This window comes from Achroia grisella, unplaced genomic scaffold (genome assembly GCF_030625045.1).
Source record: "Achroia grisella isolate CSIRO2021 unplaced genomic scaffold, CSIRO_AGI_Agris_v1 utg970, whole genome shotgun sequence".
Lineage (NCBI taxonomy): Eukaryota > Metazoa > Arthropoda > Insecta > Lepidoptera > Pyralidae > Achroia > Achroia grisella.
The window spans coordinates 765,498-881,982 of NW_026713076.1; the positions used below are offsets into that span (position 1 = coordinate 765,498).

A 116,485-nucleotide genomic window follows, 5' to 3' on the forward strand; every position below is an offset into this window, starting at 1 on the left:
AAACAAGCATACGGCCCATCTGATGGTAAACGGTTACCGTAGCCTATGGACGCCTGAAACACCAGGGGTGTCACATACGCGTTGCCGACCCTATAATAGTTACAGTTCGGTACTTGTTTTATTAGTCTATTTCTTAATTTGATCGTACTTGGCAACACTAAATGACATGAGCTTTTGCCGACGCAATGAGAAGGATTATGATTTCAACCGGTATGTATGTTCATCTATTCCCTCATAACTTCCGCCACGGCTTCGCACGGGTGAATGTTACATCACATAATTATTACATAGTATAAAACAAAGTAATCGCTGTCTGTCCGTTCCTATGTATGCTTAAATCTTTAAAATTACGCAACAGATTTTGAAGCGGTTTTTTAATAATAGATAATGTGAACAAAGTCGCTGTAGCTGTCGGACAGACAGCTACAGCGACTTTGTACTCGTATATAGCGTCCCTATATACGAGTATGTTTAAATCTTTAAAACTACGCAACTGATTTTGAAGCGGTTTTTAATAGAGTGATTCTAGAGGAAGGTTTATATGTATAATACATGTACACCTAGGCGAAGCCGTGGCGAGTAGCTAGTTACAAATCATTGAATATTTCAGCTTTTCTGTGCCATAATATGTATATATTATATATACAACCTTCCTTTTAAATCACTTTTATCTATTCCTGAAAACTGTATTAAAATCCGTTGCGTAGTTTAAAAGATCTAAGCGAACAGACTGCGTAAACGACTTAATTTTATACTATGTAAAGATTAGATGTCATATTAAATTTAACATGACGCCTTCTAGAAGACAGAAATAAATAAACACTACTTTAATTTTTCTATATAAGACGTGTGATATCCAGCTAAGTAGAGTTTGAACTGTTAGTTGCCTATTGCTAAACATATTTCAATACATAATATACATCGAAAAACCAGCCAGACAAATACAAACAGACAGTTTAGAATACAGATATACTGAAAGAGTGACTATCGCAGATCGTCACTGTGTAGGAACATTATATATCTAATCGACAACATATATCAGACAATTCTTATTTACAATTACACATAATATATTGTACAATATTCTTAAATATTTATATCTGAGCTTCAATAAATATACACATATATATTAAACTAGAGGAAAGTATGTAAAATCACTATGATATATCACATGAACTTCGACACTGAACGGTACATACAGATGTTGTTTATCTGTTTTTTACTACAGCATATCATGACCGTACACAGATACGTTTTAATTTATTGGAAATTTTATAAGGGATAAGAGAAATTGTCAAATATTTTCAATCTGCTTTCAACCTCTCTTTCATCTGGCTTTTTTGTATCTGCCTCTTTTTTATGTAATTGGAATAACAAACTGAGGGGCTACCTGATGGTAAGTGGCAGCCGTCGTCTATATACATGAACAGCACCACGGACAGAATATCATCATGTGACACCAGTTGGAGCATACATGTATGTCCGGCTCCGAAGGACCAAAATATCATACGTCCATATCCTGTGATTCTCCGTATCGTGACTGCTACTTTCTCTTCCACTTTCTATCTCCATGTTTCAGTAGCTGAACAATCTGCTTCCGTCGTAAAAGAGAGGTGGAATTTTTTTTTTTTATAAAACATTTTTTAAACAATTCGGGAAGACATATTATCGACAAATTTGCCGATTCACATTACCGAAATCATTTGATATGACACATATGGGTATGATAGAAAGAGATGGTAATATTTATTACATGTTTTGTGGAGTTTTATATTTGACATATGTTTATATCTCAGTCTTGAAAAGAACTCGGACAGACAAAGTACACGAATACAGTTAAGTCTCATACACTTTCAACCAAAGCGTTCACGCTAGATATGTTTATACATTTTAATATAACGAAAACAATTCTACTACTATATACACATTGAAACTAATTGCATTGATATATGAGCGCGTTAACAGGTTATGGGCCCTGTTAACTCGTAATGTAATCCGGTCTCGAAGGACCAATTATTACTGTCATTGGATTGTGTTTAGAGACTCGTGGTGTACCGCGGGCCGGTGCTTCGGCTACAGGTCGGCGTGCGGTAGCAGCGTGTGGCGGTGCTCGTGGTACAGCTGCCGCGCGTATGCGGCGTGGCGCGCCACCCACGCGGCCAGCTCCGCGCTGTCGCACTGCACGCGCGGCCGCCGCACGCCCTCCGCGCCCCCCGCGCCCCCCGCTCCCGCCGCCTCCGCGCCCCCGCGCACGCCCAGCTCCACCAAGTGCGCCCCGTCCACCGTCACCGCCGAGCACGACACCAGGTTGCTGTACATATATATGGACTATTCACCGTCCAGCCACGGATACGAAAACGAAATGTATTTGCGAAAAAAATGTCGAAGATAATGTGTAAGTAATTTACGACATTTTAACATGTTGGTAAAATATTTGAAAGTTATGTTTGCACTATAAAAGATAATGAAGCTTGATGTTGTACCTATACTATTTATTTAAATGGTCACCTGTTAAATATAAATATTTATTTCGATACAGTAGATTCAGTTCAATAATTGTAAATTTCGCTAAATTTGAAACATAATTGTAAGGTCTCTTACGACTCAGGACACTAATTTTTTTACCTCGTAATCGCAATAAATTAAGACGCAATCTCGCGTCAGCGTACGAGATCCTCGCGGGTGGAGCGATGGGCTGTACCTGAGATGCGTCTCCATGACGACTTGCGGCGCGGTGTGCTTGCAGGTGATGATGCGCAGGTGGGTGTCGGAGAGCAGCGCGCGGATGTCGTGCGGCGAGTCGCGCACGATGCGGTACGCGAGGAAGTGCTCGGGCGCGGCGGCGGGCGGCGCCAGCGCGGCCAGCAGCGCCGCGCCCGTGGCCTGCGCCGCGCAGTACCGCGGCAGCAGCGCGCCCGCGCCCCCCGCCGCCCGCGGGCCCCGCACGCGCCGCGGCACCCACCGGTCCGACCTAAGCACACACACCGACCTCAGCTCGCCACCGACACCAACGATCCCGCTCGAAGGACCAAAATGTCCTTTAAGATGGTGTGTGTATGACGCTTTAGAATTTAGATATTTGTACTACTTCATCGGAAACTTGGCTTAAAAAGATACAGTCGAGAGAGACAATAGAAATGTATTTTTTTTTCAGACTACTCTAATACTATAGGCCGCCGCGGGCCCCGCACGCGCTGTTGCAACCACCGATCCAACCTGCGCACCCACATCAACCTCAACTCGCCACCACCAACACCAATGATCCCGCTCGAAGGACCAAAATGTCCTTTGAGAAGGTGTGTGTGTATGACGCTTTAGGATTTAGATATTTGTATTACTTCATCGAAAACTTGGAAGCTTCAAATGATACAGTCGAGAGACAGAAGTGTATTTTTTTTTCAGACTAATCTAATACTGTTGGCCGCAGTTGGCCTTTATAGTTCTCCGAACGATAGAGAACGAGTGCAGATGGCACTCCAAACTCGCGGAAGAACTTATAGACCGGCTGAAGACCAACTCCCGCCTGACGGATGCTATTTTAGTCTGAGGGCACCGCTAGGAGTTCGAACCTTGACTCAGGCCGTCGTAATTTCGATCCCCGTTTGAATTGGACGGGGGAGCGATCGGAAGGAATATATTTTATTAAAGTGTTTCGGCCTTATATACGAACTAGTTTTTGCCCGCGGCTTCGCTCGCATTAATTTATCCCCTTAGGGGTGGGATTTATCAAAATTCTTTCTATGGGGATGCCTACGTCATAGTAGCTTTATACATGCAAAATCTCAGCCCGATCGGTTTAAAATTGACAAAGTTTCATACAAACTTTCATCCCCTATTTTATCCCCTTGGGGGTAGAATTAATCAAATTACTTTCTTAGCGAATGCCTACGCCATAACATCTACTTGCATGCCAAATTGCAGCCCGATCCGTCCAGTGGTTTGGGCTGTGCGTTGATAGATCACTATGTCAGTCACCTTTGAGTTATCATTAGATTTAGACTTGTCACCGGTGCGTGCGTGCGTGTGCATGGTGTATACATGCACCAGTGACAGCTGCGTCGATAAGCGTTACATATTCTAGAGGCAAAGAGTTCTGCGAAGGGCCATTGCGAGGACTAAAGGTGGCACATTGTATAAGGCTATAGTCCAATTATTCAGTTTTAATCGGTATCTGATATGCATTAGTTTATTACAATAATACTCATTGTGAAATGAATAATGACGACTACGTTTAATTTAATAATACAGTATAAAATCTCAAAAACACGAAAATGTATACCTAATTCATCAAACGAAATGTTCAAATGTAATTAATAAAATAGTCTATAAATTGATTACCGTCTGCTGGTGTCCCGTAAAGCAGAGGCCGTCTCTGCAGCCAGGTCGAGGACACCGATGACCGGCTTGGTGACGGTACCTACGAGGCCCTTCCCCACGCCGACCAGGAATCCCGGTAGGCCCTCTTGAGTGGCCCCTTCGTAACTGTGCTTAACTAGTGATGTCATACCACCTAGTAGCAACAAAAAAGATGGTTTACATTACACATACTCGTGAACGGGTGTTGCTTGTGGAGACTGGTTTGTTCAGGTTACGAACACTGATTAGACTTTGCTTTTGCAATAACATATGCTGGTGGGAATTCTATTCTCCCAAATTTGAATTAAAAAAATAATCTGTATTATTGCAGCACGTACGTACGTACGTACCGAGCAGGCCGAGGCCGAGTCCTCGGATGCCGGCGGCGAGGTGAACGCCGGAGGCTGCGTGTCCTCATGCGTACACTAACACAGTACACAGTACACAGTACAGCACAGTACGTACCGAGCAGGCCGAGGCCGAGTCCCCGGATGCCGGCGGCGAGGTGAGCGCCGGAGGCTGCGTGTCCTCGTGCGTACACTAACACAGTACACACAGTACACACACAGTCCCCGGACACAGGCTGCGTGTCCTCGTGCGTAACACAGTACACAGTACACAGTACAGCACAGTACGTACCGAGCAGGCCGAGGCCGAGTCCCCGGATGCCGGCGGCGAGGTGAGCGCCGGAGGCTGCGTGTCCTCATGCGTACACTAACACAGTACACAGTACACAGTACACAGTACACAGTACACAGTACAGCACCGTACGTACCGAGCAGGCCGAGGCCGAGTCCTCGGATGCCGGCGGCGAGGTGAACGCCGGAGGCTGCGTGTCCTCATGCGTACACTAACACAGTACACAGTACACAGTACACAGTACAGCACAGTACGTACCGAGCAGGCCGAGGCCGAGTCCCCGGATGCCGGCGGCGAGGTGAGCGCCGGAGGCTGCGTGTCCTCATGCGTACACTAACACAGTACACAGTACACAGTACACAGTACACAGTACACAGTACACAGTACAGCACAGTACGTACCGAGCAGGCCGAGGCCGAGTCCCCGGATGCCGGCGGCGAGGTGAGCGCCGGAGGCTGCGTGTCCTCATGCGTACACTAACACAGTACACAGTACACAGTACACAGTCACAGTACAGCCCAGTACGTACCGAGCAGGCCGAGGCCGAGTCCCCGGATGCCGGCGGCGAGGTGAGCGCCGGAGGCTGCGTGTCCTCATGCGTACACTAACACAGTACACAGTACACAGTACACAGTACACAGTACACAGTACAGCACAGTACGTACACGTACACAGTACGTACCGAGCAGGCCGAGGCCGAGTCCCCGGATGCCGGCGGCGAGGTGAGCGCCGGAGGCTGCGTGTCCTCATGCGTACACTAACACAGTACACAGTACACAGTACACAGTACACAGTACACAGTACACAGTACAGCACAGTACGTACCGAGCAGGCCGAGGCCGAGTCCCCGGATGCCGGCGGCGAGGTGAGCGCCGCCGGCCGCGCTTCGTATGCGCCGCCGGGTTTCCTCGTGCGCCTCGTCGCTCACCACGCGCTCCAGCCCATCGCCCAGCGACTCTATGGACCGTTCATCATATTAATCAAATTTCACATGCCTAAACCAATCAGATGGAACTATTTTCTGCTACAGAGAGACGTAAAAATTTACTCATATCTCCCCTAAAACTGTCAGTTATGTTGGCAGGATAGCAATGAAATAGGGCATGGAAAGCACAACGACTTACTAATTACTTCACTTAATTTTGTGGAGGTATACATCTAGTTAAATAATGTTCGAGTTCTAGCATAATAAGCTACCATAATAACATAAATAACTCGTCCAAAAAGTTATATTCTCAACGTGATCCGACCGTCATACTAGTGAACTGACCTGTGACCTTGGCGGCGGAGTTGGAGATGCCGTGGGTGACGTTCTTGAACAGCGCGCCGACGTTCCCCTCGAACAGCAGCCCCGTGACCCCCTCGGACACGTCCGCCACGAACCCCAGCGGGTTGCCCAGGAAGTCCACGGAGCCCAGGATCTTAGCCGCCTGCCACTTCAACTCCTGTAAATGGATCATAGTAAATATTACAAAAATCACGTTCGCAGGTTACATTGTGGTACAATATGAACATTCCTAAGTGCGTAGCGTCTCTTTACTCAAATGCATTTATTAATGTCCTCTGCTCATCTATGTTTAATTTCTTTTTGTAACATTTGTTTTACATTTTTGTTACTAGATGGCGTTGTTCAATTCTTAGAACGCGCTTTTATATAGTTTTCGAGTAACATAAGTTTAAGTAGTTTAATAACTATGTCTTTTACAAATCGCACACTTATAATACTGGCTTAACTCAAAAATTACAAATTTTGGAAAGTCTACTTTGTAACTGTGGTATTAAAGTCTAATTTCAAAATTTTTAAATTTCTGAATTGTACTAGATATGCGATATATGTGTACGTTGTCTTGAGAAGGAAAATGCCATACTATTACACTTTAGTCTCGACTTAAATAGTTCAAATTCAAATTACAAATTCAAAATATCTTTATTCATGTAGCTCTATTACAGACTCTTATGATATGTCAAATCTACCGTCATTTCGGAATGATTTCAAGATGAGAACTGACAAGGAACTCAGCTCGTATTCTTTTCAAATAAATGTTGTACATGTTTACAATAATACAGATACATTTAAATACAAATTTGGGAGAATAGAGTGAATGTGTTTTTATATCTCCTGCCGCGAGACGAAAGTTTATTTTTGAAGCAAGGACGATCGGTAGATCCGTGTACTTTTTTGACCCTACCGGGATGTGTACCGCATACTCACGTCCTTGAAGTGCAGCAGCAGCTGCCGCGCGAGGTATCCGGCGGTGTCGAACACGTGCGTGCGCCTGAACGGCTCCAGCTCCACGGCCGCGTCCTCGAACTTGATCATCGTGAGCCCCAGCCGCCGCTTCACCGCGCTCAGCGAGCTCTCCAACTTGTTTGCCGTCGTCATCGACAGCCGGATCTACACACGCATATATACCACTCACCTTCGCTACTCAATATTCTCCATACATAAATGGAGAAAATGTATAGAAAATTGGAAGAAAAATATTGGGGTTGTATAATGTGAGTGTAGAATTAGCAGGTACAGAAATGTGATCGAGTGCATACATATGCGTGTGAGTGAGTAATAGTTAAAATAAGGTAGATAATATAATTGTCATAAGTAGATAGATGTAATAATAGTTATACTTTTTGTATTAGGATTAACGGTTGTTGGCCAATAAACGTGTTCCGAGTAAGACATGTTTTAAATACTACAGTTACGTGTAAGTACACGATGACAAAATAAATACATAGGTATCTGTCAATACATGACATTTTTGTACGGTCTTGTGCATGGTAAATTTGATTGTAATACTCTAACAAGGCAAATTTATTATCGAGTTCCGTTTCGCACGAATAATCGAGCAACACGCAAACATCAACTGTTCTCCTATACTAAATGTCGTACTAATTCTGGTAAGCGCATACCACTTAATCGAATATCTAACAGCTATAATAGTGACTTTAGTGAAATAGATTTATTCTCCTGTAAACTTTCTTCTTTCAAAAACCAAATAACGAATGAACTGAGGCGTAAATATCATCTTTCGTAACTAACATAATAATTATTTGTAATATTGTAGTCTACAGTGTATTCATCATAAAATTCTTAGTTTTCTTTGTATTGTTAATATATAATAGTTTTGTTAAGAGTTGGTAGTGGTAGTTAATTAATAAGTAACATAATCTCTGTGACATGCCTTAGGCAGTATTGTATAATTATAGTAATCAGTGGTTAACGTAGTGGGTGACACATTTGTTAAAATTTATTAGTAAATAGCTATAAGTCATATATATAATGTGTAACTGTTTGTTGACCTAAATAAATTAAAAAACAAAAAAAAATACATGCGACTGCGTGCTGTTATACTTCAATTCTGTTCGCCATAATGCTGCCCTGGCGACCATACCTTGCTAAGTCAATGTCTGACTCACTGCGAACACAAATCGTATAGAATCTCTATACCAGTCTCTTTCTAAATTTAACCTACACCTTCGCGTGTTGTTTCACGTTAAGTCAAACAATATAAAAACTTAAAAACCTCTAAATACGAATGCGGATTTGGTTACATCCTTAGATATTTGTAAGAGCAAATAAATGAGTGGGTGCGGATGCGTGCGTACTTATGAGTGAGTGCGCACGCATATGTACGTACGTACATACGTACGCATCCACGTTTAAGTGCGTGCAGATGCGTGGGAATGCGTGCGCGTGTGTCACCTGGCTGGGCACGATCTGTATGAGCGCGAAGTAATATCTGGTGGCGTGCAGCGCGGTGAGCTCGTCCAGCATGCGACGCGTTTCATAGTCGGCCTCGTCCGCCTGCTCGCACGCGCCTTCCTCCTCTTCCACGCCCGCCCAAGACCACAGCATCAGGATCAGTCTACACACACATACCTCGTTGATCATACAACTTATTAATAAAACAATATATTTGTTTATGTAACTGGAAAAGTAAATGAGTCGACAGATTACATGGTGGTAAGTAGAAAGAATAGAAAATCATTTATTCAAATAAACTTACATTGAAGCACTTTTGAATAGTCATTACATTTTTTTTAATCTACCGCTCGTTCGGAAAGCTGTCTCATCACAAGAAGAACGAGCAAGAAACTTGCGTGTTGCTCTTTTAAATAATTTTATTATTACTTTACATTTTTAAGTTTAAGTGTGTGAATACAAACCACCAATTAGCACTAATTCAATTAAATACTCAAAAAGAAAAAATGTTGAATACATAACCAACTGGTTAAACAATTAATAAGAGGAAATCAGTCATAGTGATTAGAGCAGACCAGTCCCTACAAGCAGCACCCGTTCACGAGTATGACGGATGAGCCGTGTGTCACTGCGCTCGACCATATTTTATGAGCGCGAATGACCCGGCCCACCACGCCGCCACAAGTCTGAACATTTTAGTGAGCATGACTACTCAAAACACTAGACCACGTCAAAGCTACTCACAATTGCCATCTGATAGTTATAGTATTCACCCGCATAAGAATGCATGCAGCAATTAATACACACAAACCGCTACGTTTTCATATTTCTAAAATCAATAATTAAATCAAGAAAGCAATGAGAAAATAAAATTATAACGTTGTATGCTAATAAACTAATTATTTACTAAGTCGTAATCGTTGGCTGTATACGTTAATAGCAATGGTGCTTATGGAGACATCACGCCATATTATGACAGCGGTGCCGCCATCCGGAGCCATGCCGGAGCTTTAAGGTGTGACGCTTGTCTCCTATACATCCTTGCCTTCACCTTTCAAAAGAGACAAAGGGCCACGATTTTCGAGCAACTTGAACATTGAATATGTTCATGTAAAAGCATACCTCGGTCGAAAGCTTCACCGTTCACATATACGAGAAATGTAGTGAGACCAATACACGATTATAGACGGCATACCTCTCTTCAAGCCTGACCGCGAGCGGACGCAGCATGACGACGAGGCGGCGGAAGTAGAAGGCGTTGTAGCGGCGCACCGGCGCGCGCTGCACCTCCAGCGAGGCGTGCAGCGCCGGGGAGCCCCCCGCGCCGCCCCCGCCCCCGCCCCCGCCCCGCTCCGGCAGACAGTACAGCAGCACAGGGCTCTGCGTACCCGGCAGCTGACACACACACACGTTGGACATACTTCATATATATACATATGTAGTCGTACTGATGATTGTTGAAATTAATCGATTTTTTTTTATAATCTAGCCCCGCCCCGGCTTCGCACGGGTGGAATGCTGATACTTACCTACTACAGAATGTCATGTATTGTACATATAAATCTTTGTCTTGAATTACGCTATCTATTAAAAAATCTCCTTCAAAATCCGCTGCGTTGTTTTAAAGATTTCAGCATACATAGGGACGGACAGACAGGGACAGCGATATTTATTTTATACTACGTAGCAATGATGAATGGGGTGTTTAGTACAACTATATATTCTTTATCTAAGTCAACATAAAATATTTTCGTGTGCCACCGACGTCGCCAGTCCCCCCCGCCTACCTGGTTGTCCCACTGCATGTCCCGCACGAGCAGCTCCAGCGAGAGGTGGTCGGCGAGCGCGAGGTCCAGCAGCAGGCCGGTCGAGACCGCGTGCACCAGCTCCCCGGCCGGCGCGCGGCCCACCACCGACACCGCCAGCCCCGCCGCCCGCACGCTCACCGCCCACTCGCGCCCGCCCCCCGCGCACGCGCCGCCCCCGCCGCGCCCCGCAGGACCCTCCTCCTCGTTCTCGATCCAGCCGGACCCCTGCGGACATCGCGCGATCTTCATCTCTAAGGCGATCGTATATACGTTTAAGTTACAGATCGCAGATAAAATTTAGAAAGCTGATCAGCTTTAGCTGTTTATTCACATTTTGGGTCCGCAAAATTAACCACCAATCGGGAAAAATATTAATGGAAACGTGAGTTTAATTACAGTAGTTTGGAGTCGGCTATCCAGCTAGGTAGATCCAATTTCGAGAAAGAGGTCAATCGACGAATCCAACTCGGATGGGCAGCGTTCGGGAAGCTCCGATATATCTTTTCGTCGAAATTTCCGCAGTGTCTCAAGACGAAGGTTTACGACCAATGTGTGTTGCCAGTGATGACTTACGGAACAGAGACGTGGTCGCTAACTATGGGCCCCATCAACAAGCTCAGAGTCACTCAGAGGGCAATGGAGAGGGCTATGCTCGGAGTTTCTCTGCGTGATCGAATCAGAAATGAGGAGATCCGCAGAAGAACCAGAGTGACCGACATAGCCCGAAGAATTGCGACTTTGAAGTGGCAATGGGCAGGGCACATAGCTCGTAGGACAGATGGCCGTTGGGGTTGGGGCAGTAAAGTCCTCGAGTGGCGACCACGGACCGGAAGACGCAGCGTGGGAAGGCCTCCAGCAAGGTGGACCGACGATCTGGTCAAGATCGCGGGAAGGCATTGGATGCGAGCAGCGCAGGACCGATCGTCGTGGAGATCTTTGGGGGAGGCCTATGTCCAGCAGTGGACGTCTTCCGGGCTGCGATGATGATGATGATGATGAGTTTGGAGTCGTGCCGTATTAATAACTAAAAAGAGTGACAGAAGATCTCGGAAGGTGGCGAGAGCTCCACCGACAAGAGCACAACTCATCATCGCTCAAACTATAAATTAATGAATGAAGTTTAGTCAGCGTGTCATGTGCAATGCGAGGTGGAGTATGGCGAGGTACCGGCGCGTGGTGGTCGCAGATGCGCAGCACGCGCGTGGGTCCGTCGGCCTGCAGCTCCACTTTGAGGCGGCCCGAGCCCGGCCGCAGCGTCTGCCACACCACCGCCTGCTCGGCCGGGCACGCGCCCCCGCCGCCCCCGCGCCCGCCCCCGATCAGGCCCAGCACCACGCGGTTACCTGTGGAATTTCAACATGACTTCAAATTTCATATTTATCTGGATGTCTTTATTGTATCCGAAATTAATATAAAATAGAATAGAACAGAACAGAATGGAATAGAATTTATTAACTCTTTTTATCCAGTAATAACATAAGACGTACAAGGAATAATTTACACATAAAAAAAACAGAGACAATGTGGAACACAACTCGGCATAATGCTGGAAACATAATTTGCAGCGCTGATTTTCAGTTGGGCCCACAGTACGGACGCACTATGGTGATGATGATGATGATGATGATGATGATGATGATGATGATGAATATGACATAGCAGGCATTGTTGAGTTTTGACAGCCTAGGTGGTGGTGACATGATAGCCAGGCGTGCTGTTAGAGTGCAGGAGGCAGAGTTTGCGCGAGCGCCATGAGGCCGGCGCCGGCGGGCTGCAGGCAGAGGTTGGCGTGCACGCAGCCCATGCGGCCGTCGCTCAGCAGCCGCCAGCGCTGCGTGCTGGCAGCTATAGAGTGCAGGAGGCAGAGTTACCGGGCGCGAGCGCCATGAGGCCGGCGCCGGCGGGCTGCAGGCAGAGGTTGGCGTGCACGCAGCCCATGCGGCCGTCGCTCAGCAGCCGCCAGCGCTGCGTGCTGGCGCTATAGAGTGCTGGCAGCGCCATGATAGAGGTTGGCGTGCACGCAGCCCATGCGGCCGTCGCTCAGCAGCCGCCAGCGCTGCGTGCTGGCAGCTATAGAGTGCAGGAGGCAGAGTTACCGGGCGCGAGCGCCATGAGGCCGGCGCCGGCGGGCTGCAGGCAGAGGTTGGCGTGCACGCAGCCCATGCGGCCGTCGCTCAGCAGCCGCCAGCGCTGCGTGCTGGCAGCTATAGAGTGCAGGAGGCAGTGTTACCGGGCGCGAGCGCCATGAGGCCGGCGCCGGCGGGCTGCAAGGTTGGCGTGCCGACGCCATGCGGCCGTCGCTCAGCAGCCGCCAGCCTGCGTGCTGGCGCGATGTGCCAGCACCTACCGGGCGCGAGCGCCATGAGGCCGGCGCCGGCGGGCTGCAGGCAGAGGTTGGCGTGCACGCAGCCCATGCGGCCGTCGCTCAGCAGCCGCCAGCGCTGCGTGCTGGCAGCTATAGAGTGCAGGAGGCAGAGTTACCGGGCGCGAGCGCCATGAGGCCGGCGCCGGCGGGCTGCAGGCAGAGGTTGGCGTGCACGCAGCCCATGCGGCCGTCGCTCAGCAGCCGCCAGCGCTGCGTGCTGGCAATAAAATCTTTAAGCGCCATGAGGCCGGCGCCGGCCTCTTGGCGTGCACGCAGCCCATGCGGCCGTCGCTCAGCAGCCGCCAGCGCTGCGTGCTGCTGCGGCGCGGGTCGGCCCGCCGCAGCGCCAGCGCCGACGCCACGCCCGGACGCGGCGCCGCCTCCGCGATGTCCAGCACCTGCGCATCACACACACCCGACCTCACTATACGTCTCCTCACACAGTTCAGTCGCAATTCATTACTTAGAGTCTAGCAAGTGTCGGTAACTGTCTAATAAATCTTTGCTATTGGAAAAAATCTTTAAAAGATCGTCCTCCTTAAGAGTAACGAGGAGATGTGTGGAATTCTTACCTACTAATAAAACTACACGATGTAGTCTACACTACGACTCTGACGGCTGTATTATAACCCTATATCAAGGTTGCATGTCCCCGACCCCTCTCCATACAAAACGTGTTACTATGAAAATTTTCTACAATAACTAATTAAACTCAATGAAATTATGTGCATATGATAAGGCAACTAATGTAAAAGTTTCACACCTGTCACATTTTCTTTACAGAACTTTGTTTTAAAGTTACATTTAACTGAACTAGATTTTCACACAAAAGGACCTATGTTTCAGTCACTCAATATAAACAAGCCAAGTAAGGATAGAAACATGAAAAAATGTTCCCGACATTGAAATTATTATGAAATAGCTTTTGCTCACGGCTTCGCTCGCGTTAATTTATCCCTTTAGGTTTGGAATTTATCAAAATCCTATCTTAAGGGACGCCTACGTCATAGTAACTTTTTGAATGCAAAATCTGAGCCCGATCGGTTTAAAATTGACAAAAATTGAAGTAATACCAGAATGAGCCCAATCGAGTGGAATGTAAATATTTATGTCCAAATTCAATTGAAGGTAAAGTATTGCTTGCACTTGAATAAGAGAAGACGCAGTGTCTCCGAATACTGAAAAATAATTTGTGTAATTTTATTTCCCGGACACAGTCGCCTTAAGAGAGTGTATATAATTAAGACAGGATTACCATGGCATGAGATGGGAGCGCCTCCTGGTCGGAGTGCAGCGCGTCGGTGGGCTGCGGCGGGGAGCTGCCCTCGTGGATCAGCTGGTCGTTGGGCCCGCGCCGCCACAGCTGGCATCTGTTCAAAAAGAGACACCACAAACGTTCACTACAAACGTTTATACAACGGTTACAGATCGGTTAAAGCGTAATGGCTTCATGACGCCAGCAGTGTGCGCTAGAGACGACATAATACCTCCTTCTCTTTCACACGTACTGTGGGGGTTTAAGCCCACAGTTCCGTGATAATGATATATTGATTGATGTTTTTGCTAAATAAAACCGCCTTGGTTGAATGCTACTTGAGCACTAGATGTTATTGCTAAAATAAATGTAATGAGGTGAAATTGCATGTGTCGGCAATTGTGTATTCCACAGTAAGCAGGCATGTGTCCGTACACATATAGTTTCTATAAACTAAATAGCTTTATTTCTATTAGATACAAGCTGTTTCCGCGACTTCGTCTGCTTGGAATTTAATTATATTATTCTAAACAAAAAGGATTTTTCTAAAATAGAAGTAGCCTAAGTTACTTCTTATTATATCAGTTATCTGCCAAAAAAGTCCCAATAAAATAGGTCCAGCCATTTCAGAGATTAGCCGGAACTATGTATTAATATAGTGATGTGTAAATAATAAACTCACCTGTCTCCATATTTCTTCCTGCCGAGCACGACTCTCGTAGTACCAAACGGTACTTCTAGCACGAGCACGCCCTCGTCGGACGTCGGCTCACTACTCCTATGGTATTTAGTATTATTAGTACATTAATACATCATCATATTTATTATAGTTTAAGAAACTATGCAAAAAATCAATATACATGTTAGATTGTATGCAAAAATATTAAATCATCTGCTTCTTCCTTATCCCATTTATTTGTGGTCGTAATATGTTTTTCGCTTCCATTCATCCCTGTTCGCAGTCATCGCGTTATTTACTTCCTTTCTTATATCATCTTTCACACAGTCCATCCATCTCTTTTTTGGCCTTCCTCTGCCCTTATAACCATCCACATTCATTTGTAACATCTTTCTTAGAATATTATCCTCGTTCCTACGCATTACATGTCCATACCATGATATGGCCGGGGAGTTGGACCTCGTCAACCTTGGTTGGTAGTTCAAATAGGAGAAGGAAAACTCCGATTTTAAACCAAACAAGCCCTCCTGGAAGAATACTTTGAGGTGAGGCTACCGGGGAAGATCAAGAAAAGAATAATAACCCGAGATAGCAGGTATAATAACTTGCATCCTACTATTCCCAAGGAGGGTTGACGTCAGCCAAACGGCCGGTCATAAAAAAAAAACTGAAGCCAAAACCATTCTCTCGTATGCAAAAATATTAAAATTATACATTAATACTTTCGATAGTGAAATTCTCTATAAAACCGTTGTATGTTCATAACTTTGCTCTAATGTTCATAATGTATGCACCGAACATTGCGTATGGTATAAGTCTTTTATGGTATTTTTATCACACGCTACATTATCAAAGTTTTCATACGAATTTCTGACGTTTTTGAAAACAATCTATCGCTTTTAGTCATCATGAATAATGTAGATTTGTAATAGTAAATAAATTTTAAAAATGGATCCAGTAGTTTTGTTAGAAATATAAGGTAAATTTAATTCTCACAAATGACACTAGATGGCGCTGTCATAAAAGTAAAACGCGCCATGGTTTCGTTTTGTGCAAAATCAGTTGAGGTGTTGTCATGTTTTGTATTCAATCGTAGAATGTTCGAGAATGTTGTACGGTTCTATCGACCTAAGGGTACCTGTATTTGTGAACGAGCAATAAACCATATATATAGACACAAGTGTTTGGTTTATAGTACCCTTAGGACCTCAAGATTTTTCAAGTTTCGTAGTATATTCAATGCAAATATACAAACAATTTAAATCTTTCCTCTTTCTAATTTAAAATGAGTATAGATAAAACTGTGAAAAACGTCTAATAATATACTGTAGACAAGATGGTATCGACTTGATCGCTGTGTATAGCGTGTGCATTGTGTCACGCTTGGTGCGTGCCAACAACGCATAGTAGAAAGACTAGAATCTTATAGCGTGTGCATTGTGTCACGCTTGGTGCGTGCCAACAGCGCATAGTAGAAAGACTAGAATCTTCGTTACGTGTTAGCGCGCTCATTGTGCGTGCTCGCGGTGACGTCACGCTCGGTGCGTACAGCGAGGTGCGCGGTGTGGTGGTACGTACCGGGGCGTGCGCGGCGGCAGGGTGGCGGCGAAGGCGACGTACACGAAGTTCTGGTAGAGGAGGTGCGCGGCGGCGGGGAGCGCGGCGAGGGGCAGGGTGGCGCGCTGTCCGCCGGGCGCGCGCAGCGTCAGCGCCGCCGCCCCCTCGGGCTCCGGCAGCGCCCACCGCGCCGACGCGTGCGCGCCCACCGCCGCCTCCTCCGCGCTGCCCACCTGCCCACGCACAACCAACCACATTATCTTCGTTAGCTGTCTTTACACGACATTATTTCATACGCGATTCATTGCAGATAACCCAGCGTTTGCAATCGCAAGTTATTCTTTTTCAGTTTCTTCTCTACAATCTGTTAGTAGATCACAGACCATCATATGTTGCGTCTGCGAATGACTAAGCATCATGCCTAAGCACGTTATAAATAATAATATAATATAATATCATTCAACAATATTTATTATAGTTTGGTATAACACGAACATTGGTCCTTCGAGCCGGATTTTTTACAGTCACTCTATATATAAGAATCATCGAATAAATCTATCTCACACCTAAAGAAGATAAATTAACAATTGATTATACTGTATTTTGCATATTATATAAGCACTGTCAGCAACAGCAAGGACATGCTGGCACCCTGCACCACCAGCACCATGTGGTGCGGTAACCTGATGACAATGGCACGTACCTGGTGGAACATGAGTGAGACCGGCGAGTAGTTGTCGATCCGGAGCGGCGGCGGCGCACTGTCTGCGTCCGTGAGCACCACGAACATGCTGGCGCCCTGCACCACCACCTCCACGCGCACCATCTGGTACGCGCCGCTGCTCAGCCTACACACCAGACAAACCGACAATCGTATTAGTTAATGATATACAATGACATCATGTTTGTATCATTATAATGCTAAAAATGGACCATTGTACATTTAATATGCTACAGCTCGAATATTCTTTTGTAAAATACTAGCTGTATCTGTTGTTTAACCCATTGAAATTATTGGCCTATATGTTATTCTGATGTATAAGCTATATTACTGTGTTCATCAAAATCTGTACAGTAGTTTTTGCGTGAAATAGTAACAAACATCCAACCATATTCACAAACTTTTGCGTTTATAAGATTTTCATTGCCATCGATTATTGGACAATATTTTTAGTACCACTAGTAATTAGCCTAAATACAATTTTATTCATATATTTAAATGAATTTTAAAAAGAATCAATTTATGATAAAGAACCTTACTTATATACTTACTTCTCTCGACATTTCGACTAGGTTGGACTAGCCGTGGTCACGAGTCGACTGCAGGAACAGCGTTTTCAATGACAAAAGTTATCGGTAATTTGTTCACCACACTCGTGACCACGACTAGTGCAACCAAATACTGCTAAAATAATCGGTGTTAAACCCGTTTAACTATATTAATAATATAACAGGAAAGTTTTTATTAAGATATCGGAATTCAACCGGCTGCACTATAGTCGGAGTCGAATTCTACAATAGAACAAGTGAGGGCACCTGCAGGCGATGTGCAGCGAGCGCGGCGTATCGATACGGAACCCGCCGGACCAGGCCGTGAGGGCGCGGGGCCCGGCGGAGCCGGCGGGGGCGTGGGCGGCCTGCACGGGGCCCGCGGGGCCTGCGGGGCCCGCGGGGCCCGGCCCGGACGGGGGCGGGGCCAGCAGCCGCACGCACAGCAGTCGCTCGCGGTCCGCACGCGCCCAGTGCCACGGCAGGTAGCAGCCCGCCACCGCAGACACGTGCGTCGCCATCGCGCCAGGGTCCCACTGCGCAGCATCAAATACCCCAATGCATCTTTTCTCTCCGATCGATCCCCATGCAATTCAAATTACGACAGCCTGCGCCGAGGTTCGAACCCCTCAGACTAAAGGTGGGAGTTGGCCTTCAGCCGCTCCGTAAGACCTTCGCGAATTTGGAGTACCAACCGCACTCGTCCCCTATCGTTCGGAGAAACTGTAAAGGCCAGCTGCGGCCAACAGCATTAGAGTGGACCGAAAAAAACGTGCTATGATAAATATCTTATTATGTGCATTCGGTACCATTATACTTATGATACGAAGACTGATGAAACTGACTAAAATAATAATAATAAGAGTACAATAGAATAGAAAGTAGGCTTTTGGCAGGCAGCCGATGTAATAAGAAGGAACTTGGGCTACTATTATTAAAAAAAAAATCTTTTATTTTAGAAACATAAAGTTAAAATCCACACGGTTACAGCTAGTAACATAATATAAAAACAAGGTGCGTATTACCAGGGTGGTGGCGGTGCACTTCTGCGCGAACTGCAGGTGGTGCGAGGTGTTGTTGTGCAGCTGGTAGCGCGGCGTCAGCGTCACGATGTTGGTGTGACGGTAGCGGCCCCGCCCCGCGCGCACGCGCACGCCCACCGCGAACTCGCGCTCCTCGCACGCCTCCCCGCCCCCGCCCCCGCCCCCGGCCCCGGCCCCGGCCCCGCCCCCGCCGCCCCCGGGCCCGGCCCCCGCAGACCCGCGCGACGTCAGACGCTTCACAGCCACGCCCGGGCCCAGTCCGAACGGCGAGCACCACTACATCACACAAACAAAAACGTCAGTCATCATTTGAGAAGCCTGTTATTCATGGGAACTAGAATCTCATTGTTAGCAATGTACCATGTCAGATATACCACCAAGTAATTTCATCTATTGATGGACTAATTGACCTGACATAGGCTGAACTGTTCTAACCTCATTCTCGTCTTATCATCCTCCACTGGAGCCACGCCAACATATACCATTACGCAGACAACAGGGTACCATTCCATTGTGTGAGAGAAAGAGAGGTGTCACCTGCGGGTTGAGTGCGCGCGCTCGTCCTAGTCGGAGGACACGAGCGGCGCCAGCATGGTGGTACCTGCGGGTTGAGTGCGCGCGCTCGTCCTAGTCGGAGGACACGAGCGGCGCCAGCATGGTGGTACCTGCGGGTTGAGTGCGCGCGCTCGTCCTAGTCGGAGGACACGAGCGGCGCCAGCATGGTGGTACCTGCGGGGTGAGTGCGCGCGCTCGTCCTAGTCGGAGGACACGAGCGGCGCCAGCATGGTGGTACCTGCGGGTTGAGTGCGCGCGCTCGTCCTAGTCGGAGGACACGAGCGGCGCCAGCATGGTGGTACCTGCGGGTTGAGTGCGCGCGCTCGTCCTAGTCGGAGGACACGAGCGGCGCCAGCATGGTGGTACCTGCGGGTTGAGTGCGCGCGCTCGTCCTAGTCGGAGGACACGAGCGGCGCCAGCATGGTGGTACCTGCGGGTTGAGTGCGCGCGCTCGTCCTAGTCGGAGGACACGAGCGGCGCCAGCATGGTGGTACCTGCGGGTTGAGTGCGCGCGCTCGTCCTAGTCGGAGGACACGAGCGGCGCCAGCATGGTGGTACCTGCGGGTTGAGTGCGCGCGCTCGTCCTAGTCGGAGGACACGAGCGGCGCCAGCATGGTGGTACCTGCGGGTTGAGTGCGCGCGCTCGTCCTAGTCGGAGGACACGAGCGGCGCCAGCATGGTGGTACCTGCGCGCGGGTTGAGTGCGCGCGCTCGTCCTAGTCGGAGGACACGAGCGGCGCCAGCATGGTGGTACCTGCGGGTTGAGTGCGCGCGCTCGTCCTAGTCGGAGGACACGAGCGGCGCCAGCATGGTGGTACCTGCGGGTTGAGTGCGCGCGCTCGTCCTAGTCGGAGGACACGAGCGGCGCCAGCATGGTGGTACCTGCGGGTTGAGTGCGCGCGCTCGTCCTAGTCGGAGGACACGAGCGGCGCCAGCATGGTGGTACCTGCGGGTTGAGTGCGCGCGCTCGTCCTAGTCGGAGGACACGAGCGGCGCCAGCATGGTGGTACCTGCGGGTTGAGTGCGCGCGCTCGTCCTAGTCGGAGGACACGAGCGGCGCCAGCATGGTGGTACCTGCGGGTTGAGTGCGCGCGCTCGCCCCAGCCGCACGGCCAGCGTGGGCCCGCCGTCGGCCTCCGCGAAGGAGAACATGAGCGGCGCCACCATGCGCGCCACCTCGTGCTCCTCGAACTGCCCGGCCGCCTCCTGCGCGCCGCCCTCCGCGCGGAACACCAGCGGCAGCCCCGTGCGGTTCACCAGCCAGTACGCCGCTGATATCGACACCTGCACCCACCCCACCCCGCACGCGCCACTACTATACTCTACTGGCTAGTTTTTTATTTTAGGTACACATTGAAATACAATATAATATTGATATTCAAATGATTAAGTAAGTATTAAATGGACGTTCATCTTTTTTTAAAATATTCCCTATATATTATTATCACTTTATCGCTATCAACCAAGTATAAGGATCAACCCTCTACATAATGACTGCATTTAATACTTACTTAATCATTTGAATATCAATATTATATTGTATTTCAATGTGTACCTAAAATAAAAAATCGTTTGTGATTACACATTTATTTTATTACTTTTCAGTAAACTGATTTATAGTCCACGTCACAGCGCGGTCATACAGCTGTATAAGTAATTTATAAAATAAGATATTGCATTTTTTTTTGTAGCAACATTGAAATTATTAGCTGGCAACTTTTTCTCTCTCTCTCCATTCGTTCATCTAGGTGCACACAACTCCATATATAAATAATATAAATTTAAATACTATTAACTTGTAAAGCTTCAATAAATAAGAAAATTATAATAATAATAATAATCTCAGGACAATTCACACAGCGCCATCTAGACCCAAGTTAAGCTAGCTAAAGCTTCTGTTATGGGTACTAGACAACTGATACAAATACATAGATATTTTTTTTTCGTAAATACATACATATTATACAAAGAAAATACCCAGACCGATACAAACAATCATAGTCATGAATACAAATGTTTGTGCCGTGCGAGGAATCGAACCCGCGACCATCGGACGTAAAGCGGTGTGCTAGACCGCTAGACCACCGAGGTCAAAAAATTATGAACCAAGAGACGTTATTATTGAGCCACCATCACCCACGCAGGTAAGTACATCGCCACTAACAAACGAACAAACATCAAATACAAAACAGCACAGATATAGAATGGTTTTCCGCACAAATTATTTGGAAAAAATCATTCTAATTACTGCTTACGAGAGTACGTGTAAAATATATATATATATATATATACCTTGATCCCGTCAGTCTTGCTGTGCGAGACCCTACCGTTGAGGTACAAGCGTCGCGAGCGAGTGTCGCGCAATTTTAATCGGGCACTGAATGAGCCTCCAGTTCCCGCCCCTGCACCACTACCATCAGTCCAGCTCACCACCAGCACAGACGACCATCCGAAGCCTTCCAGTTTCACGCTTAACTCCACGCCCTCCTCAACGTTCACCTTACATTAAAAATAATAACAATATCTATTAATATCGAGTAAAATAAAAAAAACATTTTTGGTTATTCAAAATATTTATAAATTTGGTGGTATAAGGGAGGCAGGAGTGAAAACTATAAAATAATTATATAATATATAAAATTATTTTATTTTTCTTCTTCTTTTTTTCTTCTCTTCGTACTCAATTTGCCAGAATAAAAATTCAAATATGTTTCAATATTTTCTTTGTAAAAAAGCTTATTATAAAATTGATGAATTTATAAATGATAATAATGTCTTTGTAGGAAATATCTAACTTAAAATTCATAGCGCTGACAATGTTATCTGATTGAACAGAGATTAAGTGCGTAGCGGTTTCTATGTTGATTGTCGCATGCCTAATCCCTGTTGTTAATTAAATATAATTAAATCAATATTTATTTAAAAGAGCAACACAAGTTTCTTGTTCATTCTTCTTGTGATGAGTCTGCATTCCGAATGAGCGGTAGAATCAAAAAACTTGACTATTCAAAAATGCTTATATTAAGTTTATTTGAATAAAGATTATTTCTATTTCAAAATGAAAAAAAAGTTCTAGGCAGTGGTAATACAGTCTAAAACTAGGTGTATTATTGGCCTCTGTTTACTACAGTCTCGAAAGTCTACTCATGTGATATGATAATTGTTAAGTTAATATTAATAGACTAGCTGTAACCTCGACTTCGTCCGCATGGAATTTAACTTTAATTTTCTAAAATAAAAGTACCCCAAGTTACCCCCTTATTACATCAGCTACCTGCCAATAAAAATCCCGTCAAAATCGGTCCAGCTATTCCAAAGATTAGCCGAAACAAACATACAGACAGGCAGTCAAAAATTGTAAAAAATGATATTTTGGTGTATGTACCGCATTTATATTCATATGCATGTAGTAAAAAACGGTTATTTCAATATTACAAACAGACACTCCAATTTTATTTATATGTAAAGATTAGGGAAAATATTAAGTTGAATAATCACCTCGTGGAAAGGCCTGGTCCCGCCAGGTGGCAGTGCGCCTTCTACGTACGGCGAGCTGTCGGAGCCCCTGGTGGCGCGGTACTGCAGTTCCAATGGCAAAAGGTTCTCGAGTCGCAGAGCAGGCACCAACGTCAACGTGTGACCCACCACGGGCGCGCCACGGTCAGGTGGGAAACGTTCGCGGACTATTGAACAGCAGAATCTGTGCACACAGGATATTTAAAAAAATTTTACGTTAAATGATTTAATCATAGGATCGTAATAGAAGAACCGAAAAGAGCTGCATGTATTTATGGCTAGAGTTAACTCAGTGATTCCCAAAGTGGTCTATGTAGACCCCCCAGGGGTCTATGACAAACTGCAAGGGGTCTACGATAGTGGTAAATTTTGTTTTTAAAACTAAACTTTACTACAGTTATAAGTTTACAAAAAATCAATGCCAGGTAAGAATGGGGGGTCTATCCAAAACTGAAAAATATGGCAAGGGGTCTATGGCAGAAAAAAGTTTAGGAACCTCAAGTTAACTGATAGATAGCACCATAATCGGTGTACTAGTCTGATGAGCATCATATCTGGCAGCTTCAGTGGTCTAGCGCTTTAACACATCGCCTCACTTCCAATGTTTGTGGATTCGATTCCTCGCGCGGCACAAACATTTATATTCATGAGTATGATTGTTTAAGTCTGTCTGGCTGTTTTCTATATATAATATGTATATATTTACGAAAAAATGTATCTATGCATTTGTATAAGTTAGCTGGTAGCTAAGATGGCGTTGGACGAATCGTCTTGAGATTATTATTATTGCTAGTACATTTCTCATTTGATCTATATCTATATTAATAAAAAAGATAGGATACGCATATAATTTTAGAATAGAATAGAAAATTATTTATTCAAATAGACTTAATTTAAGCACTTTTGAATAGTCATAACAATTTTTTTTAATCTACCGCTCGTTCGGAAAGCTGTCTCATCACAAGAAGAACGAGCAAGAATCTTGTGTGTTGCTCTTTTAAATAATCCTTGTAAGGTTACATTTACAAGTCGAAACGTGTGAATACAAACTACCAACCAGCACTATTTTTTTTGGGTGACATATACAATAAGATTAAATCAGTCGTAGCGATAAGAGCAGACCAATCCCTACAAGCAGCACTCGTTCACGAGCATGACGGAGGAGCCGGCCATCACTGCGCTCGACCATATTTTAGAGCGCCCAATGACCCGAATGAATGAATTTAAATCATTGTAAGGTAAGCTATATAAAGTGTAATTGTTTACAAACAAACCGACCTGTAGACTCGGTCTGGCGGCGCTCGACACTCGTAGTGCAGCAGCGCGCGCTGGCCGACACCGTCTTTCCAGTGTATGGGCGCGGGGAGCGCGGGGAGCGCGGGGAGCGCGGACAGTGCGGGGAGCGGCGGCAGCGAGGCGGGCCCGGGCCCCGGCACGGGCCGCGTCCACAGCGCGGCCGGGGCGCACGACAGCGGCGCCGCCCACGTGCCGCCCGCCGCCACCTGGGCCGACCGCCCGCCGCTCGCGCCGCTCCATTGCACTGACGCACGTGTCCACGCAAACAAACATACAGTAAACACATCCCATGACAGACACCAATTGTAAACTCTCCAACTAAATTTACTAAATCCTGCTACTGTTCCAGTAACAATTCACCATGTTAAGTCTACCTCCACAAGGTCCTCCCTGGAAACCATCGTGATTAATTCCTCACTATGAGCTAACCGGACCTAACTTCATGCTCATCCTATCATCCTTCATTGATGCCCCGCAAGCGTGAACCGTTAGCGCAGGCGGGTGCAACATTTTATTATCATCCATAAAAAAACTGTCACCCATGGTGCGGGTGCAGGTACATGTGCACGATGCAACAGTAATACCACAGATAACATAATATTACATACAGATACCCCATCCCATACAAGAAAATGGTTCCTTCCTAACTCGGGCTATTCTTCGGGCTATTTTATTTCGCCGCCGTAGCCGCTAGATGTCTCTAGATCTGAAGCAGTTCGGATTACTAGTGGGTGCTTAGTAACAAAGCACGAAAATAGATGGCAGTCAATTCAGTCTACATGACATCTGTTTTGCAAAGATAGGTATATACAAGATATGTAGGTAACTGTATCGTGTACCTCATTAGGGACGATTCAAGATTCAATGTAAATGTGTAGGTATAATATCGTCAGCCGAACCCTGCATATATGGCTTATGTGCGAATGTATATATTATGTTATAGTTTATTCTACATTCCATGCCTATTTTTTTCTCTCGACGAAGATATGTTGTAACGCGTCTGCGCTATACGAATAGCCCGATTTTGATACGTTTATACTCGTACGTATCAACATCGGGCTATATGATTTTTTATTTCAATCGTTATGTGTAAGAGACTGGTTTTAGCTACAATGAATTTACTGTTATAATGTTACTGTTATATACTTCATGTATTCTACGATGTACCCCTCTTTTCCCTAATGAGAATTCCGCTATATCTTATATATAAACTTCGTATCACAGTGTTAGTTGCCATATTTCTCCCACATTTTGATGAAATTTGATATGTATACTTGCTAGGTCTGAGGTAGGGTTGTTATCTATTTTTTATACCCCTAAGTCATAGGGGTGGCCTACCCTGAATTTTTTTTTTTTTTAATTATGGACAATTTTTTATTTATTTATAATGTTACATACACGCCTAAATTTTGGCCCGTCTTTCACCAACCCCTATTTTTAATAGCGATATTCTTACAAATATTATAAATGCTAAAGTAAATCTCGCGTTACACGTTAGAAATGTGTAACGGGGGAACATAATACTTCACGAAATTATGTATATTACAATAAAACTTAACGAGAAAATATTATAATGATGTCACTGGAACACTCATTGCTTTACTACTATACCGTCCATTAGTCGCGAACTTTCTGGATGCGCGAGAGGCGCGCTCTATTGGTCCGTCGGTGCGGTTACCGCACGACGCGCATGCGCTGTACGCTTAGATGAGTCTCACGGCACGGGCGTAAGTACTTACTATGTAATATATATGGGTATACATATGGGTGTCACAAATGTTTTTATTACAAGTAATATTACTCTATTATCTAAGCCAGTAATGTGTGCTTATTTTGAACTTGATAATATTCAGAATTACTTGTATACATAACTTTCGATATCTACAATAATAATATCTTTGATGTATGAAAGAAATGTATGTACCTACATTAAAAGATAATTTTTGACATGTATGAAATGTATGTACCTACATTAAAAAATAATTTTTGAAATGTATGAGATGTATGAAAGAAATGTATGTACCTACATTAAAAGATAATTTTTGACATGTATGAAATGTATGAAAGAAATGTATGTACCTACATTAAAATATAATTTTTGAAATGTATGCACCGTATAATAACAATACGTTAAACATCATACCACAGAGTCATACGCAAGTTAAAAACAAACTGCTATGATATTAATGAGAAAGGAAAATCAACTTTATGGTATTCGAGTTAGGGTCGATTTCTCTCTTTTTTTAAATACTATTTTAATCTTGCCAGTATTCAAAGACAACTACGATTCGTACTCGATATTTTAAATTATTATGTAATCGATTTTTAGTACAAATGTAAATAACCAACGACACTAATAATGTACTACTATATTCCGTTCTTTGAAACGGAACACTGCTATAATACAAAATAATGAAAATTTACTGTTCACAACGACTCATTAAAAGCATCATCGAATAATGCGCTGTAATAAAATCCTGTTATCGATTATTCAAAAAAATCGATAATACATGTATTTATTTTTAATATGACAACACTTCATACATAAGTATTATTGGAAATAGTATTACTTGCTTGTTCGGCTATTTTTAATTTACTTAAAATTTTTTTATATGTTTAATTTACAATAATGATATATTAAGTGCTTTTTATTGGAAAATATAAAAAAGACATTTAATTAGGCCGATACAAATGACAACAATGCCATCTATGAAAGCATTTTGAAAACATTGAGCCCCGTATTAGCACTGATTAAATTAATTAAGTACTGGAAAATAACAAAATGAGTAAATATATGACAATTACTTTTCTAAACGCATTATTTCATTTTAACATGTATATATAACTTTTTAAAAATTGATTAAACATTTTTGTAAACACAGTTTTGTTTTTTAAAACGTTTGCAAAACTATGAAGAATTCCATCGATCCCAATCACGCCATCTATATGCAACTTTTAGTAATAATAATGGCTACTTCCTCACGGATTGCCACTGGTAATACTATGTACATTATACGGTAACGTTTCGTTTCACAATTGAAAGTTCCGCGATTTACAAATGATATCTTAGTATTTCAGCTGTACCATATTCGTAATATATTAAATCATTAATAACTGTTTTAACTTAAATTTAACCCAGAAATAAAAATAGAAATAATCTTTATTCAAATAAACTCATTACAAGCACTTTTGAATAATCATATTTTGATTCTACCGCTCATTCGGAATGCAGATTCATCACAAGAAGAATGAGCAAGAAACTTGTGTGTTGCTCTTTTTAATAGATGTTTTTTTTATATAAATAATTACAGTATAAGAAGTAAGAGGCATGCGACATTCAACATAGAAATCGCTACGCACTCATTATTAGTGTAATCAGATAATATTGTCAGTGCTATGTATTTAAAATTTTTCTACAAAAACATTATTATCGTTAACGAATTCTTCAATTTTATAGTAAGCTTTTTTGCAAAGGAAGTGTTTTATTTGACATTTAAATCTTTTTTCTGGCAGATTTATAACAGACTCTGGTATTTTATTGTAAAACCTTACGCAATTGCCATAAAACGAATTACTAACTTTAGCCAAACGACATTTAGGTAAAATCAGTTTGTTATTGTTACGTAAGCTTTTATTAGTGCAATCATCAGATATCAGATAGAATGTTTTAATCTACAAATACAGTTTATTATATATGTTTCGTCATCATTTTTATTGATTTATATATACGTTTCACACACGCAGTCTAAGTGAATTGAAATGACCAATCACTGACCAGTTTCTTGACTGGTCCTACTATAGCCAATCGTAACAGCAATCAGCTGATCACGTGACAATGGTCGTGATCAGAAGTCTAGTCTCTCGATTCGATGCGAATGGCAGTTACAACGTAGCTAAGTGTTATAAAATCCAAATTTAAGCCAAAGAGCCCTATGAACCATCATCATTCCTCAAGTTGTGAAACCTGAAGTGGACAGCAGATCCGAAGTGGAAACCCGAAGAGCAAAACGCAACAAGGAAGAATCGATCCCCGGCTCTTCCAGGGGAATATACGACGATCCGGCTATATGTAAGTAGTGCTTGGTCTGTATCTTTTCACAAAGACTGGCGTGTGGGATCGTCTTACATAAACTGGGTCTCCCAAAGTGTCATCGGTTCTACCGAATTGATAAATTTTTTATAAATGTAATATTGAAAATTACCAAAACAACATAAATAATGTCGTCAAAATAGTGCTATGATATACATATGAATTCTATAGGTACATACTCTACAAGCCAACAAGAATATCTATATGTACATAGAGCGATAAAGGTGCGGTTACCGCAGTGGAGGCGCAGGGGGCGGAGGGAGCGGAGGAGGGGGCGGCGGGGGCGCGCGGGGGGCAGGGGGGGCACGCCGCGCCGCACCGCCGCGCACGCACTCCACCGCTCTACACCCACAACACCCGCATCACCTGACGGCTTCGGCACCCTCATCGTTTCAGCCTAATAATCATACCCCTATCTACTGCTCGTAAACGTCGACTGATCCTGACTGAGAACGGTGGTTTTGGGAAACGGTTGCACGGGATGAAACTTAATGAGCAAGTCTGGATAAGGACCTCCATCACGTCCTATGGAAGAGTTTGCTTTATATGGACCTTAGATTTGAATTTTAGTCATTATTTCTTTCTTCCCTTGGAGAAGATTACTATATGCTTGTCAAAATAACTTGCACGAGCAAGTGTGGGTAAGGACCTCCATCACATCCTGTGGAAGTGTTCTACACGGATATCAGAGAGGAGTTGGTGGAAGGGATTCGTCGCGAGGAAACTAAGAAAGAGGGTCCTGTCTATTACTAGTTTTAGTCATGACTTCTTCCACTGCTCCTGGAGAAGATTACTATATGGTTGTCAAAATAACTTGCACGAGCAACTGTGGATAAGGACCTGCATCATGTCCGGTGCAAGCGTTAGCTTTATACTGGCCTCAGAGAGGAGTTAGTGAAAGGGATTCGTCGTGAGGAAGCTTAGAAAGAGGGTCCGCTCTATTACAGTGCCTTGATGATCACGGTGGATAAATTTAGTCATTAGTGGAGCTGGTGGAAGTTTCGTCGTGAGGAAGCTAAGAAAGAGGGTTCTATCTATTAGTAATTTTAGTCATTACTTCTTCCACTACCCCAGGCGAAGATTACTCTATAGTTGTCCAAACAGCTTGCACGTTAACGTCAAGTGCGGTAACCAGCATTCGTGTTCGCCCTGTAGATACAGACAGTGACAATACCTGCGAGGGGTGCGAGGGGTGCGGGGGTGGCGACGCCTGCAGGGTCGTGTCCGAGGTCGAGGCGCACGTCGACGGCGTGCGGCAGCCTGTTGACCAGCACCAGCGCCGACCGCACCGTCACCAGCTTGCGGGCCGAGCCCTCCAGCGACACCTCCAACACTATACGCGCCTCCGCACCAGTTTTCTAACGTAGTAATATGATTATAGTAATTTAGTATCCATAAAGAACTGTTATTTTTAAACATCAATGTAATTTAATATGTTTACTAATATAATGAATGCGAAAGTAACTTTATCTGACAGCCTGTCAGGTTTTCGATTTAAATGAAATTTGGTATACAGATAGTTTAGATCCTGAAATAGAACAAGACTATTGTAATGGGAAAAAGGATTGTTGAAAGAGGAGATATGGAAAGTTGTATGAAAGTATCGTCATTTTTAAAGTTAGAAGTCTAAAACTAATTTCTTAGACTGGTGATTAAATATAATACAAAGTTTATAAAATTTTATCCATTAGGGATATAAAGGGGGTATTATAATATAGTTGTTTTGGTGTAATTTTTCGGTCGGGTGCCTGGTGATTTGTACTACGGGTAATAACTATTTAAAACAGCTGTTTAACAGCAATCGTTTCTAACAGTATATTTTCTGCATTGTTGATCCAAGAACACTGCATGCATTTGTTAACATCTATGTACTCGTATGTGAGGAGAAATAGAAATCTATACGTGTGTTTGGGTACCAACACTACAGGTAGGTATGTGAGGAGAAATAAAAATTAATAGTGGATACCAATAAATACATGTACTGTTTTTGGAAACATAGTGTTGGCCTGGTTTGTGATACAAAAAAAAATATATATGTGTGTGTGGGTACCAGATGCGTGAGGCTGCGGAAGTAGACCCCGACGCGGTCGACACAGACGGGGTCGGGCGGGGCCCAGCCGTCGAGCCGCAGCGCGAGGCGCGGCAGCGCGGCGTCCCGGGCCCGGCCCCGCGCGCGCCGCGCCCCGAACGAGAACGGCTCCGTGTCCCCGCCCCGCACCGACACCCACGAGTCGTCGGGGCCCGCGCGCGCCCCGCCCCACTCGGGGCCCGTCGGCTCCGGGCCCTCCGCTCTGCGCGCGACAAACTACTTCACCACCCACTCGATACTGAGTGCTCCTCTACGTTTACTCAAATTAAAACACCATGTGTATAGAAGTCGTATCGTATCAAGACTTAAAGAGTATGATGGAAGACCGTAGAAAGTGTCAAAAGCTCCACTAATGAGAGCGTTGCTCTTAAATTTATGAATGAATGTGTATAGAAGAGTGCAATTTTCTATATACATGGTGTTTTAATAAATTCTATTCTATATGCGAATAGCGCTATAGGCTTCAACGTTATATTGAACCTGTTATATATGGATAGTATGTTATAAATCATATTGAATAGATATTTATAAAAATACTGATAGAAATAGCTAATAGAATCTTTTAAAAAATCTAGGACTGTGTAGAACTGCAGTAAGTTCGATACTTGCTAAAACGTATACCTAAAGCTACACTAGGAGGCTAAATTTGGTTAGGCAAGAGATGAAACACGAACTGAGTTGAATGAGTAAAGAATATACATTGCAAGGCAAGTACCCTAAACTAACAACCTGATCACAAGTCAAGGAACTACTCGGAATTTCCCCCTCTAATATATATATGGAACCAATTCTCACAGCTTAAATCATTTTTCTTATAGCAGCACATACGATGGTAAGTAATTACCGCCGCCCATATATATCCGCAGCACGAGGAAAATCCATGGAATGTTGAGAAGTTCATCTGTCTGATGTCGTCACAAAGTTGAATTTAACTTCACACACTAAGAAACACGCATCATAGTGCGGTGTGTACGTACAGATGCGAGGTGGTGAGCACGGTGGTGAACCAGAGCCGGTGTCCGGTGTGATTCCGCAGCGCGTAGGGCACGAACGGCGACCGGCGCCGGTGCCCCGCCGGGCTGCCCTTCGGGGACTGGTCCGCGCCCGCCGCCGGCTGCGGGGACACACCACTGCTTACCATGTCTTATGACATATGACACACTTGCTAGTGAAGTGGGTCTGACTACACCGGTTTTTGTAAACCAAGTGTCCGGTATAACCGCAAGTGAAGTTGTACGTATGATTAGTAAAAGTCACGGGAACTTACCACGTTTTATATTTATTTGCTGAGTTCCCGATATTCCGACAGTGTTTCAAGCGCCATGATCACGGGTAAACTTAAGTTTACATGGTGGTTGAAAGCAAAAAATTATAAAACGTGGCAAGATCCCGTGATTTATACATACTTACTAATTATACGTATAAATAATGAGCGCGTCAAATTTAAAACAGTATATAAGTGAAGTTATATTCCACAATCGTGCGGCTGTGGAATATTTGCTATTTTTTTTTTTATTTCGAACAGAATCAAATTTATTTAAAAAAGCAACGTAGCGCATCACAATTTTATGGTTGAGTTCACTTATCAAGTGCGTTAAAAAACGTCCGGATAATGTACGTACGTCCTTAAAACAACAATTAACAAACATCCAAAAATATTAATTCATCCATTAATATATATATATCCCTAAAAAAACATATTTTGATATTGATTCTCCTCAAATACTTGATAGCTTTAAAAGCATCATGAGAGCGCAATGCGTGTAGTATGTAGATCACCTGCGGCGCGTAGTAATCTGCAGTCCAGTTAGCTCGCACCAGCTGCCAGAGGTCTATAAGCGATGACGTCACGTTCATGTTGAGCATCTCCGAAGACTGCACCAACACCTCTATGCGCGGCAGCAGCTTGCTCGTCAACTTGTACTCCCATGTTGTCTCGAATCTACACACCATAGACGTATGCGTAAGGCATGAGAACTTTCAGCCGCTCTATAAGTCCTTCCTTTGGTTTGGAGTGCCATTTGCACTCGGTAACTATCTTTCGGTGAAGCTGTTAAGGCCAGCTGCGGCCAACAGTATTAGGGTAATTTAGAAAACCTATAGAAGTAAAAATCACGGGATCTTACCACGTTTTATATTTATTTGCTGAGTTCCCGATATTTCGGCAGTGTTTCAACCACCATGATCAAAGGTAAACTTTACTAGTACTGTTACTATAGTACTAGTTCAGTAGTAGGTACAGCAAGTGGTAGCGTATTCATACGTATATAGTATAGAAAAAGGATAAAAAAATCATGCTATATTTTCATTAGTAATCTCAGTGTCAGTATTAATGGATATTTCACATGTCTCTGCTCGTTCTAAATCTACTAGTTATCGATCAACGAATATAACAATAGAATTAAAGATGAATATCAGCTAAGATGTAACAACTTATGTGAGCAATTTAAGAACTAAATTTATTTATTTTAAGTCACTTTCTAATAAAATAATTGTCATTTATGACAGAATAGATGTATAGAGAGAGACCTCCAGGGCTCTATGGCGGGCTCCCAGCCGGAGAGCATGCGGTTGTAGTAGTCTATGCTGAGCACGGCGGCCAGCCGGCCCGCGCCCGCCCCCGCCGCGCCCCACGCCGCGGGGCCCGTGGGGCCCCCGGGGACCCCGGGGACCACGGGGACAGCGGGGCCCGCGGGGCCCGCCGGCGTGCTCACCAGCATCGGGTCCTCCAGACTCTCCTCCACTTTGCGGAGATCCTGGCCATCATTGTCAATGCAGATATTATATTTACTTAAATTACAATTAATAATACAATACTTTGTAACAATTGGAGATGAGTAAAAGAAAAAAACATATTACGCCGACCTCAAATAAATGGGATAAGGAAGAAACATATGATGATGATGATGACTTTGTAACAATTAATTTTTATCTTGCAAATTCGATCTATACAAGTGATCTATATACTAAATAACAACAGTCAAATGTAAAGAGCGACACGGTTTGTGGAATGCTTATTAGACGACATGTATATAATGACAATAATATACATATATAGTATATATTGCTGATCCGTTTGTCCTGGACTATCATGGTAAACGTGTCCCATAATATGCATTGCATAAATTATGCGCGGATTCGACACAGTGTCCGATGTAAGTTTGATACTGACCTGCTCCACGCGCAGCTCCGCCAGGGACACCTCCAGCAGAGGCACGTCAGAGTCCAGGCAGTCGTCGATCACGCACAGAGTGATGCACTCCGCGCTTAACTGTCGACAACACACACACACACACATAAATTATAACTGAACACATTTCTTTTATCACGGTTTTTTTCTTACACGGGTTTTTTCTACTTCACGTGTAAAGGTTAACTGTCATAACTGCGCTCAGTCACAAAAATGTCCCTCAGCAATTCACACAACGTCATCTAGTCCTAACCCAAGCAGATCTTGTGTTATGAGGACTACATAACTAATAGAAATACTTCGATACATTTTTTATTAAATACATACATATTATACATAGAAAACATTCAGGCCAATTGAAACAATCATTTATGAATACAAATTATGAGGAATCTAACCCGCGACTATGAAATGAAATGAAATGAAATGAAATTTTGTGCTAAACCGTTAGTACACCGGATGTGGTATTTTGAATATTATTATATTGTTCGCACATTTAGTCATTTCTGACATGCAACAGACAATTGTCAATTGAAATATTGTCATTATACATTGCTCATCATTACATACATATATTATTATAATTTATTTATTTATAAGTTGTGAAAGGTATTCGTCTATATTATAAAAGCAGTTAGATAACAACCAATTATACAATTCTTTTTTTAATTTGCTTTTATTTAATTGTTTTAACTCCCGCGCAACTTGTTAAATATTTTTATGGCCATTGGATAACAATTAGAGCTTGCTAGCGATGACTTTATCAACGGATAATATAATTTATTAGGACGGCTCCTTGTGTACTTGGTCTCAAAATCATAAGATGTTTTAAATAATTCAGGATACGATTTAACAAATAGGCACAGTTCGTAAATGTACGTAGATGGCAATGTTAACAGTTTTAATTTTTGAAATAACGGTTTGCAACTTGTTATTGGTGAAACATCAAATATGGCTCGTATACATTTCTTCTGGGAAAGAAAAGCTCTACTTAATTCCACCGAATTTCCCCATAAAACTAAACCGTATCTTAATTTAGAGGCAACGTAACTGTAACCAATACTAGAATAGCGGTTTTTGTTCCTGCTATGGGAAGTAAAGCCGTGTGCTTAACCGTTAGACCACCGCGGGTGTCAATAGAAATAAGATACAACTAGCTTAGCCTACATGCACGGCTCGCAGCGGCCAGATGGCGGAGGGCGGGGGCGCGGGCGGCGGAGGCGGAAACAAACAGACAGACAGACAAAAAATTTAAAAATGTTAATTTGCCCGTGTATTTACCGCCCATTCCCACGCCGGCGCGCATGTGCAGGCTGTTCGCCGGGGCCGCTTCCGCTTTCTCTTCTGCGCCAGTTTTACCTAACACAATTCAGTTCCCATTATTAATATTCTTTTCTATATTGGTTGACAAAAAAAAAATGTGTATTGTCTATAAAGTTCAAAATTTTATGTAATACTAGCTTATCCGCGTAACTTGGTCTGCATCACACTTACTTAACATTTATCATTATACTATCCATTCCCGCGATTTCGTCCGCGTGGAAATTAACTTTATTTTTCAAAAACAAAAGCAGCCTAAGTTACTCCTTATTACATCAGCTACCTGCCTAAAAAAGTCCCGTCAAAATCGGTCCAGCCATTTCAGAGATTAGCCGAAACAAACAGACAGACAGACAAAAATTGTAAAAATGTTAATTTGGTGTATGTACCGTATTTATATTCATATGCATGTAGTAAAAAACGGTTATTTCAATATTACAAACAGACACTCCAATTTTATTTATATGTGTAGATAACGAAATATTTACAATGGATATATATACAAGTAAGCGATTCGGTTTCGAATGACAGACCTGTTATTTTATTCTTCTGTCGTAGCTATGCAACGGTGTTGCCGCGCGATAATAGTAAATTGACCACAGAACTATGTATCTGAAGGTATACATATAAGTATGTAGTGGTACCTGAGAGCGCGGCCCGCGCCTGCTCGGGCAGCGACTGCAGCATGGCGGCGAACATGCGCATGTCGTGGTACGACAGTCGCAGGTTCAGAGTCCCCAGCGCCACCTGCACCCACAACATTACTATTATTATCTATACTACTGGCCACCCTGTGGTCGCAATTCAACCATAGATAATTTAACATTCAGACCATAGATAAAATGACGTCAAAGACAACCAATATTAATCTATTCTCAATTTTACCAGAGACTTTAACAATAAAACTATAAGTTTGCGTGTGCGAAATAAATATTATTGTGTGTAATGTTTTTTTATTGATTTAATGATATTTTAGGCACAATTTAAAAAATATATTAACATTCTGCTATTCACTATATAAACTGTAAGTCAGCAAAATTTCATACCCCTTATTCCGTTAAAATTTCGAAAAAAAAAGGGTACAAATTATTTATGACCCAAAATTGCCAGGAGCGCGGTTGCGCTCCCAAAATCAGTTGCCATCTAGCTCTCCGCAGAGAAGATATGATTACAATTGGGCAAGTTTTCAAAGCGATACAGATTTTTTTCAGGAAAGGGTATATGACATAAAAATTGACTATTTTTCTTGGCATTTATAACCTATGCACTCAAACGGATAAAAACCTTATGCACAATATAAATAGAAGTGTAAATCCAATGGATGTTATATGTCCGGTGTGCGTACGTACGTGCAGCGGCTATTTCTCTTGGCAATTTTAGGCATACATGAGTAAACCTATGATACTCAAACGGATAAAAACCTTATGTACAATACAAATAGAAGTGTAAATCCAATGGATGTTATATGTCCGGTGTGCGTACGTACGTGCAGCACGCGGTCGGCGTGGAGCGCGACGTGCAGGGCTGCGGGGTCGACGATGGCGAGCGCGGTGTCGTCCTCGAGCCCCAGCACGCACGAGAACACCTCCAGCTCGTTCACCTCCATCACCACCGGCCGCCGCGCGTCCCACGGACGGTACGTGATCACCGTCGTGCTCTATGTACCCCACCCCACCCATACACGATAATATTAGCTTGTTGTCCAACAAACATCGTTTATTAAAAAAAAGTCAATAGGTCTTTTATGGGAATAGGTACAAAAATTTACAATAAGATACCAAATTATACATTAGAATTACCCTTAAATAGAATAGAATAGAATAGAAAATCATTTATTCAAATAAAATTACATTGAAGCACTTTTGAATAGTCATTACATTTTTTTTTTAATCTACCGCTCGTTCGGAAAGCTGTCTCATCACAAGAAGTACGAGCAAGAAACTTGCGTGTTGCTTTTTTAAATAATTTTATTATTACTTTACATTTTTAAAATGAATTCATAACATCTGTTAAATCATATTTACTGAGCAAAGCCTATTACTCACTAAACGATTACTTGAATGACGAGCGTGCATGGCAATAGTTGTTCATGCACTGAATTTTCATTTACTGTTAGACATAGACACCTATATAGATATACATTGTAAATAAACTGGCTTTAAAAAAAAGTAATTCAATTGAGTTTCTTGCCAGTTCTTCTCAATTGGATCTATATACCGAACTGGATGGTAGGGAAAAAATTAAAATTTGACGTTCATAAGCGGCTAAAATGTCCTACATGAATAAATGATTTTTGAATTTGAATTTGAACCTGGTGGACGTTAACCCCTCCAGGACTATGTTCATGTGTGTGTCATGTGATTGATCAATCAATGATGATTTTGTAAAATGTCTACTTTTGGTAAATTTGAGCGTGTATTTTCAATGGTAAGTTTTTAATATTTTAACGGCAATCATCATTGTAGTTTTGAATTACAGTTTGACTAATTTCTCCTTATTCTTATTGTATTTCTCCAATAATAAGTGCCAAAGTATCGCAAAAACAAAATTGAATTTTAATAAAAGAAGAGTCAGGCCATACCCTGAGTATGACCGCGTTGGTGTCCCAGACGGAGGCGTCCTCGACCAGCACCAGCTGGGAGTCGGTCACGTTCAGCTTCAGCTCGAACTGGGCCGCCGCGGGCCGCGCCTCCCCCGCCCCCGCCCCCGCCCCCGGCCCCGCCCCCGGCCCCGCCCCCGGCCCCGCCCCCGGCCCCGCCCGCACCACGCGCGCCACGTGCACCGGCGGACATGTCTCCTCACTGTTGCATAATATTAGGAGTCAACACAAGTACGATATTTTTTCTGTTTATTCTGACACATACAACAATTAAAAATCATATATATATATATATAATGCAGTATTACTAAAACTAAGACATTTAGTATCGAGACTCAAAATGAAAGTAGTATTGACTAAAAGTATCGCTTCGTTTTTTTTTTTTATACTACTATGGTGGCAAACAAGCATACGGCCCATCTGATGGTAAATGGTTACCGTAGCCTATGGACGCCTCGTTAACATTACTATGATGCGTATGATAGTTTATATTAGTCCGGGTGATTTTTTTATGGATGATAATAGAACGGTGCACCCATCTGCGCTAACGGTTTACGCTGGCGGGGCACCAGTGGAGAATGATAAGATGAGCATGAGGTCAGGTCAGTTAGCCCATCGTGACAAATTCACCAAGAAGTTATCACGATGGTTTCCAGGGGGAACCGCGGTCAACCTGACATGGTACATTGCTAGCAATAAGATCATCTGTCCACATTACTAACAATCCCCTTTCCCCCTAGTCTGGGTGATTGGTATATATATTATATAGTAACAAAACAATGTATTTATATCAGTTGCATAGTACCCATGACACAAGCTCTGCTCAGTGTAAGAATCCTGAGTTATTATTATAACGCTAACACCGTTTGGTCCTTCAAGCCGGATTACAACATGTACAGGAAGTCTATTCATATATATATTATGTATAAAAAAAAAATGTATTTATATCAGTTGTTTAGCACCCATAACACAAGCTCTGATTAACTCGGGACAAAATGTGTGATTTAACCTGGGTTACTATTATTATTATATTAACCGTTTGGATCTTCGAGCCGGATTACAACATATACATGAAGTCTATTCATATATATATTATGTATCAACAAAAAATGTATTTATATCAGTTGTTTAGCACCCGTAACACAAGCTCTAATTAACTCGGGACAAAATGTGTGATTTAACCTGGGTTACTATTATTATTATATTAACCGTTTGGATCTTCGAGCCGGATTACAACATATACATGAAGTCTATTCATATATATATTATGTATCAACAAAAAATGTATTTATATCAGTTGTTTAGCACCCGTAACACAAGCTCTAATTAACTCGGGACAAAATGTGTGATTTAACCTGGGTTACTATTATTATTATATTAACCGTTTGGATCTTCGAGCCGGATTACAACATATACATGAAGTCTATTCATATATATATTATGTATCAACAAAAAATGTATTTATATCAGTTGTTTAGCACCCGTAACACAAGCTCTGATTAACTCGGGACAAAATGTGTGATTTAACCTGGGTTACTATTATTATTATATTAACCGTTTGGATCTTCGAGCCGGATTACAACATGTACATGAAGTCTATTCGTATATATATTATGTATCAACAAAAAAAAATGTATTTATATCAGTTGTTTAGCACCCGTAACACAAGCTCTGCTTAACTCGGGACGAAAAGTCTGAAATCAAAATGTGTGCCTTGACCTGGGTTACTATTATTATTATATTAACCGTTTGGTCCTTCGAGCCGGATTAGGACAAGACTATATAAAAAAATACATCTCTATATGTATATCCGTCTTGTGCAGTATTTAAAATAATAAACCACGTACAGGTGCTGTTGGTCAGGGTCCACGGGCGGTGATGGGGGTTGCATGATGAACTGATTGGCCGCCTCCCACCAATCCAGGATCGCCATCAGCCGCATATTGTTCACTAGTATAGTGTACGCGGAGGAGTCGCGACGCTTTCTGACAACAAAATGGAATTATATTTGTTTACTAGCTACTCGCCCCCGCTTTGCACGGGTGTACATGTATTATATATATAAACCTTCCTCTAGACTCACTCTATCTATTTAAAAAACCGCTACAAAATCTGCTTCGTAGTTTTAAAGATTTAATCATATATAGGGACAGGCAGCGACAGCGACTTTATTTTATACTATGCAATGATAACTAGCGACACACCTCGGCTTCGGACGGGTATGTAACAAAAATTCTAAGAAATATAATATTTAAATATTTATTTCTCACACTCATTTCCACTTTTAATACTAAAACTATATACATTTCATTACATTATCATAGTTTCCTTATGGATCCATAACGTTTTTGAAAATATTCTGTTTTCACAAATAACACAGGTTCCAAACGATAAAAGAATTTTTAGAATAGGACCCGTAGTTTCGAAGCCTATTCAATGCAAATCTCCCTCTTTGTAATATTGGTAATAAGTTTTAGTAAAAGTATACAAAAATCTGTATTACATGTCTGTGTAATAGTATTACCTGTAGCAACAGTCAATAAAATACGTTCTGGCTTGACTATTAGACAGATCAGCCATGTATCAAAATAGTCAGCGAGGGAGGAGTAATGAGTGAGGGGGGAGTAGTGAGTGAGTGACGGAGGAGTAGTGAGTGAAGGGGGTATTGAGTGAAGGGGGGTAGTGTGTGAGGGGGGGGGGGGGGTAGTGAGTGAGGGAGGAGTAGTTAGTGAGGGGGAAGTAGTGAGTGGGTTTTTACCTGGCATGCACTTCTGCCTGCACGCTGTGCCGCTGCTCGGCCATGGGCTGCACGATGTGGCTGAACACATTCCCGCGCCGGTTGGCAGGCTCCTCCGAGTACCGCGTGTCGCTCACCAATATCTCCTGCAAGGTACAATAGAATCCAATGGAATTTATTTAGGTCTCTGATCTTGGTTCCATTTTATAGATAGCGGTGTGTACCTGCGAGACGAGGTCGATGTCCTGGCCGAGGTCGGAGTAGGTCTCTACGAGCAGCCGCGACTTGATGAAGTTGACGCAGGCGAGCGGAGCCCGCAGCCCGGGCGGGCACAGCTCCACGCGCACGTCCTGCAGCTCCAGCCGCACCGACACCGTCGTCCACACCTGCCACGCAACGTGCCACGCGGCGGGGATTAATAATAATAATAATCATCTCAGGACAATTCACACAGCGCCATCTAGACCCCAATTAAGCTAGCTAAAGCTTGTGTTATGGGTACTAGATAACTGATATATATACATAGATATATTTTTTTTGTAAATACATATATATTATACATAGAAAAACCCAGACCGATACAAACAATCATACTCATGAATATAAATCTGGTTACATATACTGCATCTAAATCGAATTGTTATATATAACCCAAAGGTGACCTCCACGCTGTTGACTGACATAGTGATCTAATCGGTACGCACTGTGACTTTTTATTTTTACCTATCCCAAACCACTGGACTAAATATATATATCGGTGACTGATATAATTATGGCATTTGAAATTTGATGAAATTTGGCATGCAGGTAGGTGTTATGACGTAGGCATCCGCTAAGAAAGGATTTTGACTAATTCTACCGCCAAGAGGATAAAATAAGAGATGAAAGTTTGTATGAAACTTTTTCAATGTTTGTATGAAAATTGCAGGATGTAAATGTATTAGTCTGAACCTATCAGTACCTAATGGAACGAAGAAATTAAGACGAACAAAATAATTTTTATTTCTTTAGGCTACTTTTATTTTAGAAAAATAAAGTTAAATTCCACGCGGACGAAGTCGCGGGAACAGCTAGTAGACCATCGACCATCAGAGGTAAGGCGGTGTGCTAAACCGCTAGACCACCGAGGCCGTCATGAGATGAAAGATGAAAGATGCTATGCTTGTATTGTGATGACTAATTGAAATAACGGTGGCGGGCCGGCAGATATATACACATATATATTTAAAACTATACCTACTTTCTCATATAGACCAACCAATAGTGTGGTGTGTGGTACCTGTTCGTGGTGTGCGGGCGGGCGCGGCTGGTGGGCGGGGTGCGCGGGGTGCGCGGGTTCGAGGTCGGTGAGGTCCTCCCCGAGGTTGTGGGCCAGCACGCCGCGCACCACGCGGTACTGCGGCGGCTGCAGCGAGCACGACAGCGTCGTCAGCGTGCCCACGATGCTCATGTCCGCCACTGTCGCCACCACACGTGACAATATCATCAATATCTTTACATGCACAAATAGTGCAGTTTACAAGGGATAAAGTTAAAATAATACTCAATATCCCAATTTACAAGTCACTAATAACTTTTTTGTAATTAAAATAAGTCATTTTGTATTTTTCAATCCGGCTCGAAGGATTAGTACTAATTTATAACAGATATTTGTAATGTCAATGAAAAAATAAATACCGTTATGGGTGCGCGAGAGGTTGTATTCTATGTGGAGGTGGAGGCTGGCGGGGCGGTGCAGCAGCGGCGCCCCGCGGGCTCGGCGCGGGCTGCAGCGCAGCGACACGCCCTCCAGCGACACCGCCTGCACCTCCAGCAGCTCCGGACACTCTGTGTCCACACCACCACGACGTCCATTACTCACACTGTCTCACTAACTCGCACTATCTCGGACCGTCAAAACTTATGCTGATTTAAGACGCATTCACGAATACTAATGTAGCGGTATTTGAGTGTGCAAAAGTTTTGTAGTCTATAAATCGACGGCCTCGGTTGTCTAGCGGTTTAGCACACCACCTCTTTTACGAAGGCCGCGGGTTCAAATTCACGAACGAATTCATGAGTATGACAGTTTGGGCGTATTTTATATATATTATATAATATGTATTTTCTAGGCTGTTAAAATTATATGAACTCGTATAGTTGCCTCGGTTGATAATTAAAAGACGCGTACACGCAATAAGTAAACATATTGATTGACACGATTGAGTACGCACCTCAGTGCGTACGGATAAGCGACGGACTCGAAATATCACGAGTTGTCGGCAGTTAAGGGGTAGAAGTGATGATACAGATTTGCATGAGAATAGAATAGAATAGAAAAGTATTTATTCTAATAAACTTAATTTAAGCACTTTTAAACAGTCATAACAATTTGTTTTTTATCTACCACTCATTCGGAAAGCTGTCTCATCACAAGAAGAACGAGCAAGAAACTTGTGTGTTGCTCTTTTAAATAATCTTTGTAAGTTTACATTTACAAGTCGAAACGTGTGAATACAAACTACCAACCAGCACAAATTTTTGGGTCAAATATAAGTGTACAATTAGATTAAATCAGTCGTAGTAATAAGAGCAGACCAGTCCCTACAAGCAGCACTCGTTCACGAGTATGACGGACGAGCCAGCCATTTCTGCGCTTGACCATATTTTAGGGAGCCGAATGATCCGGCCCACCACGCCGCCACACGTCACATCGAGTCGGCGCACTTCATACAAGTTTGTATAAAAATAAGTACACATATTTTCTACCCTGTTAAAATGAACTCTCGTAGTTACAGTTAACGGGTAGCAGTGACGGCACAGATGTGCATAGTGGTCGGCGACCATGCCGATCACGGGGTTCAAACCTCAGGCGTTGAAGTTGAGGGATTGCAGCGGCAGTACCGACCTGCGTGGGGGTCTGCGCGCACGCTGACGGTGTGCGGGTGTCCGGCCGGGAGGAACCGGTTGGTGAGCCGCAGCCGGGACAGCTGCGCGGCCAGCGCGGCGCGCGCCCGCCCCGACACCGGCACCACGATCTCCGGCGCCTCGCAGCGCACGCGCAGCCTCCGCCGCCCCCCGCGCCGCGCCGCCGCCGCAGACACCTGCCCACCGCCGCCCACGCCACTCGTTAACAAACTCAATCGTGTCACCGCACGCTTTACATGGCGAGTACGTACACTTTATTACACTTTATTTTACACCAATATTATACCTATCAAATATATCGAATGGTACATAAATATTTTTAAGAGTTATTTATTGTTCGTCACACATTATACATATATATATCGACAGCCTCGGTGGTCTAGTGGTTTAGCACACTGCTTTACTATCCGATAGTCGTGGGTTCGATTACATGAATACAAACATTTGTATTCATGAGTATGATTGTTTGCATCGGTCTGGGTATTTGCTATGTATAATATGTATTTATTTACAAAAAAAAATTTATCCATGTATTAATATCAGTTGTCTAGTACTCATAACACAACCTCTAATTAGCTTGGGACTAGATGGCGCTGTGTGAATTGTCCTGAGATATTATTATATATTATTCTCGTACTGTTACATGTTTAAAAAGACTTATTGTCTGTGTAACGCTAGAAAATATGTTTGTATACTCTTAAATATATATATATTTGTATTGATTTTATAATACTTAAAAAAAATACCGGCCATTCTAAATGTCTGCTGACTAGATTTCAATTATAGATATAACATATACTGTACAATACTTCCACATAATAATTTATAAATAGCATCTACTGTTCTATTATCTACTGTCATATTATGACAGTTGCTACATGTCAATGTCAGGTTCACCATTTTTGCTTCTTGTTCAGATTGTCGAGCATCTATATGCCACATTACTTTGTGTATTTCTATAATATACAATAATTCAGAAATATAAACTACTAACTACTCGCCCCGGCTTCGCACGGGTGTACCTGTATTATATATATAAACCTTCCTCCTGAATCACTCGTATCTATTAAAAAAAACCGCTTCAAAATCCGTCGCATAGTTTTAAAGATTCAAGCATACATAGGGACGGACAGACAGCGACAGCTACTTTGTTTTAAACTATGCAATGATTCTAATTACCTTCCGTCTAGCCTGCAGTATGACCTTGCGCAGCAGGCTGAAATCCCTTGCAAACGCCCGTAACTCCTGCACGAACCGCTTGGTGTGAACGTACGTCATCGGGCCCATCTCGATACTCAGGCTGGTCTCGTATCCTGCTTCCTCAGCTTCCGCGGCACTCAATCTGTATTGTTAAGAAGAAAATATCCGTCCAAAAATATGTTACGTATTTTTAAGTAAGTAAGTCATTTATTCGCATTACAGACAGATATGCACATAATAAAGCCACAGTGATATTCGAAGGCTACGCTGTAAAATGCTTTTTTTCAGTAGGCATGGAAGTTTTATTAATAAACCTAATATATATAACTCAAAGGTGACTGACATAGTGATCTATCAACGCGCAGCTCAAACCACTGGACGGATCGGGCTGAAATTTGGCATGCAGGTAGATGTTATGACGTAGGCATCCGCTAAGAAAGGATTTTGATTAATTCTACCCTCAAGGGGATAAAATAGGGGATGAAAGTTTGTAAATTTTAAACCGATCGGACTGAGACTGCATTGACAAGCTTGTATTTACATATATTAATACATTATAACAATTACATACATATTAGATATTCAGAATATAACAATAAAATATCTGAAAGTAAAATTACAGACTACGGATATATCATCTTAATTTTCCGGAATTGCAATGTGTTGCAATTGTGGTGCTGTTTCAGTGCAATAAGTACATCTATTCCACACAAATACTGTCTGGAAAGCTTTCACTCTGTACGATATAGTCGTGTACGCTCCGGACACGTACCTGTGGTACTGGAAGGAGAGAGCGCGGCGCGCGTGCGTGGTGAAGCGGTCTCGCCACAGCGCGGCGGCGGGCGACAGGTCAGTGACCCTGAGTGCCCCCAGCCGCCCCCTGACGGAGCGCGCGCCCCCCGCGCCCCCCGCTCCCCCCGCTCCCCCCGCGGGCCCCGCCGTGGCCTCGATGGAGACGCGCGAGACCAGCGCACGGCAAGTCTCCGCGCCGCCGCGCACCAGCACCGCCGCCAGCGACCGCACCGACACCTCCGTCTGTGTGCTGCCGCCCTCCGCCCACACAGACACGCCCTCTGACGACAATACGCGCCTGGTAGTTAGCGATCACATCCTCTGCACGTTATACACGCCTGGTACATGACGATTGTTCATACACGGAATCTTCATTCAATGTTAGTCATAGACACCTACTACTACACATATAAGTACATAATAAAACTGGTTTTAAAGAAAAGGAATTCAATTGAGTTTCCTGCCAGTTCTTCTCAATTGAATCTGTACACCGAACTTTGAATTTGTATACGGAATTGGACTGTAGCCAAAAAAATATTAATATAAAAGTTTGACGTTCATAAGCGACTAAAATGTCCTGCATAAATAAATGATTATTGATTTCATTTATATAACTTTTTTAATACATTTCATTGAAGGAATACGAAGTACTTTTTTCAACCAATAAAACATTATCTTAAATCAATTTTAGGAAATGTTTTATTACAAACTACCTTCAATTTTAGTAGAGTTCCTTAGCTCTCCTATATTGTAGTAACTATTGACTTAGGTACATAACACTTCCATTCTGCGAAATAGAAATATGATCATGGATGTCACAGTATATTTTATAAGGTTCTAATACTGGGCAAGATTATATTAATTCATCCGAAACAATACAAATTGTGTAGAATAACACAATACTCACTTAAATTGTAAATTTTTATATGTCAGCATAGTGCAATAGGTCAACTAAAGTCAAATTCAAATTCAATATCATTTATTCATGTAGGACATAGTACCGCTTATGAACGTAAAATTTTTTCCCTACCGTCCAGTTCGGTATATAGCTCCAATTGAGAAGAACTGGCAAGAAACTCAATTGAATTACTTTTTTTTTAAAACCCAGTTTATTTACAATGTATATTTATATAGGTGTCTGTCTAACATTAAATAAAAATCTAGTGCATGAACAACTATTGTCATACACTCTCGTCATTTAAGTAATCGTTTAGTGAGTAATAGACTTTGTTCAATAAATATGATTTAACAGATATTTTGAATTTATTTAAGGGTAATTCCAATATGTATATATATGTATATATATGTATATATATATATATATATACGCGTCTTATTCATCAGCTCATTAGTTAAAACATTCATTAGCGCTATTGAAGGTTTATAGAAGTGCGTTATTCATAAACCTATTATAAAGCCTCGCTAACTAATAGAGGTTTATAGGACTGTTTTTATCATTATGTTGCAATCTTGACGTTGGACTGTTTTACCATATACGCAGGTGACGTAATCAGTGTTGCTATTTTAATTCTTCACCACTAAATCTAGCAGAATTAACTCCTCCAGTATTGAACAAATTATGTAAATTAATACATTTTTATACATTTTCCTATTGAATATATATAAAATTGTATTTTATTATTGTAATTGTATTTCTATTTAATAAAGTTAAGGGAAGATAGACTGTATTTTTACATAGTTTTTAAATATTACAATGATTTTTGGTTTAAATATGCATGTATTTTTAAGCAAATTTTTAATATAATGGTTTCAAGTAGTTTTATTAATTCATTAATATTGATTTAAATATTTTGTAAAACTAGGTTTCTTTGCTATATAGTGGATTCAATAAAACATCGTTGGCAACACTGGTTCTGTCAAAACGATTGTTTTATAAATTGCATGTTATAATTTACGATTGTTTTAATATAGTTACAATTCGTTGAATTAGAATTAACGGATTTATTACATATTACGGATTTTCATTGTCTAGTAAATTTTAAAATGGATAAACAAAAGAGAGCACGAAGCGAAAATTGGTTGGAAGACGACAAGGTAAGATTGTGTTTACTTATCAATATTTGTTATTTTTGTCCAGTTTTGGATCAACATTATTTTTTATGTACGACTTTGAATTTCACTTGTTTTAACTTTTTATTACATTCATTTAATGCATACCTTATTTTTGATAGAATTTATTGTTGGAATTGATCCGCGATCGTGTCGCCGTACTAGAGAATAAGAATACGGATACGAATACCAACAACTGTAAAAAGAAAGGATGGCTGGAAGTTATGGAGGTTATTTATTATTTGTAGAAGCTAGCCCGTAGATTAGGCGCGCTTAGTATAATTTTATATGTGAATTGTTATTGCTCATGTACTTACACTTCAATATATTTTTCAGTTTTAATGCAATGTGCAAAGGTAGCAGACGCACATTGCAACAAATAAAAACTCAGTGGGGAGTCATCAAAGTAAATAAAAAGAAAAATTTAGCAGACCAGAGGCGATCTCTGAATAAAACTGGTGCGCGCGACCACCTACTGTGACTGTTCCAGTGGACAGTACAGACATATTGGCATGGTTACCGCAGGAGTTTTACGTGGACACCAATCTATATGACTCTGACGCTAAAACAGGAATTCCAGATGATCATGTAACCTATTTTTTATTTTTTCATTGCATATAATATAAAAAGTAAAGGTAGTAAGTGTAGGTTCATTAATCATTGTGTTCATATTTCAGATAAATGAAATAGATGTACCTGTTAGCGCTGTAAGTAATATATAATATGTAGTATCTATTATATCATGACATCAATGAACTCAGCATAATGTATATTATATAACATATATATATTATTTTTATAAAAGTACATGTGTAATTAAAAGATTCCAGACAAACCTAGAGAACCAAACTGAATGAAAAAGCCCGGAGATGCCAGAAATTATTTTGGAGATTGATGAAATTATTGAAAATGTAAGTAATATAGAACTTTTAAATATATTTTTGTGTGCTAAATGACTGGGACCAAAGATTATAAAGAGATGTTTGATATGATTGATTAAATTGGTTGGTATAATATGGTGTTTAATATACATAAATTTTGTTATTTCTTTTGTAGTCTCAAAGTGGCAGCACAAAAGAATATATTTCAAATGAAGGAAAGAAATGTAATAAAAAAAGAAAGGTACCCAAATAAATTTATACACCATAAAATACAAATATTTTTTATAATTAAATAATTGTTTTTTTTTTATTATACAGCTCACAAATACAAACAATTATATACAAAAAATAGCTGATACAGAGATCAAGAACAAAAATGAATTACATAATATACAAATGGATAATGAAAGAAAGAAAGCAAGAAATTTAGACTTGGAGTATGAAATTCTCCAACAAAAATTGATATTTTCTAGAAAGAAAAACAACAAGTATGTAGACAACTTGTAACAAGTTAAATATAAAATATAGTAAACAAAGTAAATTAACATAATTTATTTTATTAAAAATTATTTTGTATAAATGTATCCAAAATATATCGAGAGTGTCTTCTTACAGCACCATTGCCCATTCCTTCATCAATTTGATGTTGTGATTGAATGGTAACCTCTTCAAGATTCTCATATTCTGAAATTAATAATATTATTACTTTACAGGCCCATAATTTATTGAAAAATATAATGTATTGATACTTATCAAAATACAGCTTAAACAACAAGGATTAGAAAATGTCTGTATAACTATATTCAATGGATGACTGTGACTGCATCATATATCAGAAGATATAAATAACAACAATGTATAAACTACATTAAAACTTTGTCCTTTACACATAATCTGGATAAATAGTTTGAGTTACATATTCATAGCAGACCTGTTTCAAAAATAATTATATGGAAGATTTTTACAAAAATACATTTTCATATGAAGTCACAGGCAACCGCTAGTTGTAATAATTGTGTAACAGTGCAAATTATGAATGCACTGAAGTTGATAATCAAATATAGTAAACAAATTAGTGTTTGTACAAAAATGTATTGTAAATTTTTTGTAAAAATTGTGTTTATTAAATAATATTGAAATAAATAAAGTAGTGTTTCATTAAAAGAATTACCTAATATATCGTCATTCCTACTCATAGCGATATTGTGGAGCACAGCTAAAGCCACTATAACTGCCTTTCCATTTTCCAGCGATACACTTAATCCATGTAGTAAACATTGGAATCTCTGTTTCCACACTCCAAAACATCTTTCCACACTATTCCGTGTTTTGATATGGGCAGAGTTATACCTTTCTTCCTTTCTACATGCAGGATGCAAAATTGGTGAAAGGTAGGGCAGAAATATGAGTCATGGTAAACATGTCTAAAGTGACCATTATTAAACCTTTTTTATAATTGACTCAGTAAATATTCTACTGTCATGAGTACTGCCCCTCCATCTTGCTACAACATCTCTTATTACAAGTTTTGCATCACAGACAACCTAAAATCAAAATAATTAAGTACTTTATACATTTGTACATATATATATATATATATATAAACCTTCCTCTTGAATCTATTATAACCCCCCTTCAACATGCATTGTATAGTTTTAATGTGACTTTGTTTTATACTATGTAATGATAATTAGTTAATCAAACAATATAGATATGTTTTACACATAATACATAATTTTATCACCTGCACATTCAAAGAATAATATCCTTTCCTATTTATGTAATATTGGGCTGCATCACCACCTGTTTTTTAATTTTAATATGGGTACAGTCTATAGCCCCTGTAACCCCTGGAAAACCAGCCAGACTTTCAAAATTTGTCATACAAGACCGTTCCTCTGTGACAGTTTCTGGCATTTATATAAAAGTGGAAGCAAGCTGAGCAATTGCCTTTGCCACCCTACTACATATCCTACTAACTGTGGGTTGACTGAGTCCATGAAGATCAGCACAATCATCCTGAACCTATGAAATGAAAGATATCAAGATTAATTATGAGTTTGAATTGTATGAAAACTTACATATAAAAACTTACATTTTATATATATATAAATATATATGATATGTATTGTAAAAAAAACTTACCTCTCTTCGTCCCCAACACCTCAAAGCAGTTAACACTTGCAACTCTGGAGAAACGGCACCACCTCTGGGATCTTGTTTTAGTTGATCGTATACCAAGGAAATTATATAACAGTACTTTTATTGAATCGGTATTTATATTTAAAGCACTTATCTGGTAAAAGAAATGGATTGACTTTTTTTTAAATGTTTTTTTTTGACGTATTCTTGACATATCAATTAAATTAATTGTAGAAATGGTCGTAATTGCTTCCATTTTATTAATTAACGGAATAATTATTTCACAATTTTTAGGTTAAAATGCCGCTAAAGTAGGGAGTCGGCTCTGTTAACTTTATAGGCTCGCTATTTGACGTTTTGACTTTATCGGACCGCTATAGAGCGTTTATGAATAACGTTTTTCACTATCAGAGGTTTATCATAGGTTTATAGAGGGTTTATAGAACTGATTGCTAATGAACAGTTATAAGAGCTTTATATATATAGAGATTTTTATAAAGCCTTTATATATATGTATATATATATATATATATAGTCTTTATGGTCATCATTATAATAGTAAGTTTTTAATTGTCTCATATGTCTTACCGTTATGCTGCGGCTCGGGCGCGGGCTGGTCATCGGGCAGGTCGTCTCCAGCTATGCCGAAGAAGTCCAGCACGGTCACCCAGCTGTCGATGCTCACCACCAAGTTCAAGCAGTTGAAATCCACTTTCGTCAATTTCGATATCTATGGAATGGAGGTAAAGCAGGCACTAGTGACTTTTTTAGAAATATAGGCAAACTCGATAGCTCGGTAGGGACTTTATATTTGACAAGTGGATACGAGTGCCTTGAAAGAAGGGATGAGAGAAGGCACAAGCAAGAGTACCATTCCATCAGTATTCACATAAAATACTCACCTTGTTGTACTTCTCTTCGAATAGCGGATGTTGCGGGTCCCGTGTGTGTACTGACACCCAGACCAAGTTGTCGTCCGCGCTCAGCGACTCGTCGCCGTCGGGCTCCGCTCCCCCCGCGCCCCCCGCTCCCCCCGCGCCCCCCGCTCCCCCCGCACCACCCGCGCCCCCCGCGCCCCCCTTGGGAGCGCCGCACTCCGGCGAGCAGGGCGGCGTGGGCCCGCACTCGCTGTCGCGCTTCTTATATCGCAGCTGACTCTATTAACAAAAGACATTATTATAATCAATTGTCATTTTTGTATGCTCAAAAACAGTAAAAATATAGTCAATGTACAACACATTTATATAAAGTTGATCATAAATTTAATTTCTGCACAATACATATATAATAGATAAATGTTTTATAATTATATTTAACATTTGTATTCATGAGTATGATTGTTTGTATCGGTCTGGGTGTTTTCTATATACAATATGTATGTATTTACAAAAAAAAAATTATGTATTTGTATCAGTTATCTAGTACCAATAACAAGCTTTAGCTAGCTTAACTTGGGTCTAGATGGCGCTGTGCGAATTGTCCTGAGATTATTATTACTATTATACTACCTATAATTAAAAGGGAAGAAAATACTGCATGATCAAAATGCTCAAAATTAAACCCGGCAAATGTACTTACTATTACATATAACAACAATACAATAATAGTATTACTTATACACTGTGTAAATTAAAATTAAATAAATAGGAATTAAAATTTAAGTTCTATCTTCACTTCGAGAAAAATGCTACTTACAATTTTCATGCAAACGTAACTATAAAACGTCTCGTAATATAAGATATGCGTGCTCAGCACAGACCAACCTCCTTATCGAGCACGTTGAGCTGCCCGGGCAGCGAACCCGCGAGCCTGGAAGTCTGGTGCAGGCAGGACATCGGCGGCTGCTGCTGCTGTTGCTGCCACGCGAAGTCCGGGCACGACTTGGACACGAACACGGCTTTTGGCGGCACTTGCGGCGTGTGAGACACCATCATCATGCGGTGCTTCGAGTCTGGCTCCTTAGTCAGATCCTCCATGGTAATCGAGTGTAGTGATACCTGAGGTACATTCAATGTTGTTATTATTACTTTATATTTGTTTACATATTCAAAGTCAAATTCAAAATATCTTTATTCATGTAGGTCTATTACAGACTCTTATGATATGTCAAATCTACCGTCAGTTCGGAATGATTTCGAGATGAGAAGAACTGACAAGAAACTCAGCTCGTATTCTTTTTTAATGTTGTACATATTTACAATAATACTATTTCATTTAAATTCAAATTTGGGAGAATAGAGTGACCACCAGCATATGCTATATAAAAAAAAAAAAAACTAATCAGTGTTCGCAACCTGAACAGACCAGTCCCCACAAGCAGCACCCGTACACGAGTATGACGGATGAGCCAGCCATCATTGCACTCAACCATATTAGAGGGAGCACATCGACCTGGCCACCACGCCGCCACAAGTTTGAACTTTATAGCGAGCATGACTATTTCAAGTTACTCCACTACGTCATTTATATTATTTACAGCATAAACTGTACCAATCACAGTTTATTCGTTCATGTAGTTGATTTTTCCTATGAGAGGAAGGTAAAAGAGTTTTTGATTCATTTCATACATTTCAATCAACGTTCAATCATTAATCGTAACCAAGATGAAGATATTTTCTAATACAACTTTGAGATTGGTGCACCCGTGAGGGAGATAGTACGCGTTATCGATGGCCTGCAATCGTAGCGCCCGGTGAAATACATGATTCGTGATCTATAGTGACTGCAACATAACTGAAGTGTAAGGTAGATAGCTTATTTGAAGTGATATGTTGTTCAAACGCGTAGCCCGTTACAGCATGGTCTGGTGCGGCTGCGTGTTACCTGCAGCATGGTCTGGTGCGGCTGCGTGTTACCTGCAGCATGGTCTGGTGCGGCTGCGTGTTACCTGCAGCATGGTCTGGTGCGGCTGCGTGTTACCTGCAGCATGGTCTGGTGCGGCTGCGTGTTACCTGCAGCATGGTCTGGTGCGGCTGCGTGTTACCTGCAGCATGGTCTGGTGCGGCTGCAGCGCGCGGTAGTGCAGTGAGAAGTCAGCGAAGGCCAGCAGCACCAGGCCGCGCTCCCCCGCCCCCGCGTCCCGCTCCGCGCGCAGCTCCACGCGGAACGTCGACACCTCGAACTTCACTGAATACAGGACAGTTCATAATGTAATAGATCTGTAGCAGCATACAAGTAGTTTCCACACGTGCCACTTTTAGTCCTTGTAACTATTCTTCACCAGAAGACCAGAACATTTCAGTTAAACATACACTTCTATTCTGTCTTTCGACTGTATTGTTATACTAAAGGGACGTGTATATTTTAATACGACATTGTACGACGACGTGTACATTTTTACGACATTTTAATTAACTTGCAAAATAAATAATAATTCTTTACATTTGTGTACAGTAAAAGAATTACTTTTAGCAATTTTTTTAGAAAACAATATATTTCAACAACATAGGTACTATATATATATATCAAATATATTTGTTTAACAGTAAATTCAGCGTATTTTTATTTTGGACAGTCAAAGATACCTTACATTACATATATAATTCTATATAAGCAGATAGTGAAATAACATTTAGATTAACATACCGCTGAGCGCATTGTAGGCTGCGAGCGATGCCACCCGGGAGGGGGCGCGGTCTGTGGCCGTGGACTCGTTTGTGGGCGTGGCGGGGGCGGGGCCGGGGGCGGGGCCGGGGGCGGGGGAGGAGGAGGGTGAAGGGGCGGCGAGGACGGCGGCGCGAAGCGCGGGGTGCAGCTGCAGCGTAGGCACCGCAGATTCCGACAGCGATGATGTCTGTATGTAATAATATTTGAGGAATTTATACATTAAATTAATATTTATACGTTTAATATTTATACGTAAATCACGGGATCTTACCAAGTTTTATTTTTATTGAATTCCCGATATTTCGGTACTGTTTCAAGCGCCATGATCACGGGTAAAAAAGTTTATAAGATACCGTGATTTACCCTACATATAAATAATGACCGCGAGAACTTAAAACACTATATAGTATAATAATGTATATTATGGGACACAGTCACCTAGATACATCAAAATAATAATTGCATTTAATAATCTCTAGTAAGACAAATTCTTAATAACAATAATGAAGCTGAGTTAACTCAAAAATCATATAGAAATCTTTATTATATTAAACTTAATATTTAGCACTTTTCAATAGTCATATTCTTTATTCTACCACTCATTCGGAACACAGACTCATCACAAGAAGAATGAACAAACAACAGCTATGATCGGAGAATGCCTATATATATATATATATATATATATATATATATATATATATATATATATATATATATATATATATATATATATATATATATATATATATATATATATATAAATAATAAATTCTATAAAGTTATCACTACAGAAATTTACCAGAAAAACTTAATATGAATAAGAACTAAATGGTTGATAAAGTAGCAAATTTTAGTATTTTGAATAGCTGATATCAGTAGTAGACGTACGTGCGCGCCGTCGACGGTGGTGGTGGTGGTGGCGGCGGTGGAGCTGGTGGTGGTGTCTGCTGCGGGCGCGGTGAGCCAGCGCAGCGTGTCCAGCAGCTGCTCGTACTGCTCGCGGCGAGCTGACACCTGCAGCGGGCCCACCACCGCGCCGCTCACCTCGTACTGCGCGGACAACACAAATGTTACATATACTATTTTATAGTTATATGGGAAATGATTTTATTCAGTTCTGGTTCATCCGCAGGCCCTTATGGACCGCTGGGTTCGGGCCCCGAGCTTGCGCTCCTTACCCGGGCATCCTGTTGGAGTGAACCACCCCTACATCGTTCATTTACCGGCCGGAAGCCGAAAGCCGACTATTTTTAAATAGTCGGTTGGGGGGAAAGATTTCGCTCGCCGTGACGACTTGGCGCCGCCACGTCACAAAGACGTGATAACCCGGTGAAGAGTAAATTATGTGGGAGTAGAGTTGCGTCGGCGGGTGCACGTGGAGAAGGGCGAGGGTGCGCTTCGCGCCCGATATTCGCTAGAACATCGCGCGCGTCTACCGAACGACAAACTGCTCCAACGATGGAGTAGTTTGACTTTATAGTCATGGGCGATTACATTGATTTTGTTACCATTTTAAAACATAGAAAACTGAATTGAGAAACACGAAAGTAGATAAACGTATGAGAAACCAACACGGAGCTTCGTCTACGCCGATACAAAATTCAATAACGCACTCACTGCGCGTACGATGTCGTGCAGCACAGGCGAGCCGCACCTCCACCACCAGCAGCCGCTGCACCGAATGCGTTATGAGTCCGGGCGTCGTCCGGGCCGGTGCAGTGCAGCGCGAGCCGCACCTCCACGTACCTGCGTCCGGGCGTCGTCCGGGCCGGTGCAGTGCAGCGCGAGCCGCACCTCCACGTACCTGCGTCCGGGCGTCGTCCGGGCCGGTGCAGTGCAGCACGAGCCGCACCTCCACGTACCTGCGTCCGGGCGTCGTCCGGGCCGGTGCAGTGCAGCACGAGCCGCACCTCCACGTACCTGCGTCCGGGCGTCGTCCGGGCCGGTGCAGTGCAGCGCGAGCCGCACCTCCACGTACCTGCGTCCGGGCGTCGTCCGGGCCGGTGCAGTGCAGCGCGAGTGCACCTGCGTCCGGGCGTCGCACGAGCACGAGCCGCACCTCCACGTACCCGTCCGGGCGTCCGGGCCCTGCAGCGCGAGCGCACCTCCACGTACCTGCGTCCGGGCGTCGTCCGGGCCGGTGCAGTGCAGCACGAGCCGCACCTCCACGTACCTGCGTCCGGGCGTCGTCCGGGCCGGTGCAGTGCAGCACGAGCCGCACCTCCACGTACCTGCGTCCGGGCGTCGTCCGGGCCGGTGCAGTGCAGCACGAGCCGCACCTCCACGTACCTGCGTCCGGGCGTCGTCCGGGCCGGTGCAGTGCAGCACGAGCCGCACCTCCACGTACCTGCGTCCGGGCGTCGTCCGGGCCGGTGCAGTGCAGCACGAGCCGCACCTCCACGTACCTGCGTCCGGGCGTCGTCCGGGCCGGTGCAGTGCAGCGCGAGCCGCACCTCCACGTACCTGCGTCCGGGCGTCGTCCGGGCCGGTGCAGTGCAGCGCGAGCCGCAGCGCGGTGTCGTGCAGTACGGGCGAGCCTCCCGCCGCGTACACCTGCTGCACTGTTTGCTGTCCCCAGCCGTTCGCCAGCTTCTCGCTCACGTCCACCTGCCGCAAGACGCTTCCGTTATATCATATCATATATATATATTAAAATTTGCATGGTTGCCTAACCTAATAACCAAGAGGTAACGATCACTTGCACGTCTAGAAGCGCTAATGATTGTTGCGAAACAGTAATACGATGTTGTCGATTGAGATGATATCTATTACATTTGATAGTGAACTGATAAAATTATGTACTTTTTGACAGTTCACTGTCATCTCAAAATATCGGTCTTATATACCAAATAACAATAGGAAAATGTAAGGGATGGTTAAACAGTTTGTGCAGAGCATTAGTAACTAAATGTAAGGTGGGATGACGTAGTTTACACATGGCAGTGCTTAGTAGACAATATTTATTTTGTCTACTAGTCGTAATTAATTGCAAGTATTATATAGTGATCGTTGACTAAAACGCGCGCACTTCTAATAGCGTGTGAAAGAGGTGTCGATAAAGGTAGCTAGCGACCTTTATTTAGACGTATTTACGGTAATTTTCATAAGAATTTAACACTTAGAGATAATTAAAAAAATGCTTAAAACAAAGTTTATAGATTTGAATAGCTAAATGAATGAATAAATAAATGAATGTGTCCGTACCGAGAGCAGCGAGATGTCCCTGAGGTGCAGGTGGTAGCGGGCGCGTGTGGGCGGGCCGGGCCGGTTGGCGAGGCTCATGCGGCCCAGCCGCGCCACGAACGCCTCCCCCCCGCCCGCCGCGCGCGGCACCACCACCGCCGGGGACTCCACCTCCACGCTCACGCTGATCACGCCCGTCACAACACACCACTCGTTACACACACACATACCGCTGGCTACCACGTAATCAGCGTATGGTTTTTGTGTAATTAAAAGCAATAGGCAGATTGATAGTTTATCTTCTCATAATGAGGAGGTATGAAAATCAAAATTTTCTTAATGCCTTGTATGTTATAGAATATGGTAGGTCACGGTGATGGCAAAAAACGAAGATTTTTAGTCAATTGGATTTTATTTTCGATCACATAAATTTTATAAAAGTTCATTACAGATATGACGTGTGGTGTCGATCGCATCTAAGTACAGACTGCGTGGCGACCGTTGCGCCGGTTATAAGTTTTTAAAAACGACCACGACACCGCACGCAGAGACAATAACATAGACAAACATAATTTTAATTATTTTGTTTTTTGAGGCACAGAACGCGTCGCTTACAGCCTTAAAAAATAATAAACAGAACGGAACAAACAAACCGACAGACAGAGCGACAAAAATTGTAAAAAAGATGCGACGTGTAGTAAAAAAAAATAGAAACTCCAATTTTATTTATATTTTTGGAAAATACTCTCTGTACCAAAATGTACTATGTATACGTATTTATATTCATATGTATCTTCGCTGTAGTAAAAATGGTTATCACAACACAATGCGCGCGCGCGTCAATATTACAAACAGAACACAAACTAACGGACTCTAATATAATAATCTGTGCTTACGATGATACAGGGTAGATTTTGAACATATGTACAAATAATAGACTGACAATATGTACATAAAAATATTGATCTTATATACTACATGAAAATAGGAAAACGTCAAATTGGCAAAACCGAGCCACGACACCGCACGCGGAGGCAATAACATAGACAAACATAATTTTAATTATTTTGTTTTTTGAGGCACAGAATGCGTCACTTAACGAAACTGAGCCTTATGGCAAAACCCCCTATGCAGTGCAACATGTTGATATTAATTATAGGCACCTGAGCACGATGTTGTCGGAGTTGAGGTCTGCGGGCTCGTCCCGCGACAGCCCCGCGCTCACGGTGCGGCGGCGGGGCGCGGGGGGCGCGGGGCCGGCGGGGGGCGCGGGGGGGACGCCCTCCGACCACGGCGACGGCTTCGGGTTCGCGTACACCGACTCCCCCCTACAGTGCCACGTGTTCATATCATTATATATATAAATTGTATATATGGTCAATGTACAACATGTATTTGAAAAGAATACGAGCTGAATTTCTTGTCAGTTCCTCTCACCTCGAAATCATTCCCAACTAACGGTAGTATTGACATATCATAAGTCTGCAATAGACCTACATGAACAAAGATATTTTGAATTACGAATTTGAATAACTATGGCAATTTACCACAGAAATGCCGAAAACCCACCCCCTTCAGCCAGTAATCCTCCTTCATGAAAGTGGAGAGCACGTTGGTGGGGATCCGGACCACAAATACCTTGAAAGTCGCGTTGTGTCGACTCCAGCTGACCCTCAATGGCAAGTTACTCCTGGTTCGCATGTAATCGACAATGTCCTGCTCCTAGTGACGTAGTGTAATTTATGTTTTATACAGTAGAATAACGTTTAGATGAATATAGGGGTGCGTACCTGGCGGCGGCGGGGGCTGCGACGGGTGGTGCGGGCGGGGGTGCGGTGGCGGAGGGGTGCACGAGCCCGATGGCCATGTCAGCGGCGGCGGCGCGGATGGAGCGCGCCAGGTCGGCCAGGTACTGCTTGAACTCCGTGAGACACGACCGCAGCTCGCGCACCAGCGGCGCTGAGTGCGTGTACCACACGCTCGCCACGCGCACCGACACGTGCGCCTGCACCGCTGCGAACACCACCACGCTCATCACCACATGGATGACACGGTTTGTGTCATATCTTATTATTCTCATATGACAGAGGCATCATGGCGTCCCATACAGCGCAATCACCACGACCCCGGTCGATACTCCTATCGGTCCCCCGTGTAATTCAAATGGGGAGTGAAATTACAACAAGGCCTGAGCCAAGGTTCGAACCCCTAGTGGTGTCCTCAGACTAAAGTCGTATCCGTCGAGTGAGAGTTGGCCTTCAGTCGCTCCGTAAGTCCGCAGGTTTGGGGTGCTACCTACACTCCCCCCTACCGTCCGGTGAAACTGTAAAGACTAGCTGCGGCCAACAGTACTAGAGTAGTAAAATAAAAGACCGTCCTGTGGGTGAAAATGGCTAAGATAGTCGTATTATAAAGCCTAGTGAAAGGCAGTGGTTCCGAGGGTGGGTTGAAAAGCTGAAACCTCAAAATAAAAATATCAATTAAACCTACACACGTTACAAATAGCGGCCAGTTAAATCTACATTGTAGATAGGTTCTAAAACTAAAATACTTACTCGGCGCGTCGCTATCCTCGGTCGTCTCGACCGTTCTGGTGACGTGGAAGAACAGCGCCTTCTCGTCATCCCCGGCGACGTCGTGGTGGTGAGAGTGGTGAGGGTGGTGAGGGTGGTGGCGGTGGTGGGCGCGGCCTGCGGACAGCACGCGCGAGTGCAGGCCGGCGCCCTCGCACAGAGACACCACCTGCACGCCGCCCAGCGAGCCCTCCACCTCCACGCTGCTCCCGTCTGTACCACAGCATACGTTATTTATTTTAAGAATCAATATAGAAACGTTCTATAGCGTCCTAGCGTGAGCGATAGCTGCGCCTGGCTAGTAATGGACTAACAGAGAAAATATAATCTCTCGACTCCTTCGCATTACATCAATATATATATATATATATATTCGCATTATATAAATTTCATGTAATTGTTCAACGAAATCAACTCTGCAACCTACTCCGTTACAAACAGTTTGTAGTTAAGTACATTCCACACATATCAGCAATAATAATGTACTTAGTAAGTAAGTAGTATATATGGATTGATTATTATAACAAACGGGACAGTCTACTCAAATATCATTTGTGTAACACCACCCTTATAACTCTAGCGGACGCGCTCCTATTATAAAATTGTTTCAAAATATATATACATACTTATAATTAACAATTAACTAATCCCTAATTCCAACTTAAGTATCAGGTAGTTAATTTTAAACTTTCGTGTTTAATATACATTATTTAAATTATTAACCGGGTCTTAAAACGAATAATTTTATGGCAAATAAAGGTATTTACCTCTCTCGACGTTTCGACTAGGTTGCACTAGCCGTGGTAGAGTAACAGCGATGTCAATGTAGATAGGTGACAGCAGTTTTTTCTTCATCTACCGTCACTAGATTGTTTAACGAAAGTTCGCGACACACAGCACTCACGGTATCCGTACACTTATTGACTATTGATGCTACTGAGAGGTAAATACCTTTATTTGGCATAAAATTATTCGTGTTAAGACCCGGTTAATAATTTAAATAAAGTATCAGGTAGTCTCCTCACCGAGCGTAGCCTGTATCTTGGCCTCCGCCACGGTGGCGGTGGCGATCTTCCTGGCCACCAGGTTCCCGTCGTGGACCGCCGCGCGCAGCAGCAGCACGCCCAGCCGGTGGAAGTCGAACGTGATCTCGGTGCGGACCTCCTTCTGTATTCACAATTACTTTACGTTAGAACGTGTATCTAAATCACTAGCAGATTCAGACCGCTCGTGATTCTCTCCCTGCTCAGCCAAATCTTTAGATACACGGTAGGAACCGGTGCGAATCTCCTTCTGTATTCACAATTACTTTACGTTAGAACGTGTATCTAAATCACTAGATACAAGATACACGTTCTAATGTAGAAGTTATGATCTCGGTGCGGATGTCCTTCTGTATTCACAACAACTTCTACGTTAGAACGTGTATCCAAACCTGCAGGCTGCTACCAGATTTAACTGGGCAGGGAGAGAAATACGGGCGGTGAAGGCGAGTGTTGAAGTACATCGTAAAAGGGCTTAAACCTACACTCGGGTTACGAGTCCCGAGAACTGCTCGAAGTTTCCCTTTCTGCCACGATGGACCCAGCACCAGTACATGTGTTTAGCCTCTGTGGGATCATGATGACACGTTACATGGTTTCAGGAAGTAGGACAAGGAAGGACATATATGGGATGAGTATGCGTGAGTGTGACAGATATGTAAAGTTGGAAACCTAACGTTGACTGCAACCAAACTGCAACTTTCTATATAATTTAAGATATAGTAATTGAGTGATTTAGCTAACCTGAAAGTGGTTTGCGGCAGGCAGCGACAGCAGGCTGGCGCTGATGGGAGCCACTGAAGACCCCGATGGTATGGAGGAGTCTTGAGGATCAGGGGTGGGATCCTCGGGATTAAGTGTCTCAGTAGTAGACGGAACGTGAGGGTCAGGGGGTGCGCAGGAGGTACTCGCACGCGACTCAGTTTTCGGTTTCTTAGGGCCCATAACACGCTGCGCAAATCCGATCAGCTCCACTATTGTCTCTTGATTCGCTGCAAATTAATATAGTGACCATATATAAACCATTAAACAACAGTATTTCAATATATTTAAACTCTAGTACAGTATTACAAATGGACCTAGAAATGACTGGCGCGGTTTCGGTATAATAAATAGTACAATTATTCTGACCTCTACCTCTATACTTACTGCCTACATACTACAATAAACAATATATTATATAGCAACACCTCATCACATCACATCACATAAAACGCAACAGTGATGAGGTGATACCACCGCGCTACAGACTCACCAATAATATCAAGGTTATTGAAGAGTATGTTCGCTATCCTGAGATCTTCCTCGTCCCCCCTCACGAGGCACAGCTCGACCGCGATGAGCGCCTCCGTGTCGACGAGGCCGGGCGCGGCCCAGCTGGCGGGGCCCCCGGGGCCCTCCCCGCCGCCCGCGCCCCACCACCCCGCGCCCCCCCCTGGGCTGGTGGAGTCGCCCGGCCAGTGCAGGCCAGGACTTGTGCGACCCGTTTCTTCTCCTTCTGTACAAAAACAATATTGTTATATTATACGTTTTGGTTAACATTGCATAAAATGTATTTGATAAGATTATTATAATTAATCAATTATTCCTATTTGTTTTATACACTAAAATTATAGTAATATAATTGCAACCAATAAGATTATTCACTTGGAATATACGGAGCAAGAGAGATTCTTATCATCTAGTAAGAAAAATTACCAGGCGCTTGCTTTAGAAATCACTGTTTAATAATTTGCTTTGAGTAGACTACATTGTTAGCAATAAACATACACTTGCAATATTTCTGTCTATACTCGGCACCCTTCCGTTTATTTACGTCTCCACATAACTAAGATTTAGCACACTATCAAATAAACTTACTAATGTAGTTCAATTAATACAACTGTATACTCACTACACAGATACTATAGGAAACAAAAAAATAAGTAGCGACACCTCATCACATACATAACGCTACAGTGATGAGGTGATTCCCATTGCGTTCCAGTTCCATATTCAGCTAAATTTTAAGCAAATTTAGATCAATATAAATATTTTCACAACAATAGTAGAGACATGTTCAGGTTTCTTTTAAATTAAATATTAATACGTACTTTTGCTATTGTTGGTGAGCGAGTGCAGCGCGTGGTGCAGCGTGCGGGGGTGCACGGGGGCGGGGGAGGGCGCGGGGTAGCGGGCCTCGGGGGAGGCGGGGGCGGGCCACGCGGGGGAGGTGGGGGCCGCGGGGGAGGTGGGGGATTGCGGGGACGTCGGCTCCGAGCCGCGGATACTGCCCGACGTCGTATCCATCCTACAAACAATACCATTATTACTTGTTATGACGTAATTATCACATCGTAGACCATTTGTGATGCTGATGGTAGATTTGAAATATCATAAGAGTCTAAAATAGATCTACATGATATTTCAAATTCTAATTCTTTTTAAAAAAACTCTACGTGTCGTTGTAGGCATGAGGATGAGTTCAGATAAGAAAACTTAATTTTTATGCTATTTATACTTTGCAGACGAAAATTTTTTCACTAGTCTTTCATTTATTAGACAAAGTGTTAGCAAATTCATACAAATAGTGTACAGAAACAGAAATTAGAACAGTTAAATATAAAAATATATGATGAAATAATGTAGTGGACTCACCCTACGTGCTTGTGGCTGGCGACGAGCAGCTCGAAGTCGGGCCCGTAGGTCTGCAGCGCGTCCACCAGCAGCAGCGAGTGCACCGACAGCGACAGGGACACGTCCGCAGGACGAGCGCTCACAGCAGCCCGCACCCCGCACACCTGCACCTCGGCCACGCTGCGGCCCCGCGACTGTACCTACACACACACACACACACACTCAGCGCCGCCCGCACCCCGCACACCTGCACCTCGGCCACGCTGCGGCCCCGCGACTGTACCTACACACACACACACACACACTCAGCGCCGCCCGCACCCCGCACACCTGCACCTCGGCCACGCTGCGGCCCCGCGACTGTACCTACACACACACACACACACACTCAGCGCCGCCCGCACCCCGCACACCTGCACCTCGGCCACGCTGCGGCCCCGCGACTGTACCTACACACACACACACACACACACACACTCAGCGCCGCCCGCACCCCGCACACCTGCACCTCGGCCACGCTGCGGCCCCGCGACTGTACCTACACACACACACACACACACACACACACTCAGCGCCGCCCGCACCCCGCACACCTGCACCTCGGCCACGCTGCGGCCCCGCGACTGTACCTACACACACACACACACACACACTCAGCGCCGCCCGCACCCCGCACACCTGCACCTCGGCCACGCTGCGGCCCCGCGACTGTACCTACACACACACACACACACACACACACACACACACCTGCACCTCGGCCACGCTGCGGCCCCGCGACTGTACCTACACACACACACACACACACACTCAGCGCCGCCCGCACCCCGCACACCTGCACCTCGGCCACGCTGCGGCCCCGCGACTGTACCTACACACACACACACACACACACACACACACCCACACACACACACACACACACACACACACACACGCACACCCCGCACACCTGCACCTCGGCCACGCTGCGGCCCCGCGACTGTACCTACACACACACACACACACACACACACACACACACACACACACACACACACACACACACACACACACACTCAGCGCCGCCCGCACACACCTGCACTCGGCCACGCTGCGGCCCCGCGACTGTACCTACACACACACACACACACACACTCAGCGCCGCCCGCACCCCGCACACCTGCACCTCGGCCACGCTGCGGCCCCGCGACTGTACCTACACACACACACACACACACACTCAGCGCCGCCCGCACCCCGCACACCTGCATCCACGACCATCACTACACACTACACACACATACACACTCACTCATATAACACTCACTATACTCATACTGCTGAGTGCAGCACACACTCGTACTCAGTATCTAACTACACAACTTGCTTATTTTTCTTCTTTATAAAACTTTCTTTAAATACATATTAAATACCATCAACTACGTGATCCTTAATATAATTTTACAAATGTGTGTTTGTTACACTTTCTCGCAAAAACTACAGAACTGATCATCATGAAATTTTGTACACATGTTCTGGGAGGTATTAGAATGAACATAGGATACTTTTTATTCAATGCGAGCGATGCCGCGGGTAAAGGTAGTAATAATTATATATATATATATAATATATGGTACATTATATATACATACACGCAAAAGACATGTACCTCGAGTGACATCTGGTCGATCGCGAACTGCAAGATGAACAACTTGGAGTTGTGGTGCATGGAGGGGTCGGAGCGCTCGGTCTCGGAGCTGATGCTGGCGTCGTCGTCGGCCGCCGCCCCGCGGTGCTCCTCTGCCGGACCCTCGCTCCCTCTGCATCCCATACACCACAATTAAATCACAATGAGCACAGACTGTTTACTCTTAAAAGATGATAATACGAATCGTTTATTATGTATGTTAAGAAAATGTTACTGATATAAACTGATGACTAAAAATCTTTTACTACATATGTTCTCTACGATCGAATATATGCAAAACGTGTACAGAACTTACGCAAAATACTATATTTAGTCAATTTTGATGATGTAGTTATCAATTTAATAATCATAATCATAATAATATCTCAGGACAATTCACACAGCGCCATCTAGTCCCACGCTAAGCAGAGCTTGTGTTATGGGTACTATACAACTGATATAAATACATGGATTCATTTTTTTTTGTAAATAAATACATATTATACATAGAAAACACCTAGACCGATACAAACAATCATACTCATGAATACAAACGTTTGTGGTTTGCGAGGAATCGAATGTCATTTTGACCGTCGGATAGTAAAGCGGTGTGCTAAACCACTAGACCACCGAGGCTGTCACTGTTAATGAGTATATAATGGTTCTTTATTTATGGTTCATGAATGTTGAAATGGGTCTGCGTGTGTCCTTGAAATTTGGACAAGATCAGAACTGCACGCACAAATCACGAAGCGTTCAGTAATAAGAAAAAATTATGTTGTCTTTAAAAACTTATGAGTTTTTTTTATATTATAGGACATATGCAGTATACGTAGAGCTTTATATTACTCTCAAACAGTTGGCGGTTTAAGGGACGTTACAATGTCATTTTGATTAACAGTTTAAATGATCGGGAGTTCAATTTACGTTCATTACAAAAATACATGAGTGTGACTGCAAATAGTAGTGTTTGCAATGATTGTAGTGTTTTAATGTATGTGTACATGTAGCGTATGAGTATGAGTTTGAGTTGAAGTGAGTGTGAGTGTGTGTGGGGGTGTGGGTGTGAGCAGGAATGTGAATGTGGGTGTGAATATGAGTGGGAGAGTCAGTGTGATTGTCAGTGTCAGTGTGAGTGTGAATGTGGGTGTGAATGTGAGTGTGAGTGTGGGTGCGAGTAGTGTGTAGGCGTGTAGAGTGTGAGTGGGTGCGTGGTGGTGGTGGTGCGACCTGTGGAGGTCGCGGTGCAGGGCGGCGCCGACTGCCCGGAGGGCGGCCAGCTTGTGCTCGGCGAGGTGCGCCACCAGCGCGGGCAGCGCGCCGCGCACCGCCAGCGCCGGGTACGACGGGTCGCTCGTCCACACCACGCGCCGCTCCGCCTGCCCGAGTGCGGGAGGGGCGTTATTAATACACATTCACGAGTCCACACTCCTTACTCCATTATTAGCAACCGTGGCGGTTTGACCCACGCGGTTCCCCCGGTAAACCATCGTGATAAATTGGCATTTCACCTAGCCGGGCTGACTGACCTGACCGTCCTAACTTTATGCTCGTTTTATAATCCTCCACTGGCGCCCCGCCAGCATGGACCGTTAGCGCAGGCGGATGAACCATTCCAGTATCATCCACTAAAAAATATATCTTATCATACACCCAGATTGATACAAATAAATGTTTGCACCATGCGGAGAACCGACGTTCGCTTTCCAGCCAGTGTTATTTATTATAATCTCAATATCCTATAACTTCACTACAATGTCTTACCTTTCACCAGAAAGAACAAGATACAAAGAAGCTACTTTGAGGGCCTCAGTGGTCTAGTGATTTCGCACGCCGCCTTACTAGCGGGTTCGATTCTCGCTCAGTAGACACATTATATTATACCACTGGCTGCATGCATAAACGAAATATCTCCTTTGGAAAGTTTACTCTCTTTCCAGAGGAGATTAAAACCACTGCGGTTAAAAATATCCTTCAATTCTTGTCCCGGACGGGTCTAGGTACCGAACTTTGAATAAGGGCGAGCACAATAGATATATGTAGGTCGCAGTGCTACAGGCACCAGACAATAACCCAACAACCCAAAAAAAAAAAACACTGGCTGAAATCGGTAAAGGTCCTCTAATATTTTTTAAATTGTAATATTTATATTCCTGCATTTTTAATTTGTAAACTTTATTTCTATTTATAAAATGTATCTCATGTATGCTATGTGTTTGTAATTGTTAAATAAAGAATTTATCTATGTATCTATCTATTTAATAATAATTAAACTAAATCTATACTCCTTTATAGAGTGACAATAACGAACCATTCCTTAAACAAACACCTATACACAATAGATGCTACAGACAGTCCTCTTTGTCGGGGCTGCTTTGAAGCTGACGAAACGGCGGCTCACGTAATCCTGGAGTGCTTGCAGTGGCCACACAACGAAACAAAAACAAATCCTCGGAACGGTGAAGTCGCTCCGTAAAGCCTGTGAAGACACCAGGAGTGTTCTGCGCTTTTGGGAGGAGCTTGGCTGGCTACGTTAGTAGTCTGGCTATACACGCACAACGGCCCGAATGAGAGGCTAATTGCGGAGACTGGAGTCCAATTTACATTTTACTCCCTTAGAGATGGAAAATACACTTCTTACCTAATCACATCTATACGGATTTTAACGAAATAGATTGTAACATGAGTACAGACATCGAAGAAAGTCGCAGGTAATATCTAGTTATATACACAATAAACAACCTGCAGTGATATGCTGAATCTGTCGAGGAGGTGCAGCGTGGAAGTGCTTTTAGTGTGCGCGTACTTCCAGTTGTCGCGGGTACGTCCCACCAATATCTGTAGGTCGCTCAACTCTATCTTATATCTGAAACAGAAATATAAATAACATAATCTTTATTAAATCACTTAATATAGCTTTTGAATAGTCAATTTTACTTTACCACTCATTCGAAACGCAGTCTCATAACAGTGGATTGAGAAAAAAGCATGGGTGTTGTTTTTTTAAGATTTTTTTTTTATTTATGTTTGAGTACAACAATGTTAAACGACTTAATCAATCTCAATTTTAACGTTATTAAATTACTCATTCATTAATATACTTTTATGAAATCCGACTATATAATGTAATGAACTGAAGTAAAAATGCGCCCAGCGACTATGCTATTTGTTTCGCACAATGCCGCATCCTTCAATCGTGTGTTCTTTAACGCCTTATTGTAACCAATAATAACCATAACAAAATGGCGAACATCTGACTATGGAGCAAAGACATAATCATAGAGTTATTGATAATTTATTAATCTCAAACGTGTTTTTGGAAAATAAAATTTATAGAATAAAAAATATAAATTTAAAAGAAAGTGAAATGATTTGAAACATACGCGCCCAAAACGCGGGAAAGACTCAATTTCGTGCGCTTGGTTTCCCGCGTTAATACGCGCTTTCCTGTGTAACACGTGTACGCGTGTAACAACGTGTCGTGTAGAGCTAATGTGCAGCTTGGAGATAAAATGTGAATTTAAACCAAAAAATCTCATCAAAGGGTCAAACGACGGGCCTGTTCGCGCGTGTACAACGTGTCGTGTAGAGCTAATCCCATCAAAAACATAAATGTGAAATGTTAGCCGAGTTTAATATTATGATATATGCCTTGATTGTTGACTTCTACGACAAAAGAGATGAGATCTAAATGGGTGCCAAGTTCAATGGTCTGTCCTGAAATGTATTTATAACAATATAAAATATCATTTCTTCTTATAACTTAGGATAATATAGTATAACCTAAGGTCTAACTAGGTCATCTGGAAGTGGGTTATAATTTTGATCTATAGTTGATCAGTGATAAAAATGACGATTTTTGGACATTAATATCTAAATAACCGTTTGAGATATGTTTATGAAATTTGGAATACATATTTATCTCGCAAGTCTCAATATATGAACCAAATTTGACAGGTTTATGTGAAAGAGTTTTTGAGTTATGAGGGGGTCAAAAGTGGCTCCAAATGGTTCGTGTAAATATACACACGGTGCTGCAGGCCAGTTTACTTGAAACTCGGCTTGACACGCTACCGCGTGTCTAGATGTGCAGCTTGGAGGTAAAATGTGAATTTAAACCAAAAAATCTCATCAAAGGGTCAATAGACGGGTGAATAGGGTTACCTGTCATAAAGGCTGTGATGTAGATGTTCGGCGTCGAGCGAGTGCTGGTGGTGGTGAACGTGGCTGTGCTGGTAGGGCACCAGCGGCGGGGACGCCGGCGACAGCAAGCTGCCAGGCGGCGTCGAGCACGGCGTCATGAACAATTCTAAACACAACAGTTATATATAGTACTAGCTGTCCCGGCAAATGTTGTTTTGCCTTAAAATAAAAGAAAAAATTTAGGGGTGGACTACCCCTAACATTTAGGGGGATGAAAAATAGATGTTGGCCGATTCTTAGACCTACTCAATACGCTCACAGGATTTCATGAGAATCGGTCAAGCCGTTTCGGAGGAGTATGGGAACGAAAACTGTGACACGAGAATTTTATATATAAGATAAATATATAATTAAGATATTGAAATCGTCTGTGTGGTTACGGCACTGATGACGGCAGTCTACCACGGTAACGCCGATACATCACACCCTTCGGCTAGTAGTCCTCCTTTATAAAGGTGGGCAGCATGTTGGTGAGGACCCGGGCCACAAACGCCTTGAAACTCGAGTTGTGACTCGACTCTGACAGCTGCGTCACCCTCACTGTCTTACTCTTGGTTCGTATATAATCGACAATGTCCTGCTCCATAGTGGCGTAATGTAGACGGGACAGGTACATTGCCATGTTAGGTGTAGCAGCTCGCAGCTCGCAGCAGCAGGAAGTTGGGTCCAGTAAGTGCAGTGCCGCAATGGTTCCTATTGACCCGGTTTGTGCGCCTCTTCTGTACCACGACGAAGCCATCATCGTCGCGGTTACCAGGGTCAATGGTCAGTGCCGTTTTTGGTACACGCTGCTGTTTGCTAGAAGCTGTAGGTTTGCTAGCGACGAAGGCGGCAAAATCTTGACGCTGTGGTTGCAACAAGGATTTTATTGGCGCTGCTTCCACGGGCAGCGATGCAGGCACTCACGGCCTGCAGGCTGGGAGCGCGGGGCGAGAAGTGATTATTATACAGACAATATAAGTATAGACAAGCTGTGGCTTACCTTCGTCGTCGAGAGCGTCGTCTGCGGCCGCGTTGGTGGTGTTGGCGGCTGTGGCAGTGGCGGTGGTGGTGGTGGTAGGCGGCAGGTCGTGCGGGTGGTTGTGCAGCCGCAGGCGGCCGAAGTCGACGGCCAGCACGGCCGCGTCCCGGTCGCACAGCCGCTCCACCACCACCAGCTGCGGCGCCCACACGTCCAGCTCGATCTGCCACGACCGTCGCTCACCCTGCTTGTCAAACAAACACTTGATGTCTTCGGAGGAGAATTTTAAGAGGCTGCGGGTGTCCGCGCATCAGTTGCACTGGAGGCGGAGCGAGTACGAGAGGACGGAAGACACGTGTTCAGAGAGGATGAGAAGCCGTATATGTTTCGTCCGCTGCCCCAGAAGGAGGAGAGTACGACAAAAGGTACAGGAGTAGACATCATTTGTAGGGGTCAAGAGAATGCGTGCCGACCGAGAGGTTGGTATGGCCATGGGTTGGTGGAGGGTTGGTCATACAAACAGTTGTGTCTGTGTCCATATATACCAGTGAGGTATATAGTTAGTGCACACATTCGAATAGAAAGAAACTATATTCAAATATGCTGAACATATATTTAAAAAAACAAAACGCAAGTTACTTATTTATTTTTCTTTCTTCTTTCCGAAGAAGTATCAACTAGAAACTTAAGAATAGAATAAGAATAATTTTATTGCTGCCGATCAAATTACATGAAAGAAATACATAATGTATATCTGTAACATATATGTTATTTAATTGAAGACGGCAAAAGCACTGGTTTCAGAACGAACCCTTTTCTACAAATTTTGAAGATAGTATAAAAAAATAAAAAAAACTAGGGTAGCAGATCACAGCCAAACTATACCACAAATACAATTTAACAAAACACAAAAAAATTACTCTTTGCTCTTTAAATAAATGTTGTTGAACATCACATTTTAAGAATAGAATAGAATAGAAAATCATTTATTCAAATAAACTTGATTTAAGCACTTTTGAATAGTCATAGTTATCATTATTTTAATCTACCACTCGTTCGGAAAGCTGTCTCATCACAAGAAGAACGAGCGAGAAACTTGTGCGTTGCTCTTTTAAATAATCATTGTAATTTTACATAGCCTATTCGAAATTTGAGAATACAAACCACCAACTAGCATTTAAGATTTTGTGTCACTACAAACTGCCAAAAAGAAAGGTTGAATTAAGTAAATAAATAGTTACTCGAGTAATAAAACGGTCATAGTTATCAGAGCAGATCAGTTCGTGTCGTTGCGTGTGTAGTGTTACCATGTGCGCGCGCATGATGTCGTTCCAGTGTCCCAGCAGGCGCGCCTTGGTGGTGTCGCGGGCGGAGGGCTCGTGGGGGTCCGCGGGGAGGTCCCCGGGGCCCCCGGGCCCCCCGGGCCCCGCGGGCTCCGCGGGCCCCGCCGCGGCCCACGGGGCGCACAGCAACTCGCGCGCCCACCGCGCCGCTTCTGCGCACCAAACCACCTCCAGCGAGCCAGATTTCACCCACAACCTGGCGACGAACAGACCAACTTGCAAACTGTTCTCTCTCGCATTCACCACAGAACAGATGAAATACTCCTTAAATGCAAACTTTAAAAAAAAATATGTACGATGCAACCATAGATTTTATGGTCGATAGTTTTACGCGACATGTGCGCATTATTATTCGTCGAGTCTGCTAACGAAGTCTAAAGAATTCAACTCCATTATAAATGAAAGAGGGAAAAAAATAAAATTATAAGGTAAAAAATTCGACGTTCATAAGCGGCTAAAATGTCCTACATGAATAAATCATTTTTTAATTATTAATTTAAATTTTGAAATGTAATTAAATACTACATCTACTACTTTAGTTTTTTTTTCTAATTTCTCAATTTGTGATTTTATCGCCTAGTATCATCATCTGCTTTTTCCTTATCCCATTTATTTGTGGTCGTCGTAATATGTTTTTCGCTTCCATTCATCCCTGTTCGCAGTCATCGCGTTATTTACTTCCTTTCTTACCATATCATCTTTCACACAGTCCATCCATCTCTTTTTTGGCCTTCCTCTGCCCTTATAACCATCCACATTCATTTGTAACATCTTTCTTAAAATATTATCCTCGTTCCTACGCATTACATGTCCATACCATGATAGACGATCGCCTAGTATGATCTCCTTTTATTTTTGGTCTACTCTAATGCTGCTGGCCGCAACTGGCCTTTACAGCTTCACCGAACGATAGGGGGCGAGTGCAGATGGCACTCAAAACCTACGAAAGAACTTATGCAGCGGATAGGGAGCAACTCCCGCCTGACGAATACAACTTTAGTCTAAGGGTACCTCAAGGGGCCCGAACATCGGCTCTGGCCGTCGTAATTACGATCAACATTGGAATTGAACGGGGGATCGATCGGACGGAGTATGCTCTCCATCATACTCCTTCTATTGCCCTTTGACACTTCGCTAATCTGTCTCTATGATTTTCTGTCAGAGACCATGTTTCACACTCATGTTATACAAGGCAAAATACTTGCATTGAAAGTTTTACTCTTAAAATGCATCTTTGCTCTTCATTATCTTTCAGGGACCAGTATTTCTTCCATTTCATTACATTTCACAGACACAAAATAAACTTTAATGACAAATAAGAATGAATAATCTTTCATCTGCGAAGAAGCCAAGAACTCACAGATGGGGTGTTGATGTCATTTTGACAGCTAACAGTTGAGAAGAAAAAAGAAAGAGAGATAGAGAGAGTTTGAGAAGAAATAAAATGAGATACACTCACTTGTAATCGCAGTTAAGTCCAAACGGCTTTTTCTCGTACGAGAGTTGGAAGAGAGGTTCAGCAGTGTCGTCCTGGTGCTGCTGCTGTTGATGCTGCTGCTGCCAGGAGGTGGGCGTCACCTGCGCCCGGCACCACGACATGGTGCTCGCTGTCGTGTTCATTGCGCTCAGACCCTCGCGGATCATGCCCTGTATTTTTTTTTTTAATTAACAGTCGGCTTCGATGATCTTGCTGTTTAGGATACGGTTTTACATCTGATGGTCGCAGATTCGATTCGTCGTCGTTCGATCGTCGCACGGTACGAACATTTGTATTCATGAATACGATTGTTTGCATCGGTCTGGGTGTTTTCTATGTATATTATATATGTATTTAAAAATAAAAATATATATAAGCATTTATATCGGTTGTCTAATACTCATAACACAAGCGTTACTTAGCTTGGGACCAGATGACATTGTATTTATTGTCCAGGGTTATTACTTTCAATATTTTCGAAAACAGAATTATAATGAACTGGGCGTGAGTGGTATCACCGAGCGGTGGATGGTCTGGACGGTCACCTGCGGCGCGACCAGCACGGGGAAGAGCGTGGCGGGCGTGAGGCGGTCCCGCAGGCGCAGCTCGCCCAGCGACACGTGCAGCGCGTGCGAGCCCCCCCGCGGACGCCACTCCACGCTCGCCATCACGCGCTGGAACTGCAGCTCCAGCCCGCCGGCCTCCCTGCGGACGACACGCCCATCACTACGTACGTACAGGCTACAACACTGACCGCTAGCTCCATCATGACAGTGCTTATAATGTTACAAAAACAAGAAAAATAATGTGAACATTAACATACGAGAGTAGGTCTTTCATGGGAATGGGCAAAAATGTATAAGCTATATTACTGTAAAGTTTCATCAAAGTTCGTTGAGTAGTTTTTGCGTGAAAGAGTAACAAACATCCATCCGTACTCACAAACTTTCGCGTTAATAATGTTTATAAATGATTGAATAAATTCATAGACAATTATTAGAAAGATTTATTGAATAAAGCATAGAGAATTTAGGCTTTACTATTTTTTAACGCTTACGTCGGACTGCCCTGGACTCTGTTGAGCGCCGAGCTTTGAGGTTAATTAGAGATAATACTTTAATAAAAGCTAGACTTCAGACGATGGAATATCAACGCAAAGTGGCCAGTCTGTCGCTGTTTTATAGGATACACTTTAGCGAGTGCGCATAGGACCTGTATAAGTTGATCTTGCCTTCTCCTTTTTACTACCGAACTACACGACGAACACTAGTACTTCATTCTTACGTCGTGGAAATTCCTCACATTCGCACTGAGCGGTTCGCATCGTCCTTCCTAATACGCACTGCCAAACAGTGGAACACACTTCCAGCTTTTGTGTTCCCGGAGAAATACAACCCCGGATCTTCAAGTCTATGAATAGATATCTTCTGGGTAAGCACGCTACATCCTAGGTCTTGCTATCATTTACCATCAGATGAGGTAAGACCAAGCGCAATCCCATTATTAATAATAAAAAAAAGACCTTTTGTATGACTTTAGTTGTACCTTTGGCATTGCAGTAACATAAAAAAACAATATATATAATAAACTGGTATACTTGTCTAAGAGATAATGTCAGCACGCCAGCAAGCAACATATCAATGTGACCAATTTCTACTAGTTGTATTATGAAACCTAATGAAAGTCAGCTAATGTTCTGAGCAACCAGAACTAAATCTTGAGGAAATTGGTTCCTCAAAATATTATCAACTTTTAAATATAGACCTAATGCCTATAATTTTAGAGCTGAATATGGCTCGGGGACTATATTATATTACAAAACCACTCACCCATCATCATTGTCACCATCCTTGTCCTTGCACAAGTAGAAGCTACCTTTGTTCAGTACAAACTCGAATTTTCCGAACACTGTGTCTCTCTTGAGTAGCGTGTTGTTCTCTATGGAGTCAGCTATCACATCTAGGATCTCCTCCTCGAGTTCCGGTACGGGGTCCGGGGCGTCAGCGTCCGCGGGGGCGGAGGCCGGCTCGGGGGCGGCTGAGCCGTACCAGCCCCACCACTGCGGGAACCAGTGCACCAGCATGCTGCGGCCCGAGCTACTCGGCTTCTCTGGGGTCGACACTGGCGTCGGTTTGGGTACTTTTCGCATCGCCACCTATGACCAGAAAATTATAATCTGTGGTGTAACAGTCACCCGCCGATATAATCGTTATGATTGTAACTATTCTTATCATTATCATTATCATCAACATTATTATTATAATATTTTGAGTTCCTTATATTAATATGAAACACTAACCTCCCGCAATGGTTTCAGTACATGCAACGGAGTCTTCCACTCGTATTCGTCTTTACACTGCTTCTTATCCGGGGGCAGGGTCGCTGTGGGGTTGCTCAACATGCTGAGACATATATCCACGTACTGGCGCGTCTTGCGAGCCTCCTCCAGACACGACTCCCACGTAGGTTTAGGAGCCGTCCCTGACATACAGATACAAAATGAAAATCTAAATTGGACTCTAGTTCTTCTGTATAAAAACTTGCTTTTTTAAACGGTTGTGCGTGTACAGAAAGAGACTGCAATAACTAGTCAGGCTCCTCCCAAAAGTGCAGAAGTTTCCTGGTTTGTACAGGCTTCACAGAACGATTTCACTATTTCGGGAATGTATATAATATGAAGGTCACTCTAGGATTACGTGAAGTCGATTGTTCGTAGTAGCCTCGACAAAGAGGAATCCTTATACAGATAGGACACTACTAAAATGGGATGCTCGCTGCATGTGATCAATTAACGGATTTTTGGTTAAGTTACGCTTTTTTGATAATTAGCTGTTGTCCGCAACTTGGATTTGGTGGTGCTAGAGGGGATAGTGAAGTACTGACAGCAGAGGATGATGTAAGAAGTTACGGTGGTGGTAGTAAAGGGGATAATGAGGTATTGAGAGTGGAGGAGGATGTGAAGACTCATGGCGATGCTAGTAGAGGGGATAGTGAGGTACTGACAGCAGAGGATGATGTAAGAAGTTACGGTGGTGGTAGTAAAGGGGATAATGAGGTATTGAGAGTGGAGGGGGATGTGAAGACTCATGGCGATGCTAGTAGAGGGAATAGTGAGGTACTGACAGCAGAGGATGATGTAAGAAGTTACGGTGGTGGTAGTAGAGGGATAATGAGGTATTGAGAGTGGAGGAGGATGTGAAGACTCATGGTGGTGGTGGTAATAGAGGGGATTTTTTTTTTATAACACAAACGAGCATCCGGCTCACCTGATGGTAAGTGATTACCGCCGCCCATGAGCACCCGCAACACCAGGGGAATTGCAAGTACGTTGTCGGCCTTTTAAAAAGGAATAACCTCTTTTCTTGAAGGTTTCAATATTGTATCGGTTCGGAAATACCATTGCTGGAAGGTGATTCCATAATGTGGTTGTGCGAGGAAAAAGTTTCTAGAAACCGCACTGTGGAAGACCGCAATTCATCCAGATGATCAGGATGGTATTTCAGTTTCTGGCGGGTGGTACGGTGGTGAAACTCAGCAGCTGGTATTAATCCGAACAATTCCTCAGAACACTCTCCGTGATATATGCTGTAGAAAATATACAGAGATGCAATATCACGCCGCAAAGCCAATGGGTCGAGTCTGTCACATAGACGTTGATTACCAATGATTCTGGCTGCTCGGTTCTGAATGCGGTCAAATGGAAGTAGCTGGTATTGTGGTGCTCCCGCCCAGAGGATAGTGAGGTACTGAGAGTGGAGGACGATGCGAGGACTCTCGGTGGTGCTAGTAGAGGGGATAGTGAAGTAGTGTGAGCGGAGGAGGATGTGAAGACATAGCGGTGGTAGTAGAGGAGGTAGCGGTACTGACATGTGAGCGCGCGGTGCGGCAGGTGCGCGGCGGCGGCGTAGAGCCACCAGCGGCGCGCGTGGCCCCGCACCGTGGAGGAGGATGTGAAGACATAGCGGTGGTAGTAGAGGAGGTAGCGGTACTGACATGTGAGCGCGCGGTGCGGCAGGTGCGCGGCGGCGGCGTAGAGCCACCAGCGGCGCGCGTGGCCCCGCACCGTGGAGGAGGATGTGAAGACATAGCGGTGGTAGTAGAGGAGGTAGCGGTACTGACATGTGAGCGCGCGGTGCGGCAGGTGCGCGGCGGCGGCGTAGAGCCACCAGCGGCGCGCGTGGCCCCGCACCGTGGAGGAGGATGTGAAGACATAGCGGTGGTAGTAGAGGAGGTAGCGGTACTGACATGTGAGCGCGCGGTGCGGCAGGTGCGCGGCGGCGGCGTAGAGCCACCAGCGGCGCGCGTGGCCCCGCACCGTGGAGGAGGATGTGAAGACATAGCGGTGGTAGTAGAGGAGGTAGCGGTACTGACATGTGAGCGCGCGGTGCGGCAGGTGCGCGGCGGCGGCGTAGAGCCACCAGCGGCGCGCGTGGCCCCGCACCGTGGAGGAGGATGTGAAGACATAGCGGTGGTAGTAGAGGAGGTAGCGGTACTGACATGTGAGCGCGCGGTGCGGCAGGTGCGCGGCGGCGGCGTAGAGCCACCAGCGGCGCGCGTGGCCCCGCACCGTGGAGGAGGATGTGAAGACATAGCGGTGGTAGTAGAGGAGGTAGCGGTACTGACATGTGAGCGCGCGGTGCGGCAGGTGCGCGGCGGCGGCGTAGAGCCACCAGCGGCGCGCGTGGCCCCGCACCGTGGAGGAGGATGTGAAGACATAGCGGTGGTAGTAGAGGAGGTAGCGGTACTGACATGTGAGCGCGCGGTGCGGCAGGTGCGCGGCGGCGGCGTAGAGCCACCAGCGGCGCGCGTGGCCCCGCACCGTGGAGGAGGATGTGAAGACATAGCGGTGGTAGTAGAGGAGGTAGCGGTACTGACATGTGAGCGCGCGGTGCGGCAGGTGCGCGGCGGCGGCGTAGAGCCACCAGCGGCGCGCGTGGCCCCGCACCGTGGAGGAGGATGTGAAGACATAGCGGTGGTAGTAGAGGAGGTAGCGGTACTGACATGTGAGCGCGCGGTGCGGCAGGTGCGCGGCGGCGGCGTAGAGCCACCAGCGGCGCGCGTGGCCCCGCACCGTGGAGGAGGATGTGAAGACATAGCGGTGGTAGTAGAGGAGGTAGCGGTACTGACATGTGAGCGCGCGGTGCGGCAGGTGCGCGGCGGCGGCGTAGAGCCACCAGCGGCGCGCGTGGCCCCGCACCGTGGAGGAGGATGTGAAGACATAGCGGTGGTAGTAGAGGAGGTAGCGGTACTGACGCCGCGCGCGGTGCGGCAGGTGCGCGGCGCGCCAGCACCCCACCGCGGCGCGCGTGGCCCCGCCCGTGGACACAGCATGTCTATTCATTCATTTTATAATTTTTCGTAAGGCGCGTACGATAAAGCGGCGCGCTGCCAGAATCTAGCTGGTGACTAGCGGTGGTAAAGATTCAAATATGCGTATAAAAACAATTGCTTTTAGCAAGCGGCGCGCGTGGCCCGCACCGTGGAGGATTATGAATGATAATAATTTTTTGTTGAAATAATTTAAAATTAATAATGCTGACGCGCATTATCTATGCGCGGAAACAATGAGTGCATAGCGGCGCGCGTTGAAAACACCGTGGAAAGATATGAAGAATAGCGGTGGAATATAAAAAAATTTATCTAGAAAAATAGCGCGCGGTGCCATTGCGCGGCATTAGCTTTCCGAACTAGCGGCGCGCGTGCACCGTGGAGGAGGATGTGAAACAACAAGCCGTATAAAATTGAGCGCGCGGTAACAGAAATACTTGCAATGGAGCGGTTAACATACCAAGTCCAGCGTGAAGTGGCAGGCGAGGCGCGGTACCTGTGTGAGGGTGAGCAGCACGGTGTCCAGCGTGAGCGGCGCGCGTGGCCCCGCACCGTGGAGGAGGATGTGAAGACATAGGTGGCAGCGGTACGCGGTAGCGCGCTGTGTGAGGGTGAGCGGCACGGTGTCCAGCGCGCGCGTGGCAGGGAGGCGCGGTACCTGTGTGAGGGTGAGCAGCACGGTGTCCAGCGCGCGGGTGGCAGGCGCGGCGCGGTACCTGCGGCGCGCGTGAGCAGCACCGGTGTGAAGACATAGCGGTGGTAGTAGGGAGGCGCGGTACTGTGTGAGGGTGAGCAGCGCGGTGTCCAGCGTGCGCGGTGGCAGGCGAGGCGCGGGCGCGCGTGAGGCACCGTGGAGGAGCACGGTGTCCAGCGGTGGTAGTAGAGCAGGCGAGGCGCGGTACCTGTGTGAGGGGTGAGCATAGCACGGTGTCCAGCGCGCGTGAGGTGCGCGGCGGCGGCGCGAGTACCTGTGTGCGCGCGTGAGCAGCACGGTGTCCAGCGCGAGCCCCCGCGCCGCCGCCTCCAGCCCGCGCCAGCACCCCACCGCCTCGCTGTACTGCCGCTGCGACACACGCATACTCTATTCATTCATTTTATAATTTTTCGTAAGGTCGTACGATAAACTGCCAGAATCTACTGGTGACTAAAAGATTCAAATATCGTATAAAAACAATTGCTTTTAGCAAAAAAGCTTATAAAATTGAGATTATGAATGATAATAATTTTTTGTTGAAATAATTTAAAATTAATAATGCTGACAACATTATCTATTTGTAGAAACAATGAGTGCATAGCGGTTTCAATGTTGAAAACAATATGAAAGATATGAACAAAAGAGTGAATATAAAAAAATTTATCTAGAAAAATAGTCACTTACGATTACACGCATTAGCTTTCCGAACTAAACCGCGTGCACCGGAATACACGTGAAACAACAAGCCGTATAAAATTGCTAACAGAAATACTTGCAATGGAGCGGTTAACATACCAAGTCCAGCGTGAAGTGGCAGGCGAGGCGCGGTACCTGTGTGAGGGTGAGCAGCACGGTGTCCAGCGTGAGGTGGCAGGCGAGGCGCGGTACCTGTGTGAGGGTGAGCAGCACGGTGTCCAGCGTGAGGTGGCAGGCGAGGCGCGGTACCTGTGTGAGGGTGAGCAGCACGGTGTCCAGCGTGAGGTGGCAGGCGAGGCGCGGTACCTGTGTGAGGGTGAGCAGCACGGTGTCCAGCGTGAGGTGGCAGGCGAGGCGCGGTACCTGTGTGAGGGTGAGCAGCACGGTGTCCAGCGTGAGGTGGCAGGCGCGGCGAGGCGCGGTACCTGTGTGAGGGTGAGCAGCACGGTGTCCAGCGTGAGGTGGCAGGCGAGGCGCGGTACCTGTGTGAGGGTGAGCAGCACGGTGTCCAGCGTGAGGTGGCAGGCGAGGCGCGGTACCTGTGTGAGGGTGAGCAGCACGGTGTCCAGCGTGAGGTGGCAGGCGAGGCGCGGTACCTGTGTGAGGGTGAGCAGCACGGTGTCCAGCGTGAGGTGGCAGGCGAGGCGCGGTACCTGTGTGAGGGTGAGCAGCACGGTGTCCAGCGTGAGGTGGCAGGCGAGGCGCGGTACCTGTGTGAGGGTGAGCAGCACGGTGTCCAGCGTGAGGTGGCAGGCGAGGCGGGGCCGCAGCCGGGACCGCAGGGGCTGCTCGGTCCGCTCGCGCCGCACCCTGGCCCGGGCGGAGGCCGGCGGCACCAGGTACCGGTGCTGACACTTCCACGTCTGCGACATGCGCTCCTAACACATACAAACCATTATTGCATATCTAGATCTACATCCAAAATCAACAAATTACATATGTAAGTCAACAAGAAGAACTTTACAATATCGTATAGTTTGTACATTAAATGATACAGACACTGTAAGTCATTAAAAATCTTTCACAAAATATTTTGTATTCATTTCATTTCTTTGGCAATATTGCTAATGAAAATTTTGATTTTTTAAGGAGATAAAATAGGGGATGACTTTTTATTTTTCTTCCCTGTGTGGACAGTGTTATTGATAGTGACATTCTCTATTAATAATAATAATATTTTTATTTCAGACAACATGATCCATTGTGTTAGTAACAGCTTTAATGACATAACTTATCCTATGTTAGTATTAAAATATAAAATAAAATATAACTTTTAACATATTTCCTGTCCCACCCAGTGTCTTAGAATGGGACAACCCTCCACCAATCCAATTGTTTCCAAGCAATTGTCTTCAGGACACTGTTGGAACTCGCCCGCACTCTGCCTAATAGGGACGTTATTCGCTTCCGCCGTATAGAAAAGTCTGTGCGCTAACTTGCGCAAACTGGTATGGGCATGTTATGCGGAGGAACGAGGACCAATGTCTTATGGAAAGTGTATAATATGAATGTGGATGGATGTAGGTTTTTGAGTATAGTTGACCCATAAGCCGCCAGTGTAGGAAACCTGACAAGTATTCCTTAAAAAGTGTTATTTTAACTTGTTTTGTACACCAGGCAAGTCTGCGTTCCAACATATTACTTCTAACTGCCAATGCTCTTCTTTCATGTTCTATGTCCATATCATCTTTTAATATGGATGTAACAATATGTCCAAGATATTTAAAATTTGTTATAGAAATAACAAAAACCAGTACTATTATACAATATTCTTACTCTGACAAGTAAAATCTATATAAAATGTCTATGTCCCAGTGAAAGACTATTTCTTCAACATTAACATACTTATGAGAAATACTAACTGTCAACTCCGTAATAGTACAATGGCAGAACATTCCGCTGGGCACTTGCATAGGATCCCAGTACACGGCCAGTTTCTGCAGCTCCAGCAACTTGAATGAGCAGCCTTCGGGATCGGAGAGCAGCGTGAAGCCGCGCTGCCACTCCGAGTCACATGACTCTGCCGTGAGTGACTCCACGACCAGCCCGCAAGCGAAAGATCGCGGCGCGCACGTGAGTGCATCCTCGTATCGTATATGTACATCGTTCAGTTTCAACTATAATACAGAGAAAAGGTTAAAATACAGACGGAACTTAACTAAATTAATAAATCAGTTTAGTTAAGTTCTATAACAGTCCCTAGTGGACGCCTACGCCCTAACGCCTGATCCTGGTATATTAATGTCTTAGATCTTTGTATAATAATTTATATATATATAATATACTAGCCGTCCCGGCAAACGTTGTTTTGCCATATTAATTAATAACGCTATAAAAAATAGGGGTCGATGATAGTAGGGTGAAAATTTAGGATTGTATGTATTTTTGTATGTTGTATCATAAAAAAATAGAAACTAAAAATTTACTACGATGGGCTTACTGACCTGACCTCATGCTCATCTTGTCATCCTCCACTGGTGCCCCGCAGTGTAAACCGTTAGCGCAGGCGGGTGCACCATTCCACTATCATTCACAAAAAAAAACATGCTGTCACTAGTATTAAACTACAAATCTAATCGAGAATGTACCTGTAAATTCTCCACAATATTAGCCAGTAGTCCTGTTCCATAGCTGAGCCAGGAGGAGTAGGAGGTGGCGTAGTACCCTGCATCGTTAGCCTCGTGCTCGGCGCGCCACTGCGCTTCTAGCGCGTCCAATAGCGCGATTTTACGCTCATGCGCTATATTCGCCTCCACTACACTGTCCCACTGAAAATAATAACAAAGTAATATTTACTAACGCTTATAGACCACTTAAAATGGAGTAGAACATGTTAAATGCAAAAACAACACACAGCGCCATCTAGACACAAGTTAAGCTAGCTAAAGCTTGTGTTATGGGTACTAGACAACTGATATAAATACAAAAAAAAAATATCTATTTTTTTGTAAATACATACATATTATATATAGAAAACACCCAGACCAATACAAACAATCATACTCATGAATACAAATGTTTGTGCCGTGCGAGGAATCGAACCCGCGAGCATCAGTCGTAAAGCGGTGTGCTAGACCGCTAGACCACCGAGGTCGTCAAATGGAGCAAACAAGTGACTCTTTTGTATCCTAGAGATGGGATCACATGATAGGGATTCCGAAGAACATGTTGGAAAGACTAACAACCTGGCTCTGATACCACTCAGTAATAGGGTTGCAGTGGACCAAGTTTAATGGAGAGAACTGGAGGAGTCCTAACGAAGTTGTGGGACATTCTCTAAACTACAGAATGTAATAATCTCAAAACAAATGTACCCCAACCTTGGAAAAAAAGGATTTATTATCTGGTCTGGTGTTTTGAGTAGTCATGCTCACTAAAATGTCCAGACTTGTGGCGGCGTGGTGGGCCGGGTCATTAGGCTCCCTAAAATATGGTCGAGCGCAGTGATGGCTGGCTCATCCGTGATACACGTGAACGGGTGCTGCTTGTAGGGACAGGTCTGCTCTAATCACTATGACTGATTTCCTCTTATTAATTGTTTAACCAGTTGGTTATATATTCAATATGTTTTCTATTTGAGTATTTAATTGAATTAGTGCTAATTGGTGGTTTGTATTCACACACTTAAACTTAAAAATGTAAAGTAATAATAAAATTATTTAAAAGAGAAACACGCAAGTTTTTTGCTCGTTCTTCTTGTGATGAGACAGCTTTCCGAATGAGTGGTAGATTAAAATATGTAATGACTATTCAAAAGTGCTTCAATATAAGTTTATTTGAATAAATGATTTTCTATTCTATTCCATGATTATTCTAACAGGAAAAGACCATTCTCAAACTAATCACATAAAGATGATCTTAGCCAGCTATCATAGTATACAGATATAGTTTTATTACTGGAGAAATTATGTACCAATCAATATGCAGTAATCATGCAGATGCAGAACAACTGATCAATAAATATATAATTATCTAATACTAATGCAGGACTCTCCAAATTTTGTTTATTGTTAATCTAATAATGGATTGCTCATATAAATGTATTAGAGGAACAATATTAATGGGATGATGACCTTTCATGATGATGATTTAAAGTACAACACAATAATCCATCACAGATAAAATGAGCCCAGACAAAACAATGATAACAATACATAACAGCAAACACTAAGTACAATAAGTACAATGAGTCATTATTTTATTTATTTATTTATTTAAAGAGCAACACACAAGTTTCTTGCTCATTCTTCTTGTAATGAATCTGCATTCCAAATGAGTGGTAGAATCAAGTAGAGTAGGGTAGGGTAGGGTAGGGTAGAGTCGTAGATAGATAGGTATATTTCAAAGTAGGTTAATTATGGACCCTGATGGGCAGCAAGCGGAATAGAAGAGAATAAAGTTTATTATAATACCATTTCAATTTCTATTATCTACTAGCTGTACACGCGACTTTGTCCACATGGAATTTAACGTTATTTTTCTAAAATAAAGTAGCCTAAGTTACTCCCTATTACATAAAAAAAAAGTCCCTTCAAAATCAATCCAGCCATTTCAGACATTGTATTTGATTTGAATGTTATTTTGGTGTATACACCATATTTATATTTATATGCATGTGGTAAAATCCTTTAAAAAAAAAGGTAAAAAGGTTATTTCAATATTACAAACAGACACTCCAACTTTATTTATATGTATAGATAGCTTAAGAAGCATTATGTAGCATAATCATGTTATCTCACCATATCACTGAGATAAATATTGGATGTGAGAATGAGAGAGTTTAAAATTAACAATTGATACAGAGGCGGTGTGATATCCTGCTGTATATTCTATAATAACATGTGATGACTATGCATGAATACAAATCTTGTAATGATCTATGTAGTGAAATTTAGACTGTCTTGATATTTGCTAGTGAACCCACAGTTCAATACTCATTCAAACTACAAACATGATTTATAATCGTAATATTTATGATAAATCTAACTGGATGGTGTTAGTAATAATATATAAAATTTACATGCATAAGCTCAAATTGTAGAAATAAGAATAAATGAATCTAAGTCTGATTATATACAAATAAATATATATTAAATACCGATATATATATATTATTTTACAAATCATCATGTGGATTTTCGAAATGGAGGACATCATAATTTGATTAATATTATAAACGCAAAAGTTTTTGAGCTAAAACTGCTGAATCTATTATAATGAAACTTTACGGTAGTACAGCTTATACATCAGAATAACATATAGGCTATCAATTTTATGTGGTTGAAACCGCAGGCACAGCTAGTCATTATATACATTATTATTCTACTTATCCATAATGCATGAGAACCATACAATTAAACATACCTCATCCAAGTCAACGGGAGCAGCAACCAAATACAACTTTTCTATCGCAATGAGCCAGGGAGCGGAGCGTATCTGCCTGACGGGCACCTGCAGCTGCACCTTTCCTATGAAGCCTGCCTTTATTTCCACTGGCAGCCCCAGGTGACGGAGAGCATCTTTTCTGAGCGGCAGATTTTCCAGTTCTACTTTGCCTATACAAATCATTCATATTCTAATGAAAACAATTGTAATGATGTAACATTAGTTAACTGCATTACAAGAAAAGTAGGTTAACGGTTCGGCTGTTACATAAAAATTAAAAGAATAATATAATTATGATACCATACACAGCATTTTTTTCTATTAAATATATAGTATAAAATAAAAAATGAACCTAAATACCAAATATCAGAGTCTTGTTTTGAGAATATAGGACTTAATATTTTAAATGGAACACTTACCAGACAGGAGGGCCACACTCAGCTGATCTGTATTTAAGTTCTCCACATATTTCCCAAGGTAGTTGTTCAAAACCCAAGCCACCAAGCCCTCCAACATCGTGCATCGTGCTCTGGGCGGTCAGTTTGTGGCACAGCTATACTGTAATAACAAGATCTTTTAGTGCAAAAGAAATAAACAGTATTATTCAATATACTCACATTGTACTTTAATTTGGTAAACAAAACATTTTTTTTATTACATTAATACTTTGAATTGGAACACTATTTGTGTATATTTACTTACTCGTTAAGATTTAAATTTGAATTTTATTTCTGTTTTGATTTTTTTTAAAGTTTAATCAAAATAAAAAAATATTATATATTCAATTCGCAATGAGAACTATGAAATCACGAAATTTTACTGTCAGTATTATTGTCAGAAATCAGATACTGACATCAAAATGTCAAACCTAATGTCCAAACCACAACAAAATTCGACAGTGACAGTTAATTGCTAAATAAAACCCATTATATGCAGAATACATCGCTCTGATTATATAAAAACGACATAATTTTCGAAATACTAAGAGGTAAAGGAACGTTGAACGTCAAATCAAAAAGTCAAAAGTTCATGACTCAATTCGAATATTGTGTTATTTTTTTTATATTCACGTAATTTGAAATAAATTATGAAGGGAATACAATTTATAAGGACATTTTGTTGCTCTCCGTTAATTAATGTTCCGTCGTGCTATAGTAAAAATACGTGTGTAGTACAAGTGAGACATAGTGCATCACAAGTATTTTCTAAATTGAAGATTTTATGTCCTGTAGCTGTGAAAATTCGCAATTTAGGTTTAGGACCAACTTCAAAGGATTTCGAGGAACCAAGTCAACGAACGGGTCCACTTACTAAGTTACACGCCAATGAATTAGTCCTACACTTGAATGACGAGGAAAGAAAATTATTATTGAATGCCCTACAGGAATACGAGTCCAACAAAATCAAGGAGGAATTTGAAGGTTTCATATACTTTTTGAATTAAATTTCTATATTTATATAATTGTAACAGTTATCATTTAGAAAGAAAGAAAAATTATTTCTGGTACTAAAATTTTAGACAAATTAGCTGGTCAGAGATGGAGAAGCAAATTTGGAAGGCCAAGTAAAGTTCCCACACTAGGTGATGTGGACCCTACAGGGACGTATTGTCCAGTTCCAGAGGACTGGCTGAAGAAGAAATATGGTAGGTACATAATATATATTTAAAACCTACAATAGTGTTAACATTTTATGATTATACAGTACAAATATGCTAAATAAAGTAAGTATTAATCTCAGATTTTATTATAAGAGTGTATTTTTGTAAACCATTTAATATTTAACCCATATATGGCAATAATTGACTACATATTCAAATGGCAAGTATTTGACATTCATAATTCATACATATTCGGATGGCAAGTATGTGACATTCATAATTCATTGTATTATTAGATAGGATATGTTTTATACAATGATAGAAGACAGGTATAATTAATTAGTAACTAAACATATACATATAAATACAGCAAGATGACCTTATAACTGAAATCTTTTTCACTTTATTATTTTCAGCTGCAACAGTTCCACCACCTACAACTAGGGAATTATTTCATTGTAAGTATTCAAAATGTTCAACAGAGAAGTTTAGTAGTTAATAGTTGTAATTATATTTGAATTTAGATAGTGCATTTATTATTATAGTATTGCTATGAAATTTTATAGATATGCTTGTAATTTAAGTATAGTCTGTTCTTTAATCTCCGGAGACAAATTTGACATTACCAATGTTGCTAGGTTTTTGAATTTTTTAAATAGAGTCGGGGCACTATCAGCAATTAATATTAATTACTCATTTTTATAGGTTAATATGCGTGGATTTAAAATGCATTAACACAAAATTAATAAAGTATAGGTATTAATAAATATATGGTTAACTCAATTAAACTCTAACTGTCTTTTTTATAAAACAAATAACATTTTATTGTGTTGTATATCATAAAACAAACATCTGTTTAAAATATTTAGCTGTTTGTAAGGAAAAAAATATTAGTTTGTAGCTTAATACAGTAAAAATTACTATTTATACAGAAACGACAAAAATGTATTTTTGTGCTATATAATACGACAACAGTAATGGAAACACTAGTATATGTACATTATTATAATTCATAAAAATTCTGTTGTGGAAAAGTCATTTAAAGCTTATTATCCTTAATAATAATGGTACAATAAAATATATTATTAAGAAATAGAAATAATCTTTATTCAAATAAATCTGAAAACTAATATGTTAAAATAAAAGTTTCCGATTTAAAAAATCGGTATCTCAGGTACACCACTACCCTGCTATGGGTGGTAACATTATTTGAAAGTTTAACATTTATACATGTTAGTTTAGTCTCTGGAATTAAAAAAAACAGACTATAGGTTAATGATATACTAGTTTGGAGGTGATGACATAACCGACATGCTAGTGGTGTCTATGCATTATAAACTTATAATAGTTCATGACTGGTATATGATAGTTTAATATTTTAAGTCTGTATTTGGTGATGTTGGCGAGATGTTCTCATTGTCACATTGGGATTGTCATGTCTTATATACTATTGCTATGTTATATACTAAAACATCCTTATTTAGACACTGTATATTAGAGATGAAATGGATATCCGGTAACTATCCGATATCCGGCCTATCCGGCACTATCTACTATCCGGCCGAATAATGGATAACTACTATATAGAATGTCATCCAATTTCTCCATATTTGCTTTATAAACTCTAGACACTACCCAAATTAGCGGATCAAATAATTTTGATATTTCAGTCATATTTCTGTATAGGCATCCCAACAATTTAAATAAAAAAACGTAAAAAACATATTTTTTTAAGTAATTTGCTTTATTTAGTTAGTCTTAGTATCATTTAACAATAAAAATAAACATTTAACACAATAGTAAAAAAAGGCGAAAGATTTATGCGTTTTGAAGGAAAACCAGAGTAAATAACTGTAATATGATATCCGGATATTCGGCCACATGGTTAGCCGAATATCCGGTATCTGCTATCCGTTTCATCTCTACTGGATATATATACATAATCCTTGGTTTCAGTGTCACTAGCGAATTCAATTCCTTTCATTGGGTTTGGATTTTTAGACAACTTCATTATGATAATTGCGGTAAGTGAACATTATTTATTGACATGGCTAATAGTATTTGAACTAGCTTCAGAAGCATTTAAAAACTATTTACTTGTTTTAGGCATTTAATTAAATATTTACTGTATATTTCAATTGTATTTGAAAATAATTCTATTATAATAATAATCTCAGGACAATTTACACAGCGCCATCTAGACCCAAATTAAGCTAGCTAAAGCTTGTGTTATGGGTACTAAATACTGATATAAATACATAGATACATTTTTTTTCGTAAATACATATTATACATAGAAAATACCCAGACCGATACAAACAATCATACTCAGGAATACAAATGTTTGTGCCGTGCGAGGAATCGAACCCGCGATCGTCGGAGGTAAGGCGGTGTGCTAAACCGCTAGACCACCGAGGCCGCGATTGTATCCTTAATAATAATGGTACAATAAAATATATTATTAAGAAATAGAAATAATCTTTATTCAAATAAACTCAATACAAGCACTTTTGAATAGTCATATTTTTGATTCTACCACTCATTCGGAATATAGATTTATCACAAGAAGAATGAGCAAGAAACTTGTATATTGCTCTTTTGAATAGATGCTTTTTTATATAAATAATTACACAATAACAAGTAAGCGGCATGCGATAATCAACATAGAAACTGCTACGCGCACTGTACGTTGCGTCACCGTACAGCCTATTACTATTCAATTGAAAATTCAAACCGCATTTTACACCACTCCCCGTCCTTATAACGCCCACACAGTCCTTTGACTCGCACACGAAAAACCGACAATCGAGGGAGCGCCGGGCAGCGCGAGTGGCAGCGCTAATGTCAAGGGAAGTGTTTCCACTCGTGTTTACACTCTCGCGCTGCTCCCATCCCTGACCACTCGGGCTGAGTGTAAATTGGGCATAAATATTGACCTCAATTTCTACATAAAATCAACTATTCCAGGGCGACAGTATTGAGAGCAGCAAAGCTTCTATATAAAATAACAAACTTATACACCCACACATACCATTTTATTGAGAGCAGCATGAGTGCGTACATAACGTTATCGACGATGGCGGCGGCAGCGCTGGGAAACACGTTCAGTGACGTCATAGGCATCGGGTCGTCATACTACGTAGAGCGCGGCGCGGCGCTGCTCGGGCTGGGAGCGCCCGCGCTCTCGCCCATACAGCTCGACATGCCCGTCAGCAGGCGGTTCGCCAACATGGTCAGTTACTGTTAATTTTTACTCTATCTTATATATAACATTCTCGTGTCACAGTTTCGTGTTTATACTCCTCCGAAACAGCTTAGCTATTTTGATGATATTTTATATGTGTATTCAGGAGGTCTGAGGTTTATTACTAATTTTTAAGTGCTAAGGCTCTACCCCAAAGATAGATTTTCTTTTTTCGGTTTTTTTTTTTATTTTTATTTTTTATTATGTGGCATTAAAAAATACATCCAATTTTCATCTTTCAATCATCAACCCCTATTTTTTAATAGCGATTTTAATTCATATTGCAAAACAACGTTTGCCGGGACAGCTAGTACCTATGTACCTTTTTCCACATCTCCTTCCTATCTGTTTTTAATCTCAGAGACTAATTTGATAGGTGTAAATCACAAAATTTCAAATAATGTTGTTAGCTGTAATGGGGTAGCTCTTATTAGATTTGTAGCATTTTACTTTTTTTTAGAGACATAGTTTTATTGTTTTGTAATATTTTTCAACAACATTATTTTAAAATTTATTTACATACACTAGTTTCCATTACTGTCTTTGAATTAAACAACACATTATGGTTGTTTCCGTACATGTAGTAATTTTAACGCTACAAAATGGAGCGTTATTCTCATCAGTTACTAGAACAAAGTTACCAATATGTTAAAGAACTCTGTTCAAAATCTACCCTGTATCATCGTAAGCACAGATTATTATATTAGAGTCCGTTAGTTTGTGTTCCCGCGGTTCCCTTCCCCTCCCTTACCTAGTACTGAACTGACCGTACAGTGGCCATGACGCGCGCGCATTTGTTATGAATTAAAATAAATTAGAACTGTGTTAAACCTACTGTGAAACTGGAAAGCTAGCGAAGATATCTTCAAGACCCTGAAGCCCAAGAAATCCGCAGAACCATACAGGTACGAGACAGACGTTTCCACACATATTTTACCCTATATATATACATAGTAAATTCCCTAACATTTTGGTAGCAGAGAGTAATTTCCCTAACAAACTCGTTTATAAATTATACAGCTGGGTAAATGTTAACAATTTTTTTTTGTCATGAACTGCAGGGCCGTGTAATCGGGATCACGCTCGGCTGTTTCCTGGGCATGACGCCATTACTATTCAAAGACGACGAGAAAAACCCCAAAGATGAAGAAGTGCAACCAAAAAAATAAAGTAACATATACACACTTAATGTACTTGGGATATCTACTTTAAGTACTTAACTTTAAAGTCGATTTTCCATTGTACTGTTTTTAAGTTTATGCAGTTGATTGTTAACTATGTGATATGGTACCATCACTATCATGCTGCATGAGTTTGACTGACGTACATCACATCATTCACGGCATTATGTTATACGAAATATTTAGTAGAATAACTGTTCCATTATGTAGAACAATTATTCTGTTAACAAACAAAAAAGAATTAATTTTATAATGGAGCCGTACTGACATCCACTATATGTGTCGCTCATTCATTATGGTGGACCCTATAGAACATTCCAGAAAGTAAGAAATTACAACGTCTTGTTTTCTTGAATCGTGCTCTATACACGTTTCTATGCATAACTCGTTTTCCGTAGAACGAAATGTGTAAAACTGAGTAGTGTTAATATGTACTAGTACTTTGATCGTATTGCCTAGGGACTGGCCTGGCCACATGGCCTACAAATATTGGAGGTACGTGCATGCATATCTCTCAAAATGATGACTGACAGTGTATCCTCAATGTTACACATTTCGTTCATAAGAAGATAAGACGTCTGGATCTCGTATCTTAGTATGGCTTCAGTATGAACGAATATTTACTCAATTCTTATTTATATATTTAGATACAGGTATACGTCATGTTGATTTAAGTATCAAACATCTACGTGAGTAGATAACGTTTATGTACATACTAACTATATATATTCTCGCAAGGCATCTGAATAGGCAACTATTTGTATTTGTAGATTACTGTATAGAAATTCTTATATATTTAAGAATGATAATTACAAACTTATTGTACTTACAAAATATTATCATATTTTCTAAAATACTGTAAAAGTTTATATATTATACATATCCTCAATACTATAATCACCTAAACGGTAGTCAGTTTAAATACTACTTTATGGAATTATATTATTTTGTTTAATTCCACTACAATAAGTATGTGTGAGACCACAAATATTCGGTGTGGAAACTTGACTACCGTTATGACCTTCTTTAGTGGCGATCAAATTCCGACCGTTATTGAGTCTACACCCATATCGCGACACGTGTTTCGCCTCTGAACGTGGCATCATCAGGCGTTGAATGGAGTTCGGATATAACTTGGAAGCTATAGAAGTAACGGTAAACAAGTTTCAACACCGAATATTTGTGATCTCACACATGCTGATTGTATAAATAGTATAAATACATCAAGTAGTGAAATGAACTTCCGCAAAATAACACCTACTTCGGTTAATTATAATTTAAATACTATATATTAGTAGATACTGTCATGAGTAGATGATTTCATCTTGGTAATTACACACGATTGATTAGGCGTCAGGTTGCCGAAACGTTCGTTGCATTGACCATTGCCTCCGAACAAACTGACGGGACGTCAGGTTGCCGAAAACGTTGATTGCTTTTTTATATATGTAACTGACAAACCTGACGACGAACCGAGTGTATGTGACTACACTTATGTATAATATCTTCCATATTCTTCGAAGCTGTTTTCTCAAAATGGAGACAAAATTATAATACTCCAAAATTTTTCACTTTTTTATGAATAAATAAAATAATGTCATTGTAATATATATACATTTTCTTATGAAATATAGAAGTATATAATTAAAAAAAAATTACTACCAGTAGCGTAACAAAATAGTGACAGAGCAAGCAAAATAACCATAGTTTCACAGTATATAAGCAGCCTCTGAAACCACGGGTGCTCTACCCGCAAGTAGAATAATTGAATATATTATTATTTTGATATGACAAGCCTTTTAAGATTGCAGGCATCAGGCAAAACCACGGGTCTCAAATGGTACAGTTATGCTACTGGTTGACACTATAATTTGTAATATTTTATATCTTTGACATAAGTAATTTGATTCTGATACCTAATTAGAAATATATTTAAAAAATGGCCTACACACGACTCCAAAAACAGGGACGATATCGGACCAGTGCTGAGCTGCCTTGACTAACCTAGCTTTAAAAAAAAAAGAAATTCTATTGAGTTTCTTGCCAGTTCTTCTCAATTGAATCTGTATACTGAACTGGACGATAGGGAAAATGTATAATATAAAAAAAAATACATTCATAAGCAGCTAAAATGTCATAAATGATTTTTGAATTTGAATCGTCTCGTGTGTATCAAAATGGCAACTGATTTTTTTTTAATTATTTTTGCACACTTATTGTGACTTATAGTGTGGTCGTTGGGTGATTTTAACACCAACTCCACTGATCCAATATTATCTCTAATTGTCGTGTTGTGTATAGACCGTTTAAAGGTACTACATTCTAATGGGTATTAGAATCGACTAACAAATATAACTTATAGGGTTACGCTTGGGGCGACATTTGGTTTATAATATAATTTTATTAACAAATTGTTAGATAATTTTATTTGTGATTTAATTTTAATGTCTATTTGTTTTTAATTCTCTACACGAATCTACCTATTAATTTGTGCTCAACATAAGTCGGTAAGTCCACAGATGTATTCGAAATTGTGCGTAATTTACAGCGATTTAGTAATTTGGTGGATTTATGAATAATTTATTAAAAGTTTTTGACTGTCATTTTTTAATTCATACAAACAGACCCTCCAATTTTACTTATATGTATAGATCTATACATAAATACGGACTAAAAGAAATAATTTAAACAACTTGCCATTTTGAGGCTCTCTACAAATATAGCTTAATATGTCGAATATATCACGCATGAAACATGTAAAACTAAGCTTAAAGAAAGTTGAGAATTGACCCCGTTATCACCGGAAGACGATCTAGTAATGCTAAACCACTATACATCTATGGTTAATTGCAGTGGCAGTGTTATTATTATTTTAATTAGGTACATTTATTTTTATTGTGTTGTTTGGGCTATTGTCAGATGTGTAGCACCTGTAGCACTGCGACCTACATAGATCTATTGTGCTCGCCCTTTTCAAAGTTCGCTACCTAGACCCGTCAGGGACAAGAATTGAAGGATATTCTTAGGAGCGATGGTTTTTATCTCCTCGGGAAAGAGTGTAAACTTTCCAAAGTTCGTTTATGCATGAGTGGGCTACAACCACATAGGATGTGAAGCGGCGTTTCCTCTTCAGTTTGGCAGAATCTGCAGATACTTGTCGTGCATAGGCCTAGTTTAGCCATATGCTTGTTTAATTTTGCAGTGTCCTGTGAGGGCCCTAGTCATCATGCATATGTTGTTTTTACTCAATAGCAGTAGTCTATTGGAGTATTTGTTCGAGAAGCTCGATATTAGGCCCGATTTTAATTAAAACTGTAGACCGTAGCATTTTGCATATATCTTGTCACGTGTCTGGCTTTTTTATTAAAAATGTGTAGTACTGTAGCCAGTGTTTTACGTATCTGGCCACCTATCTTATATTGCCTGTTGCTATTTAAGCGAAGCGTATAGAATCTGATAAGATCACAATATCATAGATGATCACTTTATAATTAAGAGGGTTAGTAATTCAGAAATTTAATTAAATTTATTTATTTACTAGAAACATTGTGTAAATAGATGTCACCTTTTTAGTCTGTATCATAAGTTTTACCACGGAATTTCACGAACAACTGTACCTAAAATTAATATATAGAAGTACTATATATATATACTAGCTGTTTTCCGCGACTTCGTCCACGTGGACGAAGTGGAGTGAAATTAACTTTATTTTTCTAAAATAAAAGTAGCGTAAGTTTCTCCTGATTACATCAGCTATCTGCAAAAAAAAAGTCCCGTCAAAATCGGTGCAGCCATTTCAGAGATTAGCCGCAACAGACAGACAGACAAAAATTGTAAAAAAAATATTTTGATGTATATACCGTATTTATATTCATATGCATGTAGTAAAAAACGGTTATTTCAATATTACAAACAGACACATCAATTTTATTTATATGTATGTATAGATATATATATATTAGTTATAACCTACCATTAATACAAATGTGGTAAAAATCATGTTTGGTATTACATATATTATCTTATATATAAAATTCTCGTGTCACAATATTAGTTACCATACTCCTCCCAAACGGCTTGACCGATTTTTATGAAATTTTATATGCATATTCAGTAGGTCGGAGAATCGGCTACTATCTATTTTTCATACCCCCAAGTAATAAGGGTTTTCCATCCCTAAAACTTTTTTATTTATTGGTCATTTTTTATTATTTTATTATAATGTGGTATATAAAATAAATTTCACCCTTTGATGACTAACCCCTATTTTTTCATAGCGACTTCAATTTATATGGCAAAACAAAGCTTGAGGGGTCAGCTAGTATAGTGTAATATTAATTAAATCGCAGTTTCCTTGACGTAGCGTTGTCCTACAGCTGTGCGATTTCAGTTTCGTGGAATCTCTAGTCGAGGTTGTTCTCGGTACCTTTTGAGAATCATTTTGAGTATTTTTTTTTACAAATATCCCTGTAGCATTTAGAGAAGCACAATACGTAACGTCTAGTCAAAGCACAGTAATAAAGTAATCGCGGTTGTTTAGTACAAATAGGTACCTGGAATGCTGGTTTTGTGACTTTTTTTGCCTTTTTATATACAGTGGACCCCCGGTAGTCCGACAATCATTTTGCAGGGCAGTGTCGGACTATCGAATTTGTCGGATTATAGAGTACTGCCTAAGACCCCTTATAGTCCGAATTTTTTTACAAAAGAGTACCTTGTAATCCGACAAATTATAGATCCAATGATGATTCTTTATATTATATATACATATACAGTGGACCCCCGGTTATCCGACAAACGTTTTGCAGGGCAGTGTCGGACCATCGTATTTGTCGGATTATAGAGTGCTGCTTAAGGGTCCCCTGCTTATAGTCCGGAATTTTTTACAAAAGAGTATCTTGTAATCCGACAAATTACAGATCCAGTGATAAGATTCTATGTTATATATGTATGTATGTATATGCACTCTGAAGTATATTGTCAAAGTAATATTCAATAACAAATAATAGACAATGTCGGATTACAAGGGGGGCCGGATTACCGTGGGTCCACTGTATGTACAGTTTGCTTTATATAAATCGTAAGAACAAAAAAATATATAGACAAATTTTAATATACACAATAATTACTTACTATACTGGTTTTGATGTAATTTTAAGTTTTTTTCCTTGTTAGTAGTCTTGCTTTATATAGATCGGCAAGAATGGTTATTAATAATTAACGAATACAAAATTATTAAATATAGTTTTATTTTTATTATACACAATGATTTTATAGCGTTAACCGTGAGATATATTTGAAAGCAACAAGTCACTTATCATTCTTGTCTACCCCTTCGATCGACCCCCGTCCAATTCAAACGGGGATCAATATTACGACGGCCTGAGCCGAGGTTCGAACCCCTAGCGGTGCCCTCGGACTAAAGACGTATCTGTCAGGCGGTAGTTGGCCTTCAGGTACTCCATAAGTCCTTCGGTTTGGAGTGCCATCTGCACTCGCCCCCTATCGTCCGGTGAAGCTGTAAAGGCCAGCTGCGGCCACCAGCATTAGAATAGCCTGAAAAAAAATCTTGTCTACTAATATAAATTCGACTGTACCCACAGCATTTTAAGGCTGTCTGCACATTCCCGGTGGGAATCGGACGATCCGTGCCGAGATCGCCGTTCGATCAGTGAATGGAGTTGTTTGGAAATGAGCCAATTAAATAGCCACTGTGGAGAATTGATTTACCCACCTCAGCGACGATGGCACGGTTCGTCCGGGCTGAACCTAATAATGTGAGTCTAGTCTAACATAATCCGACCAGAGACAATATACGCACTATAACCCACAATTTCAACGACAACAGTTTCTAGAACTCGAAATAGTTGCCACTGAATGACTGTAAAGTGGAAACTCATTAAAGCCACAATATACATAGAGTAAATTATTTATACTCTTGTAATTTAAATATATATTTTGATTGTTATTGTATGAGACATTAAAACTGTTTTTATTTATTTTAAATTTCGAATGTGCTTCGTGACTACTTGGGATGGGGAAATAATATCACATTGTGGACTGTATGATTATGTTTTCGAATTAACAATTTTAGTGCCAAGGAGCGCCGTCGCACTGCGCTCTAGTAAAAAAAAAATATATATGTTTTGGAAATAAGAGAAATCAGCAGTATATTAAATATTAAAATGATAAAGTCTAGAAGGAGAAAGCAGAAGAAATCTTCTTCTTTTCTTCATAAAGTTTACATGTTGATAAGAAAAATTCCTGAGATATAAAAGTGATATATTCTATAAAAATGTACCAACAATTCATTCTATGATTAGGCCAGCATTATACGTTCAACAGTATGGAACTATAAGGGATATATTACAGAAAGAGAATTGCGTGCGATACCCAATGCACGGAATGGCCGAGTGAGGCGTCGCGGCAGATCGGGCTGGCTGCCGGCGTCCGAACGCCCCGCGGCGCCCGCAGACCCCGCAGCCGTCCACTGTCGTCGCTCGCGCGCCAACATTCATTGGTTTTATGAATAAAAATATTACCATCATGGCGTTTATACATAGTTAATGGTCCTTCGAGCCGGATTCATTAACTATATAAATCATAGTTTAAATTTGTGGAGATAAATGAAATTCACGTCTCTGTAATATTTTTTTCATAAAAAAAAGAATACGAAACGCATTCGAAATTTAAAATAATTATAAAAGAGCTTTTATGTTTCTTAAAATTATAAATACGTTTGTGGACAGCATTGTAAATATAAATAGCATTAAAGAAACCACAAAATATTACATAATTAATATGTATAAGATGTAATTCAATTACATGTAACACTTGCACTTATTCATAAAAACGTCAAAGGTCTTACAAATCTCTTGTTTTGTTCTTTTCTTATTAGTTATTTTATTCATATGCAAAAATGGGACAAAACATAATCGTAATTAAAATGACTGTAGACTGGTATTTATGAATAAGTTACTGTGCATAGCGGAAATGCAAAATCTTTGTTTGTTGATTAATGTTGTTTTATAATTTTGACATTGTGATTGTAATTATAGATACAATAATTATATCTTTAAAGTTTTTATTATTTCTTTTATTACAAGCTGTGCCCGAGGTTTCAACCACGTAATATTTATAGCCTTTACCCGCGGCTTCGCTCGCATAACTTCATTACTGCCTGCTAGATAACGCTGAAATAGCAAAAGGTTGATATTATATTTTTTATAATTTTTTTTAAATAATAAGTATCCTATGTTCATTCTAATAAGTCATGAACATGTGTACAAAACTTCATGATGATCGGTTCAGTAGTTTTTGCGTGAAAGCGTAATGTTGCGGGTAAATGATACTGTGTTGCTGGTCGAGACGATGTATATTACAGATGATGATATACTGACAATATGTACATATAAATAATGATCTTATTTACTTATTTACTAAATAACACTAGGAAAATGTAAGGTGGGGTGACACAGTTTAGACACGGCAGTGCTTAGTATACAATATTGAATTTGTCCTACTAGACATTATTAAATGCAATTATTATTTTGATGTATCTAGGTGACTGTGTCCCATACGTAACAAACATATTACTTTCACATTTATAATATTGTTAAGGTTTAATGATAAGTATGTTATTCTGATGTATAAGCTATATTAATAATTTCATCAAAATCCGTTGAATATTTTTTCTTGTAAGAATAACATCCATACATCCATCCATACTCACTAACTTTCGTGTTTATGAAATTAGTAAAAATTTACTAATAAAAACTATTGGGCAGAGCATTTGCCAGTGGATAATGTAAAATAAACTTGTATTTAACTGCAATTGTTTTATTATTTTTATAATACTAAATGTACAAATTATGGAGACAGCAAAAAAAAACGCGGCATACACTTCTTCTTCTTTTAGTTTAAATGGTTTCCATCAAATGAGGTCGGTGATTTTGCTAACGTCGTGGTTTGGTAGACACAGTGGTGCGGGATACATTTACGAGGACACTTAACAGAGAGAGAGTGACGTTTGACATATTTTAAACAAGACTATACTGACATTGACAGTATCTGTCATATTGAGATTGAGTAATAGAGCGTGATTACATTATATATTTAACAAAAACCAACAAGTCAGGATAAAAAAAAATAAAACATAATATTTGCGTGAAAGCCTAACATGGATGATTATGGATGGATGTTCCATCCATAATCAAAAACATTCGAGTTTGTGACATTAGTAAAAATTCACTAATAAAAACCAACAATTAGGTAGTCAGGATAAAAAAAATAAAACCATAAATTCGTCAATCATTATTTAATAAATAATTCTCACTTGCCTTTAAAGATATGCCATAAAGCTGCTTTGTTTTGAATTCGCTAAACGTGTACAGTTACCATAATAAATATTCACCCCCACTGTACCTTACATAAAGACAGACAGAACAATTGCTGCAGTTGCCACGCAAAATAAGGCAACAGAAATATACAAAACAGATAAAAACGAACTTTATTACCACATTTCACAGCTCAGTTTAACTAAATATATCACAGGACACGTGATCTTGTCGCCTCACAATTGGATTATAAAAGAAAATACTGCTGTATTTTAAGTCTCCCAAACATGTAAGGGTGGCGGCCGAATGAGCTGTGACCTTGGTTCGCATGTACTACAGATTTTCCAAAATAATTTATTAGGGGCCGTTCAAGTATTACGGAAGCAGATTTATTGCAATTATTTACCCCCCCACCCACCATTCCCCTTCTCAGCAAAAGTAAGCAAAGCTCTTACCCCCTCCCCCCATGCTTACGTAAACATTTTTCAATTAATGTATTAAATTTTAGCAAAGACAATGTGAACCCTCACCATTTGTGTAAAATAGTAAATAACTATCGATGACGTAATCATCATCTAGACTCCCCTACCCCCATTGTCATACAAAATAAGCAAAGATAGCCCCCCCCGCCCTCCCCACCGCCGTCTTAAACTAGGCTGGGGCCCTTGGGCACACAAGAATACGGGGCCCTTTTGGAAAGTAAAAAAAAAGCTCATATAGCTTCAAAGGTTTCAAATTACTGATTAGTAAAAAAAGTTTTGAGAATAAATGTGTGAGAAAAATTGTCAGTCCTTCGGTGGCCCCCTGATCACGGGGGCCCTGGGCACGGGCCCCGTGTGCCCCCCCCCCCTCCCCTACCCCATAGTGCTTACGTAATACTTGAACGGCCTCTTACAATATTATTAATCTTATAATATTATGTATTTCACAACGATACATGGCGCTTCGCACGGCGTTCGTTGAAAGAACTGCGAGAGAACTTAAGTACTTCGAGGGGTCATTTCGCTTCAGTATATTAATAGAACATATATTTCAAACTGCTGAATGTATAGTTAAATTGACATAATTATAAATTCGTTTGGAAACGTAACATACCGCGTTCGCCATTCATAACAATAGAACGAGTAAACAATACGCACGTTCGTGAAACTATACCTTATCCACTGTTTATTCTTGAACAAACACGATAAGATGGGAACGTAAAAGATACAATATAACTCTATGTACCCTGTTATAATACAATTTTATCAGCAGTTTAAAATAGTGACCGTAGCTTGGATTAAAAAAAAAACTTAAAATATATTTACAAAATTTAAAACTTAAACTAGGTAAGTCATGCACCTCTGCAGTTGTAGCTACGCATGGATCACAAAATATTTTTGGTATAAATCTGTAAAACCAATTATTCTTATACTTTATCGAACTAGCCCTTTCCGCGACTTCGTCCGCGTGGAATTTAACTTTATTTTTCTAAAATAGAAGTAGCCTAAGTTACTCCTTATTACATCAGCTACCTGCCAATAAAAGTCCCGTCAAAATAAAAAAAAAGATAGTTTTATTTCACTTTGAAGGTTTGATCTTTACGTGCTATGGGGCCATCCATTAACCACGTGAGGCTTGAAAAGGGGGGGGGGGGTTGACGAAATCACAAGGGGGGAGGAAGGAGGAGTAAGACATCACGTGTATTTATTTTATGCCAATCAAAAACAATCTGCAACCTTTCTGTCTAGACATTTTCATCATGGGCCTTAATTTCAGACTAAGATTATACTGTATACTTGTATTTAAAGATATTCTAAAAATTATAAGATTCTTTGTAGGTACTAAAAATACACGCGATGTTGATTGGGGGTGGAGGGGGGATAGTTTTAAACCTTACCACGTACCACCAAGGGGGAGGGTGTTAACAAAATCCTTAAAAAAAGATCACGTGATTAATGGACAGCCATAATCTCGACATAATTGAAACAATACAAACAAACCAAGGATAACCGATTGATACGGGAGAATACAATAGATTGATAACTGTGAATTTATATATGAAACTGTGCAAATATTTTTTCAGAACCATTAAATAAAAGATTTAATACTCATAAAAGCATTACCAATTTTTATAAACTATATTATTTACTCTATGGTTGTATCAACGAACGCCACGCGGCAGCGCCAGTATATATACATACGGATTGGTCGTTATAATTATGTAGTAAATACGTGAATTAAGTAACAATGAGATCGCTATGTTTATTTATACTCGACAATTGTATATATTGGCCGAGCGACTTATGTCTTTTGTCTAAAAGTGGAAACAGACATTGTGGTACATTCTACATGTACATATATATACAGGGCCAGTCGGGAGAGTATACTAAACTAAATTCTAAATAGAATACTTATAAAAGCTTACGTAATGTCAACAAACTAGTTTTACCCAAGTGCCGTTTGACGAATGTTAGTAATTCGTTTTATGGAAATTGCGTAAGGTTTTACAACAAACTGTACTCAATTTGCCAGAAAAAAAATTCAAATGTGTTATAAAATATTTTCTTTGTAAAAAAGCTTATTATAAAAATGAAGAATTTATAAATGATAATAATGTTTTTGTAGAAATTTTCTAACTTCAAATTCATAGCGCTGACAATGTTATCTGATTGAACAGAGATTAAGTGCGTAGCGGTTTCTATGTTGATTGTCGCATGCCTAATACTTGTTGTTAATGTAAATATAAATAAAACAATATTTATTTAAAAGAGCAGCACACAAGTTTCTTGCTTATTCTTCTTGTGATGAGTCTGCATTCCGAATGAGCGGTAGAATAAAAAAACTTGACTATTCAAAAGTGCTTATATTAAGTTTATTTGAATAAAGATTATTTCTATTTGATATGAAACTATTTCTATATGAAAACGGTTCAATATTATAGAATATTGAACCGTTTTCATTGAGAAGCAGAGGTCTGCAATTTCCCAATGTTTTTTGTATATATATTTTTAATTTTGCTTTATATTTATTTCATTTTACGATTTACAATTTTGCAATCACTACAATGATATATTTTTTCCACATAAATGTAGGATATATTGTTAAAGAACATATCTAAATATTTTAATATATATAAATTGTACGGTTACCGTATAGTTTCTATCAGGTTTTTTATATATTCTTTGGAACTTCCTGTTTAATAAACATTACCTATATTGTTGACCGAATCTAAACACGAATAATTTCTCAGCTCGTGTCAAGTGACGGTTAGTGCAACCTAGTCGAAACGTCGATCGAGGTAAATACCTTTATTTACTTTAAATTTATTCGTGTTTTGACCTACTTAAGAATATAAATAAAATTTTATGATTTAAGGTCATTTTTACCATTTTCTTCTGTAGTTACCATAAAATTGGTAAGACCCGGTTATCATATACTTAAATAAAATTTTATAATTTGACCTTCATTTTCACTACTTTCTTCTGGAGAAATTTTGTAGTTTCACGACCCCTATATTCAGGGCAAATTTATCAAGTTTCAGCATTACTCTCACAAGTGTTTGTATTTGTATACCCTATATGACTAACCCTGCATATTATAAAGATGCTTGCAAAAATATATTAGATCTTACTTCTGTCGCGTAAAAAGGTTTGATAAGACCTAAACATTGTTTGCAAAATTGTGCGAGTAGTAATTAATAAATAACTATTATAATATACAATAACATATCAAAAGATACGTACTGTTTCCACTTTAATGTACGTGAATAAAAAAATATATCAAAACTAAATCAGAATGACAATATATTACAGAAAAAGAATTTACACGCAGACAAGACTCGCTTGTCTTTACACATATATATTTTTGAGTATTCAGATCCGAGACAACATATTAAAATAGTCCGGCGGCCAATACGGACGTCGCACTTATTAACAAAAAATAACATTAATACTAATACTTAAGTATATCACATTGTACTTCATGAAGTAAGTAATTGTACGGAACACGAACAAGCGCTGGACACGATTACATATACAAGAATACTGGACTTCAAAAAATATATAATTAAAAATAAAAGAAGAGAAATAGATTCATGCGAGAGAATACAAGAGACGTGTCCTATACCATATCCGCTGTAGCATGGCGCGGGCGAGTTTCATTAACGTTTCGTTTCGCTCTTAAAGTTGCCGCGATTTACAAATTATTTAGTATTTCAGCTGTACCACATTGGTAATATATTAAATCATTAATTAAATGTAGCAATTGTTAAATGTAAAATTAGTAACTGCCACTCGCACCATCCTACAGCGCACATCGTATAGTATTAAGATAGTGGAACACTGTCCACTTTACCAAGCTGTAAAAGCATTGTAATTTTTAAGGATATTAGAATCTGTTCAGTATTTAAAAATTAATATTATGGTTGCTGAACAAAAAATTCAAAATATAGTCATTATGAATATAGTTCTTTTTATGAATTTAATATGGTTATGACTATGACTTGGACAATTCATGTACATATGAAACTTCGTATGCGGTGTAAAGTTTTTTTTTAATACTTTTAAGGCTGTTGGTACATACACAGTATGTGAATTGTCAAATCGACTGCACGTTACTAATGTGCCGTATTACAAGTTTCGCAGCCTTATAATAACTGAAACTACATGTTATATTGTATAATAAATATCACTTGAATAATATTTTTTTTTCTGAAGTTATTTCTCCACCTATTGCAATATTTTTCATTGCAGCTCCGCTCCTATTGGTCGTAGCGTAATGTTATATAGCTTAAAGCCTTCCTCGAGGAATGGACTATCCAACACAGAGCATTTTTAATTTGAACTAGTAGTTCCTGAGATTAGCGCGTACAAACAAACAAACAAACTCTTCAGCATTATAATATTAAATATTTTGCTAATTAACATATTATTGCCAACTTCACGTGCCCGTATTGGTCAAGTCAACAGCGCGCGTTTCCACTGCATCTTATCACATACTTCCGTCTCTTTACGAAATCAATCCCACAAATTAGAGACCTAACAAAGCGCGTTTCCACTGCACCTTATTAAATACTTCCGTCTCTTTTCACTCCCACAAATTAGAGCGAGAGGCAAGATGCGTATTCAAAATACGTAATCGTGTCCGTACACGCATGCTGTATTTGTTGCGTTTGATATACGAAACACAACCGAAATGTTGTGGTCCATTTCTTATTGAACGGTGGACAAATGTCTCTTCTATACAGGCAATGTTCTAGCCATCAGTGTTATTGAATCTTCTCAAAAAATCTGTCTATTTTTTAATCCCGGAGACTAAACTGACAGGTGTAAATGTCAAATGTTCGAATAATATCACCACCTATAGCGGTGTAGTGGTGTACTGTGATACCGGTTTGTTTAATCGGAAATTTTTATTTTAAAATAGTAGTTTTAAAGCTTTCATTCCGTGATATCGAATTTGTCTCCGAGATTAAAAAAAAAACAGAATACAAAAAGTATATATAAGTTATTTACTATGGCGCTCGAAGAATTCGATCCGATTTATTTAGATTAATATTTAATCATATTTATGACGGCCTCGGTGGTTTAGCGGTTTAGCACACCGCTTTACATCCGATGGTCGCGGGTTCGATTCCTCGTATTGTTCAAACATTCGTGAGTATAATCGTTTGTGTCTATTTACAAAAAAAAATCTAAGTATTTATATCAATTATCTAGTACCCATAACACAAGCTCTGCTTACCGTGGGACTAGATGGCGCCGTGTTAATTGTCCAGGGTTTATCACTGAATTATTAATTATTACAATTAATCACTATGCGAACGAATTAAATTAATATAAACAGCCAGTAATAATTTAAATATTAAATCAATATATATACAACTTAATATCACCAATTGTTCAGAGGAAACATGCACCATGTCTTGTTACAAATTGACATTGTTCACCATACTTTATAATGTTACAGAACAGCCTAAAACTAATTAAATTATTAAAAACAGTGCCACCACGAATCTATATTACAGTGAGACCTGGTCAATTGGCATCTCGAGGTACCAATTATTAAGGGTTTCCATACACTAAAGAAACTTATCCTAAATTTAGTAATGACATATTGTAATTTAAATAATGTAAATTAAATATTGTAATGGGTGAAAACTGTGATTGGTACAGTTTATGCTGTAAATAATATAAATGACGTAGTGGAGTAACTTGAAACAGTCATACTCGCTATAAAGTTCAAACTTGTGGCGGCGTGGTGGGCCGGGTCGATGTGCTCCCTCTAATATGGTTGAGTGCAATGATGGCTGGCTCATCCGTCATACTCGTGAACGGGTGCTGCTTGTGAGGACTGGTCTGTTCAGGTTGCGAACACTGATTAGATTTTTTTGATTTTTTTTATATAGCATATGCTGGTGGTCACTCTATTCTCCCAAATTTGAATTTAAATGAAATAGTATTATTGTAAATATGTACAACATTAAAAAAAATATATACGAGCTGAGTTTCTTGTCAGTTCTTCTCATCTCGAAATCATTCCGAACTGACGGTAGATTTGACATATCATAAGAGTCTGTAATAGACCTACATGAATAAAGATATTTTGAATTTGAATTTGAATTTTGAATCCAGTTTCCCAATTAAGCAGGTTCAAAATTATAATTGTCTCATTTACAGAGGGGGGCCTCTATAGAAATCGATGTACCGTCATTCCATTTTTAAATCAAATCAAATCAAATTTATTTGCACTAAACATAGGTTTACATCGGTTGTTATTGTAATATAATGTCCCAATATGTTTTGCCTCATTAGACATGCAAAATATATAAATATTATTTAATTATTAAAGATGAAAAAACTTGAAATAGTTTTGACAAACAAAGCATGTGTGAAAGACATTCAAACGTTTGTAAACAAATGTGTCAAAACCTGGTTATAAAGGGAGTATGACAGAGACAATATAACCAGATATGGTTAATTTGTCTCTATATGGTTATTTTGTATAATTAAGCTACAAAGTCCCAAGTATAGAGGTAAATATCGAAAAAATCTTAGAATTAAATTTAACCAGGTTAAAATCCCATTAACAGAGGTAATTCAATGAAACAGTAGCTGGACCTCATTGCAACTCTCAATAATAGGTTTCTCACTAGGTGGGAATGTGTCATGACCCCATTACTAGCAATGTACCATGTCAGGTTGACCTCCACACGGTTTCCTCTGGAAGCCATCGTGATAAATTCCTGGTGAATTTGCCACGATGGGCTAACTGACCTGACCCCATGATCATCTTATCATTCGCCACTGGTGCCCCGCCAGCGTAAACCGTTAGCGCAGGCGGGTGCACCACTCCATTATCAACCGTCCCACTTGACCAGGTTTCACTGTATAATCCTTTTTAATCAGCATTTTTTTTTTATATAAAATTAATGAAATTCACGACAACTTTATTTTGTCATAAAAAAACGTGTAATATTAATGATTTAAATACGCATTAAAGTAACGTATTCTTTATTAATTTTAAATAGCAACATATTGCAGTAAGTATAGCGATGTGATCTGTATAAATCTGAATGGACCCAATTATATTACAATGTTTCACAACTCCAACGATGCTATGGACCTGCGGGTTGGTTGTCTAACTCTGTAGAAATTGTTTCTTATAATAAACAGATTGAAATGTAATATATTATATGTATATTTATATCCGTCATACTCGTGAACGGGTGCTGGTTCTGGGGACTGACCTGTTCGGGTTACGAACACTGATTAGACTATTTGCTTTTGCAATAGCATAAGCTGGTGGTCACTCTATTCTTCCAAATTAGAATTTAAAAATGATACTATATTATTGTAAACATGTATAACATTTATTTTAAAAGAATACGAGCTGAGTTTTTTCAGTTCCTCTCATCTCGAAACTATTCCGGACTGACTGTAGATTTGACATATCATAAATCTATAATAGACCTACATGAATGAAGATATTTTAAATTCAATTGAATTTGAATTGTAATCTTATGTGATTATATAATTTATAATTATACTTATATATTGGATATTCATATATTATTTTTCTGTATTAACATATTTTATATCTCAATATTAGTTATTAATTTGCAAAGTACATCATAAAAGCTACGACCACTCTGTCAAGAGTCGACAACTAAAAATAGGAATGTTATTGCTATTTCTGAAAGCCTGCCAGTGGCTGCGTTTATATAAATTGTGTCAACAGATATATAGTATCGCCCTACTTTTCCTATAATAAATAAATAATTAATAATTGAATTTCAATCTGTTAAATTAAAGAAACCATTCAGCGTTACCACATCAGGCCCCGGTTGTTTCAATACACACATACTCAGTACTAGTGACAGTAGCTTCAATAGACTCTTGTACTGAAGTAATATTGCATATCCACTCATATCGCCTCTTTATCGACGAGCAAGGCTATATATTCTCATATCAACTGATATATATTCTCAATGGTAGTTCAAAGTGGTATGCAAATAGTCCAAATTATCCAAAATATACAATCAACTAAGAGTAAAATTGTAAGCGTATAAAAACGGCTCATTTTAATAGGATTTGATACATTGTCTAACATACAGAATAAGGACAGTTATTTTATATATACCGTTGTAAATGTAATGGTATTTATTCCTAAAGGAACAGACAATGGTATCATGTTTAGTTTGAGAAAATTGTACCGTAAAATCTTAGCTGTAAAGGATTTGGTAAAACTTTATAAAATAGCTGTATAAGTAGATTCACATCCTCATCTAGCGTGCGACCAAACATAGACAAATAAATGTATCTTTTTACTTAATTATGGTTTAAAAACTTTCATATACCATAAATGGTAACACAAGTGCGTTGTGTACAAAAAAAATACATAATTATGTAAAAAAAAAACTGGTAACCGATTTTAATCAAGCAACAAACTTTTTGAACGATCAATTTTCTTCGCTCTCATTTTGTAAGCTTTAGTACCCATAGACAACTTCGACCTTTGTCATAGACTCAAAAGTATCATCATAGACAATCATTTATCCACATTTTGTCGCACGCCTAACTCATGGGGTATCATATAGCAACATGATGTATATTAGATAATGTAATGACATCCTCACGGGAGACGAGTGGAGTGACGAGGTCTTCAGAACTGCAGGTCGGGGGCGCGGGGCTGGTGCGCGGGGTGTGCGGGGGGCGCGGGGCGCGCGGATGCGGACGGGTCCCTGTCGTCCGCGTCGGAGGCGTTGCGCGGCGATGTCGACCGGCCGAGCTGGGTGAGCTCCGGCAGCGCGGCCAGCTCGGCACGAGCCGCTGCCTCCGCCTCGCGCCGCCACCCCGCACCGCCCCGTGCCGCGTACGCAGACTCCTCGAACCCCGAGCGGAGTCCCAGTACGATGCTCAGCGCGGACGCGTCCTGCCCGTGGCAGCCGGAATACCGGTACTGCGGCTTCTTGTCGAACCGGCACCCGCCTGACTGCGCGCCTGTTGATACACGACATTACTTTATTTATTGGCAGTACATTCCAAATAATCAAATCAAAATAAAATTCATGTAGGTCTATTACAGACTCTTATGTCAAATGTCATAACAATTTGTTTAACTACCGCTCGTTCGGAAAGCTGTCTCATCACAAGAAGAACGAGCAAGAAACTTGTGTGTTGCTCTTTTAAATAATCCTTGTAAGTTTACATTTACAAGTCGAAACGTGTGAATACAAACTACCAACCAGCACTAATTGTTTTCGAACAATCATAACCTTGATTGTACTTTTAAAATGAAATAACTGTTAATTATGATATTTGTTCATTTACAGACAACAATACAACTTCCCACACATTCCTAACAACCATTTGTTATGTAAGTAAACTGTTACAAAAAACGTCATTGAAGACGAATAACTAGTTTTTCTATATTATTACCTATTTATTAAATTTATAAATAACTAGCTTTTGCCCGCGGCTTCGCTCGCGTTAATTAATAATTATCCTCTTAGGGGTGAAATTCATCAAAATCCTTTCTTAGGGGATGCCTACATCATAGTAGCTTTATGCATGCAAAGTCTCAGCCCGATTGGTTTAAAATTGACAAAGTTTCATCCCCTATTTTATCCCCTTGGGGGTAGAATTAATCAAAATCCTTTCTTAGCGGATGCCTGCGTCATAACATCTACCTGCATGCCACATTTCAGCCCGATTCGTCCAGTGGTTTAGGCTGTGCGTTGATAGATCACTATGTCAGTAAGTCACCTTTGAGTTATATATATTTAGATAATCATCGAACATTATTGACTTAATTGCATGTTGTCAGAATTAATACAAGAAATCTTAATAGGTATATAAAATTCATACAATTCTCACAGTTTTGTAAAAAAATTAAAACTCCTCCAAAACGGCTTGACCGATTCTTATGAAATTTTGTATCTATATTCAATAGGTCTGAGAATAGGGCGTACATTCTATTGTTAACCGTTAGGGTTAAATTTCATTTTACATTTTCATATTTGACTAAAAACCAAATTGTACCACTAAAATTGAGTAACCAAGAATAGCCCGCATAGTTAATTAACATTAGGCAGTTTAATTATCAATTCAAACATACAGTTTTATTTACCAATATCTTTTAAAAGTTTCGGTACAACCCGAACTGCACACACACACACACACACAGCGCCATCTAATGCCACATAAGGCAGAGCTTGTGTTATGGGTACCAGACAACTGACAGACATAATATACATAGAAAACACCTAGACCGGTACAAACAATCATACTAATAAATAAAAATATTTGTACCGTGTAGGGAATCGAACCCATGACCATCAGAAGTAAAGTTGAGTAGCACACATCACTAGGCCACAACCCGTACCAGTTACTAACCTATAGGCATGATGCAGTCGAGCGTGAGCGCGCACTGTATCCACGGTCGCATGACGTCACCGACTGCGGGCTTGTTGGCGACGATCAGCCGCGTCACATCCACCATCTGCACGAACAGGAAGTCGTCCACGTCCGCGTGGAAGTAGTGGAACATCCGAGGATGGGTGAGCGAGGTGACGGCGGCTCGCAGCGGCCACGCCAGCACGCCGCCACGGGACGCCGCCGCTCGCGACCACAGCGCGTCCAGCTCGGTGCCCACGTACCGCTGCCAGCTCTCGCAGAACACCACGCCGCCCACGCGGCTCAGCGCGTGCTGTGCCAACACCATCATGTTATTCCACCCATACATACTATGATACTGCACACTAATGTACTCGTGAACGGGACCTGCTTGTAGGGACTGATGTCGCGTTGTATTCACAAGTTTCGACTTGTAAAATGTTAACTTACAAGGATTGTTTAAAAGAGCAACACACAAGTTTCTTACTTATTCTTCTTGTGATGAGACAACTTTCCGAATAAGCGGTAGATTTAAAAAATGTTGACTATTCAAAAGTGCTTAAATTAAGTTTATTTGAATAAATGATTTTCTATTCTATTCTATTCATATTGGGAAGAAAGTGATTGTTAGAATGTAGAGTTTTTTTGAAATAGAACATCTATATTCCATTACTTTTTTTATAATAGAAATGTTCACCCGACAGCGTTAACGATTTACGCTGGCAGGGCACCAGTCCAGCATGATAAAATGAACAAGGGTGTGGGATAAACAAGAGGATGAACAACAATAGGGTGAGCATGATGTCAAGTAAGTTAGCCCACCGTGACAAATTCACTAGGACTTTCACTTTTTCCCAGGAGGTGCGGGTCAAACTAACTTTACATTACATTGGGGTTATCAGTCTACATTACTAACAGTCCCCTTTCCATCTAAAAACCCCATTGCTAAGGAGAAAAGGGGATTATTAGTAATTAGATTGACCTCCACGCGGTTCCCCCGGAAACCATCGTGATAAATTCCCGGTGAATTTGTCACATTGGGCTAACTGATCTGACATCATCCTCCACTGGTGGCCCGCAGAGTAAACCGTTAGCGCAGGCAGGTTTACCATTCCATTATCACCGACCTTAGGTCGACCTTCAGGCAGTTCTCCAGACCTCCACTTGGAAACCATCGTGGTGAGTTGCTAGTGAATTTGTCACGATGGGCTAACTGACCTGACCTCATGTTCATCTTATCATCCTCCACTGGTGTCCCGTCAGCGTAAACCATTAGCGCAAGTAAGTGCACTATTCCATTATCATCGTTTAAAGAAACACAGAGAATAGTGTTTTAAAAGTGTAAATGTAACTTGGGTCAAGTAATTGTCTTTGAAATACGGATCCCAGTAGTATCTGCAATGACATGCCGATAACTCAACCTATACCCTTATAGGGGGAAAGGGGGTTTGTTAGTAACGTGGACTGATGATCATATTGATAGTAATGTACCATGTCAGGTTCACCACCACGCGGTTCCCCTGGAAACCATCGCAATAAATTCGTAGTGAATTTACCACGATGGGCCAACTGACCTGACCTCATGTTCATCTTATCATCCTCCACTGGTGCCCCGCCAGCGCAAACCGTTAGCGCAAGCGCACCATTCCATTATCTTACATATAAAATTCTCGTGTCACAGTTTTCGTTCCTATACTCCTCCGAAACGGCTTGACCGATTCTCATGAAATTTTGTGAGCGTATTGAGTAGGTCTGAGAATCCAACATCTATTTTTCATCCCCCTAAATGTTAGGGGTAGTCCACCCCTAAATTTATTTTTTATTTTAAGACAAAACAACGTTTGCCGGGACAGCTAGTCATCTATAAAAAACCTTTAGCTGTGTATAAAATAATACAAGGTCTTTTGTATACTACCATAATAATTATGTTTACACTTTCCAGGTATTCTTATCAATGAGTCGTATTTGACCTTGTTAGCTGAACGAATGGTCCCGTTAATGTTTACAGTACGATAACAGCATGTGTGAGTAATAGTTAATTCATAGTTCTATAGACTTTGTAAACAAAATTTCAATTCACACACCATGTAGTTGACCACATTTAGTAGGTTCAATCCAATTTTTTTATAGTAATATCCGCCGCTTCCTTTCTGGTGACATCCTTTTAGGCTATTTATTTTTTATTGGTTCAATCAATTTTTTTTTTGATGATAATGAAATGGTTCACCCAGTTGCGCTAACGGTCTACGCTGATGGGGCACCAGTGAAGGATAATAAGATGAGCATAAGGTCAGATCAGTTAGCCCACCGTAACAAATTCACCAAGAATTTATCACGATGGTTTCCAAGGGGAACCGTATGGAGGTCAACTTGTCATGGTACATTGCTAGCAATGGGGGTTACTAGTACCCATTACTAACAACCACCCTTCCCCCCAGTAATTGCACTAATTTTTTTTTTATTAAATTTATTTGTTTCTCTACTGTTTTTATTATCACATTTTTTTTGTATTATAAATATATTATGTAGTACTTCAGCCGCGATTTGATACGGGCAAAGTTTTAATTGTATAATGTTGTTCCTCTGGAGGGGAGTAATTGAACTATTAGTTATTTAATTCAATGCATATATTATCCAATACAAATTTAATCTTCATTGCATTTAAAGGTCTGACCCTGAGGACCAGGGAAGAAGGAATGAAAGCAAGTCTGACTTAATAGTAATACACAATAAAAATATAGTTCATTTACTTGGTTAGACTTCTAAGAGATAGGCGCAGAAAGTGTGGAGTTCTAGATATTTTGTAGCTAAGAGTTAAATAAAATAAAAAAAATCGATACCTATTCTAAATTTTCACACAAATGTAAGAGGACAAAGTGAAGAATGAACTGAATGTTGCTAGAATGACATTTTATAATAATTATTATTTATTCAGCATAGCGTAACACAGACTGAAAATATATATCACCGCATGCCCACCAGCTACCACCAGTTACTCCGCAATGAAAGTAAATTTACATGTTAAGACCGGGTGATCACTGGTCAGTTTAATTGAAATAAATGTAGCAGTTATAATAAATGACGACCCCGGTGACCTAGCGGTCTAGCACACCGCTTTACGTCCGATAATCGCGAGTTCGATTACTCGCACGACACAAACATTTGTATTCATGAGTATGATTGTTTGTATCGGTCTGGGTATTTTCTATGTATGTATTTACGAATAAAAATTATCTATGTATTTGTATCAGTTGTCTAGTACCCATAACACAAGCTTTAGCTAGCTTAACTTGGGTCTAGATGGCGCTGTGTGAATTGTCCTGAGATTATTATTATAGGTAAATAATGTCTACCTCACATTATTGTACAAATAATATATGAAATTAACAATAAAAAAAATGCAGTTCCCTATGTGAGAAATAAGATTTCTCAATGCAGTCTTCACATCCCTGATTAAATTCCAAAGGGCCACATTTTACAGGAGAGCGCATCAAAATTTTCACTGTGATATTTTTACTTTTTTTACAAATCTATAAGTGGTATATATATGTGTCAGCTCGAGAATCATGGGTGTCTTTTTTTAATATAAAAATACCATTTTTGGAAAAAAATAGTTTCAGTTTTTTTTGCGTTGTGGCCCTTTTGCATTTAATCAGCGACATGTTAAAAACTAATATAGCACTATGAGCTGAAAGTCAGTCCACTCGGCTAGTACTGCAGGGTGTCACTGCAGCACTGAGCTATCAGTTCATTCACATGGCATTTGCTCACATTATATTTTTAAAATCTATACATAAAATTGGAGTGTCTATTTATAATATTGAAATAAACGTTTTTTACTACGTGCATATGAATATAAATATGGTACATACACCAAAATAACATTTTTTACATTTTTTTTGTCTGTCTGTCTGTTTGTTCCGGCTAATCTCTGAAACTGGCTGGACCGATTTTGACGAAACTTTTATTGGCAGGTAGTCAATGTAATAAAGAGTAACTTAGTCTACCTTTATTTTAGAAAAAATCTCTTATTAACTTTTTTGTTAAATTCCATGCAGACAAAGTCGCGGGTACAGCTAGTCATAAATATAAACGTATGTAGTTGTGATATACTCACTTGAATTATAAGTGGTCTAAATGCATGAATACTTTCATCACTGACATGCGATGGGAATGCTTCCAAATCAAAGTCAATGATGGCGCACTTTGATGAGTTGCAGTAATTTGATACCTAGAAATTTGGAATACTCTATTATGTATGTAAACTACAATGATTCATTGCCGATTAAGGTATATATGTATTTTTTTTATAGCACAGGGGACAAACGAGCTTGCGGCTCACCTGATGGCAAGTGAGTACCGCAGCCCATAAGTACTCGCAACACTAGAAGACTTACAAGTGCATTGTCTGCCTTTTAAATAAGTTTTTTTCTTGAAGGTTTCAATATTTATCGGTTTGGAAATACCAGTGCTGGAAGGTGATTCCACAATGTGGTTGTGCATGGCAAAAAGTTTCTAGTATAGTTACGTCATAAGACAACAATAAAAATCATCTGTTTTTTCATAGTTATTTATAAAATTTCGTGTTAAATATACATTATTAAAATTATTAACCAGGTCTTAATAGGAATAATTTTATGGCAAATAAAGTTATTTACCTCAGCAAATACCTTTATTTGCCATAAAATTATTGCTATTAAGACCTGGTTAATAATTTTAATAATGTTTTTTTTTCATATTATACTTAGAATGGTTAATAAATAATCTTGTTCAATGTTTTTATCAACAAATAATAGTAACTGAACCGATAAATACTTAGAATAAGTGTCTTTATATTAATATATTAGATTTTGTTTCATTATTTAAAAATAAAATATTACTTACTAATATTGACTGAAATATATATATTCCACAGCACCATTTAACAAACAAATAGACATACCTACAATTGCAGATCTTTGTATTGTGCTGGCATCAAAGCTGCTAGCATTTGAAAATGAAGCAGTGTTCTAACTGCCAAACAAACCAAAGGTATTACATAAGTTTTCAAAAAATAACATTTAATTGTTACAATAAATTTGAAACTATGATGTTAATGTGTATGAAAAATGTAAGGTCTACTATGTTCTGCTAAATTTATGCTGCTCATCTTGAATTTAATTGTGGATTCTTTACATGTACAGATAACTCACCATAGACAGTGAATATGGTTTTAATCCTAGGTTGTAGAGCAGTACGGTGTATGGGAGGCGTGCTGCGGCACGGACGAAGCTGACAGCCATCGCGTGGGAGTCTCCGCGTGCATATGTAACGAGCACTGGCAGTGTTGTGTTGTGCCAAACCTCCACATGCCCGTCCAGGCCCAGCACTCTAAAGTACCGCTCCTCCTGCACCAGCTGGCTCTCCTCCACATCTCGCAAGTTCTCCTGTGGTGATACAGACACCTGTTTTGTTGACATTGTAACACATTAATTACACATCAATGAGAACTCATTCCACAAGTGAGACACTGACAGGAAGTAATTAAAACATGTAAATCAGGTGTCTCAACAGAATTTAAATTACCTGAAAATCCTTTATTTGCTGATGGGTCTGCGTCACGATGCTCTGTATAGACTGAGGCGGTTGTGAATGAAATATAATTAGAAATACACTTATAGCAAACACTGATGTTGAGAACAGCAGGAAGCTTTTAGTTTTCATTATGAACGCGCATTATAAAGACCGCTGCACTAACATCGCTGTGTAGTTTAGCTAACTATTACACACAAATTATAAATCATTACGGTCTACCTACATCCTTTTCGAGTTGTGGACTTCGAAATAAAGGAAATCAATATCACTGACAGAAACACATATTTGAATATCAACTCATTCGAACATGTTTAATATATTTATTTCCAAGTAATACGCCAATATAAGGTATTTTCGTGTTTTAGAATATTATTTATTATAATATTGTTATTGTAATTTTATAATTTATGTCTCTATGTTTTTATCGATTTCAAATGTCAAGATTTGAAGAGAATGAAGAAGAGAGATGGCTGTATAAATCACAGATCAAAAATGCTAGCACCACAGACAGTATATTTTTATCTAAGTCTTAAATAACATAAAAATGACTTAAAATTTTATGTCGTTTGTTTATGCAATCCACTAATATCTTAAATGGAATCTCTTCCAACACATCAGTAACTCCATAAGTCAAATTCTGAGAAATTTATATATGTGTATTCTTTTTAATATTTTATTTAAAACATTTATTGTGTAAATGTGTTTAATGATTTCTTTTTAAAATCTGGTTTTTAGACTTAAAGGTGGTTTGTTAAATAGATTCTATTCAATTTTAATTTTTAGTTTAAATTTTATAGGAGGGGTGCCAACTCTTATAAAGGATAGTGTTATTCTATGT

General features: G+C 41.0%; 3 protein-coding genes and 1 pseudogene across 3 annotated transcripts; 1 reads left to right on the plus strand and 3 right to left on the minus strand.

The window, feature by feature from the left end:
• Window positions 1-1,977: 1,977 nt before the first annotated feature.
• LOC131854148 (intermembrane lipid transfer protein Vps13D) lies at window positions 1,978-85,581 on the minus strand. The gene is given in 79 exon segments (XM_059205281.1): window positions 1,978-2,311; window positions 2,702-2,971; window positions 4,339-4,510; window positions 5,821-5,952; window positions 6,266-6,440; window positions 7,208-7,390; window positions 8,696-8,858; window positions 9,891-10,090; window positions 10,483-10,728; window positions 11,671-11,846; window positions 12,985-13,062; window positions 13,164-13,266; window positions 14,124-14,238; window positions 14,806-14,901; window positions 16,381-16,592; window positions 17,063-17,207; window positions 17,896-17,953; window positions 18,041-18,164; window positions 18,654-18,803; window positions 18,852-18,947; window positions 20,301-20,510; window positions 21,519-21,725; window positions 22,725-22,926; window positions 24,021-24,282; window positions 29,303-29,486; window positions 30,179-30,403; window positions 31,191-31,331; window positions 31,997-32,159; window positions 32,747-32,973; window positions 33,390-33,488; window positions 34,575-34,627; window positions 34,689-34,766; window positions 35,372-35,474; window positions 36,214-36,384; window positions 37,309-37,528; window positions 39,174-39,311; window positions 40,085-40,209; window positions 40,288-40,449; window positions 41,343-41,521; window positions 41,741-41,890; window positions 42,951-43,146; window positions 44,150-44,312; window positions 44,943-45,243; window positions 50,644-50,785; window positions 50,958-51,212; window positions 51,819-52,052; window positions 53,039-53,181; window positions 53,641-53,848; window positions 54,553-54,714; window positions 56,128-56,271; window positions 56,869-57,031; window positions 58,011-58,178; window positions 58,692-58,877; window positions 59,403-59,524; window positions 59,527-59,633; window positions 60,446-60,587; window positions 61,343-61,455; window positions 61,719-61,961; window positions 62,557-62,753; window positions 63,101-63,279; window positions 64,731-64,879; window positions 65,992-66,127; window positions 67,491-67,614; window positions 68,913-69,057; window positions 69,934-70,156; window positions 71,220-71,288; window positions 71,361-71,451; window positions 72,715-72,902; window positions 73,278-73,437; window positions 74,562-74,887; window positions 75,032-75,213; window positions 76,480-78,065; window positions 78,531-79,123; window positions 80,161-80,328; window positions 81,313-81,567; window positions 82,039-82,218; window positions 84,815-85,005; window positions 85,255-85,393; window positions 85,538-85,581. Coding segments are annotated over 78 exon segments (14,862 nt in total). The 5' UTR covers window positions 85,352-85,393; window positions 85,538-85,581; the 3' UTR covers window positions 1,978-2,073.
• On the minus strand, window positions 48,408-50,361 carry LOC131854114 (putative nuclease HARBI1; annotated as a pseudogene).
• Window positions 85,582-85,853: 272 nt separating the features above from the next.
• Window positions 85,854-91,445, plus strand: LOC131854124 (transmembrane protein 65). Its single transcript, XM_059205255.1, has 7 exons — window positions 85,854-86,256; window positions 86,355-86,480; window positions 86,852-86,893; window positions 88,392-88,459; window positions 89,403-89,426; window positions 89,479-89,667; window positions 90,741-91,445. The coding sequence occupies exons 1-7, from the start codon at window positions 85,923-85,925 to the stop codon at window positions 90,846-90,848; spliced, it is 891 nt and encodes a 296-aa protein (XP_059061238.1). The 5' UTR covers window positions 85,854-85,922; the 3' UTR covers window positions 90,849-91,445.
• Window positions 91,446-108,340: 16,895 nt separating this feature from the next.
• Window positions 108,341-115,978, minus strand: LOC131854149 (uncharacterized). The gene is made up of 5 exons (XM_059205282.1): window positions 115,639-115,978; window positions 115,266-115,517; window positions 114,191-114,304; window positions 110,074-110,386; window positions 108,341-108,678 (listed from the first exon to the last, which is right to left on the minus strand). Exons 1-5 carry the CDS (start codon window positions 115,774-115,776, stop codon window positions 108,341-108,343), a joined length of 1,155 nt encoding a protein of 384 aa, XP_059061265.1. The 5' UTR covers window positions 115,777-115,978.
• Between the last annotated feature and the right edge of the window lie 507 nt (window positions 115,979-116,485).

Excerpts from the sequence above, each read along its gene's own strand:
- LOC131854124 (XM_059205255.1), top strand. The coding sequence starts at position 85,923 with ATGAAGGGAATACAATTTATAAGGACATTTTGTTGCTCTCCGTTAATT. Across the intron at positions 86,257-86,354 it reads AATCAAGGAGGAATTTGAAG|ACAAATTAGCTGGTCAGAGA; the intron begins GTTTCATATACT and ends CTAAAATTTTAG. Across the intron at positions 88,460-89,402 it reads ACTTCATTATGATAATTGCG|GGCGACAGTATTGAGAGCAG; the intron begins GTAAGTGAACAT and ends CAACTATTCCAG.
- LOC131854149 (XM_059205282.1), bottom strand. The coding sequence starts at position 115,776 with ATGAAAACTAAAAGCTTCCTGCTGTTCTCAACATCAGTGTTTGCTATA. Across the intron at positions 114,305-115,265 it reads AACCATATTCACTGTCTATG|GTATCAAATTACTGCAACTC; the intron begins GTGAGTTATCTG and ends CCAAATTTCTAG. Across the intron at positions 108,679-110,073 it reads CGACTGCATCATGCCTATAG|GCGCGCAGTCAGGCGGGTGC; the intron begins GTTAGTAACTGG and ends GTGTATCAACAG.